This window comes from Myotis nattereri (genome assembly GCF_964212035.1).
Source record: "Myotis nattereri genome assembly, chromosome: 18".
NCBI lineage: Eukaryota > Metazoa > Chordata > Mammalia > Chiroptera > Vespertilionidae > Myotis > Myotis nattereri.
In genome coordinates, this window is record NC_138093.1 from 35,510,363 (window position 1) to 35,651,637 (window position 141,275).

Genomic DNA, 141,275 nt, shown 5'->3' on the forward strand with positions numbered 1-141,275 from the left:
ATAAGCAGCAGCTCATACCTTCTTGGGTAGGAAGAACGCAAAACTGGTGGCCCGGCCAGATATTGACTGGGGTTTGGGAAACTGAGGCTGGTCCCCGGTCAGGAAGCAGCTGCAGTTGGAAGAAAGGGTGTCTATGTGGTAGACAAGGCCTGCCTCCCAAAGACCCAACAACACCCTTGTTGACATAATCCCGAGGCTCAAAGCAACCCCCTAGCTGCCCCAGGCCAGTTCCTGCAGCTTCCCTGGAGAGCCCTGGGCAGATCCGGACCCTGTGGAAGTACAAGGTCTGGTCCTTGGATGGGGAACTGCATCCTGGGAGAGGCTGCCCAAACTCCTCCGCCTGCCAACTAGCTGGACCAGGTGCGGTGGCGGCAGCCATGGCTTCATCAGAAGGGACCAGAGAGCCAGCCCCCAAATTGTGGGCCCGGAGACCGATCCCGACACCATTTCAGGTGGGCAGCTGGGCAACCATCACAAGGCCATCCCCATAGCTCGTTTATCGACTGTGCGTGTGGGAAACAGCTCTCCCTGGCAGCGCCCCCGGTGCCGCCCCAAACCCCCACTCCCAGACTGGGACTGTCACCCTTCCAGTGAAGACCTACATCTTGTTCTGTTGGCACAGCCCCATCTGACTCAGGAGACCTCCCTGGGGGGGGGGGGGGGCTGTCTTACCCAGGCCAGGGCACCCTGCCACCCTGCTGCAGGGGCACTGGGGGCCCAGCTTCCTCCCCGGGCAGCCCACTCTGCTCCCAGGAGGCCCTTGAAGCCAAGGGGAGCCTCTTGAAGACGTTGCCTGCAAGGTGTTCGGCCCGGGGAACAGTCACGGGCTCGCTCAGAGCTGCCTCTTCCTGTATCTGTGGCCAGAGTCTGACCATGGGAGGAGGGGGCTGGTATGCCAGGCTCAAGTGTCCAGGTCAGCCGTAGGCAAAGTACGGCCCGCGGGCCGGATCCGGCCCGTTTGAAATGAATAAAACTAAAAAAAAAAAAAAAAAAAAAAAAAAAAAAAGACCGTACCCTTTTATGTAATGATGTTTACTTTGAATTTATATTAGTTCACACAAACACTCCATCCACGCTTTTGTTCCGGCCCTCCGGTCCAGTTTAAGAACCCATTGTGGCCCTCGAGTCAAAAAGTTTGCCCACCCCTGGTCCAGGTGCTGCAAGTCCCAGAGCCCGCTGCCTCTTTGCCAGGGAAACACGGCAGCCATCTCAGTGTTTATATTCTTGGAGTGGGGGTGGGGTGGGGGGAGGGGAAGGCAGAAGGGATGATTTTGAACAGCGACCCCCCCGAAATCAAATTTCTATAGAAATTCCTGAACGGTGTCCTCTTCATTCTTAGACTTCTCTCACTGTGAATGGGTGACAGACATTTTGCAGCGGGGCTCGGGCCTCAGCCCACAAGCCGAGTAGCCCTCATCTAGGCCAGGGGGACGCAGGCGGCTTAGGTGCCCTCTCCTCTCCTGGGCAGCTTTCAGGAAGTTGGGCAGCTTGATCCGGAAGATGATGCCAACCACTGCCCCATCCACTGAGGCTTAACTCTCAGCCCAGCCCCTCAGTTAGACCTGCGCTGGGTGCGCAGCTTCAAGGCCCTGAACCCCACCCCGTGTACCAGGGGTGCCAACAGGGAGCCGCGCCATCCACCCTCCTCTCCCCAGGGAGCCCTGGATGGGTCAAGTACTTCACACATGTCATTCGCCCTGCATCCTAGCCTCCCAGGGAGCTGCGCATGGCTTCCCCGTTGTCACAGGTGAGAAAGATAAGGTATCAGGACGATAAATAACTCACTCGGTGCACACAACCAATGAGAGAGCAGCCTAATCAGGCTCCTGCCCCCAGAGCCGGCTCCCCCACTGCCCTGTCCAGCCTCTCCGAGGTGGCAGTCTCCCTCTCAGCCGGGGTGGACATCAGGAAAGGTCAGTCTGGCCTGTGGGGACAATTTGGGGGCCCCCATAGCTGGGGAGTTGAATTTCTGTGAGCCTCATGCACAGCATGGCGTGACAGGGTGCTGTTTTTATTTGGAAAGACATGACATCTCCTCAAACAGCCCAGGGTGTCTCTACCTCCAGGAGCGGAATCAGAAACCCACCCCCCATTTGTTGAGGGCGTTGTTCTCCTGCTCCCTGGACCAGTCTTTCCCCGATGAAGACTGTGTGGTGGGAAGAGGCTGGTCATCTCTGAAATCTACTCTGAGGCAGCCTCATTCTACAGCAGGCCCTGCGACCCCTCGAACCCTTCCTCAGAGCCTGGGTTTAGGCAGATGCGGGGGGGAGGGGGGGGGCATTGCTTTGGGGCCACGACAGGGAAGCATGTTCTCTGGTGTAAGCAGCACACTGGGTATGTGAGAGGGTAAATATGTGTGCATGTGCATAGACGTGTGTCTGGGTGACCCGGGGTGTGAGGTGGGTCTTTCTAACTACACTGCAACCCAAGTGCCCCAAGATGTCCATTCGACTGACTCAGCAGGTAGCGGGAGGAGAGCGGGCTCTGCCTGCCCCTGCTCCTCATCCCGGGACCGCTGCCTGTGGACTCGGGGCGTTGCAGCTCTTGGCCCTGTGTCTTGGGAAGAGATCTTTGATTTCATGAGGCTCCCAGCTTGGCTCTGAACCTGCGGCCCAGATTGGAAGGGGTGCAGGGCAGGCTGGAGGCTGGGAGGGGCTGTAAACATTGCTGGCACCAGGGACTTTCTGAGAGGCTCAAAGGGCTGGGGCACCCAGAGCCACAAAACCTGGAGCGAGGGCTGCCTAGGGGCACTCAAGCCCACTCCTTTCTGAGGTCTCTGGACAGTCCCCAACGGGCAGAAAGCCAGGAAGGCCTGGGCTTCCCTCACTGGGGGGAGGAGATGTGGAAGGGCCTCTTTCCCGGTTTCCACCACGTTGGGTGGGTCTGTTATCATGGGAGGGGCTGGTCTCCTGTCCCTATACAAAGGAACATGGTGGGTGGGGCTGGAAGGGAGGCAGGAAGATGTCCGCTTTGAGGATCGCTCTTTTTTTAAATATATTTATTTCTTTATTGATTTCAGAGAGGAAGAGAGAAGGAGAGAGAGATAGAAACATCAATGATGAGAGAGAATCATTGATCGGCTGCCTCCCGCACACCCCCCACTGGGGATCGAGCCACAACCCAGGCATGTGCCCTTGGCTAGAATCGAACCCGGGACCCTTCAGTCCGCAGGCTGATGCTCTATCCACTGAGCCAAGCCGGCTAGAGTGCTTCGAGTATCACTCTTAATAAAACGACGAGCAGTGTTTGCGTCCCGGCGGTGTGCCCAGCACAGGGCTACTCCATTTCATCCTCTCAGCGGGGGGCACTGTTATTCCCGTTGTGCAGAAGAGGAAACTGAGGCTCCAAGAAGCTCGGCGGCGTGCCCGGGTCACGCAGCGGGAAGGTTAGAGCGCGGGGAGTCACACTCACCTTCCGACTGCGCGTAGCAGTCTTCCTCTCCTTCCCCACGCCCGCAGCCGGCAGCGCTCATGCTCTCCCTGCGTGTTTTGGGCTGGGAAGCAGGACTGGCAGCCGGAGAACTCCATCCTTCCCTCCCCAGACTTTTTTTTTTTTAATATATTTTTATTGGTTTCAGAGAAGAAGGGAGAGGGAGAGAGAGAGAGAGATAGAAACAACAATCATGAGAGAGAATCATTGATCGGCTGCCTCCTGCACACCCCCCATTGGGGATCAAGCCGGCAACCTGGGTATGTGCCCTTGACTGGAATCGAACCCGGGACCCTTCAGTCCATAGGCAGACGCTCTATCCACTGAGCCAAACCAGCCAGGGCCCCAGACTTCTTTAATGACAATGCAGGCGAAGTCCCCAATCCCCCAGAGCAGGCCGCCTCCTCTCACCCCCTGCCAGGGCCCAGGCATCTGCATGTGGATCCTGTCTCCCTCCTCCTCTCTCTGGAAGCAGCTTCCCCACGTCCAGACTGGACAGAACTCAAGGCCAAGAAGCGCCAGCACGCCCTCCCCACCCGGTGCCTTCTTCCATTTTAAAGGCACCAAAGCCCAACAACTCCCATGCTTGGCTCACAGCAGAGAGCCTGGGGCAGGAGTGGGCTTTGATTGTTGAAAGAGCCAGGACATAGCAGCCCCCACTTTCCTCACCTCCTATCGACCGGGCAGAGCTATTGGTTTTTTATTTATTTTTATTTTTATTTTTTTTAAATATATTTTATTGATTTTTTACAGAGAGGAAGGGAGAGGGATAGAGAGTGAGAAACATCGATGAGAGAGAAACATCAATCAGCTGCCTCCTGCACACCCCCTACTGGGGATGTGCCCGCAACCAAGGTACATGCCCTTGACTGGAATCGAACCTGGGACCCTCCAGTCCGCAGGCCGATGCTCCATCCACTGAGCCAAACCGGTTAGGGCTCTATTGGTTTTTAAAGCTAGAGCATTTATTTTTCTGATAAAAAATGATAGAGTCTGGCCGGTGTGGCTCAGTGGTTGAGCATACACCAAGAGGTTGCTGGTTCAATTCCTGGTCAGGGCACATGCCCAGGTGTAGGCTCAGTCCTCAGTGGGGTGTGTGTAAGAGGCAGCTGATCAATGATGTTTCTCTCTCATCATTGATGTTTCTCTCTCTCCCTCTCCCTCTCTCTCTAAAATCAATAAAAACATATATTTTAAAAAAATATATAGGAAAGAGGGGACGGAGGGTCCATTTCCTGGGAAATGTATGCTGCGGATACAACCAGTTTCCCTAACAGCCCTCCCCCATCCTAGCTATCCTGCTGGGGACATTCTTAGCACACAAACCCCCCTCACCCTCCCACCAGAACCACCGTCCCTGTATTACCCCCATCCCGAGACACACACACACACACACACACACACACACAGTCCTCTGAGCTGCTCGGCTGTCATGCCCTCCTCTGAAAAGGGACCTTCCAGTTTAAGCTTTTTAATAACCAGACAGGCCTCCTCCGGTGCCCTTTGGGGAGAGCGGTCTATGACGGGTCTCGCTGTCATGCTCAGGATGTGGCCTCAGCCCCACTGCGCTGGGTGCATCTCATTTCAGGAGCACCTGGGACCAGGCTCTCCCTAAGCCCCAGCCCCAGCCCTTGCCGGAGCGCTCCTCCCAGGCCCCTGCTCTCCAAGGCCTGTGTGACCCGCCTTCATTTTTTCCCCTGAGCAAGCCTCCGGTTAGGATCACCCCAACCCCAGCCCTGTGGCTGAATTCCTGTTCCTCCAGGGCCCCCAGAAAAGGACACTTTGTTCTCTCCCTCCCCAGCTCCCGGGCTCCCCGGACCCCAGCGCCGCCCAGAGCGCTCCAGGTAATTACTCCCGCGGAGGGTCCACCCACACAGGCAGCCCTGGCTGCTCGTCCTCGCCTGTGGGTCTTTCTTCTCCCCCCAAGGCCCCATCTGCTCGTCTCTGCTGAGCTCAGTGGCCCCATCTGATTGACAAATTCCTCCGAGGAGCCGGCTGGGGCCTGAGCATGGTGTGGGGACGCCAGGTGGAACGAAGGCATGTCCATTTTTATCTTTCCTCCTCTTCCCCGTTTGATCTTCATGCACAGAGGCCGGGCTGGCCGAGATGCTCCGCTCCCCAACTCTAAGCCTCAACAAGTCCCATTTCTACCTCTTTCCCACCTGCCCTGAGGCAGGGACCCTGGAAAGTATTCACGAAACAGAATGATGCCAGGCACAAACCCATGCCCACCCCAATGCCAGGCACACACCCATGCCCACCCCAATGCCAGACTCACACCCATGCCCACCCCAATGCCAGGCTCGCACCCATGCCCACCCCAATGCCAGGCTCACACCCATGCCCACCCCAATGCCAGGCTCACACCCATGCCCACCCCAATGCCAGTCACAAACCCATGCCCACCCCAATGCCAGGCACACACCCATGCCCACCCCAATGCCAGGCACAAACCCATGCCCACCCCAATGCCAGGCACAAACCCATGCCCACCCCAATGCCAGGCACACACTCATGCCCATCCCAATGCCAGGCACACACCCATGCCCACCCCAATGCCAGGCACACACTCAAGCCCACCCCAATGCCAGGCACACACCCATGCGGGTTCCACAGCAAAAGTCAGGCAGCGTTCTCTCCCTCCACCGTGACCTCTGCTGGCCATGCCCAGACTTGGTCTGAACACAGAATCTCCTTGGGGTCATCGTAGAGCAAAATGGGATTTGGGGCCATTCTTTTTTTTTTTTTTTTTTAATATATTTTATTGATTTTTTACAGAGAGGAAGGGAGAGAGATAGAGAGTTAGAAACATCGATGAGAGAGAAACATCGATCAGCTGCCTCCTGCACATCTCCCACTGGGGATATGCCCGCAACCCAGGTACATGCCCTTGACCGGAATCGAACCTGGGACCTTTCAGTCCACAGGCCGACGCTCTATCCACTGAGCCAAACCGGTTTCGGCATGGGGCCATTCTTAGAGAAACCCCCTGAGCACCACTTGTCTAGGGACACCCCTCCCCCAGTCTCTGCCCCCACTCTATACGCCCAGCCCCGGGACCTGAATCTAGACCAAGGGCCGGGCTCCAGCTGGATTTATGCATATCCTGACATGGCGGGTCTGCCCCGTGGGAAAGGGCAGGTACCACGCAACTCTCCCCTCTGCTTCCGCCCGCTCCGCTTCCCCTGACCCCGTGGTGACGCAGCCAGGGGCCCAGATGTGGGTTCTGGGGGCCTCTGTGAGAACAACGGGAGCCCTGGCTGACGGGGCTTGGGAGATGACCTGATAAGGGTCCCCACCCACCACCCTCCCGCCCACAGCCCAGGGCATTGAAAGGCCAAGTTCAGAGAGCAGAGACTCTCATGGTGGTTCCACCTTTTCCCCCGGACCTCCCCCCACCCCCGGCTTTGGAAATGGCCGAGAAACAGGTCAGGACTCACAGGACTCTCAACCGCCAGAGCTGACTGCCTGGCCGGAGCTCACGCCTCACAGGGCACTGCTCCTGGTGGGCAGCGCTGACCAGGAGGCCTGGCTTCCTCCCACCAGAACAAACCAGCCCGTTCTCCTGGCCACGCCTCAGGCTCAGGCTGCAGAAGAGGCCTGCCTGGTTCTGCTTCCCCAGGACAAACCGCCTGGGGCTTTATGACCTGGGGCTGAATGGAGAGGTAGACTCAGAGACGCCCAAAGCTGCCCCTTGCCCAGCCTCTGAGCGGGAGTGTCAGAAGAACAAGAGAGACTGTTCTTTTCGTTTCTTATGATGTTTTATTGATTTCAGTGAGGAAGGGAGAGGGAGAGAGAGAGAGAGAGAGAGAGAGAGAGAGAGAGAGAAACATCAGTGATGAGAGAGAATCATTGATCGGCTGCCTCCTGCAGGCCCCACACTGGGGATCGAGCCCACAACCCGGGCATGTGCAACCCGGGCCCTGACCAGGAATCGAACCATCACCTCCTGGTTCATCAACCACCGAGTCACGCCGACGGGCAAGAGACACTGTTCTTTCCAGACCTGTTACCCTCATTGATTTCCTTGCCTCGCTTCTGGCCCCTGCAGCTCCTGGGTACAATTTGACTGCGGCCTCCTGCTGTTTTGCGTCTCTCTGGGCGAGGGGCTCCGCACTTAGTCACACTTGCCCCTGCTGCTCCAGGGCCAGCCTGCGCTGTGCTGCACACAATCGCAGGAGGCGGGAGGCAGGGAGGTGGGGAGGGCAGGGGGCCTGGGTCCACAGGGGGCCTAGACCTGCTGGCGGGCGCCCTGGCCCTGGCCCTGCCTTTGCCATAGGAGAGTGCAGTGTATTGATCTAAAATACGTGTGAGGGTCCTGTGCACTGTGCTGGGCTTCTGGATATAGGACTTAAAAAATGTCCTCTCGCCTTGGCCGGGTTGCCAAGTGGTTAGAGCGTCAGCCCTCAGACTGAAGGGTCATGGGTTCGTTTCAGTCAAGGGCACATACAGTGCCCTTGATCCCTGGCCCTGGTTGGGGCACATGTGGGAAGCAACCAATCGAAGTGTCTATCTCACATCTCTCCCTCTCTCTCTCTCTCTCTCTCTCTCTCTCTCGCTCTCGCTCTCTCTCCCCGCCCCCCCCCCCCGACTCCTCCCTTACACACTCTCTAAAAATCATTAGTAGACACAGTAGCAACAAAGATGAGCTCCTCTGATGAAGTCTTTGCTGCCCACAGCTGGTGCAGAGAGCATTCTAAACCCTGAGGGCACAGAAGCGATACTAGCGTGTCTGAGCAGGCGGGCACTCTGGGGCCTCCGAGCATCTGCTTCCTTGTACAGGTTTAGGAACTGAGGCCCAGAGAGGGGAAGGGAGGGGTCCAACGTCACACAGCAAGTTTGTGGTAGAGTCAGAACTCGAGCCCAGGTCCCTGACAACAAGCCAAGCTCTCCACACTGCCCAGCGCAGCCCACGAATTGGCTCAGTTGGTAGGTAAGGATTCAGGCACTAGAGGAGGATGCTCACATGCAGAGGAAACTGACACAGGACAGCTGAGGTCTGTGCTCTCCTAAGAGGGCTCCTACCCCGCTGTGGGAGCCCACATCAGAAAGCAGTCAATTCTGGGCTAAATCAGGGCCTGCTTCCTGGAGGAAGTGGTCATAGCTGAAGTGGGCCCTGAAGAATCAGCAGGAAGAAGATGGGAGCGGGTATCCGAGGAAACAGCACCCATGCCGGGATTCAGGGGCCGGGTTTGTGAGCTGTCCCAGATCGCTGCGCGTAAACTACAAGGTCAAGGGAAGGCGAGCGACAGCGCCCAGAGGGAGCTGGGGCCACGAGGAAAGAGGATGCGCTGTTGGACGAGCAGCTCCCCCACCTCACTCTCCAGCAGAAGTATTTGGGGGTGCCCCTGAGGCTGCCGCCAACACTAAGCCGATGGAGATGGACACGGTCCCTGTCCCCAGCCCCCTGATTTGTGAGGGCGACGCCAGGTGCTCCTTCCCGTAAACAGCCACTGAGGACAGGCCTGGGAGGTGGCAGGAAGGTGGCTCTGTCCGGGAACCAGCCCGGAGGAGTCACCCGTGCCCCGGATGGGGACATTGAGGTGCCGTCTGCCAGAAGCCAGGTGGGGGCATAGCCAAGGCTGTTGGAGATGATGAAGCTTCGAGGGCAGGGGGTGGAGCCGTGGTGGGGGTTGGAAACTCAGGGTCCATGCCTGTCCCAGCCCTGACCTCGGTCCTGAGCAGCGCTGTTTCCCATCAGCCTCTGTCCCCTCCGGGTCGCAGGGCCAGGCTGAGCCCCGGCCGCTGCCGTCACTGGTAGAGCACTGGGTTCCCACAGCCCTGCTTCCTCTAGCCCCTCTGCTCCCTGTTGGAAGCCTGGTTGCCCTTTCCTCACCTAGCTCAGTCCCATGGGGGGTTTGTTCTGGCTGCCCTGCCATCTGCCCCAGGGCGATCAATCATGGCAGGGCAGGGCTGCCACCATCCTGGGTGGAGAGTTTAAAAGGAGAAGGTCCTGGGAGCCACCGGCTTCAGTGGACCCCGGAGAGAGCCAGGGCGCAGGGAACATGGACGGACGCCGCATGCCGCGCTGGGCTCTCCTGCTGCTGCTCTGGGGCTCCTGCACCTCCGGTCTCCCCGTGGACACGGGCGCCTTCAGACGGTAACGAGGGCCAGAGCGGGTGGCAGGGGCGAGGGGTTCCCACCTTCCTCACACTCCTGGCTTTCAGATATGTGATGGCAGCCAGTCCTCACCAGCAGCTGGGCATGGAGGTACAGTCCCATTCAGAGAGGTCAGGCGACTGGTCCGTTGTCACACAGCCGTGGTGGCCTGGAAGCCATGTCGGCTGCTTCCTGCACAGATAGGGGGCGCTGTGGGAACTCGGCATTAAGACACAACCACATGCCCTGGCCTAATTATTAAGAAGGGTGTGGTATGGTCAAGCCCCTAGGGCAGTGGTCGGCAAACTGCGGCTCACGAGCCACATGCGGCTCTTTGGCCCCTTGAGTGTGGCTCTTCCACAAAATACCATGTGCAGGCGCGCATGTACAGTGCGATTGAAACTTCATGGTCCATGTGCAGAAGTCGGTATTTTGTGGAAGAGCCACACTCAAGGGGCCAAAGAGCCGCATGTGGCTCGCGAGCCATAGTTTGCCGACCACTGCCTTAGGGCAGTGGTTCTCAACCTTGGCTGCACATTATAATCATCTGGGAATCTTTTTAAAATCCTGATTTCTGGGCCTTGTCCTCTGGAAATTCTGTTTGTTACTAATGTTGTGGCCCCACCCCATAACAAAGAAACAGAATTTCCGGAGGATGAGGCCCAGAAATCAGGATTTTAAAAAGATTCCCAGGTGATTCTAATGTGCAGCCAAGGTTGAGAACCACTGCCCTAGGGAAAAGGCACAATATAGTGCATAAAGGCAAGGCCTCTAGAGTTCTTGTCTTGGGTTACATCAGTGGTTCTCAACCTGAGGGTCGCGACCCCTTTGGCGGTCGAATGACCCTTTCACAGGGGTCACCTAAGACCATCCTGCATATCAGATATTTACATTATGATTCATAACAGTAGCAACATGACAGTTATGAAGTAGCAACGAAAATAATTTTATGGTTGGGTCACAATATGAGGAACTGTATTTAAAGGGCTAGATAGAAGGTTGAGAACCACTGGTTTAAATTCTGCTCCACTAACAGAACTAACTCCGGAACCAGGAGCAAGGTTCTTTTTTTCTTTTTCTTGGTCAATCCTCGCCCGAGGATATTTTTCCATTGATTTTTAGGGAGAGCAGAAGAGAGAGGGAAAGACAGAGAAACATCGATGTGGGAGAAACACATCAATCGGTTGCCTCCTTCACGAGCCCCGCGACCAGGGCCTGGGCCGAGGAGGAGCCTGCAACCAAGGTACGTGCCCTGGGAATCGAACCCAGGACTCCTTGGTCCACAGGCCAAACCCTTTATCCACTGAGCCAAACCAGCTCCGTTTACCATTTTATTTTCTTTAAACATATTTTTATTGATTTCAGAGGGGAAGGGAGAGGGGGAGAGAACTAGAAACATCAGTGATGGGGGGCGGACAATGTGGGGAGACCACACGCACAGGAGGACGGGCCGCTGAGAAGAGGGCTTCTCCATGAACTGGGCTGCAATCCTGGGCCCTCCACCTTCCCCACCAGCAGCCAGGGGCATCTTCCTTCAGGCTTCGCAAACAGCCTTCATGTCAGGGGGGCGGCCTATATAGGAAATAGAACCAGACAGGACGCCTCCCAGGACTCATCCCCGTGAGCCTCCGTGTCCTCATCATAAAGGGAGGACAACCCTAGTGTGGAGCTGTCCCACCTTTACATGGGGCGTGGCGGCTCGCTCTGCTGGCGTTCTTCAGGTCTGGAGTTCTGCCTCCCACAGGTGGAAGGAAGGCCTCAGGGCAAGAAGCTGGGATGAGGCTCAGAAAGGCACACTTTCCAAGGACAGCGGGCACAGGCCCCCAACTCAGTGGGGTTACTCCACCCTCCAGCCTGGCGGAGCCCTGCCCCAGGCACCCGGAGCCCCTCAGGGGGCTGTGAGCGTCTGCTGCCACCTACAGGCCGCCCATGGCACTGCCTCTTCCTGCCCGGCTGGAGGGGCACTCCCAGCCTTCCTCTAGTTTGAAGGGATGCCGTTGTGTTTCCTCTGTCTCCCCTGATGGAGCTCCTTGAAGGCAGCAATGGCCTTTATCTTCATACTAGAGGCCCGGTGCACGAAATTCATGCAAGGGGCTCAGTCCTCGCAGCCCCAGCTTCGTCCAGAAGGTCATCGGGGAGGTCCAGTCTAATTAGCATATTATGCTTTTTTAATTATAGATCTCTAATCTCCCCCAGAGGAGGTTTAAATATGTGATTATGGAATGAATAAATGAATGAATGAATGAATGAATGAACAAAAGAATGGATCAAAGTTAGACAGCGGGAGGAAGGCAGTTGAGGGTCATTTAATACTAGTGCAGGAGTTCACCGACGACGTTGGTAAATCCTCCTTCAGCGGCCCAAGGGCACAGGAGTGATTGCTTCTTAGTTGCCTGGGCCAAGGCGCGGGGTGAGGGTCCTCGCGCTCCAGGGACTCTACCGTTATTGTGGGGGACACAGAGCTCTTCCCTTTTCCTTCTTCGCTCTGGGCCAGGATCTTCCTGAAGAAAATGCCCTCCGTCCGGGAAAGCCTGAAGGAGCGCGGTGTGGACGTGGCCAGGCTCCTCCAGGCGGAAGGGAGCCAGTTCTCCGGGAGACCGCCCTTCACCAACAGCACGGCCCCCGTGGTCCTCACCAACTACCTGGACGTGAGTGCCCGCCAGCTCCCCCCTCCTCCTTCCGCTCCTGGGCCTGAGGGCTCCTTTGTTCCTTCCGGGTTGTCTTTCACTGAGTTGCTGAGGAGCCAGCACCAAGCATCCACCAAATTCCCATTTCACAGCTGGGAAGCCTGAGGCACGGAGGGCAGGGGAGAGCCCAGAGGCAGGGTAGGTTTGGAACTCGGGAATTCAGGGCCTCAAGCCCAGAGCCCCTGGGGGCAGGCGTGTGTGACCTTAGATGCAGGTGTCTGTGATCAGGCTCAGCACAAACCACTGCTTACTGTGTCAGTGGTTCCTCAAGGGGTGGGGGACCTTCCGACTTCGTTTTCAGTATTTTTATTTTGCCTCTTGTCTCCCTTCCTGGGAAGCCATACGACAGTGCTCAGCCTTCCAGCCATGCCCTGCTGGAAAATGGAAGCCCACAAGGGCTGTGTGATCTGCCTACTCTCACCCCAAGTGCCAAGGGGGGCGGGACCAAGGAAGACCCCAAGGTCCAAGGCCCCCCAAGTCCCTCCATTTTCAGCTACCTCTTTCTTTCATCTCCACAGACCCAGTACTATGGCGAGATTGGCATTGGCACCCCTCCCCAGACCTTCAAAGTCATCTTTGACACGGGATCGGCCAACCTCTGGGTGCCCTCCACCAAGTGCAGCCCCCTCTACACAGCCTGTGGTGAGCCCCAGCCCCCTGCCCGCATGCCTGGGCAGTCCTGCCTCACGCCCAGTAAATCCCTCCTGCTCCCATGTGCATTCTTTCTTTTCTTCCTCTGCTCCCACTGGCCCTAAAAGGAGAGGAAAATGTCCCCCACTTTCCTGGTGTGGCCGTCACGGTAAAACAGCAAGCTTCGGGAGACACCCCCACCCCACCCCCCAACCCCCACTCCCGGCTTCTCGCCCTTCCGGAGGCTGCTGCGAGCAGACTGAATGCTCAGACCCGCAGGCCCTTAGGCTCCTGCATCCCTCCCCTTAGCCAACAGCTGCTAGTGGAGTGCTGGCTGTAACCAGCACCTTCTCCCCGCCCCAGGGTCAGGACTCACTTAATCATGCTTCATCCGAGACAAAATTCTCAGAGGCAGGGGCACATAACAGGGGCCCGATGAACACAGTCCTTGGTTGATAAAACACATTTTTCCAAACCTCCGGCCGCCCTCAGGACCACCCCATCCCTGCACCTAAGTCAGTGGTTCTCAACCTTGGCTGCACGTTAGAATCACCTGGGAATCTTTTTAAAGATCCTGATTTAATGAGGCCCAGAAATCAGGATTTTAAAAAGATTCCCAGGTGATTCTAACGTGCAGCCAAGGTTGAGAACCACTGGCCTAAGTCCTCAAGCACCCAGGCCATGTCCATGTGCCCCTGCCTCCCGGACCTCCCTCTCAGGGACACACCTGAGCCTGTGTCCCTCTCCCAGAGATTCACAGCCTCTATGACTCCCTGGAGTCCTCCACCTACATGGAGAACGGGACAGAATTCACCATCCAATACGGGTCCGGGAAAGTCAACGGCTTCCTGAGCCAGGACAGGGTGACTGTAAGTGCAACCCGCCTGGGTCGTCCCACCTCCTGCCCTTCTTGTCCCCATTCGTCCCTGCCACCTTACGGCCCACACTCGGGAGAGTGCCACCCAGCGCCCCCTGGAGTCTGAGAGCAGGCTCTGCCACTGGACAGAGCGAGCCCGGCTGCCACTCAGCGCTGGGCGATTGCTAGAGGCGTGTGCATCTGACGCGCACACAGGGCTCGTCTGAGCCCCACAGCCTGCCTTCGAGGAACCTGCCTGGCGTGGCCACGCTCTGACCGAGCCCCTCCCCAGACCCCAGACCCTAGGGCCTAGACCAGGGGTCCTCAAACTTTTTAAACAGGGGGCCAGTTCACTGTCCCTCAGACCGTTGGAGGGCCGGACTATAGTTTAAAAGAAAACTATGAACAAATTCCTATGCACACTGCACATATCTTATTTTGAAGTAAAAAAAACAAAACGGGAACAAATACAATATTTGTATTTGCATGTGGCCCACGGGCCGTAGTTTGAGGACCCCTGGCCTAGACCGAGGTCAGCGTCAGAGTCAGGGGCAGCAGTGCAGTGGACATTGTGGGCAGGGTTAGTTTTGGGGCCAGGCAGGGGCATCATGAAGATTAGAGTTTATGAGTAGGGCAGTGGTTCTCAACCTTCGTAATGCCGCGACCCTTTAATACAGTTCCTCATGTTGTGGTGACCCCCAACCATAAAATTATTTTCGTTGCTACTTCATAACTGTAATTTTGCTACTGTTATGAATCATAATGTAAATATCTGATATGCAGGATGTATTTTCATTGTTACAAATTGAACATAATTAAAGCATAGTGATTAATCACAAAAACAATATGTTATTATATATGTGTCTTAGGCTACCCCTGTGAAAGGGTAGTTCGACCCCCAAAGGGGTCGCGACCCACAGGTTGAGAACCGCTGGATTAGGGTCAGGGCCTGGTTTGCTTTTCCGTCTGGCCTGTGTCTCACCCCTTCCCCATGCCAGGGCTTGTCCAGCCCCTGCTCAGTCCGAGTTGGGGAAGGGCTACTTGTGGGTCCTGAGAGGAAACCCCTGTGAGCCTTCCCCCTGCCCTTGCCTGTGAAGTCAGGGGGAACGGAGCCGGAAGGCAGGCCTGGCTGTGCTGAAGAAACTCTCAGCCCACGATGGGGGTGGGCACCGAGCCAGTCCTGCCAAAGGGAGAGCCGGGCACTGGGGAGGGGGTGTGGGAGCTCCTGGCAGCTTTCCTATTACTGCTGGGCAGGACCACCTTCTTAGCCTCTGCCCCTCCCCGTCACTGGGCAACCCCAGTTCTCTGGAGACCCGACAGCCTAGAAGCTTTAGAAGAGAGGACGTTGTGGTGGGGGGTGTCGAAAGGTCTCACCCCCGGAACCTGTGCAGCCCCGAGGCCCCCAGTGTGGAAGCCAGACAAGGCCCTGGCAGGTGGGCAGTGGGTGTGGTCTCCTCCGGTCCTTCCTCCCACAGGTGGGCGGAATCACGGTGACACAGACGTTCGGAGAGGTCACGGAGCTGCCCCTCATACCCTTCATGCTGGCCAAGTTTGACGGGGTCCTGGGCATGGGCTTTCCTGCACAGGCCGTGGCTGGGGTCACCCCCGTCTTCGACCACATCCTCTCGCAGAGGGTGCTGGAGGAGGACGTCTTCTCCGTCTACTACAGCAGGTGGGCCTGGCCTGGGCAGGGGCGGGGGGAGCGGGCAGGGGGCTGGAGGGGAAGAGGAGAGGTGGCCCAGGATGTTGATGTTCGAGATCAGGTGGTATCCAGTTATCCAAGCCATATCTAAGCTGCACTGCCCCACAGGGAAGCCCCCTCTCAAATTTACATCAATTAAAATTAAATAAAATTAGGCACCCAGTTCCTTAGTCAAACCAGCCACATCACAAGTGCTCAGCAGCCACAGTGGCTACTACCGTACTGGATAGTACAAACCTAGAGCATTCCCACCATCGCGGAGAGTTCTGCTAACACTGGTCTGGGACAAGAGAACCTGGGGTGATGGGAGGTAAGCATGGCTGTGGCCTGGGGCCTTCCCTGTGCGGGCCATGTTCCTCCCACACGGAGATAGCGGACATCATTCATTCATTTGCATATTCAATGATTCAATAAATACTGGGCACTTCTGTGCCAAGCACTGTGTGAGGTGCTGAGGCTGCAGCCAGGAACACAATGTACAAGACAGAGTCCTGCCCTCACAGAGCCTACAGTCTGGCAGGAGGACGCGAAACATGGCAGCTTGTTGAAAACAGCAGGTAGCCCGGGGCTGACACTTGTAGGGCTTTCAATTCTGGGCTGAGCCTCTGGGCAGGTCTGTGGGCCTGGGGAGGGCCACTGTCAGCTGTTGAGCAAGTTTGTGATCTGCTCCAAGCTGCTGGGTTTAGAGAAATGGTATGAGTTAGAGACGGGATCCTAAGGGCAAGAACACCGGGCCAATCAATGGCAGTGAGCATGGAGGGGAGGGTCAGACTCCAGAGAAAGCTCAGGTCAAATGAAGAGGAGCGTCCGGTTTGGTGCAAGGGAAACGGGGCCGCCGGTTGGCTCTGCAGCCAGAGGAGTCTGGGGAAGAGCTGGTTTAGAGGAGGAGCAAGGCCAGATGGCAAGGAGTTAACAGGCGGATGTGGGTGCGAGAAAGCGAAGGGCAGAAGCCGGCCCTGCGAAATTCAACAGGGAAGGACTGTCAGGTGGGGGTGCAGGCAGAGATGCAGAGAGAGCAGAGGAAAGAAGGGTGGGTGTTTTTAAATGCTAGAGGATGTCTGAGCAATCCTGCAGGTGGAGGGAAGGCCATGGATAGCAAGAGATGGAAAATGTGGGGAAAGAGATGATAGTGGAGGGCACAGGAGCCCATGGAAGGGAGGCGGACCCAGCAACCAGAGGAAGGCAGCCTGGTTGGCGGAGGGAACATCAGAGAATCTTGAAGAGTCGGGAGGGGGCGGAGGGAACGTGACCCAGCCCACACGCATGCATACCAGATTTGTAAAAATGCAGTGAGTTGCACTTGCACAAATAGTATGTGCCCAGCTACACACCTGGGTACACACGAGCATGTACACATGCCTCCTGTTGGGAATGCTGAAAGCCCCATTACACACACACACACACACACACACACACACACACACACACACGAAACCAGCCCTAAGGCAGGCTCTGTGGGAGGCACCGTGCAGTGTGGAGGAGAGGAAGGGGAGGGGGTCAGCTTCAGACGGGCCCCAGCAGCCCTGACTCCAGTCCCCCAGTCACCCCACTCCCATGCTTGGATGCCTTCAGGCAAGTAGCTTCACCTCTTGGTGACACCCTTGCCTGAGGGGCAAGAAAAGTGCAAATACCCAGCCTGCCTGGCACCTGGCTAGGGCGGTGCTCCTGAAACAAAGGCTTCCTTCTGCTGTGTCTCTTTCTCTGCAGAAATTCCAAGTAAGGAAAGGAAACCCCCCCCACACCACTACCACCACCTGACCCTGACCTTCCAGAGCACCTGGCCCCAAATCCCACCCGCCACCTGCCCCAAACTCACCTCACAGGCCCAGGCTCTGCAGGACACCGATGTACTCTCCCCGCTTCCTGCTCTCCTCCTGCCCCTGCCCACCTCCACCCTACAGCTCCCCCAGGCCCCTCCCCTGCACCTCTTCAACCCGCAGCAACCCAAACCCAAGTGAGGAGGGGGGCCATTGTGTCTTGTTTGCATTCTCGTCTGTCCTGGTGCCCCCGATGGGGATGCTTTATTGGTGCAGCTGGACCGTCATCCGGGAACCTCCCAGGCTGGGCTGGGGGAGGGGCAGGGAAGGTGGAGAAGTGGCAGGTGCTGCAGTTTCCCAGCCTTGCCCCCCTGCCCTCCTGGGCCGCATTGCCACCCCCCATTCCCTCCTCACCGCCCCCCCCCCCCGCCCCACTTTCCTGTCGCTGGGTCCCTGATCTCCAAGAAGCGCTGATCTTTCTTTAGGAATTCCCACTTGCTGGGGGGAGAGATTGTGCTGGGAGGCAGTGACCCGCAGTACTACCAAGGGAATTTCCACTACGTGAGCATCAGCAAGACCGGCTCCTGGCAGATCAAAATGAAAGGGTCAGCTATCCTCCACCCTCCCCACTCCCCCCAAAACGCTGCTGCTAAGGGTGGGGGAAGGGGCGCGGCTGCCGTCCTGCCCTGGCTCCAGTGCAGCCACTTCTTAAGGCACAGCCAACCTTTGCCCTCTGCCTGCTCTGTCCAGGAATGGGGACCGAGGAGATGTGAGGGGCAGAGGGGAGGGGGCTACTGGGAGGAAGTGGGGCTCGCTAAGCACATGCCCAGAGCGGACAGCACCTTCCCTCCTCCAGCTCCTGCCTCACGCATCCTTCACTGCATCGCTGGGCGGGCATGGCCTCCCATCACCTGCCCACGAAAGCCTTGCAGCCTGCTGGTGCCCCATCAACCTGTCTGTCTGTCTGTCTGTCTGTCTGTCTGACTATGGCCTCCCCCAGGGTGTCTGTGAGGTCATCCACCTTGCTCTGTGAGGAGGGCTGCATGGCGGTGGTGGATACCGGCGCCTCCTACATCTCGGGTCCCACCAGCTCCCTGAGACTGCTCATGGAGACCCTGGGGGCCAAGGAGCTGAGCACAGATGAGGTAAGTAGCTGGAGAGGCGGTGCCAGAGGTGGGAGGTGCTACCTGGTTCAGACCCCCCAAATCACCCCAGGCAGCATTAGGTCCCAAATGAGGTCATTTCAGTCCTTCACCTCCTCACCTCTCACACTCCTCACATGTGGCTGGGTGCCCCCTGGGCAGAGGGCAGGCCACAAGCACGGGGCTGTGTCTGCTGGAAGGCCCCCCACCCCACTCAAAGGGCCTCCCTTTACTCTCTCCCCAGTATGTCGTGAGCTGTAACCAGGTGCCCTCCCTCCCCGACATCTCTTTCCACCTCGGAGGCAGAGCCTACACCCTGACCAGCGCAGACTACGTGTTACAGGTGAGTTGCAGGCTGCCTCTCGGCGGCAGGCAGGAGGGTGGGCAGGAGCCCTCAGAAAGGGACAAGCCATTGTGACCGTTTACCTACTAGGCCAGCAGTTGTCAAACTTGGCTGTTAGAGTCACCTGGAGCTTCTAAAAGTCCCAGTAGCAAGCCACACCCCCCACCTATTGAATCAGAGCCTCTGGGGGCAGAGCCTGGGCATCGTGTTGTCACAACTCCCCAGGTGACTCCAATGTGCAGCCGAGGTTAGGGATCACTGTGCTCGGCTCCTTATCTCCCTTTTCTCATCAAATGCTCCCCGTAATGCGAGGCTCCTGCCTTCTAATCCCCCTTTTACACTCAATAGACTTAGGGACATTAAATTACTTGTCGGGATCAGCAGCTCTGCCCGTCAGCTCGTGGGGGTGGTGCTGTGCCTACCGCATTGTGTGCCCAGTGTCTAGCACGGTGCCTGCACGCAGGAGGGGTGCGGTCCATGAGGCGTTGAAAGGGCCAGGCTGCAGTGGAGGTGCAGTGTGGAGGGGGGAGAAGAGGAGGGAGGCAGCTAAGGAAGGCCTTTGGAGTCAGGCAAGATGGGGGCAGACTGGTCACCTGCTGGGCAGTGAAGAAACCCCGGTGCTTCCCGCCAGGACCCCTACAGTAATGATGACCTGTGCACCCTGGCCCTCCACGGGCTGGACATCCCACCGCCCACTGGGCCTGTCTGGGTCCTGGGCGCCAGCTTCATCCGCAAGTTCTACACGGAATTTGATCGGCGTAACAATCGAATTGGCTTTGCTCTGGCCCACTGAGGCCCTCTGCGGGCCCTGCGGCCGCCAGCAGCCCTAGCCCGGAGCTGGAGCCCTCTCTGGACCGCCTCTGAGCACGCCTGTGTCCTCGTGGGAGGGCACAGGACATCGAGCTCCTCCTGGGTGCTGCCCCGCCCCAGCCCCGGCTCTTCCCTGCTTTGAGGACAAACAGAATAAAGACTTCATGTTCACAGCCCTATTGCACCTGGGTCCACTAGGGCTGGAAACGGAGGGAGGGGCAACCGCGTGATCATGTCCAGACAGGAATGTGGCCCAGAATAACAAACACACTCACCTGACGTCTGCAGGGCTCGAGTGGACTTGTTTACACAACCTTGGGTGGGAAGTTTGCAGCATGCCAGCCCCTTCGCCCCTCCGGCCCCTCCAGGACCAAGGCGAATGCTGTGACCGTAGGCTGTGGATCAGCCAGATGTTCACAGCCACGGAAGCCAGCCCCCTGCTCAGGCTCTGCCCTGATGAGCTAGCCAGGCCTGCCTCTCCTGCACCAAGGACCCCAGCGGCCCCATCCCCACCCCCCCTGCCCCACCCCGTCCCAGTGGAGCCATTTACAGTGCAGTCCAAGGCCCCATCACCCAAAAAGGTGGAACGCAGCGATCTGATCGATCCTCCCCTTTTACATGTGGGGAAACTGAGGCTCAGAGAACGGGAGGCATTTGGCTGAGAGCACTCAGTGAAGTGTGAAAAAGCAAGACTGGAACCCAGCCCATGAGGCTTGGTTGGGTCTTAGGGGCTTTCCACCCGCCCCCCCATGCAGGCAAACGTGACAGGGAGAGACCCCGCCCCCCCACCCCCACCCCAACACACCCCCCCTCAGCACAGACATACATGCTCTCTCCGCCTCCTGGACTTGGGACAGGCTGAGCCTCCTCCTACTCCTACCCCTGGGCCATCTGCAGGGATGTCCAGCTCAGGTAACGAGGGCCAGTAGCCACCTAAAGCCACAGATGCTGCCCCTCTTCATGGTAGCTGCTCACCCCTCTTTTGACCAAAAAGGGGGAGGCACTGACTGAGTAACCTGACCAGGTCCGGGCGAACCTCACACCTCTAGAACGCAGCCTCTCAGGATTGTGGGGACCGCAGTCTCCTCCAGGACAGCAACCCTGCCTGGGCAGTGTCCTTCTGCAGAACCAAGAGCATGATTCTCTGACTTCGCCTGCCTTGCTTTATCTCCTTACCACAAAAAGGACGGTCAGCAGCAGTGCCCTCCCAGCTCCACGTGCTGGGGCACCCTGGCCTGAAGTATGCAGCCCCCCATCATCTCCTACACTGTCCAATAGGATAACCACATACGGCTATTGGCATTGAAATTAACTGTCACACTAGTCATATTTCAAGTGCAGGAGAGTCACATGGGGCTGGTGGCCGCTGCACTGGACAACACTGTATAGAACGTTCCCATCAGCACAGAAGTTCCTCTGGGCAGAGCTGGATTCTGCACAGCAGGAGTGATGGGGCCTTGGGGGCGAGAGGTTCCGGAACAGGACAGACAGACAACTTGGGGAAGAGAAAAGGGCCCCTTCTCTTTAGGAGTTTTCTGGGTGGGGCAGTAAGAGCTCCCCCACCAGGCTGGTAACTAGTGAGATACCCATGAGCACCCCACCCCCAACATGCATCCCCCAATGTCCCCTCTGTGTGTGTGTGTGTGTGTGTGTGTGTGTGTGTGTAGGGCGATATTTGCCTGGGGGCTTCCCTGCAAGGAACCGCCATAGAAATGCGGCAGGGGCTGCAGAGCCTTTTCCCAGGGGTCCAGGGACTGGAGGCAGAGAGCTGGGCAGAGGTGGGCCACCCAATCTTCTGGGTCGCGGCCGGATTCCCCGACACAGAATGGGGTGGGGGCGCAGGAAGAGCCCCTCTCCCCCCGGCCTGCCCCAGAGAGAGAGGCTCCAGCCGAGGTAGGCAGCCACCTTACTGCCTCGAAAGCAAGGGAGCAAGCCCTGGGTGGAGGTGGGGGTGCCCCAGGGTGCGGGGGAGACGGCCCGAGCCGCAGGCCCTCCAAGCGCCCCGCCCTCAGTCAAGGCCACGGCCCCGCCCCGCCCCCGCTCTTGCGTCATGTCCCGGCCCCGCCCCCACGCCCGGGCCTCCCCTGGGGGCGTCCCCCCGCCCCGCGCTCCAGGCTCCAGGTAGCGGCGGCCAGAGCGGCCGAGAGCGGCTGGGAGCGCTTCCCGGCCCGGGGCCGCGCGGGGGAGGCGGGCGCGGAGGGGGCGTTCCCACGGCCCCCGCCCCGCGGCCCGCGCCCGTGATGTCACAGCCGCGGCCGGGCCCGGCGTCCCCGGGGCGGCGGGCGGCGAGGAGGCGGGCGCGGCGGGAAGGGGCTCCCGAGGCATGGCCTGACCCCGGCCCCTCCCCGCCGACGCCGCCCCCCAGCCGGCCCCCCTCCGCCGGGCGAGCGTGCGCGCGGCGGCTCCGAGGGGGCGGCCCCGGGAATGGCTGCGCCCCCTTCGGCTCCCGTGCCGCGCTCGCCCTTTTACCTGCGGAGGCCGGCGCCCGGCCCGCAGTGCCCATGGGGCATGGAGGAGAGCGCGGCGGCCGGCGCGCGCTGCCGGGAGCCTCCGGGCCCCCCGCGGGCCGCCGTTCCCTGCTTCGGGATCTCGGTGCACCCGGACGACATCCTGCCCGGCGCCCTGCGCCTCATCCAGGAGCTGCGACCGCAGTGGAAGCCCGAGCAAGTTCGGACCAAGGTACCCGAGCGGGAGCGCGGGCGGCGACCCCGGCATCCCTGTGGGCGCAGGTCCTGGGGGGCGCGGCGCCGAGCAGGGGGATTGGGGCGGGGGGCTGCATGTGTGTTTCCTGGTCCGGCCGCCTCTCGCGCCCTCCACACCCCCCTCCACTCGGGCTCGCGGGCGTGCACCCCGGAGGTCCACCTGCCCGCTGTCAGCGTGCTGCGCGCGGCCCCATCCTCCCCCCCGCCCCCCTGTCGCGGGGCCCTGCTGCCCCCCTGGCTGCCCCCCGCTGCCCCGGGCGGGCGTGTACCCAGCGGGCAGGAAGCCTGCGGGCTGGAACTTTTCAGGAGCCCCCACACTCACACACGTTGCTGCCCCTTCTGCACCAGGTGGTGTAGCAAAGCCTCCAGGCTCTGAGCAGCCCCTGCCGGGCCCAGAATTCAGCTGGCCCCTGCGCTGTGTGGGAGTCCTCCCCATCTCCCCTGGCTCTGGCTCAGCCTCCCACCCCACTCTGAGACACACACACACACACACACACACACACACACACACACACACGGCGCCTCCCACACCCAAATGGACACATGCGCAGGGACACGGAGATGGACACAGAGACTGGCACTGAGGAGTCTCTGGCTGGCACCCCAGCTGACCTGTGTCCCCTGAAAAAATGTGTCGCCTGCCCACCCTCCCATCCCTTCTGGGAGCTGCTTATGGAGGAATGGCCCTGGGGAGGCGGGAGGCACCTGCAGCTTGTGCTGGAGTGGTAGTGGCTCCTCCTCTGGGAGGTTCTGGACCAAGTGTGGAAGCTGACAAACCCCTCTTAGGAGAAGGGTGGGTAGGTAGCATTTCAAAATAAAAGATCTCCTCTGGAGTATGAGTGCCAAAGCATCAAGCTGGCCGGAGTTAATCCCGCTACTGGCCTAGCATGCTGTCTGCCGGTCCCTCCCTCTTAGGGCCTCAGTTTCCCCACCTAGATTGGTTTAGAGGCCCTCTACAAGGCCCCTTCCAGCACTGACACTGTGCCCTATAAATGCCATGGTTCATTCCTCCTCGTCACCCCCTTGGGGAACCTGGTCTCCCAGCCCAGGGTCCACGGTCTCTTCCGGTATGGAACGCAGAGGCCCTAAGGAGCTCTGGCCACCAAAGCCGGGGGGCGGGGGGCGGGGGGCGGGGTGCCAACCTCAAGACTCTGGATGGGCAGGAGGGACAGCAGAACGCCCTCTGCCTACAGGCGGTGAGAGTTAGCCGGGTGGGGATGTACTCGTCCTGGGTGATCCTCTGCCACATCCTGGTCAATGGAGGTTTCCTTCAGGGCCAGGATGGAGGAGGAAGGAGAGAAGGGAGCTTCTAACCCCCAAGTGGTGTGCAGATTCCCCACACAAATCCCATCCCTGGAGGTAGGCCCAGGGTGCCTGGGCTGAGCCAGAGCTGCCACCGATTTTTGAACTCGCTCATCCATCCCAAGCGTTGAGGGGTGTTGAGCTCTATGTTAAATGAGTGTGAAGGACGGGGTTCTGTGTGGTTGTGGGCAGCCACGGGGGGCAAGAGCAGAGATCCTGCCCCACGCAACCTGTGCTGCCCTCTCCCCATGCCAGCGCTTCACCGACGGCATCACCAACAAGCTGGTGGCCTGCTATGTGGAGGAGGACATGCGGGACTGTGTGTTGGTCCGGGTGTACGGGGAGCGGACGGAGCTGCTGGTGGACCGGGAGAACGAGGTCAGGAACTTCCAGCTGCTGCGAGCTCACGGCTGTGCCCCCAAACTCTACTGCACCTTCCAGAACGGGCTGTGCTATGAGTACATGCGGGGCGTGGCCCTGGGGCCTGAGCACATCCGGGAGCCCAGACTCTTCAGGTGAGGAGGGTGCCAGGGCCCTGTTCATCTCCACGCTTTCTTTCTCAGGCCTTGGGCTGGGGAATCCTTGGCCAGCTTCCATGGCGTAGAGTGGAGCCCATGAATGAGTCATAAAATCTGTGAGCTCCCTGAAATTGCATGAAAAATGGGAGTGTGTATGTGGATAGCTATGCAAAGAGGGACGATAGCTTTGTGTAGGTTTTCAGTGGGGTCTGCTAGGCGTTCTCAAGGGAGGCGCTTGAGAACTTAGGTGAACGTGGGAGCAAACAAGGCACCTGGTCCCCTAAATGCGGCAGGGATCCTCTTCCTGGTCCATGGAAACATCTCAGCCTTGGAAATGAAATCTGAGCCAAATCCCCAGCGGGTCAGGGAGTTTTGTTCCTCCCCTCCTGCCATGAGCTCAGGTGTGCTAGGAGAATGGCCGTGTTAGTAGCCCAGAGAGATGCCATCCCTCCCCCAGTGCGAGCTCCTTCCAGATGTCCTGACAAGGTGGGAATGCAGGTTTGGGGAGCTGCTGAGCTTCCAGAGGCTCACCGAACCCATGGTCCCCAGCGAGCCAGTCCTGTTCAATGCCTAGATCGATAGGACCTTCAAGCCCTGTGGCTGTGGGGCCTGGTGCACTGTTCTCTGTGCTGGGCAGGGAGGTTGGGCAGGATCCACCGCCCTCCCTCCAATGCGATGGCCATGTGCAGGGCACTCAGACCAGAGTGAGTTCCCAGGTGACACTGGGGACAGTGGCACAGGGGTCTGCCCAGGACCCTTGTGCCGGGAGCTGGTCCTGTCCTGCCCACAGGGAAGGAACCTTCCAAGTTCTGAGGGGCAACAACAAAGCCCCCCGCCACCCCGCCCAGGGAGTAGACCAAACACAGCTTCTTTGCTCCCTCGCCTGCTGCCATTCGCCCCAAGTTAGTGTCCCTGGCCCTATTTGCAGGGAACCCCTGTCAGGCCCCCTAGGGACTTAGAGGGAGGGAATCTAAGAGCCCCCCCACTCCTCCCCAGGGCTCCTGAACGCTGCTTCTGGGGCTGCTGAGGCCCCAGCAGATTCCCTTGAGTCGTATTTTGTAGCTGTGTGTTTGCATCTGGGTTTGGGGGATACACAAACCCGCTTAAGGGGCATCCCAGGCTCCCCGCTGAGCAGCTCCACATGCACCCAGGCTGGAGAGGGAGGTCTGAGCAGGGCGGAGGGTGAGAAGCCCTGTCCTGCTTCCCCACCACCTCCTCCCAGCTCTTGTGCAAATAGCTCCGATATTGGCAGGTCCTCGCCACGCCCAGTCTCACCACCCCTGTGCATCTGATGCTGTCACTCACCCTCTCAGGCACATAATTACCATTGTCAGGAAGAGGAAGATGGATTTGGGTTCAATAAGAAGAACTTGACAATATTCAGGGGAAAGCCAGAAATTGGGCGAAGTGTAGGAGGTGGCCCTTCCTTGATACTCTTCCCAGGATAGACCATTATCTTCCTGGGATAAAGGTGGGTCTTTGAGGAAAGGCGGGGGTGGGGAGGGGGGGGCCTTTGGGAGCCACATCCCCGCGTGGCCCTGAATCCCACCCCCCAACCTGCGCCTGTTGAGGCTCTGCAGCATAGACGCCGCGTGTTGAGGTTAGCTTTCATTGCTATTCCAGACGGCATCCCTATTGGTATTCAAGGAAACACTCTGTTCGGAATCTTCCTTTGGGGAGGGAAGGCCTGGGTCTCAGGTCTGTTTCTCGCCTCGCCCACGCCCTGGGCTCCCTCCTCTTCCAGGGCCTCCGGCCTCTGAAAGCACAGCCTTCATCTCTCACCCACTCAGCTGCTGCCACACCCCCGTGCCCCCTCCACCCTTTCGGGAGGTGGGAGCCTTGGGGGCCTCCAGAGGAGCCCCCCAGAGTGGCCTGTTACGCTGTTGGGAGATGGCCTGCCCCTTCCCAGGACCTGGCAAGGGGCGGGGGTGTCCCTGGACAGCTCGGCAACAAGGTTTCAAACAGCCACGGCCTTTGTTGTCTTTCCTCGATTATTATTGGAGCAACAGGCAGAGGTAAAGGAAGCTTGAATGTTGGAGGCTTGGCAGCCGGTGGGGGTGGGGCTCCAGAGGGGGAGCTGGCCCAGGCCTGGGGGAGCCCAGCTGGGACCCACGCCTCAGATGCTGGGTCCTTATCAAGGCTCTCCCTCTCTGACGGTCAGCCCTCCACCCACCTCCCCCCTCTGCCAGCAGCCTTCCCCTGAGCTGCTTTCTCCTCTCCCCACCGCCCCTCCTTCTCTCCTGGGACCTTGGATAGTGTCCACAGGAGAACTTGAAAATAGAACGCTGGTTTGTTTTGCGTCCTTGGCACCCAGCCGCCAGCATCAACTCCCTGCCACAGAGGAAGGGGCTGCCCTGGGCCCGCCTGCGTCCCTCCCCACCTTGGCCAGGCTGATAAGAGGCGGGCATTTCTCCCTGCCTGGCATTACCACCCCTGATCCCTTGGTGCCCTGCGTTCACTTCCCCCTGGGGGTCAGAGTCCAAGGGGGGAGGAGAGGCACCGCCCCCATCCCCAGTGATCCCTCTGTCCTCAGTGGGTACATGACCTTGGGGTGGGGCAGGGTCACTGACCAGTGGCCAACATCCCACTGCTTTGCCCTTCTGCTAGGCCAGGTCTAGTTCTGGAAAAGGACCTGCTAGGCCAAAGGCCAAGCTCATTTTCATGCCTCCGCTGAGATGTAGAGAGAGCTCTGGAAAGATAGGTCATAGCCCCAGACTCTGCCCTCTGGCCAGCCCCCTCCTACAGCGTAGGGCCCCTTTCCGGTCAGGAGGGGCTGATGCTCTACCCTTCCTGTTTTTTGCTATAGGCTGATCGCCTTGGAAATGGCCAAGATTCACACCATCCACACCAACGGCAGCCTGCCCAAGCCCACCCTGTGGCACAAGATGCACACTTACTTCACCCTCGTGAAGAACGAGATCAGCCCCAGGTACGGGGGTCTGGGCGGGCTCCAGGCTGCCACGGCCTCCGCCGCCTGAATGCGATCCCGCTCCCCATTCCATTGCTGCACCCCACCCTGCAGGAGGGTTAGCCATTGCCAGGGAGAGTTGGGCCCATTGAGAAAGCTGAGGACCTGGGATCCACAGGTTTAGACCCATGCATGTGCTTCTTAATTCTTCTTTTTTTAGTCCTCACCTGAGGATATGTTGTTGTTGTTTTCATTGATTCTAAAGCAGCGGTTCTCAACCTGTGGGTCGCGACCCCTTTGGGGGTCAAACGACCCTTTCACAGGGGTCGCCTAAATACATCCTGCATATCAGATATTTACATTACGGTTCATAACAGTAGCAAAATTACAGTTATGAAGTAGCAGCGAAAATAATTTTATGGTTGGGGGTCACCACAACATGAGGAACTGTATTAAAGGGCTGCGGCATTAGGAAGGTTGAGAACCACTGTTCTAAAAAGAGAAGAAGGGAGGGAAGGAGGGAGGGAGGGAGGGAGGGGGAGAGAGAGAGAGAGAGAGAGAGAGAGAGAGAGAGAGAGAAACATCTATCGGCTGCCTCCTGCACGCAGCCTGACCAGGGATCGAACCCTTCAGTGCATGAGATGACCCTGTAAGCACTGAGCAACACCGGCCAGGGCTGCTTATTTCTTCATGAGTCTGCTGGTTGTGGCAGGGCCTAGGGTCAGGGACAGTGTCTCCCATTTTACTTAAAGGGCACCGAGGCTCAGAGCTCAGCTTTGCCCAGTGTCAGGGCTGCTTGAGCTGCCTTCTAGCCTGAGGAGGGAAGCCTGCCCTGGGAAAGGCTGTTAAAACCAGTCAGAAGTCAGCTCATCAGCTGAGAAGGCCTTGGGACACCAAGACTCCTGCTGCTTGTCTGGATGCCTCTCATCCCCTCGTGCCCCACCCTCACCCCCACCCCCGCCTGGCAACCTTGCTTTCCACCTTATTCCGACTGACAGCTCGCTGTTTCCTCTCTGCTCTTTTCATCACCATCATGACATCACCTTTCCCCAGATAAGACAGGACTCCCAGATAAGCCATCTGAGAGCCCTTCTAGCCTCCAGATACCTGACTCAGCCGCTTACTCTTGAGTGTTGAGTCAACAATGGGGGCAAGGAAGAAAGAGTGGTGTCACCCTGCCCGCCCCCCACCCCAAAAAAAGGCTTGAACACCGTTTTTCCAGATGTTCATGGGATGGGGTACACAGGTCTGAGGACAGGGTACCTCCTTCCCTCCTTGAAGATGACAAGACACGAATGGCATCTCTCCCGATCGTGTGTCCCTGTCACACTCGCGCACACAGGATGCCTTATCTGGGTCCTCCCACTTAAGGATTATCAGACGCTGCTTTGGGACTCTGTGTCCAGCATGGCTCATGTTCAGACCTTCTATGTTAAGTGTTATCTCTGGGACAGGAGCCGCCTTGCCTCTTGGGACTAGAACAGCACACAGGGTAGGATCCCCCGGCATCTCAGCCAACAGGACCTGAGATCCCCCAGCCCACCTCTTCCATTTGACAGATTAAGAAGCTGAGACCCTGGGTGGGGATAGGACTTGCCCAAGGTCATTGCCATCAGTGGCAACTCGAGGACTAGAGTCCAGGCCTGATGCTCAGGCATAACCCTTGCCACTGCAGCTTCCCTTGAATCTGCTGTCACTGTGTATCCTTTGCGGGGTTGGGGGGGGCGGGGAGCGGAGTGACCTTGTTGGGAGGAGAGTCTTCTCTGGAGAAGAGCTGACCAACTCCCTTTGTTCTTGTCACACTTTTGACCTTGGGCAAATCAACTTGCTTAACTTTCTTAAGCCTCTTTAGGGGGTGATGCCCGCCCTGCCCTTGCCCACGATACCCCATAGCAGGCTGTGATGAGCAACCACTCAGACAAGATGCAGCACCTGAGTCCTGTAATAACCCTGTCTCATAATTTTCCTAATAACCCTGATGTAGTCCATCCTTCATTTCACAAGCACGGATTGATTGGGATTTAAAACAATAAACATACCAAGGTGGCATTGGCTCTGCCCACAGAAGCTTAGGGACCCTCTGGGTAAAGAGGTCCTGCCCGTGCAGAGCCATAGAAGGAGGCAGGGTGTGTAGTGTGCACCAGGGGTGGGAGAACCAGGGAAGGTCTTCCTGGCAGAGATGGGAAGGGAGGCGCTCTGGCTGGAGGAGGTGGCCTGAGCACAGCTTGCTCGTGGATGAGGGGTAGACGAGTTGGCCGGAGCAGATCTTCAGGAAGGGTTGGGAGGGGTCTGGAGAGAGAGAGCTGCAGGGATCGTGTGAGCTGGAGCAAGCGTGTGAGGGGGCCTTGAAGGTCAGGTTAAGGAACGAAGATTCAATTTGGCTGCAGTGGAAAGTACTTGTGAAGGTGTTTGAGCTGGGGACTCAGGTCAGTAACCTGCCCAGGACGTGGTGGAGGTGGGAGTTAGGGCAGCAGGGATTGGGGTAGGGAGACCAGCTGGAGGAGTGTTACAATGGAATGGGCAACAAACAGTTAGAACTAGGTGAAAGGTGAACGTCGCTGATGTGCAGGAAGGTTAAATAGCCATCTCAGACGGTGAATAAAGAAAAATGGAATTTATTTAAGGAAACGGAGGCAGAGGATGAGGATGTCCAAAGGGAAGGGCTACCCAGCACTGAGCCAAAGGGTACTGGGTCCATGATGACGGCAATAACACACTTAGGACAGTGACACAAGGAAGATCATAGAAGAAGCCACAGGGGAGCCTCGGCTAGGCTGCTCTGGCTCAGGGAACCTGCCTGGGAGACAGGTTCAGGGAGTGGCCTGGGACGAGCTGCCACTGCCTGTTGCGCCCCTGGTTGGGGTCTCTTACAGGGAAGAGGGGGAAGGGAATGGCTCCTTGAAGGGAGAGCACTGCGCGGCTGGGTCCCTCGTCCGGAGAGTATGTCTCTCTCTTGCAGGTGGAAATCCTAGGGGAGGTCTCGGAGGGGGAGGGGGGCGGGGGAGGGGGCGCGGGGGGGGGTTCTCAATAGAATATTCATCAGCCTTCCAGGTGTGCTTTTTTAGGTCGTGGTCTCCACTGATTGGTTGCCGTCAGGGCAGAGCGTCATTAGTCAGTTTAGCTGGTTCTGAGGCAGCCAGGGTGGCATTTGTCTGGTTTTGCTGCTTTTCTGGGCCTGGAGCTGAAATTCAACTGAGGCCAAGATATTATCTTCGGGGAGGAAAGGTCATGATCAGCGATACGCTAGGGGAAGACAGATTACCTGGGTACAAGGGTCTTGTTTTCCCAATCCGATCCCGAGAGCTGAGTGGACACTGGCCAGGCGTCCGTCCCTTCATCAGGGAGAACCCCAGGCCCCGTCACCCGCCCCCGCGGCCTCGGAGGGACAGGAGCCGCCGCCTGGCGTGTGAAAGTCTCCGAGATGCCCCCCCCTGCCGGGCCCTCAGCCCTGGAGAGGATGGGGTGTCGGGGCTGAGGGACGCTGCGCTGGCGAGGGGCCAGGTGCTGGGGGAGGGAGGGAGGTCAGGACTGTTCCCACGGTAACCATCTGTGTGGCCTTGGGGTGGGTAGTGTGGGGTCAGACGGAGGTCAGGGCCTGGGCAGCAGGCACCTTGGATGGCAAAGCCATGTTTTTCAAGCTGAGACCTGGGCAAAGCGAAGGAGGCCTCCTCAGTTTTATCTTTGGATGGTCTCCGTCCAAGAAAAAGGAGACTCTTAAAAAAAAAAGGTAGCTTCTTAGGGAGAGCCAAGAGGGAAATGCATGCTATGCAGCCTGCGGCTACAGATAAACTCCAGTGAAGGGGGGGCGGGAGGCCTCCCTGGCAGCCCCTAACAGATGCCTGCGCTCCAGGGGGCACCGGGCCCTCGTGGTGAGAGGCCTGGCTTGATGCCCATCCTTGGACGGGCTGAGGCCCGCGCTCCTTAGTCAGGACGCAGAGGGTCTAGATGTACAGGAGACCCCTGGGACTGGAAGGAAGACTGCCCTTCCTTGAGCCTCAGTTTCCCCATGCGGCTGGTCTGGAGACCAAGGATCCTCTTTAGCTTTGACCTCCTCAAAGTGTGAGGCAGTCGGCCACTCGCCCATCTCCGGGGGGACGTGGGGACACGTTAGACGCCGAGGACTCTTCCACACACTCCAGTTCCTGGGCTGGGGGTGTGGGCACCCGTGGGAGCTTCGGGAGGACCTCTCTCCATCTCACCCCCCTGCACGTCCTCTCGCTGCCCTGGACGAGAGAGCACACAGGAGATGCCTGCGTGGAAACACGCCGCCAGCCCCTCCCCTCCTCCATGGGTGGTTCTGGGGTTCTTTCTAAGGGCTCTGCTGACTCCTTGGCTCTTCAATGTGCACGGAACCTGTGCTTCCTGGGGCCGCAGTTCAGAGCTTCTGTGCACAGCGTCTCCTCATCAGCTTCCCAGGCCTCTGAGGGCCCATTCATTCACTCCTCAGTGTGTGCTGTGGGAGCGGGTGGGGCAGAGGGGCTCCAGGAGCTTTGTTCCTGCCCTCAGGTGGCCCACACCCTCCTGGTTCCGGCCCTCAGGACTCTGGGACAAGGAAACTCACTCCTCCTTCAGGGTGGCAGGCACGATATCGGGGAGCTACACCGCCGGTGCTCCCCTCTGGACGGTCCCCATGCGCCCTGGGCCTCGCAGGAGGGAGCCCAAGAAGCACCTTCTTTGCTTGCTGCTGTGGCTGCATGGCTGCCTGTGGGATATGAAGTGAAACTATACGATCCCGGTGCCGCCGGCTGCCAGAGCGTGAGGGACACGGACCAGCACGTCTCTGCCTCCCCGAGAGCGTGCCAGCGCTCCAGCCCTGCCGGGCCCTTCATCCGAGGAACTTCTCAGGGAGCCTTGTTTTAGAGCGGCCCCTTCCCCAGGAGTCCTCCCTGCACCTCCCTGCGTCCTAAGAGCGGGTCTGTGCACCCTGCACAGCTGCCCCTGTTCTTACACGGAGATCAGTGCGTTCGGTCAGTCATCCTCACCCCCCATCCTCCCTGGGCCTCCTCAGGACCTCCCTGTCTCCTTCACGAAGTAGCAGGGATGCCCTTCCATCAGGGAGGATGGTGCTTTGCAAAATGCTTGGAAGCCAGTGTTTCCATCAGCTTCTTAGAGTAGCCACGGGTCATCAGGGCAGGAAGCCCGAGTGCCATTTTGCAGATGACAAAAGATTGGCCACATGTCCAGGTTCCCTCTGCAGCGCGAGGTCATGAGGGGGCCAGAGCTCAGGGCTTTGGAGGCCAAGCCCCTAGCCTGTCCGCCTTCAGCCACCCCCCCCTTCTCAGTCCCCCCTCCACCGTCCCCTCTCTCGCCCCCCAGCCTTTCCGCAGACGTCCCCACGCTGGAGGTGCTGGAGCGGGAGCTGGCCTGGCTGGAGGAGCACCTGTCCCAGCTGGGCTCCCCTGTGGTGTTCTGTCACAACGACCTGCTCTGCAAGAACATCATCTACGACAGCAGTAAAGGTGCGGCTGCGTCAGCCTGGGCGGTGGCAGGTCCTGCTCCCAAGGCTGGTCCCGGGACAAGACAGGAGACTTTTCACGTAGATCTTAAGTTCATCTGTAGGAGAGAAATGGAAAAGGAGCAAATTCCCCCTTAGAAAAGTCTGTGCCAGGAAAGGGCTCACCAGCAGGGTGTGTGGAGGTCTTTCATGTCAGGGCGCCCGAGCGACACCCCCCCCCCATAATGCTTTGGGCTTCCCACGCCTTCTCGGCTGTTTCAAGCCTTCCTGTGGCCTGACCTGAGCTTCCCCCAGGGAACCCTTCTGCTTTATTTTTATTATTATTATTATTATTAAATATATATTTTTATTTCAGAGAAAGGGACAGGAAGAGAGAGGTAGAAACAGCAAGGATGAGAGAGAATCATTGATCAGCTGCCTCCTGCACACACCCCCACCCCCACTGGGGACCAAGCCTGCAACCCAGGCATGTGCCCTTGACCGGAATCGAACCTGGGACCCTTCACTCCGCAGGCCAACGCTCTATCCGCTGAGCCAAACCGGCGAGGGCGGGAGCCCTCTGGTTTAAATCTGGCCCTCAACCATGCTGAGGACAGATGTCTATACTTGGGGAGAGCCCCAGGGACTAGCTCTGTGAGAGGGACAGCTGGAGTGGGGGAGGGCAGGTGGACGGATGGACAGACAGAAGGAAGCAGCTGAAGAATGCTGCTGAAGAGGTTGGGTGAGGCCAGCTTGCTGCGAGGCCAGCACAGGAGTGGTGAACTGCGCACAGCGTGACCGGGCTTGTCCAGGTCTCCAGGGCCGACCTCCGCGCTTCTCTACCCCACAGGTCACGTCCGGTTCATTGACTATGAATATGCCGGCTACAACTACCAAGCTTTTGACATTGGCAACCATTTCAATGAGTTTGCAGGTGAGAGGGGCGTTGCTCTTTGGCCTGCGTCCAACATTCCCTCTGTATGTTGGCTGGCCAGGTCAGGGAGAGGATGAGAGGGGTCCTGTACTTGGGGGTGGAGCCTAGACAGCCCCTGTCCTCCGAAATATCCCAGCTCGGGGCGGGGAGGTGGATGGGGAGACACAGCCTGCTTTCGAGAGCGCCAAGTCTCCTGGGGGAGGCAGGACCCACCTTCACAGAGCTCACCTGTGGCCAGTCTGGCAGTTTGGTACAAAGTAGGAAGACATGCATACGTAGGATCCCTGGCTTGGCGTGTGACTTAGAAAAAGACCCCTTTCTCTGGGTACATGCAGCCCTCGCCAGCTGGGCCAGCACAGGACAACCTCAGCCTCGACTCACCCCCTTGCCAAGCTCCTTTCTGCCCAGTGCAACCTGCAGGCTTGTAGATGAGGGCCCAGCAGGCAGGTAAGGAGCAGAACAAGCTGTAAGCAGCTACTTGCCTGGGGCCATTATGAAAAGAACCTCGTTGCAACTAGTTAAAGTATGTCCTCTGCGGCTTGGCTCCCTGACTTTAAACCCTGGCTCTGGTGCTTGCTGCCTGGCCCTTGCCTTCTCTGTGCCTCTGTAGAATGGAGATAAAACACTAGGACCTGCTTCATAGTATCCATATGAGACACACACACACACAAGTATGGCACATACTAAGCAGATATTAGCACTGGCTGCTGATACCGGGACGGGGAGCCTTCTGCAGCCCAGAGACTGGAGCAGGGCTGGATGGTGGACGCGGAAGTGTTTCCTGGGAGTAGGCGGTGTGCACACAGAATCAGTGTGTAGGGAAACAGGGTGATTGTGCCCAGCTTGAGAGCTTGTTAAAAAACAATTCCGTAGGGTGAAAAGCTACGCCCTGACACTGGGGTTGGAGGGACACCCCAGGATGGCAGTGTGAGGTGCCCAGCAGCCCCTGAGGCTTAGGATAAGCCTCACCTGGCCCAGCTTCAGCCACTCCGCAGCCCAATCTAGGCCAATCACGACCCTTCTGGAACCCCAGCTGACCAGGTCTGTTGGCCTATCAAGTGCTAATTATACCTGAGGGTATGACTCCCAGGCACCAGAGGCTCAGCTGGGCAGAGCAGCTGAACTGTGGGGGTGGCACGAGCTGAGGCTGGCATCTGCAGGGCACTGGGGCCATGCATGCTCAGCTGCCAGGCCCACTGACCCTTCCAGAAGGGATCATTCCTAAGCATGTTAAGTCCTTCTCACCCACCACACAGAGCGAAGTCCAGCTGGAATTTCTCCCAAAAGGGCAGATTGCATCCTGCTCCTAAGTTGAGAATGAAGGAGGAGGACTGAGCATGGGGGGGAGGGGGGGCCAAGGAGGAGAGTGGGAGCTGGGGAGAGGGACCTCCAGGGTTCGTGGGAACCAGGGGGCCTGTTACTGGGAGCTGGAAATCGGTGTTCCCATCCTGAACCCACCTCTAACCAGCTGCCTGACCTTGACCAAGTATCTTCTCTCTGGGCCTTACTTTCTGCATCTGCACAAGGAGATTCCTCCTGGCCAGACTCTTGGGGCCCTGGGCGACCGAGTGTGTTTCTCCAGAAACCTAAGGGAAGCGAGGGAAGGAAAGAAGAGGGAGGAAGAGACCGGGGAAGGTGGTCCAATCCTAATTCTGTCTGAAATAAACTGCTGCTTTCTGTGCCAGCTCTAAAGCCCAGGCCTCTGCCGCTGTGCCCGGGATGTGCCCAGGTGCTGGGCCGGCAGCTTGAGGACTCAAGGAAGGGCAGGCCAGAAGGGATGGAGGCCACCCAGTCCTGGCTGTTCCCCAGTCGTCTGGAGAATTGGGTGGGGGCAGGTGCCTTGGAAGCTGCTGTGGACACTCTCCGTGATGTTTGAGTAGCCGGCCCACAGGAAGCAGCGTTTGAGTCACACAGAGCCCTTCGTTGGCAACGGAGAGATTTGGGCCCATGAGAGGAAAGGGCTTGTCCGAGGTTAACTGGAGGTCAGCATCGGACCTCAGACAGCTGAGCCCTGATGCAGTGCTGTGCCCCAAATGTGACATCGTGTTATATAGGGCACTGGGGAGACAGGGGGTCCCCATCACGCCCAGGACCATCCCTTGCCCCTCAACCAATCTGCTGCTCTCAGTGCCCCAGATGGGGTGGGGGTCGACCCTCTACACATTACAGGCAACCAGCAGGCTGCATTCCTAGGCCCTGCCCAGCGAAGCAGGGAACACCTGAGCTGGAGGAGGCCCCAGGTGATGCCGCCTCCCTCCCACCAGGTGTGAGTGAAGTTGATTACTGCCTCTACCCCGCGAGGGAGACGCAGCTACAGTGGCTGCGCTACTACCTGCAGGCACAGAAGGGGATGGCCGTGACCTCCCGCGAGGTGCAGCAGCTCTACGTGCAGGTCAACAAGTTTGCCCTGGTGAGTGCGTGTGGCTTGGTGGCTGGCAGGGAGCGGGGCAGGGCGGAGCCAGGAGGTGGGACAGGGACCCACCCCCAGCTCCTGCCTCTCACAGCCTCGTGGCGGAGGAAACAGAGCCAGGGCCAGGTGTGAGGTCCTGGGGAACCCTACCCTAGAGGTGAGATCGAGGAAGAGCCCTCTCAGGCACCCCCATAATACTAAGGTGCCCTGTTCCCTGCTTCCCCCCACCCCCTCAAGTCTAGGCTCTCCCTTTCCTGGAAGCTACTTCCAGGAAATCTCAGCTTCCTATTTTAGCAGTTCTCTCACTTGGACCAGTCCTTTCTAGTGTCTAACCTTAATCTTTCATGCTACAGTTAAACACACCCCTTCTTTTCTGTAGCCTTTGGAGGAGATAGAGAATGAGTGTTAGCTCTAATCCTCCTTGTTAGCGTCCCCTGCTGACTCAGAGCTCGGTAAGCCTTTCCCGCCAGGCTCTTCCTGCTCCGATTACTGTGCTGTCGGTTCTTGATCCGTGTGCCACTTACTCGGGGTCATGGTTCATGCCAGGTGTCCACTGGTGTGCGCTCAGGAGCATGCTAACTAGTCTTACTAGTGTCAGCCATGCGTAAGCAAGTCGGTCAGCTGCCCCGAATTTCACAATCCACCGAAGTTCAGAGGCCCTTTCTGTCCTCACGGCACAAAGCTGGTTCTCCTTCAGGCCCTTCCTCCTGGCTTGTTTCACTCAATGCCTTTCTCTTGCTAAAGTTTCCAGGGGTCACTCATACTTGCGAATTGGCCTACGCCCCCTTTAAGTCCTAAAAAGGCAGAAAGTGGAGGGAGGTACTGGATAGTCAACCCCAGAGCAAGCAGGACTTGGGCCGGGGTGGGGGACCCCAGCAGGGAAAGTACTGGTGTCACCGCTGTTCGTTGGGGGGCAGCCGGAAGCTCGGCTCTCTGGCTTCCTGAACCTGGGGTGACCTGGGCCCCTGGGCGCCTCTGGCTCTGGGGGAAGCAGTTGAAAGCTCAGTGCCCAGATTCTGGCTTCTTATTCCCACATCTACACTCATTTTCCAGCTCGACCACCTCCTGATAGAAGGTAGGGAAAGGTCACTTTAAGGGGCCGTCTAGCAGACCTGGCCTTGATGGCCATGTGGCTGGGGCACTGCTGAGGGGCACTAGCCCCCACCCCCTCCTGGACCTGTTGGCCTTGAAGCCTTGAGGAGGAGCTGCCCTGGCGCGGACGCCGGGGGTCACCTCTGTGCGGGCCGGAAGCACCATCTCGCTGACCCCCCGAGGGGGCTGGGGGGAGAACCGACTCTGCTTGCCTTCTGCTAGAGGGAGTGGAGTCCCCAAATGCCACCTGGTGACCTCGCCTCCTGCGCTGGGGAGACCCCACCGTGTCCCTGCCAGCGTCCCGGTTCTGTGTTTGCCAGAGAGACTGCGCCCCTGGTGTGCCCGGGGTCAGGGACGGGCTTGGGAGGATGCCCAGCCACCCTCTGCTCTGTTTGCAGGCATCTCACTTCTTCTGGGCGCTCTGGGCCCTCATCCAGAGCCAGTTCTCCACCATCCACTTCGATTTCCTCAGGTGAGACTCGGGGCCGGGAGGGGGGGGGGGTGGCGGGGGGAGGAAGCTGAGGGTGTGGGGGCAAAGGACAGCCCAAATGGAACGTCCAGAGTCCACGCCTCTGCTCACGTGTCCCCACCAGCCAGCCAGGGCCAGGGGTCAGTGCTCCGGGGGAGGTCAGCAGCTGGTGCAGCTCCGGAAGGAGCCTGGAGTTCATGCACCTGCCCTGCCTGGCGGGCGGGCGATTACACTTTCCCTGCCTCCTCCTGCAGCTCTAGGGCCCTGGCCACGGGGCTGGTGGGGAATTGGGTGGCTGCAGATCAGTCTGAAAGGTCATGAGCCCAGCCGCCATTCCTTAGCAGAGGGGTCAGCGTTCCCGAGTGGAAGTGACTTGCTGAGGCCACTGGGTGGTTTCGTGGTTGCTGTGGGGGCTGTCAGACCCCACTCCTCCTTCAGCGGCCCCCAGGGACGCGCTGCAGGCTGTACCGACATTGTACTCGGATACACTCCACGGGGGTGGGAGTGGGGGGTTACATCATGTGGGTACATACGCCCCTAAGGGCCAGGAATCACTTTGTTCTTCATTCTGGTCCAGTCTCCTCCCCATCCATCCTGGTTTCAAAGTGTCCACAGCCATTAGAGGTAGGCGGTCAAAGGCTCAATGAGCTACATCACCATCAGGATGGCTACTCTCAGATAAACAACATAATTGTTGGCAAGGACGCGGAGAAACATGTGGTCCGTGCAACTGTGGGAAACAATACTGTTCTTCCTCAACAATTAGAGTGACTGTGTGACCCACAAGCTCACTGCTGGGGAGGAAGACTGAAATCAGGGGCTCAAAGGGATACCTTGGCAGCATTTTTCACAATAGCCAGGAGTAGAAGCACCCCATGCCCATCGGTGGCTGAATGGGTCAACAAAATGTGGTGAATTCATGCACTAGAACATTATTCAGACTTAAAAGGGGGATCACATCACGTGCTACCCTATGAATGGACCTGAGGACATTGTGGCTAAGTGAAATAAGCCAGTTACAAACCCAGAAACTGTAGGATCCCCCTCTATGAGATAACTTCACAGGAACAGAAAATAGAGTGGTGGTGCCAGGGGCTGGGGCGGGGACAGGGAGAGTTGCCGTTGGAGGGGTATAGAGGTCAGTTTTGTAAAATGAAGTCCTCGGGATCTGTTGCTGAACTGTGAAACATCAAAAATGACCTTGTTGGAGAAGAGTAGGTTTAGTCTGTGCTGAGAAGAAAGTAAAATTATAATTGAAGTAAAAAAAAAAAAAAATCAGCCTGGGCTGGAGTCGACCTGCACAGACCTGGGTGGGCTGCGCTGGTGAGCGGCTGTGTGAGCCCCAGCACGGCTCCCCTCCTCACCCCAGCTCCCTCCGTCTCCGCAGGTACGCAGTGATCCGATTCAACCAGTACTTCAAAGTGAAGCCTCAGGTGTCCGCCTTGGAGATGCCAAAGTGACCCGCGCCCCCCTCCCTCCCCTCCCCATCTGCCTGGCAAGCTGGTTCTCCGGGACTTGGCTCTGTTCTGGGGTCTGCACCCTCGGACAAGGTGGGAGAGGGGCCAGGTGGGTATCCGGGGCGAAGGCTGCCAGCCCCTCGTGGGCGCTGCTGGTACCATTCTCTTGTTTGGAGGCGCTGATGGACCTAGCTCTGGGGGTCCCCTTGGCCTGGCCAGACCTGGGGCGGCAGGGAGTGCTTGCAGCAACCAGAACTCAGACCACAGCCGCCCCTGGGAAGCCAGCGTTCTCAGCTCCAGGCCAGGCTGGAGTCTGGGGGCTGCCTTAGCGGTGTCTTCGACCCCCCTGGCTTGGGGAGAGGGACAGTTGGGAGGGTCCTTTCTACCTCCAGTGCCCTGAGCCTGCAGCCACCTCCCACAGGCCCCATGTGGGAGGTGTGGCGCCCAAACCAGCACCATGCCAACTCTGACAGGTGGATGTACATATTTTGGGGGGTGGAGGGGGGGTGGGAGGGAGGGTTCTAGAAGGGTTTGAGACCTCCCTAGCAAACTGCCTCATCTGTGATGTTTCTTCGAGCCAGATCCAATCAAATAGCCCCTTCCCAAACCTCAGTCCAGGGGCTCATCCTGTGCCCTCTGCTCTGCGCTGTCCCTCTGCAGCCTGCTGGGAGGAAGGCCAGGGAGCGCCAACGTCCTGGGCCTCCGGAGCCTGGCTCTACTTCCTGCTGTGGCTTGGCCAGAAGGGAAGGGACAGCAGCCTTGTTCCTCCCCCTGCCTCCCCAGGATCGGTCTCTCCATGGCCACCCACTTGGGGTGGACTAGTGGGAGTCAAGCAGCAGGCCCGGGCCCAGGGCTCTCCTGGCAGGCTGCAGCCTGGGTAGGATCTGGCTGAAGGTGCCGACATCATTGTCTGACTCTCAACAGTCTCCACCTCCTTTCTGCCCTCGAAGCCTGGGCCCAAAAAGTAATTCATTTGTAAATTATCTTGATTTTTCTGCATTAAAATGGCCATTCTGGACCACTCTGTGTCTGAGTGCAGCTGAGGAGGCTTTGACTGGAGGGTGTGGTTAATATGCCTGTGGTGGTGGTGGGGCGGGGGAGTGTTCCAGCCCCCCTGGGGTCCCCTCAGGTAAGCCAGGTGTCCCCTGCACTGGATGCACCTGGCCTGCCTGGCCCTGGCTCCTGGTTTGGGGTAGATCTGGGCAGGGCTGGTGGTTTCTGCCTTTGACCATCTTGCTAGACTCAGTTGGCTCTGGGAGGATGTGGACTCCTAGAGCGTGGCTTTACCCAGAGGTTGAACCAGTGGGACACTGAAGGGTAGTGGGCCACTTCTACCGTGGTCCTCCGGCTCGGCTCTGCCTGGAACCAATCTGTCGCTTTCAGGAGGCTAGAGGGGAGGGAGGCAGGAGCTCCAGGTGAGCTGGGGTGCCCGTCTCAGCAGCCCAGATTGCTAGGGCTGCCTCAAGACTGGGCAGCAGTGCCTCCAGGCACCTCCCCCCCATGTGCCCCGTGCCCGTAGGGGCAGTATCGGCCCCTGTCAGGTGGACTCTGGCTGTTTGACTTTTGCCTGCAAAAGTGCCAGGGTTCCATGGCAACTGCTGAGCCGAGCTGGCCTGCCGCCGGAACTGCCTCCAAGGTCCCGGTGACCCGCTGTGGCTGGGCCCCAGTGGGCAGCAGGACTTTGCCCAGGGGTGCCAGCGGCACAGGGGTGGTGCCAGGTCTGGGCAGGGCAGGCCCTGAGGGTTCTCTGTGGGGTCAGGTGGTCACGGTGTAGGCCTCCTGTGGACTGAATGGCAGTGCCCGCTCTCTGTTCCTCTCAGATCCACCTCCGGAGCTGAGGGCAGGAACGACCATCCTCCCGGGCCTTGATGCCATAGTGTCGGAGATGGTGTTGCAGTGATGAGCAGGGAATGGCTGGTCCAGGGACCCCCAGGTACCGTTCTGGCCCCTACGGCCCCTGGTCCCCACACTCACGAGGGTGTTAACCTGCAGGCACCATCCTACTCCTTTGGAAAAGCATCCTTATTCCTCAATTCTCCAGGGAAGAGGGCAGGTGGGGCAGGCAGGGCGGGTGAGAGTTTAGGCCAGCGGTTCTCAACCTGTGGAAACGACCCTTTCCCAGGGGTCGCCTAAGACCATCCTGCATATCAGATATTTACGATTCATAACAGTAGCAACATTACAGTTATGAAGTAGCAACGAAAATAATTTTATGGTTGGGTCACAACATGAGGAACTGTATTTAAAGGGCCAGAAGGTTGAGAACCACTGGTTTAGGCACATCCGTCCCCCGAAAGCTTTGGCGTCCCACCATCACTCCAGACCAGCAGCACCCGGGCCACCTTTTAGACCCAGCAGGCACTGCGGACAAAGCATGCCTGGGCAGGGTTCATCTGCTGGGCTCGGACCCTTGGCCTGGGCAGGGGGAAGTGGAGGCAGAGAGTGAGCCTGTAACCCAGCCTTCCTGGTCATGATTCAGGACATTCTGTTCCTGGTCTTGCAATCAACCCACCTGCCCCCGTCCTGCCTCTCCTGGCAGGGGATGGGGCTCCAGGGCACCCAGACTCCCAGGGAGGGGAGGGCTTTTCGGTCCTAAATCAGGCAGGGTATGTGACTGTCTCTGCAGCGGCAATGAGGTTAGGACGAGGATTCCCAGAGTGGGAGGGGGCAGTACTGGCCTCAGGCTCCGAGGCCAGAGGACCTGGGAGTAGGGAAGCAGGAGGAACTCGGGGCTGGCAGGGGGTGAGGGGGAGCACAGCTGGGAGTGTCCTGCCCAGACTCCCTGCGTTTGGTTTGGAGCAGAGCGGTGGTGGAGACTGGACGGGTGAAGGTAGATGGACAGAAGTTGAAATGAGCAACTCTCCCATGTGACCACTAGAGGGCAGGCGCTGCAGCCAGCCAGGCTGCTCTTCCCCAGGACCACCTACCTGCACCTCCTCAGGAGCCAGGGAAGCTGGGCTCCGCTATGGAGACACAGGGTGGGGAGGGCCAAGGAGAGGCCTAAAGCTCTGGGAGGCCAGGCTGGGAAAAACCACCACAGGTTGGCAGCCAGGATGATCCCTAGCTCAAAAGGCTGGGACCCAGCCCAGCCACAATGGCTGAGTGTTGACCTGTGAACCAGGAGGTCCCAGTTCGATTCCCGAACCCATGCAGGGCACATGCCCAGATTGTGGGCTCGATCCCCAGTGGGGGGCACGCAGGAGGCAGCTGACCAATGATTCCCAGCATTGATGTTTCTCTCTCCCTCTCCCTCTCCGAACCCTCACTATTGAGGAGTCTTCAATCCCAAAGTTGTGGCCCTGGAATCAACCACCCCCAATTTCTCTCACCAGCACCCTCTCCAGTTTAGGGCCCCCTCCCCCCTTCACCATTCAGGAGCCTTTGCTTGAATACTTCCTGTGTTGGAAAGTTCACCACCACTTTGAACATCTTTGTCAGAAAGCTGTTTTTTACGCTAAGCCAAAACATTGACCCTTGAGAAGCATCCAGATGAGCTGCAAACAGTTGGCATCTGACACCTCTGACGAGTGGTCTTACCCCTTCGTCTCCTTGAACCAGGCCTCTAACAACACGGCCACTAGGATCCCTCCCGTCAGAGGGCTGCCTCTGGGCCCCTGCAGTGTGACAGCAGCCTTGTGTGTCGAGGGCCTAGGACTGCCATGATGCACCGGGGCCAGGCCTGTGGGGTGTACGCTGGCTCATCGCCTCCCTTTTTGTTTTTTTAATATATTTTTATTGAGTTCAGAAAAGAATGGAGAGGGATAGAAACATCAATGATGAGAATCATTGATTGGCCGCTTCCTGCACGCCCCCCTGTGGGGATCAAGCTTGCAACCCAGGCATGTGCCCTGACCAGGAATTGAACCTAGGACCCTTCAGTCCCCAAGCCAATGCTCTATCCACTGAGCCAAACCAGTTAGGGCTCATCACCTCCCTTTTTGTGAACATGTGCCTCTACTACTCCAACCCAAATCTAACTCTTTCACAACTGCCATCCAGCTTGGCTGCTCCCGTTCCATATTAACAGGGCTGATTTTTAACAAGCCTTTTTATTGATCCCTGTTAATATCTGTTTGGGGAGATTTAATCTATCATGTAGCCCTGAAACGCATCATTAGAGGCCCTGGGGAGCTCATACATGGGCTCGGGGTGTCCATGTGCACACTTTTCTGGGAAGAGGGCATGTCCAGGGCTTTCATTAGATCAGTGATGGCGAACCTGTGACATGTGTGTCAGAGGTGACACGCAAACTCATTTTTTTGGTTGATTTTTCTTTGTTAAATGGCATTTAAATATATAAAATATCAAAAATATAAGTCTTTGTTTTACTATGGTTGCAAATATCGAAAAATTTCTGTATGTGACACGGCACCAGAGTTAAGTTAGGGTTTTTCAAAATGCTGACAGGCCAAGCTCAAAAGGTTCGCCATCACTGCTTTAGATTCTCAAAGGCACCTCATAAAGGGGTAAGAACCATGGATAAGGCTTAATAACCTTGTTTTTGGATGAGGACAATGAACCCCAAAGGGGAGTCCTGACAACCCCCCACCCGACACACACACACGTGACCAGTTGTGGGAGAACCCAAGCTTCCTGGCTCATTACAGCGTTTTGCCTCCTTTCTTAGGGCTGGGAGGACAGACACTTTGTGGTGAGCTCTGGCTCTGGCGACAAGGGCAGTGTTCCCCTCGTCCAGTGTGCACTGGGGGCTGGGGACAGGGTAAGGGAGTGGTGGGGCGGGAAGGGGGGCTGTGGGGAGCGTTGAGCCTGAGCCCCCCTTGCTTGCTGGGGATGTTTCCTCTCTGCCCAACGCCTGGAGGTCCCTCGAGCTGCCACGAGGGGGCAGTGGTGCCTGAGCTGGTGCCTCCCCGCTCCCTTGTGCCAGGGCCCGTGATTCGGAAATGGTCTGCCTTTATTATACCAAGAGAAACAAAAAATTCCCGCGTGTAAACAGGAGAAATGTGCTGGTTAAGTTACTCATCATTATCTTATTATTAACAAAATAAAGCACTATGTTTACAGTCATAAAAAAAGAAACAGCCTGGAGAGAAGTTGGACTTTGGGGAGCAGATGAGGGTAGGCACAGACTCCACACCTGCCCCTGTGGGATTTGGGGTTCCCTTCCTACTCAGACCCACCTGGATCTTTGGAGTCATGCCAAGGAGACTTAATTTCCTTAAGGAAATAACTTGTGCGGTGATCGGGAGCAGAGGCAGGTCCCCGGTGTAGAGCGAGGAGCAGGCAGAGCTGTGTGGGAGGGATGGAGACCAGTGCCGAGGGAGCCGGCTCTCCAGGGCTTTCGTCACTGACAGGAAGGGGGCGCCACCCGTCCTCCTGCTCCCACTCCTGGCACTCGGATGGGGCCAGGGTCTGGGCCACCAGGACGGAGCTCCTTGGAGGCCGAGCACATCCCATGCTGCTGGGAACCGACAATGGCTGTGGGGACCCACCAGCAAGTCAGGGAGGGGGTGAAAGGGAGGCCAGGGTGGCCCAGGGTCCTTCAGAGACCCAGAGTGACCAGGGCAGAGCGGCAGTCAGACACCAGGAGGGGAGAGAGACACGGGGCCCTGCAGAGACAGGACAGAGAAACGCACACAAGGAATCACAGAACCTGAGACACCCAGACTGACAGAGGTAGCAATTTGGGGACAGAGAGAGCTCAGAAAGCGGCCCCAAGAGAAGCAAGACAGCATCCAGGGACACACAGGAACTCAGCAACAGTGCCTGGCACATAGTGGGCACTCAATAAATATGCAGTGAATGACGGGTGAAGACGCGTGCACACACGCAGCAGCCAGAGGCACACAGGCTTGGCGGCGATCAAACAAAGAGAGGGACAGCCGGACCGTTCTGCACCGAGTGCAAAGGGATCCTGGTGAGAGGAGCCATGTGTGCACGTGGGAGGGGGGGGGGCGGGGGGGGTTGGTCCCATGGTGGCTGGCCAGCCAGGACAAGAATGGAAACGAAGCGAGTGGCTCCAGGGAGGTGGGTCTGAAGCTGCCATGCCCCCAGGGGGGTAGACCTGCCGGAGGGGACGGTCATACAGTGTCCGCTGGCCATGGGCCCCGAAGACCCAGGAGCTCAGCCATCACCACCATGCGGGCCCTGCCATGTGGCCATGCCAGCAGGCGTGGTGAGGGGGGGGGCCTGTGTCTACCAGGACACCCAAGTCCAGCCACCCAAGTCCAAGTACCAACAGAGTCCAGGTGAGCTGGCTGTGCCCCCTGCCCGAGGCCAGGTCTCCCCAGATCAGTCTGTGAGCACCACCAGCTCCCCGTCACTCTTCTCCTCGCCCTCCGAGTCCTCGTCCTCGCTGTACCGGTACATCTCCCCGTCGGCCACCGAGTGCCTGTCCTCCGAGGCCTCGGCCTCCTCCCTGAGGCTGCAGGTGTTCACGATGACGGGCATGCTGGGGTCCAGGCCTCGGGGCATATAGTGCTCCGCCGGGGGCTGTGCCACCCGAGGGTACAGCACTTCCGGGGCGCTCATCTGCACCGGGTCTGCCTGCGAGCTTCGGGGCAGACAAGAGGCGGGTTACTCGGCATTTTCACCTCCCCCCACCCGCTCCGCTCCAGGCCTCCTCAGGCCATGCCCTCTCACTCCCACCCCGCCCCCGTCTGCTGTCTGCTGGCCACATTCATCGTCAGCGACAGCCCCGCACGCACATGGAGTCTCAAGTCATGGGCGTGTTCAAGAGAGATTCCTGGAGGACTGTGCTTGAACCCCACTTTTGGAAACTGTTTAAATGCTTGCTTTGGTCACGTCAGGAATAGCACCCCTGAATTTTTACTGAGTTTGTCAGAAATGGGACCCACAGGCACATTTCCCAGGTGCATGCCAGTCCCCCACACTCGGTCACAAATGTATATCCTGGGCCACTAGGTTCCCGCCACACACAGCCGCCCCTGCAGCCACACACGGAGCCCCAGCCACACACACACACACCTATGCACACAGCCAATAGGCACATACAGTCACAAAGGCAAGTCACACATCAACGCCCAGCCACTCACAAGAGCAGCACACGCGCACACATACACACACACATGCACACACACATGCACACGGTCTCAGCCGCCGGGGAGAGAGCCTGCTCACGGGGTCAGGTAGCTCTGGCGGGCATCCTGGCGCCGGGTCCTCATCAGGGCCTTGTACTCGCCCACCCGCAGCCGTTTGCCCTCCACGATGCAGGTGCGCTTGGGCCGCGGCTTGTACTTGTAGTCGGGGTACTTCTCCAGGTGCTGCCGGCTCAGCCGGGCCTGCTCCTCGTAGTAGGGCTGCTTCTCCTGGTTGGTCATGGACTTCCAGCGGGAGCCTGGCCCAGCCCCGGGGGCAGGCAGTCAGCGCTGGGCTCGGCCGACCACCCCCAGCCCCCTGCAGGCCCTGGAGGTGCCAAGGTTTTGATTCCCAGGTACATGTGAAAGCACTTAGCTGCTCCTTGGACGTCGAGCAAATGAATGAATGAAGTTGGCATGTATATGGGCATCCAACTGTCAGTTTAAGGCAGAGCACCCACACACATTCCTACCTACCCAGCAACTTCGGGGAGGGAGGCCTCTTGTCTGCAGGATTTGCATAAACAAAAGAGCAGCTACCGCAGGCCCCCACTACACAGGCGCCCTGCTCAGGACAGAGTATCTGGTGTCTGTGCTCACAGGAGACCGGCACAGACACTGAAGGGGCCTCTTTCTTGAAAACAACTGCCCTCTTCTCACCCCACCTGCCCCACCCTACACCCCACCTTGGCCTCCGATCAGGAAACCTCATTTAACGCTTTCTACTGCACAGCTGTGTGGCTCAGTGATTGGGCATCAACCTATGAACCAGGAGATCACAGTTCCAATTCCCAGTCAGGGCACATGCCCGGGTTATGGGCTCAATCCCCAGTAGGGGGTGTGCAGAAGGCAGCCAATCAGTGGTTTTTTCAACCATCTCTCTTCCCCTCTCCCTTCCTCTCTCTGAAATCAATAAAAAGCTTATATATTTTTTAAATGGTTTAAGACCCCAGGGCCCAGCTGTCCCACTTCCCGCCTGACTCCCACACCCCATCAGATTCCACCAGAGTTCCACACGGTGTGGGCTGTCACCACGCAAGCCCCAAGTGGATCCAGGAGGCCCCAGCCACCCTGTCCCGCTGGCCTGTGGCTCCGGGACCCCGAGCTCCGCAGACCTCCGCCTCACCGAGGATCTTGCTGATGCTGGAGTTGTGCATGTCCGGGAAGGCCTGCAGGATCTTCCTGCGCTCGTCCTTGGCCCACACCATGAAAGCGTTCATGGGCCTCTTGATGTGGCTGCTGTTCCGGGACTCGGGGAAGTGGCGGGAGCCTGGGGGATGGGGCGGAGTCAGCGGGGCAGCAGGAACAGGGAAGGACAGTCTCTCAGGGCCAGCAGAAAGAGCAGCCCATGGTTCACCACTAGGGCGCGCCGGGGGCTCCCACAGCACCCAGCAGAGGCCAGGCCAGGGGCCCAAGGACAGACAGATACATACGGGACCCCACAGACATGACCTGCCCACTCTGGCCCTGGTGGGAAGCAGAGGCGGGCCCTCCTGCCCACCAGCTCAGGGCCCAGAGCCTCACCGTCCACGTCACAGCCCAGCATGACTTCCTCCAGGGGGTGCACACAGGTCTCCTCCAGTCGCTCCTTGACTGGGGACATGTCCAGGCTGATGAGGTCCTGGGATTGACGGGACAACCTGCACATCAGCCTCCCTCTGTCACCCCACTTCCCACCCCCACCTCTCCCTTTGGTGGCCTCCAACCCTGCCTTCCGCCCCTGGCCACCATCTGTTCCCTGCTGCCAGGCACAGGAGTGGGGGCCCATACCTTCCGGAAGGGCGTGTTGGGGGAGCTGTCCAAGGCCCCGCTGTGGCTGTGCAGCAGCTGCCGAGCATCCTGGATGGCCTTGGTGACAGCGTCCCCTTCACCGAGGAAGCCTATGGGGCAGGAAGAGAAGGGACAGAGGAGAGGAGTTGAGGGCTCGCCCCATGCCATGCCCCTCCTGTGCTCCCTCTGGCCCCTTCCCAGGGCTGTTGCACTGCACATCCCCAAGGGGGTGCCATTTACACTGGCCGTGGTGTCCGTAGACTGGAAGTAAGGATAGTACGCCCTGAGACTGTGCAACCCAGGGGCCTGAACCACCTGAGGCCAGGGTGCCAGGCAGATACGGTGGGGGTGGGGGGAGGAACTAAAAGGGAAGGAACCAGAGCAAGTCTAACCTAGAGGGGAAAGGTCATTCCCAAGGTCATACCACACTCTATACTCTCCCCTAGACGAGGGCTAAGGGAGAGGTACAGGAGGGAGGAAGCTTACCCAAAGGCAGGCTGGGGGGGCTTGACTGCAGGTCCCGTGTGGGAGCCCCATGGCTGGGGGGGCGGGGTCCACAGTTGCTCATCTTCAAGCTGGGGGAGCTAGAGGTGTTGGGCAGCTCGAGGACCTTGGGCTTGGCTGTGAGGTTGAGGGGCTGGGAGGGTTCCTGAGGGAGACCCAGAGGCAGAGGGTGAGAGACACCAAGGGAGGCCCCGCAGAGAGACAGAGGGGATAAGCATGCCCAGAGCAGCCAAGGCGGCAGCCAGCCAGCCGACCAGCCCGCTGACCAGCCCGCCGACCAGCCCGGCTGGGAGTGGGCAGAACGGTACCTGCAGCGGGTGGTGGGCGGCCATGGCCCCAGGCCTCTTCACAGCCGGGGCCTGGGGGCTGTGCAGCAGCTGGAGCGGATATTCCACTGCGGAGAAGGCGGCAAGGAGAAAAGTCCAGGATGAGCACAGGACAGCGTGGCGAGGTCCCAGCAGCACGAAGCGCAGGAGGCTCGGAGCTGACCCTGCTTGCTTCCAACCACCGCGCCCCAGGCCCGAGGTGCTGCGAAGGTCCTCCTGAGCCCTCCCCACCCCTGCCTGCTCGCCAGCAGGCATCATCACCTGTCCTGCCCTTCCCAGCCACGGGGCCTGGGTTCCAAGCCTACGGTGAAACGAGAACAGGACAGCATCTACTCACTCTACAGACACTTGTCTTTTGGACCTACTGTGTGCAGGGTACACAAGCAGCTACCTGTCGTGTAGCCTGTCTCCTGTGCATTCTCTCACAGTAATCCTTACGGTGCAGTATATAATAGGTGCTCGTGGCATTATCCCATTTTACAGATAAGGAAACAGACCTGGAGGAGTTAGTGGGCTCCTGTCAATGGGAGCACTGACATGTGAACCCGGGCCCTCAGCCTGTCCTCTCCCCTCTGCACGGCACTCTCTTCTTCCTCGTCTACCTCGGCCTCCTCAGCCAGGCCCAGAATCAAGGAGTTGACAGTTCAGGTGGAGAGAGAGCCACGCATACAAATCACTAAACACGCGGCCCAGGGTCGTTTGGGCCGAGTAGCTAGCATTCGAGAGAACTTTGCTCCAGATGGAGGGACTGGAGCAGGCTCCTTGGGGGGCGCTGAGACGCTGGCAGGCGCGCGGGGAGCTGAAGTGGTGGTGTATGAGAGCAGGATGTGGGCGGTGAGGTGGGCACAGGGTGGGCACAGGGTGGGCAAGGTGGGCTTGTGAAGGCCTAGCTCTGGAGCTCGGGCCCCATGTTATAGGCGATGGGGCTCCGGGAAGGGGCATGTGTCGGCCTGCGGGCCCCCTCCTTACTAGAATTCTGGAGCAAACGAGGCAGGTGGCAGCCTGGCCACTCCAGGTCTTTCTCAGCTTAGTTCATGCCTCCCTTGTCCAGAAAGTATGTGGCCCCTCCCCTGAGCAGGCCCCTGCCCTCCTCACCCCTGCGGCTCTGCTCTATGTTCACCTGGAATGGCCATGGTTTGTGCTGCTGCCCTCCCCTCCCTTCCCCGTCTCCCGCTTCCAGCCTCCCCCAGCCCACTGGAATCTTCCCTCAAGGCAGGGTCCGTGGGGCTGACAGGGGGCTGTGCCCATGGCCACAGGCGTGGTGGGGAACCTGTCGGACTCCCTGGAACAGGGAGGGTGGCCGGAGGAGTTGACATAAAAGCTACTCCCCTTCCTGGGCCATTACAGGCAGCATTTCTGCCCTGCCCATGACCACTCACGAGGAATCCACAATCGTGGCCTAATACTTCTATCGCTGCCTCTGTCCCACCGTCACTGCCCTCGGTCAGGCTGTCGCCTGCTAGTGCTGGATTCCCCTCAGCAGGCGCCTACCGGTGTTCTACCTTCAGGGGGTCCCCTCCATGCCCTGTCCCCCACAGCCAGCACAACAACACATCCTCTACTAAGGGTTCAAGCACACCCCCAGCCTACAAAATAGAGCCAACCCCACGCTCAGTCCCACTGCCTCCCCAGCCAGTCCCCGCCACCCGGTCACACACTCGCCTCAGTTCCAGGGCCTCTGCCTGCACCGCCTCGCCCGTGCCCTCCACCCGCACAGTCCACTCTCCCAGGACCCAGGTAAGCACCAGCTCCTCAAGACACCTTCCCAGATGCCCTGGTTGTTGGCAAACTTCTCCCTCCCTCCCCAGACTAAATTCCTGGAGCTCCCAGTCCACGCCATGTCCCCCATGGCCATCCGACTACCACACAGCGCCTGACGCGGTCAGTGTGTCAGGGACAGGGCAGAGCGCAAGAGTGATGAGGCCAGGCGAGAACAAAAGCATACATTTGGGAGACGTACATGGACGGAGGCTCAGAGTTAACGTTTAAGATATTAATATTCCGGTGCAGTAAATGTATCAGAACTAGAGCAAGATCTGCTCAATGTGGAAAGCACTTGTGGTTCCCAATGTACTGGTTTTCATTCTCCCAGTGACATTCAGAAACAAGGGATTCTTCTCCCACTGGGCGAGGTCCAGAAAGACTACACGGCAAGTTCATGGATGCGAGTGGTTCCAGGCCTCCCCCCGCCCCTCAGGGACCTCCCCTCCACACTCACCTGGTTTGCAAGGGATTGGCTGGATGGGCAAAGCCAGCTGGGAGTCAGGGGTGACAGGGAGAGGCTGGTGGCTTGGGGGGAAGGCTGGGATCATGACATAAGGCATATTGACCTGCTGAGAGCAAAGAAAACCTGTGTGAGTCCCCCGGAGGCCCAAATGGCTGGTCGGCCCTGGACAGAGGGTAGACGGGGAGGAGAGGCGCAGGGCCTGGGGATCTATCTGACCCCACGCCACCTCCGTGGGCTGTCTACCTGCCCCAGTCCCAGCTGGGAGGAAGATGGAAGATATTCTGAGCCCCTCCCTTGAAACAGAGGAAGAAGACAGGGGAGGGGAGGAGAGAGGAGGAGATGGGAGGAGAGCAGGACTGAACCCCCTCCTCAGGGTCACGTCTGAATGACCCTCCGTGTCCCTCTGTGTCCCAGCCCCTCTCCTGGCAGATTGCCAGACCCTCAGCTCCAGCTCCCCCCTCGCCCGCCCGCCCCTCTCATCACCTGGATCTGCTGCTGAAGGACATTGATTTTGTGCTGTTGCTGAATTAGCTGTTGCTGCTGCTTCGCGATCTGGCAGGGGGAAGAGGAGGCAAGGGGGGCGTGGGCTCGGGCCCCAGGTCCCACCTCCCAGATCCTTCTAGGCCCCACCACACCCAGCCTTCCAAGAGCGCAGACACGGAGGAGAGCTGAGCGGGCAAGAAGCAGAACAGCCAACCCACAGAATTTATTCTCCTTCCCCCAGAGGCCAGGGATGGGGGCTGGGCAGGACCCTTCAACATCCCCTCCCCACCTGGCTTAGGAATAGCCAGGGGGGACGCCTTCGGCCCTGGCCCACCGCCCCCTCCCCCCAGAGCCTTCGCCCCCTCCTGCCCACCCCCTGGGCCCACACTGGCCAAGCCTGCCACCAAGGTGCTCCCCTCTGGGCCCTGACAGTCCCGCCCCCTGGAAAGGAAGCCCCACCGAGCCGGCCTACCTGCTCCTGCTGCTGCCGGGCCAGCTCCATCTGCTGCTGCTGTTTCTCGAACAGCATGGCAGCCATGTTCTTCTGCTCCGAGTGGGCGGTCAGGAGCTGGTCCCGCAGGGTGGACAGCTGATGGATCATGACCAGAAGCTGGAGCTCTTTCTCGGCCAGGCTCTCCTGGGTCCCTGTTCCGAGGGAAGCATTTCTGTTGCTCACCTGTCCAGCCATCCATCGTCTGATATTCAGTCTCGGGCCCGTTAGGGGCGACAGAGGTGGCTGCCACAGGAGCCTTGCCCTGGACGGGGCTCCACATTGCGCTGTCGGACAACTAGCTGCCACTGGAAATGCCGACGGGGGCGCCTCTGGGCCCTGCCCGCCCCTTGGACATCCTCAAGTGCCCAGGGCCACAGGGTCAGGGTGCACAACCATCCCCCAGAACGGCCCAGCGGACATGCTCGGACTTTGGAGCAAGACAGACCAGGGGTCGAACCCCCCTTTGCAGCCACCCTGCCTGGGAGCTGCCGGCAAGATGCCAACTTCTCGGCGCTTGAGTTTTTTAATCTACAAGTGAGCACACGGGGTTGAAGGACAAGGAATGCAAAACTTTTAGTCCAGGATCTAGCCACCGACACCTGCTCGTGCTCCCCTGCCCTCCAACTTAGCCAAGGCAGACGCAGAAGCGCCAGGCCAAGGCCCCGTGCCTTGGAATTACTCGGAGTCTCTGGAAAATACAGATGCCCAGGCCCCGCCCTCTGGGGTTCACTCGGTGGGTGGGGGTAGCACCTGGGCATCTGCATTGCTTTAAAGTGTCCTCTGTGACGGAGACGCCCACTTCACTGAGCCAGACATACGAACCTCGACGGACGGCCTTGCAAAAAACGTCTTGGAATTAGCCCTGACCCTACCACCCTCGTCAGCAGGCAAGGTCAAGACTAGTGGTGCCCTGGCTAGTATGGCTCAATGGATGGAGCTTCGGCCTGCAAACTGAGGGGTCCCAGGTTCGATTCCAGTCAAGGGCACATGCCTAGGTTGTGGGCTCGATCCCCAGTAGGGGGCGTGCAGGAGGCAGCCAATCGATGACTATCTCATCATTGATGTTTCTTTCTCTCCCTCTCTGAAATCAATAAAAAATATTTTTTTTTTTTTTAAAAAAAGACACCTAGTGGCAAAATGAACCACAGGAATGAATGAACTGGTGAATTTGGACTTTTTTGTTTGAGTTTACTGACTTTTTAAATCTTTTGTTTTCCAGATAAAAGGAAACTTTTTTCTCTTGAACTACCTGTGACTTAACAAGTTGGTAAATTACACCTTTGTAAGCAGTAGTGAAACAGTTATATTTTCCTCCCTACCTGCTCTCTCCAGAATTTGAAAACTCTTAATAAGTGTTATTCATTTATGGCAATATGGTTATTTGCATTGGTTCAGTAAGACTGTTCTCTTTATAACAGGACACAATTGAAAACTGGTTTTAAGGCTTTGATGGGAATGTCGTATTTGAGAGAGATGCATAGACTCAGATAGGAACAGACAGCTTTAAGGAATTAAGATTGACCTATGGAAGCCAATAAAAACTTTTGGAAATATTGTCCTGGCACCTTGCTTACAGGGTTCTCAGCAGCCTTACCATGTGGGTGAAGTATGTCCCTTCTTGGCAGGTGCAGAAACCTCAGGAGGAGAGAGGAACCTATAGGTATTGCAGTCAACATCTGGTGGCAAGTCCTTGCCTTGCCTTGTCAGGCCTTGAAAGGCCTTGTTAAATTCAATCTGCATATTTCTTTTTTTATTTCTTTTTTTTTAATTTTTAAAAAAATATATTTTATTGATTTTTTACAGAGAGGAAGGGAGAGGTAGAGGGATAGAGAGCTAGAAACATCAACGAGAGAGAAACATCGATCAGCTGCCTCCTGCACACTCCCTACTGGGTATGTGCCCGCAACCAAGGTACATGCCCTTGACCGGAATCGAACCTGGGACCCTTGAGTCTGAAGGCTAACGCTCTATCCGCTGAGCCAAACCCGTCAGGGCCAATCTGCGTATTTCTTATGAAAAATCCCAGCAAAGCAGATTTAAAAGAGCTATGTGGTACCCAGCTGGCATGGCTCAGTGGTTGAGCGTCAACCTATGAACCAGGAGGTCATGGTTCAATTCCCAGTCAGGGCTTATGCCCTGGCTGCAGGCTTGATACCCAGTAGGGGGCGTGCAGGAGGCAGCCGATCAATGATTCTATATCATCATTGATGTTTCTATCTCTCTTCCCCCCTTCCCTTCCTCTCTGAAATTAATTTAAAAAATTTATTTTTTTAAAAAGAAGCTATGTGATTAATTACTATTCTTGCTGAACTTCTACAAATAATCAGGCCAAATTTATTGAAACTAATTTTACAAGTCTTAATGTGGCTTTCTTTGGTAAAGATGGGAGTGATTTTAGAGAGAAAATATGTTTCAATACAAACTATAATAGACCTTGTGGATATGAGAGTCTATTGCTGTTTCACTGTCTTTTGAGTTTTTAAGACTTTCTACCTATAAACTGGACTGGATCCTGAGTTTTTTGTTTTCTTAAATATTTGACTGCAACCCTTCAGACTAACATTTTCACTTTCCCAGCCTTTGACTTAGAATCACTGAGCACTAAAACCGCCCTTTCCCAAGGCCACAGGAGCTAAAGAGGGACAACGTAACGTAGACCTCAGAGAAGTCACCCCAACAGCTCATCTCGGGACAATCTTGGTGCCGGCAGCAGGAAGATCGCCAGACATTCACATGCAGACCACTGCCTTTGCTCCATCTGAAGATGCTTCGAGCCAGACATCTAGAAATCTTCCCAACTGCCTGCCTTCAGAACTCAGAAACCGAGATTACAGTCTGCTTCAGTCATTAACCTTGGTTTTTCTTTGGTGTCCATAGCTGCCTCTTACTGAAAACCTGGCTGCTTGCACCATGGGCATGGCTTTGGGAGCCCACGGGCACCCTGCCTCCTGAAATGAGATAAGGCTTTGGCCACCCCAACACGTGCTGCTGCGGCATGCGATGGTTTTGAGCTAAAGGCAATTTTAGCCTAAGGCTCAAGAGAAACCTCTGCCCCACCTTTTACTAGTAACTTCCTAAAGGAACTTGAATGAGGGGCCTTGCCCATAATAGGAAATTATCAGCGCAATCTCCTTTTAACCCACCTATATGACAGGGAAACATTTTATTTACTGAGCATCTGCTCTTCTTGGCATCCTGCAGGGACCCTGTGACGCTCCGAAGGCATCTCACCGCATCCCTGGCTCAGTGTCTTATAACCTCACTCCCCCTTTCTATCTCTGAACCTCTCCTGCAAGTGGGGTCCCTGACTCTCTCCTGTATGTGGGGTCCCCATACATATGTATGTATTACATTTGGTTATTTTCTCCTGCAAATAAATAAAGCGCCCTGTGTGAGTGTGATCAACCGCATGGGGAAAATGATCTCCAACGAACCACTCAGCACCCTTGAAGTCACTCAGTGGGGTCCTGTGACCTAGAAATCATTTTCCAACGTGAAAAGGAACGTTCAGGTCAGTTTGTAGTGAGACCTGGGAAGTGGCAACGACATGCCAAGGTCACGAGGGTCCCTGCTAAGAGCCGGAACCCTTATCCAGGAGACTCACTTCCCGCCAGGCCTCTCCCGCCCGGGGTGAGTGAGCAGACCTCATGCTTGACCGGGAGGCAGGCAGGAGCCCAGCGGCACAGGCCAGCTCTGAGAGCAGAGAGCCCCGGGAAGTGCCCTGTAGGCCTAGTCTGCGTGGTCAGGCCAGGAGAAGGGGTTGGGGGGTTCAGCCATCCCGCCCCTGACCGCCCCCAGGGCCTTCACCTTTGACATCTTTTGTTTCCACGGAGCTTCTTCCCAGAAACCTCTCCTTCCAGTCACTGGACAGCAGCTTCTCGATGGCCGGCACAACTGGAAGGCACCAAAGGCGTAAGGACCACACCGTCCCCGCCCTGCCCCGCCCAAGCCCATCTCCAATAAGGCGGATGCTTACCCTCCTTTAGATTTCGGTTGAAGTCCAGCTTCTCCTGGCTCCCAGAAGCAGCCTCAGAGTCGCCTGGTCTCTTGGGCTCGGGGGACACGTTGCTCTCTGGTGAGCTGCAATCCTAAGGACACACCGGATGCCGCTGTCACCTCCAGGAGAGGGGGGCAGGCTGCAGCCAGGGCCGAGCACCCCGGAGATGGACACGGTGGGGCCCTCCCTCCCACCTTCCCTACCTTTGCTCTGATTTGCCTGATTTCCTAAAGAGAATAAAAGGCTTAAAGATAAGCAACCAGGCTCAGTCCAGGCTGTGACTCAGGTCCTGGATCTCACATGAGTCCCTGAACTTCTCTGAACCTGCCTCTGCCTCTGCTGAGAATGGAAACACACCCGTCACGGGATTGTGCTGGAATAAAGGGAGCCAATGCCTGTGGCCGAAAGCCAGCTTATTGCTCCTCTGCGTACACATACCCGCCACTCCACCCAGGTGGGGCACCCCAAGGGCCCCACCCAACACACTGCGGATGGACCGCGAGAATTCTCGTGTTTTCTGTTCTGAGGCTTGTGACCAACCACGAGAATCCTTTAAAAAGATGGTAGCTTGTAAGAACGTGTAACAGATAACTTCACAAGGCAATGGGCATTTCACTGTAAAGCGTGCCTTTAACGTTTATGTAAAACGTTTTTTGTACTCGTTCAACAGAAACTTATCTGGCCACTGGGTAAAGCTAGCAATAAAAGTACTGGTCCGCAATGTGTAGACACTGACCCCTCTCTCCTCTCCTCCTCTGACTCCTCTCCTGTAAGATCCAGCTTCAGGCCCCACTCCTCCAGGAAGCCTCCCCTGATCACCACCCAGCCTCCTAACCTGCTCCCACACACGCCCGCAGGCTGGACCCCTGCTCAGAAAGAGCCCTACAGCTCTCCTATTTTCTCCTCACTTGGCTTTTAATTATATATTTATTCCCTTTGTACATCTCTTACATGGAATCACAGAATTCCTCAGAGCTGCCAGAGTCCTTACTGCTCCTGTAGTTCAGCTCCTTCATTTTAAGGACGAGGAAGTGTGTTGTCCTAATGGCAACTTAACCCTGGCTGTGGTTATAAGACTGGTTTTCTTAAATCAGATCAAAAGGCTGGTAGATTACCGCTAAGCTAAACTCTGAGTGTAACTATCCTATCTTCCCAACTAGTCCTTGGGGCAAGGACTGGCCACACAGGTGAGCGTCCATGTCCACTCGGACAGGTGGCCCCCATGGGCTTGGCAGCTCCTCCCCACTCACCTAAGTCTTGCCCCAGAGATGACCATTTCTGCCTGCCCCTCCATCCAGCTGGGGGGCTGGGGGCGGGGGAGGGGTGGTGCATGGATGTGGTGGGGACACTGACCCAGGAGCCCCTGGGAAAGTGCTGGGCACCTGGGCTAGAGCTCGGGGGTCATCACCATCCTGGGCGGCTCGGGCTGGGTCTCCGGGCTGGGGGTCAGCTGTGGCAGCCGAGCCCGGGGGGGCCTCACGGCAGGGCTCCTGCTTCCCCTCGGACTTGACGGCACAGTTCACCATGGTGCCACCGCCATCCAGGGCCAGCTGGGCAGAGCCGGGGCTCCTCATGGACATCCTGAGGGAGGAGGGCAGAGTGAACGAGGCGGGTCCTGAGACCCAGGGCAGCTCCTCCTCCCCCCGCCCCAGCGGGTCCCACACAGGCACTCATACAAGACGGAAGCTCCCACTGGGGGCCCCCAGTGTACACATATTTGTAATGTTACCAAAATTTAAAAACCAAGAAGGTATCACATAATAATCTGGATTTGAACTTCTCTTGAAGTCGGTCTGTGGCAGCCATTGGCTGGAAATGAGGTGCCCCCATGGACAGGCCAGTCTGCCTTACTCCCTACCAACCTACCACTCCCTGACTCTTCTCCTCTAAGATCCAGCTTCAGGCCCCACTCCTCCAGGAAGCCTCCCCTGATCACCACCCAGCCTCCTAACCTGCTCCCACACACGCCTCCAGGCAGACCCCTGCTCAGAAAGAACCCTACAGCTCTCCTATTTTCTCCTCACTTGGCTTTTAATTATATAAAAAGGGAAGCCAAGGATCAGCTACCCTGTATCATACAGTTATCCTGCCTTCCTCATAGTAGAGATGATAAAACAGAACTATTTCGTATATCCACGTCTCTACCAAAAGTGGGAAAAGAGCAGGCTGAGAGGTGGATGAGGGGCTTTAAGATAATGTGTCCTTTGATGTAGCTACAGTCTCCGTGAGAGCTGGCCCAGCAGGCATCTGCGATCCCGGCTTAAGCACTCTGCTCCCACTGCTGCCTGCCTCCCCACCTGTCGCCTCTAGAGTGGCAGGGCCATCCCAGGGTCCTGGGGAGGGGTTGCCAGGGGTCATGCCAGGCTCAGGGCCAGAGAGGCAGACAGGTCCCCACAGCTCCCCTGCTCACCCTCCAAAGTCACCGAGACAGGCCAGCGGGGGGTCCCACAGCAGGTTCCACCGAGTAATGCCTGGGTCCTGCCTTGGACACTCAACTAGCTGCCGAGTGACCTTGAGTGAGTAACTTATCCTCCCCACACCTCAGTTTCCTCATCTGTAAAATGGGCTGGGAACTGTTATTGTACAGTGTCCGGAACACTACCAGGCAGCAGTGAGCACCTACGTGGTCTGTTCGACCACGGCCAGCTGGGATGATGCAGCACAAGGAAAACCACCTCCGCAGGCCTGGAGGCTCAGAGGCCAAGCCATGGGTCCCTCACGAACCAGAGGCTCTGCGGGTGGGGCGGGGACCTGTTTTAACAAGCCCTCCAGGTGGTTCTGAAACACACCGCTTCGAGAAGCACTGTTAAATAAAATTGTTTTTACGTGGGCATTAATTTTTTAAGGAGGGGAGTGCCAGGCAAAAATCAGATGTAGTAAAACATCCCTTAAATTAAACTGCAGGTGCACTGTATCTGTCTAGTGCATCAACTCTGTGCAACTCAATGTTTCTCGTGACCCGTAATACATGACAGAATGTGCCGCGTACAACACACTAAATAAGTGAACAGGCCTTGCAGCTGAATAAGACGTGTTTGATTTGGTGCCATCCTACAGGTCAGCCCAGACTCTGCTGCCACTTGCAGAGGGCAGGGTGCCCTGGGGCTGGTGTGGGACCCAGGACAGGGCACTGCAGGGCAAGGAGGGGAGGCAGGCCTGACCCTGGGAGCGCCGGCCCAGGAGCCGAGACCACAACCACCAGCTCACCAGGGCTTTGGGGTCCAACCCCGGGTGCCCTCCCACCAGCCGGGGACCTGGAGAGCATCCAGGAAGTGGGCGGCTCAGCCCATCCGGGCACAGGGAGGGGTGCGGAGCCAGGTCCAAGCGGGCGGGCCGGGTGGGGGAGGGGGCGAGGGGGGGTATTATCCTGAAGCTGAGGGCAGCAATTACATAACAAACAAACCCCGGCTCAAGCTGTGAATTAATCAAACCGCTGAAAATAAAACCTTCCTCTCAGGAACTTCAGACAAAAGAAATGAAAACAACCAGGCAGCCTGGGAAATAAAAGGCAGCGGTGCTGAAAGGGGGACAAAAGGAAACCAGACAATAGGGTGTTGGACAAAGGCAATAAAGCCAAAGGAAGTGTGACAGGCGAACAATGCCGGCCTGTGGCTTTGAGCCCGCCCGGCCGGCCGCGCCACCTCGGCCCACACCCGGCCCACACCCACCGCTCCGCCGGTCTTGGCCCGGGCAGGGCAGGGCAGGGCAGGGCACCAGGTCGCCGCCTTCTCTGGACTTGGGTCCTAAGGGCCTTTCTCCTCCATTCGGTCCCAACCTCGTGGCCTTCCGGCTCCCTCCGCCCAGCCTTCCTTCCCACGGCGGCCCAGCCGAGAACCCACGCAGCAACGCATGGTTCGGCGAGCAGATCCGGGGCCTCCAGGCCTGGGTGGAACTGGGCTGCCGCCCCCCCAGAGCCAGATGCTGACCGTCCGTCTGTCCCCAGCTGGAGGGGAGGCAGAGGAGGGCATTCTCCGTCTGAATGGGCCCAGCCGCTGACCCGCGAAGCCACTGAGAACGTACAACTGCCCGGTCCCAGTGGCAACGGGCTCCGTGTGAAACACGCCTGGGCTTTCAGGCATCAGAACGTAAAGTAGCTTGAAAAGAGCTGGTTCGGTTGCACTGACACCATTTTGTAAACGTTGGGTTAAGTAAGACGCCGGTGAAGGTTCACCCACCTGCTCCTCCGCCAGGCTACACGAGAAAAGGTAGTGACCCTGTGGCTCACACTCCATGCCCGTGGGCACTGCTGCCCTCGGCCACGCCCCTCCTCTGTGGCCTTGCCCACCCACACCTCGCCCCCTGAGTCCTCCGTGGGCTCTGTGATGGCCTATCTCCTGGGAGCCCGTCTCCTGGCGCTCCCCCTGGCTCAGCCTGGCCTCTGGCCCAGCGTCTGGTAACAAAGAAAATGGCTTCTGGTGACCAGCCAAGCTGGCTGGGAGGCGTCCGTCTGTTCACCAGGCCGGGGTGCCCACCAAATAACCCTGCCAGAGCCTGCTGCCCAGACAATGGCCCTTTACTCCCACGGGCTCGGACTCGCGTCCGACGCTGGGCACTGGCTCTGGCCGGCCCTCCCTGCGCCCGAGGGCTGATGGAGCAGCAACAGTGCGGCCCCACGGGTCCTCTGGGAGGCACCTCCGGGTCTCAGCTTTGGGGGGAGAAGGTCCTTGGGCCCCTCTTTTCCTTCCTCTGCCCCCTGAGCACAGGCTGCTCAAGAAGAGCCTTCCTGCCCTTTCACGGCCTGAGGCCCACAGACAGGAAAGTCTGAGGAACGTGGGTACCAGGCTCTGGACCCCAACCACCCCAGCTCTTTGCGAATGCTGAGCAGAAGTCATGTGTGATACACTAATCAAGGGACAACGAGGTGCAGGGTAGGGAACTGACACAGCCCTGCTGTCACTGCAGCTGACAGTCCCTGTACAGCGAGCATGTTAAATTCAAAGGCTAACATGGGCCAAACAAACAAGGCATGCGGCCCGCGGGCTGCGAGTTTGACATGCTTGCTGTGCAGGTTGCTTGACCTCTGCGGTCTTTGTAAAGCAGGGTACCCGGGGTGGGGGTGGAATAGAGTGGAAGCGCACAGGCTTTGGGTTTAACGACCTGGGTTCAAATCCCTGCCCGACGACCAGCTGACCTGTGTGACCTTAGGCAAGTTAATTCACCTCTGAGCCTCTGCCTCCTCAACCATATATTGGGTATAAGAACGCAGAAGGGCCCTAGCCGGTTTGGCTCAGTGGACAGAGTGACCGATGGGTCCCGGGGTTCAATTCTGGTCAAGGCCACGCATCTCGGTTGCAGGCTCCTCCCAGCCTGGGCCCTGGTCGGGGTGTGTGGAGGTAACCAAAATCGATGTTGTTAATTTCACATCGATGTTTCTCTCTGTGTTTCCCTCCCTCTTCCACTCTCTCTAAAAACCAATGGAAAAATATCCTCGGGTGAGGATTAAAAATCAAAAGAACCCAGACCAGACCGCACAGGAGTCCATGAAGATGGGATAATACAGGGTAAGCACCATTACGTTGTTGGATAGCCCAGGATGCTCCTAGAGCAGCGATGGCGAACCTTTTGAGCTCGGCGTGTCGGCATTTTGAAAAACCCTAACTTAACTCTGGTGCCGTGTCACATCTAGAAATTTTTTGATATTTGCAACCATAGTAAAACAAAGATTTATATTTTTGATATTTATTTTATATATTTAAATGCCATTGAACAAAGAAAAATCAACCAAAATAATGAGTTCGCGTGTCACCTCTGACACGCCTGTCATAGGTTCGCCATCCCTGTCCTAGAGTCAAGTGGTTGAGAGAAAAGCCTGTGGGATCTCGCAGACCTGAGTGCATCTGAAACCCAATTCAGCCCAATTAATTGCCGTGCAACTTTGAGCAAGTGCCTTAACTTCTCTGAACCGGTTTCCTCCTCAGTAAGATGGAAATTTAAAAGCCCACTATGAAGAGATGAGCCTTCCACTAACACTCCAGACCCTGCAATATATGCCCGTTTTCACATTCTCATGGCACCCTGAACTTGGTGTTCAAAGTACTTATCATAGCTGGTAATGACACCTTCACATGCTTAATTTATTTCTGACTCACCCAGTAGCCCGAGAACCCACTCAACCCCACTCAGGGCACTTTTTTTGCTCATCCCTGTGGCCCCAGAATCTAGCACAGTGTCTGGCGCAGAGAGTAGGTGCTCAATAAATACTCGTGCAACGATCAGAAAGTAGAATATAGCTCAGCAGCATAACGCAAGGCAGACCTGGATGCATCACAAGTGACAGCTACAATTACCCTCATTACTAGACAGATGCTGCTCTGGGTGGCTTCCCTCCCACAGCCCCACCGCCCACACCGTTATCCTCAGCTGCCTTTTCCTACATCTAAGATCTTCCTGGGGGTGACCTAAATCTCCCAGCAGCAAAGCAAGTCCATTTCCTTTGGTTTTTACCTTGGGACAGGTGAAAGCATTGCCCGTAACTTTCAGATTTAAAACCTCTGTGGGAGTCTTCCCTACAGGGACTAAACACCCCCTCAAAGTCCTGCCCCCTTTCTTACCAAGCGTGCTCCACGCTGCGACCATCCACGTGGTTCCACAGGAGGTTTTAAGCTCAGCAGCCATACACCCCTCGCCCCAGCCACCCAGGAGCCAAAGGACTCGGCCCACAGGAGATGGAGTTACTGGGCTCCCCCAGGTCCCACCGGGTCCTGGTCAGCGGCCACCCACTCTGGAGGAAGTGCTCCCGTGGACCTGACCTCCCTCTGGCCCAGACGTACTCCATATTTTATAAATGGAGAAACCGAGGCCCGGGGAGGTCAAGTCCACACGGCTTTGGGGGCAGTGCTGCTTCAGAACTCGAGTCAGAGAAACCTAACCAGCAGGGACATGAGCAGCACCCCTGCTCTACCCTCGCCTCCCTCGGCGGGAACCCGCCCCAGGCCCCCCACTCCGCTGCCTTCTTCTCCTTGGCCTTCTCTCACCTGAGCATCACAGGTCAAGGCCCCCAAGGGGAGAGGCTGCAGCCATCCTCACCCTTGATGCTGTAGAACCTTGAGTCTCAGCTGGGGCCCCACTGCAGGGCCCGGGACGAGGCACAGAGGCGCCTGCCCTCCACGGAGGGCCCGGGGCTCAGAGCACTACAGGTGCCGGCTCCTTTTCTCCTCCCCACAGCCAACCCGCGCCCGGCCCACCCACCCACAGACACACCGAGCCCCTTCTACCCCAAACAAATCACCAGCCACTTCCTCTCCCAATCAGCCAACGAGCAGCCCAGCTGGACTGGAATCAAAGGAGTTTTCACTCAGCCCTTCCTCCCTCCACAGCGAGGGCCCCCGCCCCCCCCACCCCCAAATCTAGATGCAGATAAAGACAGAGATAAATTCCAGTCATCGAAGCATGACGGGTGACTCAGACCCCGGGGACAGGAAGACAGCCTGGACAGACAGACAGGCAGACCCTCCTACCCCTGGGCACACACCAAGTCCCTCTTAGGCAGCTCCCAGTCCCAGGCTGGCCCTGAGTGGGTGGTGCCAAAGGCATTGCCAGGGAGAGGGCCATGCCGAGGGGTGGGGCAGGGCCGCAGTCCCAGGGGAATGGCACTTCCTCTCAAAGCTCCAGAGAGTTGAGAGCCTCAGGCAGCCCTGAACAATAGCCCGAGGCGTGGGTGCCCAGAACGGTGCCCCGGTGCCACATCCTGCCATTCTTCTCCCAGGCCGCACCCTGCCACCCTTCCTGGCTCCGCCCGATCCTATCTCCGATGTTTACTGGGAGCTGGGGGCTGGGCTGGCTGCAGACTGGAGACAAAGGTTTCCTGAGAGGCCCCTCGCCTTGCCCGGCCTCTGTGGGCCCAGGGCGGGTGCCCATCTGGTTAGGCCAGCTCAGGGGGGGGGCCACAGCCAACACTTCCCAGTCCCCGGACTGCTCTGGGCTGGCCAAGGTGGCAGAGCCACCAACACCAGCCAATGGAGGCTCCCGGAATGCCCAGCGCCTGCAAAGGAGGCAGCGCCCCCCCCCCCCCACCTCTGGTACAGAACCCAGCTCCAGACAGAGCTCCTTTGTAGCTGACCCCGCCCCCCCCAGGGCATGTAGGACTGGAGGAGGTGGGAGAGGCAGGAGCTGTGATGCTCCCATCCACAGCCCCATCCCTGGCACCCGAGCCTGCTCCCAGCCCAGAGGGAGAGCCAAGGAAAAGAAAGAAGGGACAGAGGGGCCTTCCAGCAGTGCCACGGAGGTGCCCAGGGGGATGTGCGCCCTCCCAGCCTGGGTAAGACAGAGAAGAGGTAAACAGGGTCCCCAGGGGTCCCTTCTCTGGGGCCTGATGCTGTGTCCCAGGCAGGGCTGGCACCGCAGAAACGATGCAGCCGGGCCTGACCGGCCTGGTGAAAGGCCTCCCTTTTGGGATAGCTCTGAACACTGACCAAAGGGAGGGAGGCAAAAAAACAAACAGCCCGGCCGGCGTGGCTCCGTGGCTGAGCATTGACCTATGAACCAGGAGGTCACGGTTCGATTCCCGGTCAGGGCACATCCCCGGGTTGCGGCTCGATCCCCAGTGTGGGGTGTGCAGGAGGCGGCCGATCAATGATTCTCTCTCACTGATGTTTCTCTCTCTCTCTCTCCCTCTCTCTCTGAAATCAATAAAAACACGTATTTTTTTTTTAAATAAATAAATAAAAGCATGCCGCGGCAGAGCACTCACTCAGACTCACTACCGAGTGGGGGGCTCGCCACTCACTCCTGCCCCACCCAGGCCAGCAGAGGTGGCTCTGCGCCCCGGCCTCACCGATGCCCGGGCCCCACTCTCCCTCCACCCAGGGGACAGGAGCCGGCCCTGCGGGCAGATCTGCCACCGTCACCGGGTACAGGATTCGAGCTGCTTTCAACCTGAGTCGCAGCCAAGGAAGAATCAGTCCAAAGAAACCAGGGCCATTGTGGGAACTTACGGAGAAGCCTCGCCTCTCAAACCCTGGCTTCTCCGTGTGGAAATGAAGGTTCCAACACCTACTTAGCGATTAGAAGGTAACACACAGTTCAAGAATCTGGGGCAGAATATGTGTTCAGGGAAGGAACGAGGGGGAGAGATCTAAAGCAGAGAAGGTTGTCTGTCTCCCTCCTCAGAGCTCCCGGCCATCCCCGCTCTCCGCGGGCAGGTGTGACCCTCCGGCCTGGCCGGGAGGCGTCCTGGCGAGCCTAAACAATGGGCTTTGTCGTCACCACAGGCTCCCTGTGTGAATGAACATGGGAAGTGTCCACTTCTCCAACTCCAAAACGAGCCAAATAATAACCATCTTGAAAAATTATGAGGAGGATCGAACGTGACGTTTGCCGAGAGCAGAAATAAAGTAGGCTCCCCGATCCCTCCCCCCACACTCTGGGGAAGCTCCCCCCGCCCGACCCCAGCGTGGGCATGTCACCCTCTTCCTTCTCCATCCGCCCCTGAAGGTCTCCCTCTTTGCCCTCTCAACCCCGAGCAGGTCGCCCTGTCACTGCTCCCAATCATCCTGGACTCCCCCCAGCAGGTGCCGACACCGAGTCAGGGGTCCAGGCCCCACAAGCAGCGGACTGGCTGAAAGGACCAGAACTGGCCGGGAAACCTACATATCTGGCCACCAACGTGCCTGCCCTTCCCGGCTGATGACCAGTGTCCAGAACTCCTGAGCCACTCAGCCCCCACATCTCCTCCGGAGCCCCCTGAGTGAATATTCCGCCGGCCCCGGCGGCGCCCCCTGTGGGGCTAGAGCAGTGATGGCGAGCTCGGCGTGTCAGCTTTTGAAAAACCCTAACTCTGGTGCCGTGTCACATCTAGAAATTTTTTGATATTTGCAACCATAGTACAACAAAGATTTATATTTTTGATATTTATTTTATATGTTTAAATGCCATTTAACAAAGAAAAATCAACCAAAAAAATGAGTTCGCGTGTCACCTCTGACACGCGTGTCATAGGTTCGCCATCACTGGGCTAGAGGAACGACCACAGAGGGGAAGGCTCCAGTGGGAACCAGGCTGGGTGAAGTCTCAAGGACAGAGTGACGGAGGCTCTGGGACATGCGTGTAGCAGTTGTTTAAACCCCAGACCCTCTCACCAGGAGCACGGACACGCCCACTTCCTCTCTCAGCCCACCACTCTGTCCCCAGGTGGGACTGGTAATATACACCCACAGCGTGGCTGTGAGGAAGAAGCAATACCATACAGGCAAAGGCAGTGCCTGGCACACGGCCACGTGCCACATCTGTAATGGACGTTGCCATCACAATCAAGGTGGCGGGAGAAGTGAGGACCCCCATTCCATACTGCTCTAAGTAGGAGCCAGGGAGCACTTGAGACGTAACCTCTTTATGCCATGGCTTCTTAGAGTAAGTGTTGTATATAAAATGCTTAGCACAATGCTTGGCCCATAGTAGACTGGCCCTTAGTACTGCTGTGGTCAAATGAATGAATGAATGAATGAATGATCGTGCTTCCAAGGAACCTCTGCCAACAGAGCACTCAGCCCCCAAGCCAGTGTTAGGTTTTTGGGGACTGTCAACATAAGAGCGTTCAAACCTGTAAAGACTTTTTCTGAGTTTACTAGTATTTGAGCCACGCTGTTGACAGCTGCTGGAAAGCAGAACCTCAATGTATTGAGATAATGCTCCGGAGAATGGTGGTTTTTCCACCTTGTTGTATAAAACATTACCATCAAAAGGAGCCATAAGTGGGTTGCATGAACTCCACTGGTGATAGATTAGGGAGGCAGGAAAAAGCAAAGTGGGGAAACCTCTGGGATTGGATAAAAAGTAAAACGATAGGCACATACTTATTTTTTCTTAGATGGGTGCAGGATAGTTGACAGTCAACAATTAACAGCCCTGGCTGGTTTGGCTCAGTGGATAAAGCGTCGGCCTGTGGACTGAAGGGTCCCGGGTTCAATTCCAGTCAAGGGCACATGCCCGGGTTGTGGGCTCGATCCCCAGGAAACAGCCAATCAATGATTCTCTCTCATCATTGATGTTTCTAGCTCTCCCTCTCCCTTCCTCTCTGAAATCAATACAAATGTTTGGGGGAGGAAAACCCACAACAATAATTAAGATAACAATAACAATGAGGAAATCTGTGGGCTGCTCCCTGCCATTTACTGTGCCCTGAGGGGACCAGAGAGAGGGAAGTTACAAGTTACCCTGACATTCCAAAGGTATGTTACTTAGATGCAAAAAGACAATAGGCTCAGTAAAGACTGAAGCTGATCTTTGTCAAGGAAGATACTGGCCTAAGACATGACTACCCACCATAAACTGCTTTTTAATTAAAAAGTTTAATTTTAGGCCAGAACTGGTTTGGCTCAGTGGATAGAGCATCGCCCTGCGGACTCAAGGGTCCCAGGTTCGATTCCGGTCAAGGGCATGTACCTTGGTTGCGGGCACATCCCCAGTGCGGGGCGTGCAGGAGGCGGCTGATGGGTGTTTCTCTCTCATCGATGTTTCTAACTCTCTATCCCTCTCCCTTCCTCTCTGTAGAAAATCAATAAAACATTTAAAAAAAAAAAAAGTTTAATTTTAGACCATCTTTTGTGGTTACCTTAGGTCTCTGAGTTTGCAAAACCGCCATGCAGGCCTTCCCTGAGTTAGTCAGGTTAGCATGTGGTCCCTTATTGTCCGCAAGACCTTTCCAGTATCAGCCTCCACACATCCGTGAGCCCACAGCCCCCTCTCAAAGTGGGCACCTCCACACTGCATCCTGGGGGCCCACAAAGGTATCTGATTCCTCCCCTCGTTCCTCTCCCTCTTCCTGCCTCAGCCACCCACTGCAGGGGCAGGGGAAATGGGCCAGCAATCAAGACGGGTGAGTGGTTCAAGACAAAGAGGAGTCGGAAAACCCTGGTCTCCAAGTAGTGTTGATAGAGCACAGCCTTGAACCTGACCTCAGCACATAACCAGCACATCCACCTCAGCCTCTTTGCCTCCTGCCTCCCCCCCTCCCCCCCCCCTCCCGCCTCCTAAGATATACTCCCAATAAGGCCTGGGGCTTCCAGAGGGTCCGACCTTGAACCTCCATGAACATCGAGCTCCACAGCTTGAGCAGACAATGGAGGAGCATGGTGACCAGCAGCCCCAGGGGCTGGACCTGGGTGCACTGGCCTCACCACCTTTGGGCGCCCCACTAAGGTCTGCTGCTCTCCCCCACTGCAGGGGTTCTGAGTGGCCGCCCCCTCTGCCTGTGGAGGCCTAATCACCAGCATCTCCCCCAGACGAGCTCGCTCATCGGAAACCGGTGCAGCTGCTCGGGCTCAAGCAGCATTCATCCTTCCAGTGAACAAGCTGTTCCGTTCTTTTTCTCGGCAAAGGCCACGTTTCCTCCCATTATCTGCCCCATCGACAGCCACGCCTGCCGCAAAAGCAAGATTTCTTTTTCCTTTTATTTTCACGGTCCCCTTTATTTATGGGTTATGTTTTTTCTTGGCTCTGACTCCTTTTCAAAAGGGCAGGGAAGCAAGGGGAGGAGAGAAGCAGCATCTTCTCCGATTTCATCCAAATGCTCAGCACACAACCCCCAAGGCAGCCAGCCTGCACCCCACTTCCAGCCTGGGACCCGGACTTCCAGCACCAACTGAGGCTGGACCACCCCAAGCAAGAAGAGAGCCAGCTCTGGCAAAGGGGTGGGGTGAGGTAGGATTTGGGGAGGGATCTTAACCTCTGGAGCCCACAATGCTAATAATAATAAGATAATAACTGTAGCCCTGACCAGTCTGGCTCAGTGGCTAGAGTGTCGGCCTGTGGACTGAAGAGTCCCAGGTTCGATTCCGGTCAAGGGCATGTACCTGGGTTGCGGGCACATCCCCAATAGGGGGTGTGCAAGAAGGCAGCTGATCAATGTTTGTCTCTCATGGATGTTTCTAACTCTCTATCCCTTTCCCTTCCTCTCTGTGAAAAATCAATAAAATATATATTTTTAAAAAAGATAATAACGATACACTCAAAGTACTTAACACGTGAGTCATGGACGCTAATCAAGTAGATGGGACTCTGGGGACAATCAGATGAGTTGGCAGATGCCAGCTGCCATCAAATGGGTCAGTCTGGTGTGCAGTAGCTGAAGACGCCCTTGGGTCGTAGCTAACATTTACTGAGCATTTACTTGGCACCAAGCACTGTTTGAATCACTTTTACTTACACTGATGTATTTCATCTTCATGATAATCATCTGAGTTAGGTGGTATTATTATTATTCACAGAAGGGATTGCAGCCCGAGCAGCCTGGTGTCAGAACCTACCTCCCAACCAGATGACGGGAACAGGAACCGAGCACACAATATGCTAAGTGCCATCTGTAGGAATCAGTTCTCGTAATGCTTTCAGCAGCCCCGAGATGCAGTTACTATCAGCACCTGTTTACCTATGAGGACACAGAGGCTTCAGGAGGCTAAGCAATTGCCCGAGGTCACAGCCAGCGGGTGGTAACCCGAACCAAGAGACTGGCTGTTGAGTCCCTTCTTTTAAGTGCTGGATTAGTCTGGCTGCTCTGTCCCAAGAGCCATGGACAGTCATTCCTGGAGCCTGAATTGCTTACCCCCCCACCCCCCGCAACCCCGATCTCTGCTGGGCCACTGCAGGGGGTCAAGGGACCCAGGCAGGTCCCGAGTTCCATTGATGCGAGAGAGAGGTCAAAGGCCAACTTGGGGCCCAAAAGGCCCTGGTTTCACAGGTTGCAGGCCGCCCTCCTGCCAGCCACACCAGGAGACCAGCTCAAAGCTGGGAGGGGTCAGCCACCTGCCCTCACCACGCAGAGACAAAAGGTCTCCAAGCCAGGGCCCTACCACAGCATCTTCCAGGGGCCTGGTTCTGGAGGTCACAGGGCTGCCCCACCCTGACCTCCCTTAGGTCTCACTTCTGCATTTCCTGGGTGTCCCTGTGTGCCACCTGCCCCCAGGCCGCACTGCAGCTCCCTGAGCGTCTCACTCACGCCTGGCTCTCAACAGCACCGAGCAGCCATGCGCTTCATAGACCCCGCAACACATATGCCTCATGAATGGCTGCCGTCATTCTTATTTTCTTATCAAACTTTCCTAAATATAGAAGGAATGTGTGCTCATTGTAGAAGATCTGCAAAATTTAATAATATAAAGAATAGAAAAATTAACAAGCCACCCATTTCCCATCAATCCGGAGGAGGCTGCTGATAACAATTTGGCACATCTCCAGATCTCTTTTCCACGAGTGGTTTTCTTTTTCATCACGGAGCTCTTCGGCGAGTTTTCATATCGCCCCCCTCTCCCCCCCCCCCCCCCACACACACTTAATAGAACACATAAGGGGAGTTTCCATGCCACTGAAAGTTGGAAATTATGAAACACTCTTTACAAAGCCGTGGGTCATGGCTGCACATCTTCCACTCCAGGGCTACATCGCAGTTTCCTTCACCAATGCCCATGGCCAAAACGGTCCACTCATGAAACAAGTTACTGACACCTCCACCACCGCCGCCTCCGGTGGGTCACAGCCATTCTGCTCCAGTGACAGATGGAAAGGGAAGCCCCCCCCACGCCCCCCCCCCCCCAGTCAGTGGAGAGAGCAAGGCAGCAGCAGGACACACACACACACACACACACACACCCGCACCCCCACCCCCTCCCCCCGCTTCCTGTGGATGGGCTGGGAGTACATAAAGTGGAGTACGGAGGCTCTGAGGGGGCCCGGAAGCTGGGGTCCAGGTCTAGCTGCCTCTGCAATGGGGAGGGCCTGTCTCAGCGTGTCTCGGGGCCTGGCTTCCCCTTAAAAAGATGGAGAAGCACAGTGAGATACTGCTTGACACCCATTACAATGACGAAAATGACACACTAAGAAGTCCTGGCAAAGATGTGGACAACTGCTAGGAGGAATGTAAAATGGTACAGTCACCATGGACAACAACGTGGCAGCCCCTCAAAAAATTAAACAGAGAAAGACCGTAAGATCCAGCGATTCCACTCCTGGGTGCGAACCCGAAAGAATGGAAGGCAGAGTCCTGGAGAGAGAGTTGTACACTGACGCTCACGCACAGCAGCCAACCCGTAGCAACAACCCACACGTCCACGGAGGGCCGAACGGAGAAACACACGTGGTCGCAGTGTATAGTGGAGTGTTAGCCTCAAAAAGGAAGGCGGCTGAGACACAGGCTACAGCGTGGATGCGCCTTGAAAACACCACGCTAAGGGAAATAAGCCAGACACAAAAGGGCTGGTAGTTCAGGATTCCCCTTTTGAGAGGAACTTGGAGTCCTTCCATTCAGAGAGACAGAAGGGAGGATAGAGGTTACAGGGGCTGCGGGCAGGGACCAGGGAGCTGCTGTGCAATGAATGGTACAGAGTTTCTGTTTGGGATGAGGCAAAGCTCTGGAGTGGCCGGTGGCGACGGCACAACAGGTGATGTGCTTTATTATCGCCACTGAGCTGTACCCTTAAGAATGGTTCGCGTGAGACATTTTGTTATGCATATTTACCACCAGGAGGGAAAGGGTGGAGAACATGAAACTGCTCATCATTTGCACTTTCCCACACCTTTCATCTTGCCGATGGGCAGAGGTGAGAGCAGAAACAGGGCCTCCAGACTGGGAACAGTGTCAGGCTGGGCATGGGGAGCGCGGCAGGCTGCTCGCAAAGCCATAATTAACAGCGCTAATTGAAGCGTCTAGAAAAGGCCAGAGCCAGACAGTGCCAGACCTGCCCCACCCGAGCGAAGGCCTTCTCCCCCCACCTCCCAACTCCCCAAGCCTCCCTCGCCTCTAGGGAGGATTAAAGGCTGCCACCTGCCACCTGCCTCGCTGAGAGACAGTGTCTTAGGGCCCTTCAGCAGGGAGGTAAGGGGATCTGGGGCAGTAAGATGGGGATAAAGGAAGAGATTTGGTCTTCCCTTAAAATCAGCTTTCCTGGAAACCCTTCCTTCAAATGCCCTTCTCAGGACGGTGGCTTCAAGAAGCGCCCTGGGCTGACACCCGGGTCCGGAACAGGTGTGCACCTGACTTGCAGACCCACCTGGGCGAGGTACCCTCCTGCCCTGGGCCTCTCTCTTGCGGTTTCCTCCTGGTGTCCTCCCCATCTGGAGAGGACACCGTGACCGTGGCCCAAAGGGAAGCTCTAAACCAGAGGCCTGTGCTAACAGAGGGGGTGCCTGGGGTGGGAGCCGCCTCGGGAGAGAAGGAGGGAAATAAGGCCTCGCCAGCTCACAGGGACTCCTCCACCTGTTCCACCGACGCTGGCTGCAGTGGGCCACCACGTCATCCCTTTCCCCCCTCAGTGACTGGCAAGCTGGTACCAAAGTCTCACGAAGCCCTGAGGTTCATTGGGTAGTTCCATTTCCTATTTCTAGCGCCTTTCCTGGTAAACGTGACCCCACAACCCATCACAGGGCTTCCCGTGTCTCTAAGAGCTGCCTGCGCTCGGCGGCACTACTCAATGATAATGCATCCTTATAAACACGTGAATTAAAACAAGTGAATAATTAGGAAAACACAGAGTGCAGGCCACCACCAGGGACCCTTGGGGATTTCCTATGGAACAGCCACCAGCATCTTTGTCCAGAGAGGAAGAGGGATGAGTGTCCCCTCCCCCGCCCCCCACCTCCCCAGGCCCTCCCTCTGCCCCCCTTGGGCTGTTAGAGGCTCTCTGCCCTTCCCCCCACAGCCTGCAGCCCTGACCCAGGGGATGGGGGTCAGTGATGGGGTCAGTGGAGGCGCCAGCTCAAAACCAGCTCTGTGGCTTAGGAGGAATTTAACCCTCTTCCTGCCGGCTCATGACTATGCGCCCTGACAGGCCTACCTGTGTTGGGGTGGGGGGAGGAACTGCAGAGGATCTAGACGGCTGGGGTGAGACTTCTGCGTGCACTGTGAAAATTCGCACTGGATCTGGAGGCAGGCGGTCTGAGCTTAAGCCCTGGCTCTGCCACAATCTGGCTTAATTCTCTGAACCTGGGCTTTCCTAGTGGGAAACTGGGAGTCAAAACACCACCAGATTTGCTGGGAGCCTTGGCCAAGAGCTTTTCTCAATGTCAAAGCACTCGGTGCACTTGGTGGTTGGTTTATAAGCCCAACGCACGAGGAGGGGATGGGTGCCTGTACTGCACGGCAGGCTCTGGGACACCCCGCCCCACCTTCCCAGCCCTCTGTTTCCATTTGCAGTGGAATGAAGTCTTCCTTCTGCCCCAGAGAGAAGACTGTAAGTGGGGGAGGCGCCTCGGCCTTTGACGCTGTGAAATCCATGCAGGTGTGCGGAGCCCCTGCCTCTACCTTCAGGCTGCGACCAAACTGGAGGCTATTGACAGCACCTGCCACTCACTCACTGTGATTGCCACAGGCCGAGCGCCTCACAGCTTTTCAGCAACGACTAAACCCATTTTACAGACAAAACCCATTTTATAGCCGAGACGACTGAAGCCAAGGGGTGGAGGCAGAGTCCCACTTCAGGTCTGTCTGCCTGACCCCAAGCTCAGAACCACAGCACAAGGACCTGGGAGAAGAGGCTGCTACCCACAGGTGCTCCAAGCCCAATTAACCCTCTCATTGTGGGCGTGGGTGCGACCGGGCAGCCTTCACTTCCTGCCAGGCTCCTGCTGGCGGTTCCTGGGCGCCCAGAGTCCAAAGATTAGCGACCGGCTATGGATGACGATGAATTATTAAAATCCACCAGCAGTTGGGTTTTGTGACTGTGGTAGTTTCGGGCTTCAAAGCGATCCCAACTACATGTGAATTTCTTTGGTTTTTACAAAAATCCATCCTGCGTGGGGTGGAGCTGCCCCCCTCAGGGACCAGTTTCGTTTCAGGGAACACACAAGATAGTGTGCTCTGAGCCAGACTGGCATTCCGGCTACACCTGGCAATGCCCTGCCCGAAGCTGGTGTGAGAAGCGGTGTGTTCCGTTTTCTGGGCTTCTCCCCAGCGCCCGCATGCAGGCCCCTCCCAGCCCACCCCAACCCCACCCCCCACCCCACGCTCCCAGCTCCGGGACTGGGAGAGAGAGCAGCTCTCGCCCTTTGAGGAAGGGCTCACTCCAGGTACAGAATAACCACAGCACCAGCACCAAACACCTGGGGAAGAGTCCCAGGTGCCAGGCACTGTTCTGAACACCTTCCATGGAATCCTTTGTAATCCTCCCCAACAGGCAGGCCCGACTGTCCACAGCATGGTACAGCTGAGGAAGCTGAAGCACAGAGAGGCGAAGTAACTTGGCCAGGGCCACACAGCACATCCGCGGGTTGCATCTGAAGGAGGAATACTGTGCGAGGCTGACAGTCTGTCCCCACCACCAGATCCAGAGGCCATACACCTGACCCCAGGGAGGGGCTGCCCCCCATTCCAGGCAGCCCCAGGAGAGCCACAGCCCCTGCACCCACCACCACAATCGCCACGATTCTAGTATCGGCTCCCCCCTCACTCTGCGGCCTCCCCTCCTCCAGGCCCTGCGATATACACAGCACTTACCAAATCCGTTCCAAAACCCTCTCAGGTGTTACTCTTTTCCCACTTGGTAAATGAAAAAACTGGGCTCTAAGAAAGTTCTGGTATTTGCCAGAAATCACGCACCTTTGAAGAAACAGAACCAACACTCAAACCTGGGTCTGAGACTCCGGCTTGTCCCAGCCTCCTAACTCAGGGCTGCGAAGACGGAGCTGCCACCATCCGTCCTGGAGCCCCGGCCAACTGGGGTGAAAGGCTTTGTTCCCACAATGCAACTCGGTTTCCTAGGATTTCGCCTCCCCAGACAGATTACAGCTTCCCTGAGGACAGGGTCTGGTCCTCCCCTGGCCTCACCCAGGATTTACATGAGGACTTAGTAAGCTTATCCAACCCCCAACTCATTTGTCCAAAATACCTCAAACCACTGCCTTTTTCAAAGACACCCAGAGATTACTACTCCTCCATCCTGAACCATATACATCTGCCCATTCATCGAGAAAGGGCACATGTTCGATTTGCCAGGAAAGCCAGCCGCACTCATTCACTTGGGCCCAGGACCAAAGCCCAGGGCAGCAGGGCTCAGGGCAGAAGGGGAAAGGGCACAGCCCACTGCCCGGGGCTGCCAGCACGGCCCACACCTGGGAGCCCACTCGCCCTGGCGGGGAAGGGAGAGCTGTCTCCATTACCAGCTGGGGTGGCACGATTTGAAGGCAGCAAAGATGTGTGAAAGGAAAGAAAAAGAGCAGGGGTTTGTGGGGGAATGTCCTAAGGCAGTGATGGCGAACCTTTTGAGCTCGGCGTGTCAGCATTTTGAAAAACCCTAACTTAACTCTGGTGCCGTGTCACATAGAGAAATTTGTTGATATTTGCAACCATAGTAAAACAAAGACTTATAGTTGTGATATTTATTTTATATATTTAAATGCCATTTAACAAAGAAAAAATCAACCCAAAAAAATGAGTTCATAGGTTCGCCATCACTGTCCTAGAACAATGCGAGAAGTGTCAGCCCGAATGAATGGGCCCGGGTCCCGGGAGTTCTGAAACTTGCTCTGGTTCCCCCGGTCCACGTCCAGGCTGACCTCGGCGGTCCCGGCCCACCTGCAGGCTAAGCCAAGGCCCTGGGTAACCCCAGCAGGACTCCACCTGGCACCTGCTACAGAGGAGCCACCATTTGTCTCCGAAGGACTGGGGTTGCTAGTGGAGCCCCAAGGCTGGTGCTGGGCCTGAAGACGTGCTCCACACACGCTTTACTGAACTGCATCTCTGAGTTCATCCTTTCACGAGCCCCTGGCAGAGCCTCGAGCCGGCCAGGGAGAAGAATGCCAACACCAGAGGACAAGTACCCGGCCAGGCTGTGTGAGCATAACAATAAGATAATAGTCCAAGCCTCACAGCTGGCAGCCAAGCCATTCTCTCACTGCCCCAGCCCTCTGCCCACCACCCGATGCACACATTCTCTGCCCTGGCTCTTCCCAGAACCCCACGGACGCCTTTTCTCCTCCAGCGAGTCTGCCCTTCCCAACCATGTGACCTACTGGACTGCAGGATTCGACCGCTTAAGAGGTGCACTCTCTTTGAGGGATCAGCCATCACCAACCCCGACCCTGAGAAATCCCCCCATTCCCCGAAGAAAGGCTAATGTAGCTGCATCTACTGCAAGCCGAACAGCCGGGAGGAGGATGAGGGGAAAACAAGAGAAGAACGAGACCAACTTACATGAGGGGTGGGTGGAGGAAGGGGACTTGCTTCCAGGAAGGGGGACTGGTGACAACACGGGGGAAGCGCGGAGGCCAGCCTGGTGGAGGGGGCGCCACAGGTGCGGCTCCTGCCCTCTCCACTGTCTTCCGGGAGCCCCACATACCACCTCGCACACACAGCCCAGGCACCGCAGAGCTCTATCTGCTGCCCCAATCTCGAGGCCGCGGGGCTGAATTCCACCAGCTCAGCACTTCTGCAGAGGGGGGGTGTTTTGCTTGTGCGCCATTCTTTCCACCACGGTGTCCATCTGGCCCACTCCTCCTCCTCTTTCCGGGGTCCTCTCACGCACAGCTGCTCTCCTCCCCTTGTAGGGGTCTTCCCGGGCCCAGCCATCGCATCAAACTCTACAGCGACTCTGTCCGAATGCCCATGCCCTGACTCCATTTCACGGAGAAAAATTTGGAGCCCAGGGCCCAGGGGGCATGAGGGTGAGAGGGCAGCCCGCTCACCCTGCCTACAAGAGCTATTTGGGTTCACATGGGGATGCCATGCCATCCGGAAGGGTGTCTCCCCACACAGACCTGGGCTCAAACTGGGCCCAAACTAGAACTGTCCCCTAGCACAAGCCAAGACACCACAGTCAATCACAAAACTGTTGACTTGTCTTCTTTCCTGCTCAGCCTCTCGCCATGGTCCCTACGTCTCCCCAACACTGGGGAACAGAATGTGCTTGGCTGGAGACCTGGATGTCATAAATTGTGCTAATAACAGATTCTCGATCTGGAAAACAAAATAATGGAGGGCCTGGCCCTTCCTTTCGGCTCCTCTGACCCCCAACACTATTTCCTGCAAGGCCAGAAGAGAAAGCAATGCCCCTTTAGCCATAGTCGGAGAGGGAAATGGGTTCCACCACCCCAGGACCCCAAGGGGCTCCCTTCTCCCCACCAGCCTCTCCAGTCATGGGCACAAAAACCAGGCCCCAAGGAGCGACTTCTCTCATTTCACTCAGCCTCACATTGACTAAGCCCTTGCTAAGCGCCAATCACAGTGGCCCTGTGTGCAAAGGCGCCCTGGCCCCCGCTCACGGATGAGGGCTGCCTCTGGGAGTGGGGACAGCTGGGCCTGGATGTCCTTGCTGAAGAGCAGTGGCTGGTCCAGCCCTTGGGACGCCCCTCAGGGAGGGCGACTCTACAGCGGGTGGCCCTGAGCTGACTCTGTCCCCCGTCGCGTCGCCTGCCCTCGGAGAGAGGGTCAGGGGAGACGTGGCCCAGGCGTGAGAAGGCGTAAACAAGATCAAACAGCCAGAAGCAGCCATCTTCAAGAAGAACAACAGTATAAAAGGCAAATCTGAATGTGCCTGGAGATGGATTATAAAACTGTTCAGCGTACTGGTTTTATGCAAATTGCATGTAAATATGTACACGGACCTGAAGGAAATCCAAGGGTCACGGCTGCTCTCTCTGCCGCTCTCTCACTCGGGGCTACGAGGAAGCTGTCTGCCCAGCTGGCCAGGGCACCCGACGCCTGTCCCCGCCGCCTCTCCCGGCATCCCCTCCGCACCTCGTTCTCTTCTTGGCCTCACCTCACCTCACAGCCACCTGAGAAACCTGAGTGCGGAGAAGGAAGAGAAAATGGAGACGTGCCCACGCGGGGCACAGCCAAGGTGGCAAATGAGGGAGACAATGGTGGCCCCTGCCCAGGCAAACACCCTTCCGATTGGGTCTCAGGTGGGCTCCCTGGAATGTCAGGAGACCCAATGGGCTCCAGATATTCTTCAGTGCCCGCCCCCCCGCCCTTCCCATCGCCAAGTCCTCAAAACCAGTGGCAGGAGGCCAGGGGGCGCTGCGGCCAATCCCAGAGTGGTTCCACTGGCTCTGCTCAGGGCCACACACGCCACGCGGAACAGCTGCCCCCGCACACCCACAGCCACCGAGAGACAAGGCAGCCCCACCGCCTGGACGCGTTCCCATCTCCAAATCTCAGTCTCCTCACCCACAAAATGGGCAGATCCTCTTGGCCCTTCCTGACTCGTGCTGGGAGGCACCCGAGGTGCGCCCTGGGGAGGGAGGCACTGGACCCAGTGCAGATGTGGGACTGCGGCGAAGGGTCTGGCTGCACATCTGGAGCTTGAAATGACCAGGGTGGCTATCCTCACCCTCGCCTGACGGCTGCCACAGCAGCGCAGCATTCTCGTTTCATGTCAGGTAGATCCCGCTGGGCCTTCCCAAGTCGCAGGTGGGAAAAGCGAGGTTCCGAGAGGCCAACGGACAGGCCTGAGGACACACAAGCTGGAGGCAGACCGGGGCCTCGGTCTCCCACCGGCCCGCAAACACCAGCACTGCAGTCACAGGAAGATGTCAGGGGGCCCCTGGAGGGCTTCACCCCGTGGCAAAGGCAAGACGGGGGCCCCACTGCCCGATGCATGGGGAGCAGCCCCTGAACTGGCATCCCTGCCCCAGCCACTTGCATCCGCTCACTCCGCCTCAGGCCAGCAGGCCCCATGCTGCCCCGGGGAGGCCAATGCCGGCCCCTCTGGTCCTGGGCTTCCCGCTGACTGGTCTACCCATAGTCCATTACCAGTTCGAAATCATGGAAGGAAGGAGACGCACAATTGTTTTGATATTCGATAGAGAGGCGGAGGCCCAGAAGGAGAGACAGGTTCTGATGCGGACAGGACCACACGGAGGGCCCCTCACAGCTCCCGTCTGCTGTGCTCCCGGGCACGGCAGAACTTGGCACACCTTTCTCTCTAATACTCAGTCACCCGGCCCCGGGGGGGATCACATTACACGCGGTTCAAAGAAATTAGGTAGATGTCCCAACACCGAGGTTCAAAATCCACAAGCTTCCAACCCAGAACTATCTGACCCTAAAACTCAGTGATGTTTTCCCTAAACAATCCTGCTTCTCTACGAAGTGAAGACTCTTCCAGAGCGATGAGACTGAATTTTTCATAATGCACTGGAGGGGGAGGCAGAGGAAAGACACTTGGTGACGACCAAAATCGGCAGCTCACCCTGCAGTAAGCTGGGATGAGCCTAGACTTTCGCCTGCCCTGCAGGCCCTTCTCAGCCTCACCCCGGCCATCCTTCCGGCTGTTGTCCTCACAAATCTATAATCCTATATAATTAATGCCTAATATCCAAACTGTCCCCTCGACCGAGAGTTCGACCAGGAGTTCGACCAAGGGGGCCAGGCCGGCCAGCCAACTGCAGGAAGGGAGGCCCAGGCTGGCGGCAGCGGCGGGCAGACAAAGGAAGGGAGGCCCCAGCCGGCAGCTGCTAGGGACCCTACCTGTGCACGAATTTCATGCACGGGGCCTCTAGTATAGACATAAACATGTGCTCTGGGGGCTGGCTCACATGGTGCCCCTGCCTAGAAGGTCCATCCTACATTCTTGACTGGAAAACTCCTATACCTCACTCAAAGCCCAGTTCAAACGTTCCCTGCCTTCATAAATCACTCTCTGATAATCCTAGCAGAGCTGGGCCCTCGGACATCCTGGTCTCTAGTACTTGGCCGGAATGCAATTATTTCTTACCGTCTACTTCCCAGGCTCCGGCTGCTCTCTGAGCCAGGGACAATACGGCCTAATCTTATGCAGTCCTTACTATAAACCAGGCACCACACCAGGTACCTCTTCACACTTCACCATCTCAACAGCCCCACTGGCAGCAACTACTATCTCCCCCATGTTACAGACGAGAAAACCAAGATGCAGAGTTTGTTACCTACAAAAGACCACACTGGCAGGCGGCTCCAGAATCTGCCAGGCTGTGCTGGCACTGTAGTATTTTTCCCTGCCTCCCCCAATCCGAATACATGGTAGGTGCTCCGTGCTCCGTAAAGGTTTGTACGGAGGGAGGAAGGTGCTGCCACACCCCAACCACCTGGAACCCTCCTTGACCCAAGCTGCCCTACTTGTCGCCCCGCCTTCCATCACTACCCACATTGCTCCTGCCAAACTATCTCCTCCTCATTCTCTAGGTCCTTATGTTTCCTCCCCAAAGCAGCAGGTGCCTTCCCATCTCCCACCCTTTTCCTCCTTGGGCACCCCCACCCCCCCGGGGGTGAGGAGTCCTGTAGGCCTTCCGGTGGGAGACGGACGGACAGTGGCCTCGTGATGGGTGGGGCTAGAGGGGCCGACTCCGCCGCCCCACCTTCCTGCACCAGTCAGCACTGGTTTCACCTTGTCTCGGGCAAGAAAAAAACAAGCACCAAGGGGTAGGGGGAGTCTGGAGGTCAGCCCCTGCCCCGCCCTCACCCCCAGCAGCCCCTGGCTGACCTGACCCCTGGTCTTGGGCTTGGAGGAGGGGGCTGCTCCCTGGGGCCAAGGGGGAGGAGACAAGAGGTCCTTTGTGTCTGCCTGGCTCCTGAGACACCTGTTCTCCCTCCTGCCTGCAGCCTCCCTCCCGGCCGCCTGTGTGCGGCCTTGTTTATCCTGCAGCCCTGGCAGCCAGGCCCAGCCTGCTTTCCCGGTGGGGCTCCGGCAGCCCCTGCCAGCACCTGCCCAGTCCTGGCAGCCCCGGAGGCTGCCGGCCAAGCACAATCACCCTGCTGTTGACACAGTTGTTGATTTTCGGGAGGGCAGGGAGGAGCGGGAGGGGAGGAGAAAAGCAGCGAAGGCATTTAACGCCAGGCTGGTTAATTCGCAATTGGCCCTGGCAATCCTGCAACCGGCCCTCCCACCCCTGCACCCTTTCCTAGGAGAGGCTTGGGCTTCCAGTACCCGGGCTGCTTGGGCCACACACCACACTGTGCCCAAGTCCCACTTGAACCCGCAGCACCACGCCCTAGGCAGTCACCCCCCCCCCCAAAAAAATAATGCTCCCCCCTGTGCTGGCACACACAACTCACAGCTGAGCAAGGAAGGCCTCTGGGTGCCGGGAGCCCCTAGCCACCCTGTTGTTGAATGTTCTACACTGACCCTCCCCCGCAAAGTCAGGATGACCAGGGGATCTGCCCTTAAAACCTTCTCTTCTGACTTGTTCTTGCCAAGCTACCTCCTGCTCATTCTCTAGGTCTTTGTTTCCTCTTACAGGGAGCCTTCCCTGACTGCCCAAAGCTGGTTGTGGTGCCCCTCTTGGTGCTCCCGGAAGCCCTCTACCCTGCACCTCCTTCCCGTCACTTTTGTCAGTCAGTAGCCAACCGATTATTTACTTCTCTTTATCTTCCTCAAAACTGTGTCATGGCTAGGCTGGTCTCATAGCCCCGGTGTAGCGGGCACAGCCTGGAGGCAGGCGCTCCCGACACATATGCTGAGTGTATGGGTGAACGGAGCAGGCCCCCACACGCCCCACCATCCATCCACTCCACCCCGCACCTTCCCGCTCTGTCAATCACCCCTTGGCCCAATAAGACCCGTGGCTGGTTAAAAGGCTCATGTGCTCAGGAGGTACCTGCTAATTTGTCACCAGGACATGAATTTAGGTTGGTAAACCCCAATCGGCGAAGTCAAGGGTCCTGAAGGGCAAGGGGTGGGTGAGATTACCTGACAGGAGAGGGAGAGGGAAGGAGACAGAGAAGACCCTTGGGTTGGAGACCAGCTAAAGGGCCTGCCGTCAGTCTTTCCCGCCCCATCCTAAACCCCACCAGCCTTGACTGAGGAATCACAGGGCCCTTTGCACCTGTGGCCAACCATCCAACTCCACAGGAAGGTGGTGACAGTCCAACTCGAGACCCTCTCTCTAAGCCGCCCAACACACTCGCACCCACGCTGGCACGCAAGCCCTCCCGTCAATCCTGGCTCCCAAGCTCTGCGTCAATCAACAGCCAAGAATCACCTCCAGATGGGGGGTGGCATGTTGAGGAGAACGGCTCTCAGTCCAGGTGGTGGAAAAGAAGGGGATTTACATTATGAAAACCCTGGGTCCCAACCTCACACCTGTCAGACAGCTATCACCAAGAAGACAACCAATAACGAGTGATATTGAGGATGTGGAGAAACGAACCCTCCCACGTCGCCGGCGGGAATGTAAATGAGTGTAGCCACTATGGAAAACAATATGGAAGTTCCTCAAAAAATTAAAAATGGAACTACAGTATGACCCAGCAATTTCACTTCTGGGTATTTAGCCCCCAAAAACCAAAATGCTAACTTACAAAGACATGTGCACACTTATGTTCATTATTGCAGCATTTCTTACTGTAGCCTAACTGCGGAAGCAACCTGGGTGCCCATCAATAGATGAATGGACAAAGATGTGGCACAAACACAATGGACTATTACTCAGCAATAAAAGAGAATGAAATTTCACCATTTGCTACACATGAATGAATGTACCTAGAGGGCATTATACTAAGTGAGATAAGTCAGACAGAAAGACAAATACCTACCCAGCCGGTTTGGCTCAGTGGTGGAGCGTGACCTATGAACCAGGAGGTCACAGTTCAATTCCCAGTCAGGGCGCATACCTGGGTTGCAGGCTCAATCCCCAGAGCGGGTCATACAGGAGGCAGCCAATCAATGATTCTCTCTGATCATTGATGTTTCTATCTCTCTCCCTCTCCCTTCCTCTCTGAAAGTAATAATATATACATATATACACATTTAAAATAAATAAAATTTGCACACAAAAAAAGAAAAGAAAAACAAATACCTTATCTTTTCACTTATATGGAGCGGGCAAAAGTAGGTTTACAGTTGTTTGTATGGGAATAATACAATTAATAAGTAACACAAGAATAAACTCTGTGCTTCACATACTCACAACTGTAAACCTACTTCTGCCCACCCCATATGTAGACTCTAAAAAGCAAAATAAATGGATAAACAAACGAAACAGAAACTCACAGATACAGAGAACAAACTGATGGTTGCCAGAGAGAGGGGGGTTGGGTAGAAAAGGGGAAGAGGATTAAGAAGTACTAACTTCCAGTTATAACATAAGTCACGGGATGTAATGCAGAAGGAATAGAGTCAATAACGTAAGTATGTATAATGACGGATGGTTCCTAGACTTCGTGGGGGACCGCTCTGCAGGGTATATAAATGTTGGTTCACTATCTTGTACACCAGAAACTAATATACTATTGTGTGCTAACTATAATTAAAAATAATATTTACTACAAATTAAAGATCAACGACAACAAGAAACAACCACGAGTTGCATTAGAGCAACCATGAGAGCAACTGGCCCCCGGTGCCCTGAGCCAGTTCCAGCGCGGCCATCGAGAACAGCTGTGCCGCCTGGGCCTGGCACAACGCGAAGAGCCTCTCGCACCTGGACTCATGCTCTGGCAGACAGCAGTCAAGTTCATCCCTTCACTTCCTCCGACACCAAAGAGCACGCTCTCCTGCTATATGCCTCTGCCCCGGGCCCGCTGGGACACAATTCCTTCCTCTGTCCTCTGACCCTGTTTCCTGGCGAGGGTCCGGGTGAGTGAAGGCTGAGCCCATCTCCCGAACCCCGGAACCAAGAGGAGAGGCCCCCCCCTCCCTGCCCCACCAGCCCCAGCCAGCAGAGCCCACAGCCCCCACCACTAACTCTTTCCCTACCGCTCCTTACCCTGGCCAGACTTCCACACCACCCACTCCTGGTGTGAGGGTGGCCCCGGTTCCATGCTCACAGGACAGGAGGAGGACGCTGAGCTCAGAGACAGGAGGGAAGAAGGGTTGCCTGCCCACTGCCTGCTGCTCTCCAGAGAGACTGGGGTGGAAACCCCAGTTGTGCGGGGCCCAGAGGCTCTGGGGTCTGGCACTCAGCGAGGAGGGAGGCGAGGAGGGCCCCCCTTCTGACTCCCCGCAGCAAGGCCCCACGGCTGCCTGGCTCTCTATCTCTGCCCACTCTCCCCTTTCCTGCTTAGTCTCAGGTCCCCACTGTCTCCCCGGGGCTCTCAGAGACACTGCCTGTCCCCCAGGCGCCAGAGGGGGCTGACTGAGCCCCCACCTGCCGCCTATACACACACATGCACACACACCCTCTCCACCAGCCAGGAAAAAGGGAGCCCGGCCGGGCAGGGCAAGCCAGAGAAATGGCCGGGCTGGAGGGGCCCCTCCCTTCTTCTTTCAACAGCTCCCTATTCATTCCGACTCCCCTCACCCCACCTGCCTCTGAGGGCCTGGTTGTACCTGCACACGGGCTTCCTTCCAGCCCCTCCCACTAAGCTTTTATTCCCCCTTCCTTCCCCACCCACCGCGCCTCTCCAGGGACAGGCCCAGAACCAAAGCTCACAGGGCTGAGTGAATGGCTTCAGGCTCTCCACAGGGCGGTGAGGGGCAAGGTTAAGAGAGCGTCGCACCCCACACCCTGAAACAAAACTTCCCTCACTCTGCACTCTGAGGAGGGCGGGCACAGGACCTGCCTGTGTGGCCAGACAAGAGTTCATTTTTATTTAACCCTCACAGGAGGACATGGGGGGCGGGGGGTCTGGCGGGAGGTGAGAATCATCAATTGCGCCCTCTGTACGTGTCCCAACTGGGGATCGCACCCCAACCCAGGCATGTATCCTGACCCGGAATCAAAAGAGCAACCTTATGGTGCACAGGACAACACTCAACCGACTGGCCGCTGCAGCCAGGCCGGGCCGGGCAAGAGTTAATTCTTTGGAGTCATGTGAGGTGAGCTGCAGCCAAGGCTCCTCTCCATTTCCTAGCTCCTCCCAGGTGCCAGGGCCAACGCAGGAGCGTCGAGGGCCTGGGTACCTGGGCCGCCCACCCCAGCTGAGCCCAGCCTGGGGCCCACCCAACCGTCCCCTAAAGGAATCAGTCCAGGCTTACAGGCTTCCTCTCCTGTTCCACCGTCACCTCTCCTGCCAGGGACCCCCTTTCTGCAGAAGATTCTGGCGTTGGTCGAGCCTCGACTCCTTTGGGTCTTCCAGGGAGTACACTGACGACTGCTTTTTCTGTCTCACTGTCCGTTCTAGATATATTTCAAATTCTTTCCACCCTGATTACAAAAGTACAACATTGTTGGACATTTGGAAACTATAGAAATAAGAACATAAGTATGAGCCACAGTTTTTAAAAGAGAAGTCACCAAAGGCTGTGGGACCAGGGCAGGCCAGCCAGCTCCCGGAGTTGGGGGAGGGGGTCTGCTTTGCCTGTTTCACCCTGGCCACCCACCCTCATCTTGGGCTACCTACCCCCTTCAAATGGCTGAACCTGGGCCTCCGTGGCATCTACCTCTGCCCAGCTCAGCACAGGGTCTGGGACAGCCAGGGGCACCTCTAGCCCTGCCAAGGAACTGGACCTAGCCCCAGGGTCCCCCACCCCCTTGTGGAGGGGCAGGAGGGGGCCGGATCAGGCCTTCAGGGAACCAGTTTTCACCCTATCCAGTTCCACAGGCGGCACATTCCATTCTGAGTCAAGCAGGGGCGGGGATGGGGGAGTTAGGGCGGGGGGAGCTGGGGGAGGAGCCCAGTCTGGCCTCCTCTGGGGCGGATCCCCCAGGGAGCTCGGGGCCTGGCAGGGATCACAGAGCTAAACCACCAGGGGAAGGAGGCCAAGGGGTTCCTGCCCAGGCTGAGGCCCCCTCCCGGTCTCCTCTCCTCAAGTTTAAATACTGACGTGCACCCAACCGTGGACATCTCCCCAGAAGACACAGGGGGGACAAGGTGGGCGTTAACTCTAAGCCCCTCCCCCCAAACCAGGCCACAACCCCCCAGGCTGTTTATGGGGCTTGATGCCAAGGCCATTTAAATGCTAAGGCCACTTCGTTAGGGAGGGGAGTCGGAATGCTGTGGTGTGTCAAGGGCAAGGGAACCGGATTCCTAGTTCATGGCCGGCTCAGGCTTCCCGGCGACAAAAGCACCTGGGCAGTGATGCTATTTAGGAAAAGGGGGGCCGCTGGAGAGACTGTCCCCACGTCTTCCTGCCTCCTGTTCTATCCCATACACACCTCTCCCACCACCTCCCTGCCCCCCAGGCCCATAAAAACATTTCTGGCTGGAACCTTCAACCTCTGGGTACAATTCTCAGCCCCTGTCCTCCTAGCTTGTCCCCAGGTGCACACAGCACATCCTGGGCTGCGTCCAGGCCTTGGGTTTGCCCACAGATGACCTTGGGAGGAGGCAGGGGAAGCCAGACACTTCCTCCTCACCTCACAGCCAATGGGACGTCTAACCACTGTGCTGTCCCTTCTCTGGGTTCACCCCAAATCCTCCCTTACAGCACCTAGGAGAGCAAGGGGGCCCAGGCTCCCGGCCCCTCCCAACAACGGCAGGTCACCAACCAGAGGTGTGTCAGGGGCAGCTGAGCAGATGGTAACTGCGGGGTTCCGAGCTGTGGACCATGCAAGGGGATGAAACCTTTTCCTGGGGGAGCCGCACGGGCCTCATCACCAGGAGGCTGGCGCACAGATGGTCCCGTGGGTTTCTGGGCCGGGTCCGTGGCACTCAGGCCGACCAGCACTCACTCCTCCCCTCTCCGCTCCACCCTCAGGAGGGAACTACCACATCACCGCTGCTCAGAGAAAGCATTTGAATTTTTAAAGAAACTGCTATCTGTCAGACCATGACCACAGAAACTAGAGGAGGTTAGAAGAGGCACTCAAAATGGGGTTGCCCTAGCCCTGGCAGGGTAGCTCGGTTGGTTAGAGTGTCGTCCTGATAAACAAGGTTGCAGGTTCAATTCCTGTCAGGGCACATACAAGAATCGACCAATGAATGCGTGGAACAACAAATCGATGTTCCTCTCGCTCTCTTCCTCTACCTCCCCCCCTTCCTCTCTCTCCAATTAATAAAATTTTTGAATTTCCACAATGGGGTCGCCCAGGCAAAGACTCCCATCCAGGGCACGTCTTCCTGTTTGGGAACAGGGAGATGGCAGGAGCCTTTACAGTGATCTTCATGGGCCCAGGTTCCCCGCCTGGCGACAGGCACTGTGACAGCCTACCTGGCTAACACATCCGCTTCCAGAAAGGGGACCAGCAAAAGTTCCGGCAGGAGCGAGCCCTCTTAGGCAAACACCAAGCCCAGAAATAATTCTCATTCAAGGCACGATTTGCTGTGGGCCTGGCCAGGCCTTCCCAGCACAGAGCCCTTTGCAAACACTCAGCTTTGCCCCTGAACGTGGCTGGGGGAGGGGCGCACGGGCACAGCTGCATTTCAAGTCCACCTTTTCCAGAGGCATCAGCTTCAGCTTCCTAGTGACCGACTCAGGGAGCTCCCCCAAAAGGGCCAATCTCACAGCACCCCCCGAGAGGAGAAAACCTTTGCAGAATCAAGTGTAGCCCAAGCAAATACTTGCCTGGCAACAGCAAACTCCAGACCCATCCCATTCATGGACCCCCTGCTGTAGATACTGACCAGACGTTCTAAGAGATAGGGATTCTCATTGTTATTGTCCCATTTCACAGATTGGAAAACCGAGATGTTTTGTACTGCATGCCCCCCCCCCCCCCCACTGCCCTTTACACATCATGTTGCCCTGAATCTGCTAATAAAGTAGCAAAATATTCAGGAGGGGCCCCACGTCAACTCCCCCCTGCCCCCCCCCCCCCCCATCTCTATCAGGAGTTAAAATGGGGATAAGAATGTAGCTGAAATCTGAGTCATTTCCAAAGCCAAGGCAGCACTGGGAATGGTCCCACCTATAAAAGCAGTTCGGGACCATGGTAGAAGACTGGAAAAATCGACAGAAGATACAAAAGGAAGTAAAAACCACCATATGTCCAGTATCTAGAATTAACCGCTGTAAAAAGGCAGCCTTCTAGTTTTCTTTCTGCGTGCATCCTGCACGTGTGTATACATCCCATTACCTTCACGAAATCGGTACTATATTATAGTTTTATGCCGTTTTTTACCCTTTTTATTATATAGTTTTCAGTGCATAAACTAAGCTTTTTTTAACGACGCTTTTTGGTTTGGGTTTGGGCGAGAGGGGGTATAGCTGATACATGCACACGGTACTACAGTCAGAAAGGACAAAAGCGTCTCCGGCGAGATCACCATCTTTCCTCCATCCATCCCTCAGCCACTGCTTCCCTCCCCTGGGGCAACTCTGATGACCATTTCTTGTGTACCAACCAACCTTTTAAAACCATAAATCAGACCCTGTCACTCCCCTCTCCAATGGCCTCCATCGCCCTGGCCATAAAACCCAGGCTCCTCACCAGTCCGTCCTACCAGGTCCCAGTGACCAGGCTCCGCACCCCTCTGATTTCTCCAGCCCCCCTCCGGCCACACTGCTATTGCAAACCCAGTTCTGGCCTCAACAATTTCTCACTGGCTTCCTTCCTTTTTGTGCCACTGGCTCCTTCTCATCCTTTAGGCCTCCCTGAGCTGTCCTCTCCCCAGGGCGGCTCTCACTGGCTTCCCCAAGTAGGGCCACCCCTGCTCACCCCCCACACATATATTCTCTATCCTATCACCCTGCTGTGTTTCTTTCACATCACATAGGACCTACTATTGTCCTGGTTACTTATTTCAAATCATTGCCTGTCGCCTCCCACTAGAAAGAAGTCTCCCTGAAGGTGGGCACACCACCCGACTTCACCCCTGGAGCCCCGCTGGCCCGTGTAGGTGTTCAACAAATCTGTTAAAGGAATGAATGGGGATGACTTCATTGGCTGGTTCTCCTCACTGGACGCCCACTTGCAGGATCTCCAAGCACCAATCACCGATCACCTGGCCATCCTCCCTCATGCCTGGGGTGGGAGTCGGAGGGTCAGAGGAAGGAGAGAAAGCCCATTGTGTGAGACAGCGTGGGTGGCCAACAGCTGCCTGCTCTTCCCTCGTCCCCAGCTCAGAGTCCAGAATCCCAGGAGCTGTGACAAACCCAAATTCCTAGAAAATACTCTCTATGCAAGTAGAGAGTGGGAGGTGAAGCTGTGGCCCATCATGTACCCAAAATCCCATACCCATTCCACCCGGGCCGCTGGGATATTCCAGGCTCCCAAGTGAGACGCGGCAACAGGCAACACAGACGCTGCCTTCCCCAGGCCCAGCCCAGCTCGGCCCAGCCCACCTGCCTCTTCCCCGGGGCCCTGCACACCTGGGCTCCTCTCTCTGGAAATTCACCCAACCCCAGAGACACAAATGCACATCCAATCCATGAGCCAGCAGCCCAGGCCCTGTACTCAGGGGGCACCCTGTGGAGGCACTTCCTTCCTGGGGCCTGATTTCCACTGAGAACACTGCAGTTGGGCCAAGATTGATTTTTTTTAAAAGGAGGGAACAGCCCTAACTGGTTTGGCTCAGTGGCTAGAGCATCAGCCTGTGGACTGAAGGGTCCCAAGTTCGATTCCAGTCAAGGGCATGTACCTTGTTTGCGGGCACATCCCCAGTGGGGCATGTGCAGGGGGCAGCTGATCGATGTCTCTCTCTCATCGATGTTTCTAACTCTCTATCCCTCTCCCTTCCTCTCTGTAAAAAATCAATAAAAATATATTTTAAAAAAATAAAGGAGGGAACGAAGTACCTTTCATAAAAATTGTGAAAGAAGAGAGGGAGGAAGGAAGGGGGGGCAAGAAAGAAAAGTTAAAAGACTGAACAAGATGGAACTGGAAAAGGAGTAAGGGAGGATTTAACCAGCTGAAAACAAGAAAGGGTGGGAAGTGTGAGGTTTCTTCCTTTTCAGAAATGGACAATTATTATAATTGATTAAATGAGCACAATCCAGAAGCGCTCTCTGGGCTCTGTACAAAGTCAGGTTAGTAATAACAAGAACAGCTAACATTTCCCCAGCACTTACTACGTGCCAGGCACTGTTTGCTTTATCAAGGCTTTTAATCCTCAAGACAACCCTATGGAGTAGGTCCTGTTCCTATTAAGCCCATTTTACAGACAAGCAAAGTGAGGCACAGAGTAGTCAGGTCAGATTGCTCAAGATCCTGTTGCCAGTGGCAATACCTGGGCTCTACTCCAGAGCCTTGGTTCTCAACCACTAAGCTATCCTGGCTGTCAGTGGTACAGTCAGAGGGGTCCCTGCCCTCCTGCAGTTCCTGCCTTGCAAACCACTATTCTCTTTTAATTTTCCTTTCAAACCACTATTCTTTAACTATTGGATACCCATCTCAAGGCTGTGTGCATAACGCTGCCCATCTGGCATAAGGGGAAATCTAGGGAAGTTAAAGGACTCGCCCAGGCTCGCGCTGGCGGGGAATTAGGTCCCTCCTGTCCTGAATCCCGGCATCTGCAGCGCCGCCTCCTCAGGGAGCCGGTGGAAGCCAGGGTCCCTGGAAACGCCCCCCAGAGCAGCATCTTTCTGCCGGCTTTCGCCAGACCCTTCCCCAGCGCCGAGGCGCCCCGCCCGGAAATTCCCACAGAATCCAAGCAAACTTCCCAGGAAAACTCCCCGGCTTCCTCCGAGCCCGTCCCGGAGGCGGCTGCCAAGAGCGCCGCTGGAGTCCTTGCAGCTGCCGTCCACCGCGGGCGGGAGCCGCCGCTCGTGCGCCGGGGTCCTCCCGGGAAGGTCGGGGCTGAAGTTCAAAATTCACTTCCCGCCCAGGCACAGCTCGCGGCCCCGCCCGGGGCTCTCCGGCCCCACCACGACCCGCCCCCCCCCCCTCCCGCGCCCCAGCGCCCCAGCACCAGATCCGTAACCAAGCAGCTGCCGCGCTGGGTCCCGCAGCTGGAGACCCCGCGGGCGATCCCCGCGCGTCTCGGGACTCGAAGCAGCATGTGTGCGCGCGTGTGAAGCAGAGGGAGACACAGAGCGAGAGAGAACGAGAGAGAGAGAGAGAGGGAGAGAGAGAGAGAGAGAGAGAGAGAGAGAGAGAGAGAGAGAGAGAGAGAATGTGTGTGTGTTTACGTACCGAACGCGCGGGTGGGAAAACAATGGCGAACTGCTGGGAACAGTGACCGCCCCCACCCCCACCTCTCCACCCCCCGCACGATCTGCTCTGACGGTGAAACCGGGAAGAAAAGGTTCACCTACGACCAGCTCCAGGCGGGAGGTGGGGGTCGTAGGAAGGAGACGAGGTGGGAGGCGGGAGGTGGGAAGCGGGAGGGGTGAGACAGGAGCAGCGGCGCAGAAAACAAACAGGATGCAGCGCCCGGCTGGTCGGCGGGGGAGCCGACCTGGAGGGTGGGAAGGGTGGCTCTGGCGGGGGCCCCGCACCCCACACACGGGGCGGGGCGGGGGGCCTCGTCTCGGCGCCGGCCCCGGAGTCCCACTCGGGGCGCTCCCAGGTCGCCCCGGCTTCCTGCTGGGAAGTCCTTGAACTGGGCGAGCGGACAGGATGCTGTGAAAGACCTGGTGCCGCTCGGCCGGGCGCGGGCGCGGGGACCCCGCCAGCGCGGCTCGCGCGGGGCGCACAGGCACCGACCCGCGGCCTCGCCAGGCGGCCCCCCTCTCCACGACCACCCCGCCTCTCCCCGCGAGGAGCCCCCGCCGGCCGGCGCTGCTGGGGTCGGGCAGGGGATCCGTCCTTCCTGGGAAACTTTGCAAAGGATGGAAACTCGCAGGGATGAGAGCCGCGTGTGCCCAGAACCGTGGGGGCGCGAGTGTCAAACTTCCGCGGGCGGGAGGGGGCGCGAGGGGAGCACTTACTACTCAGCCGGGCGCCGCGCTCCGGGCTCCGGGCTCCGGGCTCCGCGCTGCCGCTGCTGCTGCTGCTCCGCCGTCGCCCTGCGCCCAGCCCGGCTTCCCGCTCACATGCCCCGCCGCGCAGCGGCCGGCGCGGGGCTGGGAGGGGCACGCCCCCCGCCGTCGGCCGGCGACTCGCTCCGGACTCCGGGCCGACCGGGTGCGCGCCCAGCGGCCGGCTGCGACCGGGCGGGGCTCTCCGCGGGCCAGGCCGCTCTCCGCCCTCTGCCCTCTGCCCTCCGCTGCGGCCGCCTTCCTGCCCCGGACTCGCCCGGACGCGGCGCCGGCCCGCCGCCCGGCTCTCCTGCTCCCCGGCTCCCCGGCTCCCCGGCTCTCCGGCCCCGCGCCCGGGCTCAGTCCCGGACGAGCCTCCGCGCTGACCGCTGCGCCGGCCTCAGCCCGGCCCGCCGCTCCGGGCGGCGCCGGCACCCGCACCCGCACTTCACTCCCGAGCGGGACCGGGAGCCGGGCGCTCGCGGCTCGCGGCGGCGCGGCGACTCCACAGCCTCAGAGGAGAAAGAGGGAGGGAGACACGGCGGGCAAGGGGAGGAGGAGGGAGGAAGGGTGGGGAGACGGAGGAGGGAGGGACAGAGAGTTCCCTCCTCCTCCCTGCAGCCAGGTCCATCCTGGCATCAACAGCTGGAAACCTCTGGTGGAGAGGGGAGAGCTGAGCTCCTCGCGGCGGAGGCGGATGGGGGCGGAGAGAATATTAAAAAGACGGGGATTCTGCCGACTCCCACGGCCGGGAATGAGGGTCCTACAGAAACTCTTAGCTCCTTAGGGCAGGCCCCCAGAAGTTGTCCAGCCAACTCCCAGCGCCCCAACCCTTTCAGGCGGATAAACTCGATGTAGGGTTTTTTAAACCCCCATTTCAGAATCTCCCTTAGGGACCTGATCCCTCCGGCAGCTGGACAGCTTCCTGATGCTTCAGCCCAGTCCCCAGTCCTAAGCCAGTCCTTGGTGTGTGCTTCCTGACCTGTTCTGTATAGAGGAGTGGATTCCTGTAATTCAGTGTTCTTGTTTGGTTGTTTTTTTTTTGTTGTTTGTTTGTTTTTGAATTATTGATTTCAGAGAGGAAGGGAGAGGAAGGAAGAGGGAGAGAGATAGAAACATCAATGATGAGAGAGAATCATTGGATCGGCCGCATCCTGCACGCCCCCTACAGGGGATTGGGCCCACAACCCGAGCCTGTGCCCCTGACTGGAATCGAACCCGGGACCTTCCAGTCCGCAGTCCAACGCTCTACCCACTGAGCCAAACCAGCTAGGGCTCAGTGTATTTTTTTTTTAAAACCTATAGTATGCCTGGCCCAGCTGGGTGCAGAGGACACCAGGATGAATGACAGAGTGTCCTGTCTGGATTCCCACTTTCTGAGGAGACAGATGGGCGAGCACCTCAGGCATGGAGCCCAGCTAAAGCACCTGGGTGTGGAGCTGGGGCAGCCTCTTCCAGGGAAAGTGCCATGTGAGCTGGGTCTTGGGAGGACCTGTGGGAGCAGAGCAGGTTAAAGGAGTGGCCGTCGCGGAGCTGCAAATAATGTGCCCCCGGCGTCAGTGATGAGGGTCTCCGCAAGTGATGGTCCGCTGGCCACATAGACCTACTGAGGGCGTGAGATTTCATCATTCCCCATCGCCTTCGTTGGCTAACTCTTTCCATTCAACTTTTCGTTCCCGGTGTAGATATCAACTCCTCCGGGAGCCTTTCTTGACGCCAATCTGCGTCAGGTACCCCTTCTGTATAGGGGCTCCAGAGGCCCCTGGTCACAGTGTGAAAACAGTCCATTTGTCTGTCACCCCCCACTGGACGGTAAGCTCCACAAGGGCAGGGATGTGTCCAGGGGTTGGCAAAGAGCAGGCCCTTGAAAAGTACTTGCTGCCCAGCCCGCATGGCTCAGGGGTTGAGCATCGACCTATGAAGCAGGAGGTCACGGTATGATTTCAGGGCAATGCCCAGATTGCAGGCCTGATCCCCAGTGGGGTGCATGCAGGAGGCAGCTAATCAATGATTCGCTCATCATTGCTGTCCTCTCTCCTTTCCTCTCTGAAATCAATAAAAATATATTTTTAAAAAATACTTGTTGATCATTTGGTTGATTGAAGGGAGTGGGGAGTCAGTGAGGGATTCTAAGCAGGGTCTCTGCTGAGATCATTCTAGCCAGAGAGAGGGAGGCCAGCGACCAGACAAGGGCAATCGCCACCGGACCGGCTTGGGCTGAGTTAAGGGGAGGGAAGACGGGAAGGAAGAAACAGGTGGCGATAAGAAGGTAAGAGAAGTCGGTATTAACTCATCACAGCCTGGCTTTTGGGTGACTGTGGATGAAGCCATCTCGGACACCATGAGAGTTACCCAGGTGCCACCAGCCAGCATGCCTGTGCTTGCCGTATACTTGGATGTTTTTCTCTGGCTCCTGATCAAGCTTCCATGGGAGCTTCACTGTGGGCCCGACCTGTAGCTGTCCTTAGCCATGGCTATCAGAGAGGAAGAGCAGGGAGGTGGGAGGTGGGAGGTGGGAGGTGGGCTGTCCTCTCTCCAACACCCCCCCCTCCTCCATCCATGATATTCCCCTTCACAGGTGTCTACTCTTCCCAGGCGCTGCCACTAGCTTGCGATATTTTTAGTATCTGCCTACTATGTCTTCTGTGTGGAGCTGCTTTCATGCACAGTACCTACTTGTACCTTATCCTGATTCTCTGAGTTTGGTATCATTATCCCATTTTAAAGATGAGAAAAATGAAGCTCAAGGTCATAACCAATAAGTGGTGGGAGGAAGTTACCTGACTCTGAAGATCCTAGATCTTTCTATACTATTATACCATTTCCTAGGAGCACCCATCACATTTACACCATGTAACCCAGCTGACCACTCCCTCCTTGAAACACTGCACAACTTCACTCTCCCCCGAATGTCTTCTGGCCTCCCTGGCTGCCTCTCTCAGCCCGCCTTACCTCTATTCCTTCCGCTACCTTTGTCTCCAAGTGGGTGTTTCCTGCGGGTTCTCTCCTGGGCCATGTTTTCCTCTCTCTGTACCTTCTCTCCCTCGGTGAAATTTTATTCGTTTCCATAGTTTTCAATAACAACTATATGTTGATTATTCTCTCAATTTTTTATTTAAACCATTACATCTGTTTAGTGTATTTCAGACTCGTGCATCCAACCACACACTTGACATTTCTACCCAAGGATCTCACAGACACCCTAAGCGTCACCTGTTCAAAATTAAACCTTTAGCTCCTACTCCCAAGCCTGCTAACACACTGCGCCATCTGCCCCATCTCAGTAAGAGGTCCCGAACCGTGACCTACCCAGTGGCTGAGGCCTAAAACCTTAGACTCATCCCTGATTCCTCCTCTTCCATCTAATCAAATTAGTGCCGCGGATCTATCTCCGAAAATATGTACCAATCCATCCACTTCCCTTTCCTCGCTGTCCCACCCTGGCCCAGGCCTTCATCATCTCTCAGCTGGACTCCCACAGCCTCACTGCTTCTCAGAGCTGAGACCACCTGCAGCCGCATAATTTAACAAAGACTGTTTCCATCCACATGACTTTAATATCTGTTCCAGAAATTTCTTGTCCGGGAAGATAAGACTGTAAACCAGTAAATAACTTCATTATTTGCTTCAGAAACTTCCGGAAAATCCATTTATCTGAACAATAGACTGCTCCCACAGCCCCCTCCTCGGATAATAGTTTGCTTAACCTGGCAAACCACTGGCTTATCGAACCATTGTTTATTCTTCAAGATCCTTCCCGCGCTGTGTCCAATCCTAAAGTGTTATCTCACACATTTTGCCCAGTCTCAATCAGATCTTCCATATTGAAAATCTGCCTTAAACTAGGCTTCAGACCCTGTAAGTACCTCTTCACCTGGGGAGCACCCCCCACCCTGCTCTTCGCAGAGCTGGCTCCTCTTCATCCTCTGCTCTCAACACACATGTGCCTTCATCTGTCCTCCTCCCCATCTGCAATCATCCTCTCCCCTTCTGTCCTCCTCGGGCCCTGCTTCCTTCATAACACTTAGCACGCAGTTGGGACTTATTTCCTCTGTTTTCTTGTCTTTTTTTCTCTCTCCCCTTTATTATTATTTTTCTAATATATTTTATTGATTTTTTTTTTGCAGAGAGGAAGGGAGAGGGATAGAGAGTCAGAAACATCGATGAGAGAGAAACATCGATCAGCTGCCTCCTGCACACCCCCCACTGGGGATGTGCCCGTAACCCAGGTACATGCCCTTGACCAGAATCGAACCTGGGACTCTTCAGTCCACAGGCCGACGCTCTATCCACTGAGCCAAACCGGTCAGGCCTCTCTCCCCTGTAGACTGTATGTAGGTTCTGTGAGGGAAGAACCTTGCCTGCTCTAATTTCCATTTAATTTCCAGAGGACAGTTAGTCCTCACGTAATGATGTCAATAGATTCTTGGACTTCAAGAAAAATGAAGCCAACGTTACCATAGGCCAATTGACATAAAGAAGAGTTAAGTTCCTAGGACATCTCAACAACCTTATAAGCAAATGATGTTATCTGAGGACCTGCTGTAGATGCTCACAAAATATTTGCTGAAGAAAGGACTTTGATTGGCTTCAGTGAGTCTCCTTTCCTGTGGCTGCCAAGCCTGATCCTCAGACAGTGGTGCGGGCTGCGGGTGCCCAGGATTCTGGGGTTCCCCACACTTTTTTAACCTCTGAAGTTAGAGATCAGGTGTAAAATGCAAATTCTCTTGGGAGGAGTAATACAAGGATTAAAGTCACAAAATGGTGTGAATTGCTTTCCTCGGTGCTCCAGGAGCCGGGTGAGGGCCAGAAGGCTGAGAGGCTGGGAGCTGAGGAGTTGGGAGAAGGACCGAGTCTTGTCTCACGGCTTTGCCTGAAGGCCTTCCGGCTCCCTCTCCCCTGCCCCCACCTCGCTCTTACCTAACCAAGGGCCATGCTGTCTGTGACATGGAGAGGCGGGAACTTCAGGTCAGGTCAGGCCAGGGTAGGCCAGCCTAGTGGAGCTTGTTTGGGTAGCAACTCTTCATCCTACTGACTGAAGAAGTGTTTTTTTAATTTTAATTTTAAATATATTTTTATTGATTTCAGAGAGAAAGGGAGAGGGAGCGAGAAATAAAAACATCAATGAGGAGAGAGAATCATTGATCGGCTGCCTCCTGCACACCCCACACTGGGGATGGAGCCCACAACCTGGGCATGTGCCCTGACCAGGAATCGAGCCGTGACCTCCTGGCTCATAGGTCGATGCTCTCTGTGAATTTAATTATCCGTAGTCCCAAACGCTGGGAGGCAAGATGGGCTGCATATCTTACTTGGAATTGGGCGCAGTGCAAAGACACACACACACACACATGCACACACACACATGTGTGCATACACACAATGGCTGTTTTTCTTTTCTCTTTCCATTCTCTCCTGTCCTTTCCCATAGAGGGGGGTGGACACTGAGGCAGAGAGGTAAAGAGGTGAAGAGGTGTTCCCTTCCCAGAAGCCTGGGCAATTTAAAAAACCCTGCGGCTGCCTCCTCTCTCCTCTTCACCTCCACCCCCACCACCTGGCTATGTGCCCCACCCCCACCACCCAACTTTTGTTCTTAACCCTCTTTCCGGTCTTGAGGAGGCCTAGATCCTCATCCTGGGAGGGACTGGCAACAATTAACAAAGGCACCATGGAGAAAAGACAATTAACAATCCAGAAAAGAGGGGAAAGAGAGGCTTTGTTCTGGTCTCCATGGCAACGATGGTGGGGAGAAAGGGGAGGAGGAGGAGGAGGAGGAGGAGGAGGAGGAGGAGGAGGAGGAGGAGGAGAAAAAGGCCATCCAGAGAAGCTGATACTTTCACTTTCCTTTTATCCTTCCTCTCTCCGGCCATGTGGGAGACAGACTGAGGGGATCTTGAAGAGAGCAAGGCCGGGACAGGCCAAGTCTGCCAGCTGAAGATGAGAGATGGGTGACCCTAAGGTTCATGCCCTAGCTAAAGCCCCGGGGAGTTAAGGTGAGTGAGAGGGCCTTGGGGCCTCCGTGAAAGGCGTCCTCCCCTTTCTCCTCCTGCTCTGAAGAGCTTGTCTTGTGCCAAAACTGTATCCAGAGCCTCTGCCCTGGACAGCTCATGGGCAGGAGGCGCTGGGGTGGCTGTGGCTCCTTCCTCATCGCAGCACAGGGGGAAGTGGGGTCGGGGTACGACGGCCACCACAAGTTGCAGGGCCCGCGGCAACATGACACATGGCGCCCCTTGTTCCAAAATGTTTACAAATTCAAGATGGCGACAGCGGAGCGTTCAGTCACGCTCAGGGCTCTTCTGAGCACAGGGCCTTCATTCAGCTGCGCAGGCTGAGCTATGAAGCCAGCTCTGTCAGAAGGCAACTCGGGCCTGGGCTCTGTCTGCCCACTGTGTGTGTGTGTGTGTGTGTGTGTGTGTGAGAGAGAGAGAGAGAGAGAGAGAGAGAGAGAGAGAGAGAGAAAGAGAGAGAGAGAGAGAGAGAGAGAGAGAGAGAGAGAGAGAGAGAGAAGAACAAGAACACTTATCCTGGGGGGAAGTCTTTCCTTCCTAGGTTTCCATTTCTGCAACTCCTAACGAGGAGGCTGAGCGAGGTGACCTCGGCCCTGCTTCTCCCACGGCTCTGCGCTTCCTGCCCGCAGTTCTGAGCTCCGCCTTTGGAGCAGGAGAGGAACCAAGTACGGAAAGTTCACGCCCGCGAGCCCCTCTCCCAGGCTTCCCTGTTTGGAAAAGGCTGGAGACAGTGACGTGGACACGAAGCTCCTCATCGCCACGAGCAATCATGCCGTCCGTGTGGGGGGAGCTAGAAGGCACCTTGGACTCCACAGGTGTTTCTAGCAGCCAAAGAAGTTCTCTGGCCTGAGAAGCCGAGGGCACCAGCTCAGCCTCCCGAGCGAGCCTCTCCATGAGCCGCAGGACACTGGCTGCTGGACGTTCCTTGCGCCCAGCAACCCTAACATCACGAGAGAAAACGGGTGAGGGATCCCAGAGCCTTATTCTCGGGCTCAGCAGGACCGCCCTGTGTGGTTCCAAGTGAAATGAAGAATATTAATCAGAAACTAAAATCAAGGGGGGCGGGGGGGCGGCGGAAGTCAGTTGTGTCAGAGGCCCCAAACCAGGCAAGCGGTCAAAGGTCCTGCCTTTGTCTTCATCTCTGCCTGGAGGGTCCCCCCCCAGGGGCTCCGGGCAGGGATGGATTGCATCCACCATCCTCCCCAATGCCTAGGTCCTAACTCGGCTTTACCGAGGTAATGACGTTGGAATGGTATCTTTAGGGGGGTGCTCATCCAATGTGACTCATGTCCTTACAGAGGAGGGAATGTGCACACAGACACAAGCAGAAGGAACACATATGGAAGGAACGCATATGGAAGACGGCAGGTCCAGGAGAGAGACCTGGGCAAGACCCTTCCCTCGTGGCGCTCAGGGGAACCAGCCCTGCCCACACCTTGATCGTGGACTTCAGTCCTCAGAACGGTGAGGCAGTACCTGGCTGCTGGCCAGTACCCAGTCGGTGGTACTTGGCTAGGGCAGCTCTAGCAGATTAAGGTGGATGCTTAGAGGCTGGGAGGTCAGCATAACCTGGAGGCTGCCCTGGACTCAAAAACACGTCTGCACGAGGGGCAGGCTCAGGTACTGGCACGGCAGCATTATTTTAACTGGAAGCAAACGGACTCTGTGACACTGCTCCCCACAGCCATTCTGTTAAATTTTTTATTTCTTGTGGTTTTGGTTTAACACACTTTATTATTTTAATCCCTTTAGTCTTTTATTTTTCTGGCTTTAATGACTTCACTTATCTCAGTCATTTTTTAATCTCTGTTTTGTCTTTCTTCTAGCTATTTTATATTCTCTCATCTTATCTCCTAGATTTATTGTTATTGTATTCTCTTTTTATTCTCCATCTTTTATTTCTAACCTTTGCCTTATTGTGTCTTTGTTTTATCTTTTCATTTCTTTTAAGTTTATTTGGTTTATTTTTAGGTCATATTATCATTTGCCTGCTGCCCTTTTTTTTTTTTTTAACAGTTTTAACCATCTTTTTATTTCTTCTTAGTTTATTTCATCTTTTTATTGTCTGTTGTATTATCTTCCACATTTTACTGTTTTCGATGCCCTCAGCTTATTAAATGCAGAGGCTGGAAACACGGCCCTCAGGGGAGAGCTGTGAGGCTAGCCCAAGCCCGGGCTAAGGAGGCTGGGGGCTCTGCCTGCTCAGCTCGCCCTTCAGCACCTCCCGGTAGCTGTCCCATCCTCCAAGGCTGGCCCCTCCCGGCTAAAAGAATTAATCTGTGCAATATAGGAGACCTTGGGATAAAATTCCCTCAGGAAGACACCAGGTTTGCTTAGAGCGATAACACATTAGAACGGCCGGAAGAGCCTGGCTTTCTCACACCATTTGCCATCACACTGCTCTTTGTGCATTACGTCATCTAAAATTCACCATCATTAGACAGTAGACCGAGGCTACAAAGAAATCATGCTACTTGTCAGGGTGGGAGTGCTGGGTAGGAAATTTCACTTCGGGAAGGACTTTCAACATACCTTCTGAGGTTTAATTTTAATGAGAAACCAAGCGTTTTTTGTTTTATTTTTGTTTTTATGTTTTCATTGATTTGAGAGAGAGAGGAAGGGAGAGGCAGAGAGAGAGAGAAACATCAATGTGAGAGAAACATTGATTGGCTGCCTCCTGCACAGCCACCACCAGGGATTGAGCCTGCAACCTGGGCATGTGCCCAGACTGGGAATCCAGCCAGGGACTGGTTGGTGCACGGGACAATCAATGTTCATCCAACTGAGCCACACTGGCCAGGGCAAAACCAAGGTGTCTCGATCCTTGCAACAAAAATCCTTGGGAAGAAACACAAGGAGGGTCTTCTGGAACTCTTAAATCCAGCTGCCTCTCAGTCATTTCTTCACTTGATAAATATTTAGGAAGAACCTGCTCTATGCCATGGATTGTGCCAGACAATGACAGTAAAGTGAAGAGCAAAAACAGCGAGGGTCCTTCCTGTCATAAAGTTTAAAGTCTAACGAAGGGGTATTTGCCTGACTATGGCTGATCTCCTTGGCCTTCCTTTTTGACAACATTACAGGAGGTTATGACGTCAGAGGCTGCTAGCTGCCCCCCAGTTTTTCCCTTGTAGAGTAACACAGGTTTTAGCTTCGAAAATGACAGCCAATCATTCTTCCCATTCTGTCATTTCCCCTTCTGCCGGCTGGGATGTGAGAATGCTGGCAGGAGCTGGCAGAAGCTGCCATAGCCATCCCAGGCCATGAGATGAAAGAAGGCATTGCAAAGGGAGTCTGGGCCTCTGATACGATGGAGCCCCCTAAAGCTTTGCACTGCTTATTCTTGGACAATTACAGGAAAGATTAATAACCTGCTATCTCCCATAAGCCACTGTGACGCTGGCCTTTGCTGCAGCAGCTGAATCCGTTCTCTTTAGCATGTAGGCCTCCCCTAAAATTTTCTCTTATTTTGAGGTGAGTCTGGAATCATATCTTTCCAAAAACTTTTAGAGAATTAGATACATCCCTCCTGGGTCACTCCTGGAGGCAAGAACGAGAGTCCTTCCTAGTCACCAGGCTGCATGAGGATGGGGATCTGCTTAGTTCATGGTTGGCCCTGTGAGTCGGTCCCGGCCTCCCACTGCGTCCCATTCTCCCGAGTCCTGGAAAAGTAGCCTAGCGCTCGTTCCAACTTCAGATATCTTTTTCATGACAAAATGTTTTGCAAGCTGAAGAATCTATTCTGTTAAAAAGAACTATTTCACCAGTGGAATCTACACCAATAACTATACTGACCCCACCCTCCTTCCGACAAGGCGACTCCTCTCCAATTTCTACTACTGACTTAGAACTCCAAGTTGGCCCTTAAAATGTTTACTTCCCGGCTCTCCAGTCACATTTTCAGTCACTTCTTCAGTGGTTGGTGCTCCCTTCCATCAGGCCTGCCCCTCTGCAGACAGAAGCTGTTGTGGAACTCTGAGGATTCCTCCTCCAGTGCAAACTGTAGAATCCAAACACTGTGAATTTAGCCTTGCATTTACTCGGTCGGGTGACAGCAGTCTGCTTGCTTGAACTGTCATAACAAGATACCATAGACTGGGTGGCTTAAACAACAGAAATTTATGTCTCATAGTTCTGGAGGCCAGAAGTCCAAGACCAAGGTGCCAGCCAATTGGATTCCTTAGGAGGGGTCTCTTCTTGGCTGGTCGATGGCCAGCTTCTCCCTGTATCCTCACATGGTAAAGAGAGAGCACTCTCAGCTGTATAAGGACACCAATTCCATCACTGGAGCCCCACTTTTATAACCTCATCTAAACATAATTATCTCCCCAGAGTCCCACTTCCACATACTATTGCATTGGGGGTTAAGGCTTCAACATATAAACTGGGGGGGACATAGACATTCAGTCCATAACACCCCTCATCCCCACTCCCCTCTGTCTTGTTCACTGCTGCATCCTCAATCTCTAAAATAAATAAATAGAGTCATAATCCTGCATAATTTTTAAAATATATTTTATTTTATTGATTTTTTACAGAGAGGAAAGGAGAGGGATAGAGAGTTAGAAACATCGATGAGAGAGAAACATCGATCAGCTGCCTCCTGCACACCCCCCACTGGGGATGTGCCTGCAACCAAGGTACATGCCCTTGACTGGAATCGAACCTGGGACCCCTCAGTCTGCAGGCTGACGCTCTATCCACTGAGCCAAACCGGTTAGGGCAAAATGTCAAAGGATAACAGTTACACCCTTCCAGAAGGCTCATTGCGGGCTAATATCTAAGGTATTTCTCTCAGCATGGGGCTAGATTTGGTTCTCAGTCAAAACTTTGTACTTTAGGATGTAACAGTGTAATATTTATAAAGAGGACTAGAGTCTACAAAATGATTTTATTGCTAAGAATTAGGCCATTTTCTTCACATTTCTATGTGGAAAAAAAGAGGCAAAGATTTATTGGCTATTTGCTATTTCAATCTTAATGTCACTAATGTTCCAGATTTTTAAACTGTGGCTGGTTTAGGAGGGTTTCTGTGGTAAGTAAATATCCACGATGGCCCCCAGTAACCCCCACCTCTTGGTGTAACATTTTCCCTGGTGTAATCTTCTCCCACGGAGTGTAAGATGGATTTAGTGACTCACCCCTAAAGCGGAAGTGGCAATGTGTGATTTGGAGACCAAGTCATAAAGACAGAATGGCATTTGGATCATCTGCTCTGGGGGAAGCCACTGCCGTGCCCAGCAGCCCTGTGGACAGGCCCACACCCCGAGGACCTGAGGCCTCCTGCCTGCAGCCATGTGAGTGCCTTGGAAGCAAACCCTCCCGCCCCAGGTAAGTCTTCAGAGATTGAAGCCCCGGACACTAACTTCATGAGAGACCTTGGATAAGACACTTTGGGTCCCTGGCCTTCAAAAACTCTAAGAAGATGCCTGGCCAGCGTGGCTCAGTAGTTGAGCATCGACCTATGAACCAGGAGGTCACGGTTGGATTCCAGGCCTGGGCACATGCCTGGGTCTCAGGCTCAATCCCCAGTCAGGTCGTGCAGGAGGAAGCCGATCAACGGTTCTGTCTCATCATTGATGTTTCCATCTCTCTATCCCTCTCCCGTCCTCTCTGAAATCAATAAAAATATATTTTTTAAAAAGTGTAGGATGACATTAAAGTTGTAAAGATTTGGGGTAATTTGTTTGCAGCAATAGGTAAGGAGATAATAGATAAGGATGTCAGTGTCGATACCTCCACAGCTTCAAGTATATTTACTTTCTATGGATGGGATAGGCCATCTGCAAAAAAGAAAAATCAGGAAATGGGAACCTGAGAGAATATTTATTCTCTGGAAAGCATGGTTGGGGCATCTGCATAATCTGTATTCTCCCGAACCTCCTAGCATGATGCTGGACACAAAATTAGCTAATTGATTAATTGATGGCTGTTTACTGAAACTTGAATTGTTTTCGATTTGCCTTATTTAAGCCAATAGTTAGTAGATTCGCAAAGCTCTTTCTGGGGTAAAGAAGAGCGAATTTATTTTGCTGGTGGTTCCATTTTAAAAGTCTTCTCTGACATCTGCCCCCACCATCCTCTCCTCCAGCCTCATCTTCCCAGTGGCTACCAGGCTTCGTCACTCTCCTCTGTGCCTTCATGCGCTCGGAGAACACCTCTGTTCCGGTATTTAGCTCCGTAATTGTCTAATTATTTGCTATCTCCCTCATTCTGCTTGGAGATTTTTGAAGGCAGAGACTGTGACTTATTCATCTTTGTTCTTAGAACAGAGCACACTCTCTGGCCCATCGTGCAAGTTCAACAAATACATGAATGGATAAGAATATATTACTCAAGGAAGGAATAATTAACAAACAAGTTGGCCTGGGAAGAAAACTAAGTTGCCGGAGGAAAATTCCTTCCTCATAGGATTTCTGTTCACCTATGAAATAAAAGAGGCTGGACAAGGTCATGTCTAAGACCCCTTTCCACGAAGACCTCCCATGACTTATGATTGAAGATGGGAGAGGGAACTTGTGCCCATCTACAGCATTCAAAGGTAATGTGAGGAAGAAAATAATGGAGATAAGAGTGGAAACCAGTGGACTAGGAAACAGTCCAACAATGAAGAAAATCAATGAAAGCAAAGGCTGGTTCTTTGAACAGATCAACAAAATTGATAAACCCAAAGCTAGACTGAGCAACAACAAAAGAGGAAAGACACAAATTACCAATATCAAAAATGAAAGGGAGGGATCATCACTTCAGACCCTATAGACATTAAACAGACAAAAAGGGAGTATTGTTAACAACTTTATAGAATATACCTTGCAACTTACATGAAATGGACAAATTACTTGAAACACACATAACAGAAAAATTGGCCCAAGAAGAAATAGAAAATTTGAATAGCCCTCTATTGATTAAAGACTTGAACTTAAAATTGAAAACACACACACACACACACCAAAAAAAACTAGCAAAATTCTATCAATCATTTATGGATGAAATAATACTAATCATTCATTAATTGTTTCATAAAACAGAGGAGAAAGGAGCACTTCCCAACTCATTTTATGAGCCCAGCATTACTCTAATGCCACAACCAAAGATATGATAAGGAAAGAAACCTATAAACTAATATCCCTCATGAACAAAGCCTTAACAAAGTTTTTACAAATAGAAACCAGAAATATATAAAAAGGAGAATATATCAGGACCAAGTATCAGTCCAGAAATGCAGGGGCATACAGACAGTAAAGGAAGAAATGAAACTGTCTTTATTCACAGCTAAAATTATATGTATGCAGAAAATTCTAAGCAATTTACAATAAAACCTGCTAGAACTAATAAGTCAGTTGAGCAAAATTGCAGACCACAAGTCAATACACAAAAATTCAGTTCTATTTCCATATACTTGTATTAAACTATTGGAAAATGAAATGAAAAGTTGCCATTTACAGTATCATCAACAAACATGAAATACCTAGAGATAAATGTAATGAAAGATAAGACACTTATATGAAAAATTATAAAATACTGCTGAGAAATTAAAGAAGAGCTAACTAAATGAAGAGATATGCCATGTTCATGGATAGGAAGACTCAATATTGTTAAAATGTTAATTCTCCCCAAATTGATCTGTAGTAATCAAGTCAGTGTAGTTATAGGTGTAAGAATGAATATATCCATCAGTGAAAAGAATAGAAAGTCCAGAAATAGAACCACACATGTTTTGTTAATTGATTTTGACAAGGCTGCCACAATAACTTAAAGAGGAAAGGATATTTTTTCAACAAATGATAGAACAACAACTGTATAGTCTTATAAAAAGAAAACACCTTGATCCAAACTCTCATAATATATAAAAATTAAACTATATATTGATCATAGACCTAACCATGAGATAAAATGATATAATTCTAAAAGTAAATATAGGAGAAAATCTTCGTGATCCTTGGAGTAAGAAGAACACACAAAAAATTTTTACTCTGTTGAAATTAGAAACTTCTCTTCAAAAGACACTTTTATTATTGTTAAATATTTTCTAAAAAAAATTTTTTTTTGAGAGAGAGAGAAACAGTGATTTGTTGTTCCACCCATTCATGCATTTATTGGTTGATTCTTGTGTGTGCCCTGACCGAGGACTAAACCCTCAACCTTGGTGTATAAGAACTATGCTCTAACCAACTGAGCTACCCGGACAAGGCCAAGCACACATTTTGTTGTTGTTGTTAATTATCACCTGAGGATATTTTTTCCATTGATTTTTTAGAGAGAGTGGAAGGGAGGAGGAGAGGGGAGAGAAAGAGAGAGAGAGAAACATCAATGTGAGAGAGACACATGGATTGGTTGCCTCCCACAAGTGCCCTATCTGGAACCAGGGTTCAAACCTGACATTCAGATATGTGCCCTTGACTACAGATGCTCTAACCACTGAGCACATCAGCTAGAGCAGCTGAGAACACTTTTTTTTTAAAAAATATATTTTATTGATTTTTTACAGACAGGAAGGGAGAGGGACAGAGAGTTAGAAACATCAATGAGAGAGAAACATAGATCAGCTGCCTCCTGCACACCCCCCACTGGGGATGTGCCCGCAACCAAGGCACATGCCCCTGACTGGAATCGAACCTGGGACCCTTGAGTCCGCAGGCCGAAGCTCTATCCACTGAGCCAAACCAGTCAGGGCCAGCTGAGAACACTTTTAAAAAACAAAAAAGGAAGTCATATATCAGCCTGGGAGAGTATTTATATGTATATGACAAAGGATTTATATTCAAAATATATAAAGAACTCTGCCCGGCCAGCATGGCTCAGTGGTTGAACATCGACCTATGAACCAGGAGGTCACAGTTTGATTACTGGTCAAGGCACATGCCTGGGTTGTGGGCTCGATCCCCAGTGTGGGTTGTGCAGGAGGCAGCTGATCAATGAGTCAATCTCTCAATCTCTCATCACTGGTGTTTCTTTCTCTTCCTCTCCCTTCCTCTCTGTTCAATTTTATATATATATATATATATTACATTCAATAATAAGAAGACAACCCATTTTCTTTAAATGGACAAAAGAATTGAACAATCACTTTGCCAAAGAAAATAATGGCCAATAGGCACATTCAACATCTTTAGTTATTAAGAAAATGCAGCCCTGACTGGTTTGGCTCAGTGGATAGAGCGTCAGCCTGCGGACTCAAGGGTCCCAGGTTCAATTCCAGTCAAGGGCATGTACCTTGGATGCGGGCACATCCCCAGTAGAGGGTGTGCAGGAGGCAGCTGATTGATGTTTCTCTCTCATCGATGTTTCTAACTTTCTATCCCTCACCCTTCCTCTCTGTAAAAAATCAATAAAATATATTTTTAAAAAAAGAAAATGCAAATTAAAACCTTACTGAAATTTTACTGAGTCCCCTTGGAATGGCTAAAAGACAAAGATGGGCAATACCAAGTGTGAGAAGGGTGCAGGGCAACTGGAATGCTCATGTATTGCTGGTGGGCACATAAAATGCTACAACCGTTTTTGGAGAAGAGTTTGTCAATTTCTCATAAAATTAACATACACTAACCATACGACCTAACAATTCTCCTACTAGATGTATACCCAAGAGAAATAAAAACATACATCCACAAAAACTGTCACACTAACAATGAAGGAAGTTTTACTCATAACATCTCCAAACTGGAAACAATCCCAATGTCCATTAACAAGTATGGCCGCTAAACACTGGTGGTAAAGTCACAGTGGGAATACTACTCAGCAACGAAAAGAAACAAACCGCCGATCCAGGCAACCACGGTGCGAGGGGCCCATGCTCCCTGCCTTTGTTTACATGAAAACCTTGAATTTGCAAAACTAATCTCTGGCGACGGAAACCAGGCCAATGGTTGCCTGACCAGTGGTTGGGGAATACTGGCTGCAAAGGGCCAAGAGGGAGCCTTTTTGGGGTGATGGAGATGCTCTTTATCTTGGTCATGGTGGTGGTTACATAAGGTTAGACTTTCAATCTGTGGGTCGCGACCCCTTTGGGGGTCGAACGACCCTTTCACAGGGCTCGCCTAAGACCATCGGAAAACACATATATAATTACATATTGTTTTTGTGATGAATCACCATGCTTTAATTATGTTCAATTTGTAACAATGAAATTGGGGGTCACCACAACATGAGGAACTGTATTAAAGGGTCGCGGCATGAGGAAGGTTGAGAACCACTGGGTTAGAGATTTGTCAAAACTCACTGAATTGTACACTTAAAAAGGTGTATTTTACTTTAGGTAAATTATATCTCAATAAAGTTGTCATCATTATTTTTGCCTTGCAGGTGTATTTATTCACGCCACAAGGAAATGGGGCCTCTACAATATGCAGCGTGTCCCACGTTCCCATCTAACCGAGCTGTGATTTTCAGCCAGAACCGCGCTCCACCGCTGTGCACTCCCAGCTCTGCTGGTCAGCGCTGACCAGGAGCAGGTGTGGGACTGGAAGCTTTCCAAGCTTTAGCTCTCGCATCGGCACTCCTGGTTGTGTAAATGCTGGAGCCCATCAGGCCCCTTCCTACCCAGATCTCTGGGTAAACCTGGGTGTAGGAGGGCTTCATGGGGACCCAAACATTTTAAAAAATATATATTTTATTGATTTTTTACAGAGAGGAAGGGAGAGGGATAGAGAGTTAGAAACATCGATCAGCTGCCTCCTGCACACCCCCTACTGGGGATGTGGCCTCAACCAAGGTACATGACCTTGATCAGAATCGAACCCGGGACCCTTCAGTCCGCAGGCCAGTGCTCTATCCACTGAGCCTAACGGGTTAGGGTGGGAACCCAGACATTTTTAATGAGGCTTTAAAACATCTCACTGAGGGTCCAATGGCACCAGCCACCGCAATCCACACAGCCAAATATGAGGGAAGGTCACCGAACACCTCAATAAAGTTAATTTTTAAAGGGGAAAAAAATGCAATATTGCTGTGTTCTACATGGAAGGAGTGAGGCTTGAAGGTGGTCTCAGGCTCCCTCTTCCCATCCCCCTCCAGCATCTGTCCAAAGTCTTTACCCAAAGCCACAGCAGGGACTCCTTTCTCTGGAGGGTCTCTTCCCAGCATGTCCTCCCTCCCACCACGCCCAGCCAGGACTTCCCCATCAGCCTCCTCCATCACGGGCAGGCTTGAAGGATGAGCTGTCTGTGCCTCCCCAGGTGAGGGCTAGGGGCCAAGACTGAGCAGCCTTAACAAACTGTGTTCAATTAAACATAGCAGCCTCACCAGCTCTTGCTGGGTCTTGGCAAGAATAAGAGACTGCACACAGAGCCGCTGGGACCTTCGCCTTCAGACCTCAACATCCCTCATCCCATGGACCACCTGGGCCAGCTCTCTGGTCTGTGCATGAGGTTTCACAGGCCTGTCCCAGGCGGCTTGCCTCCCCTGCACCCTGAGTCTCATCTTATTTTTAGATTCTAACTTACTCTGGCCCGGGTTGTCTCCTGAGCTGGAGACATCCTTCCATTTAAGAAACCCCAAATAGCCTAACCGGTTTGGCTCAGTGGATAGAGCGTCGACCTGCAGACTAAAGGGTCCCAGGTTCGATTCCAGTCAAGGGCATGTACCTTGGTTGCGGGCACATCCCCAGTGGGGGGTGTGCAAGAGGCAGCTGATCAATGTTTGTCTCTCATAGATGTTTTAACTCTCTATCCCTCTCCCTTCCTCTCTGTAAAAGAATCAATAAAATAAAAAAAATTTTTTAAAGAGTGGTGAAAGTGAACATTCCAGGGAGAAAGAAAGAAAGAAGAAAGAAAGCCCAAATAGAACTGTTTAAAAGAAAGAAACCCAGCCCTTGCTGGTTTGGCTCAGTGGATTGAGCCTCGGCCTGAGGACTGAAGGGTCCCAGGTTCGATTCTGCTCAAGGGCACATGCCTGGGTTCCGACCCGATCCCCAGTAGGGGGTGTGCAGGAGGCAGTCGATCAATGTTTCTCTCTCTCTCCCTCTCTCTCTCTCTCTCTCTTCCTCTCTGAAATCAATAAAAATATATTTTAAAAAAGAAAGAAAGAAACCCACGTGGGCAGTGACTGTGGCAGAGGTCCCCTGAGCTGGCCAGTGCTCCTTCCCTCCAGGCAAGTGACCTGCTGGACCGTTTCCTGGTTGCTCACATTATTGATGGATCCTACTTCCTGCCTCACTCAGCCCCGACCTGGGGATATATAAACAACCCTTTGGGAACATAGGGAGCGATCCTAGCTAAACACAGAGAGAGAGGGGTGCCCGGAGGGCTGAGAGGTTTGGTCAGGGCTTCTTTGCAGCCCTGATCCAGGGAGAGACTGAGGCATGAAACTCAGTTGGGAGCAGAGAGGGTGGCCAGCCCAGAGGGTTCTTTCTCAAGGGAAAGGCAACAGGCTTCCTGGTCAGGGGCTGGGGTATCTGGGCCACGCATCCTTCGGGAGCTATGGCGCTTTGCCCCCAGCCCCTGGTCTTCCTACTTTTGGGTGGCAGCGAGGATGCCATTCCCCTGGTCATGGGAATGGCTGGACGCGTCTGACTTGGAGACAATGGCTTGGCCAGAGCACGTGGGCGAGCCCAGGAGACTGGCTCGGCCTGTGGCTTCCTGGAAGGAAGTGAGGCATTGTTTCAGGGGTGTGTGGGCTGCTGGAACTCCGCACAATGCAGGGAGCGGTGGGTGCCAGGGCCAGCCCACCGGCAAGCCAACAGTCCGGGAACTTGTTTATGGCTTTAATGACCCCACGGTGGATCCACCTGGAAGCAGACCTGCTAATGAGCTGGCGTCCCCCCAAGGGAAGCCTGTCGGGCCAGCTCCCCTGGAGGCGCGATGGGTGTGTGGTCTGAGACTGGGGGAGCTGGAAATAGAGACCTGTGTTCTGTCTGGGAAAACCACAGAAAGATCTCCTGCCTCTCCATCCCCTCTTGCTGGGGGGTCATAAGAAGGCGGAGTGGGGAAAGCAGCCTGAGGTGGAGAAAGAGGCACCACTGGGCTCCCGTTCCAGCCGCTGCTCCAAACTGCCCGTGGCCTGGACCACGCTTCCTAAGCTTTCTGGGCCCGTGTCCCCATCTTTCGGGAAGATGCCCAAATACTTCCCACTGTCTCCACACTTTCTCAGGGTGTTGGGAGGATAAGATCAGACACAACAACTGCTTTGAACTCCTTGGAAGAAAAACCCCTTTAAACATCAAGGCTTTGCTTCTCCGCTCTGTGGCAGGGACCCGAGAACTTGGGGAGATGTACTGTCTGGGACTGGGTTTTCCTAGACTGTCAGACACCTGCCAGGGGCTGAGACAAAATAAAACCTTCCCCTACATCAGGACATCTGGGAGGCAAAGGGTGGGCAGCACAGGAGGGGTGGTGGAGGGGTAGTGGGCCCAGCCCAGGCCGGCTCCCAAGAGTGTGTTAAATGTCCGGGAATGTTAGGAGCTTGCATTAGGCCGTTGGAACAGTTTTTACGCCATAGCAATCAGCAGTCTCTACAATTCAGGGCTCTTTTCCTTTTTTAGAGCTGGTTTCCCAGATAGGGTCTCACTTGGAGTTGCCCTGGGCCACCCAGGTCTCAGCAGGCAGGCCCAACCCAGGTGTAGCATGTTGGCCCTCTGGACACGGGCCCCAGAGATGGGAGGCTTGAGCAGTTAAGAAATGACCCGGGTCCAGGAAGCAGCGGGGCAGGAGTAGCTAGGGAGTTGGAGGTGACTGATTCCAGCGCCAGAGCTAGAAGAGTTGTCTCATCGGAACCACACTGGGCCTGAGAGTCTGGGAACCAATCCAAACTAGTCCTGCTCTAGCTGTGCGCTGAGGACTCCATGCTCTGCCTGGTTCCTTGCCCTGGTCCAAACACCACATGAATGGGGATAGAGAGACGGGGATGGGATGAAGGGTTGGGGATGGGGATGGGGATGGGGATGGGGATGGGGATGGGGATGGGGATGGGATGAAGGGATGGGAATGGGGATGGGGATGGGGATGGGGATGGGATGAAGGGATGGGAATGGGGATGGGGATGGGGATGGGGATGGGGATAGGATGAAGGGATGGGGATGCGGATGGGGATGGGGATGGGGATGGGGATGGGATGAAGGGATGGGGATGGGGATGGGGATGGGGATGGGGATGGGATGAAGGGATGGGGATGGGGATGGGATGAAGGGATGGGGATGGGGATGGGGATGGGGATGGGGATGGGGATAGGGATGGGGATGGGGATGGGGATGGGGATGGGGATGGGGGTGGGGATGGGGATGGGGATGGGATGAAGGGATGGGGATGGGGATGGGGATGGGGATGGGGATGGGGATGGGATGAAGGGATGGGGATGGGGATGGGATGAAGGGATGGGGATGGGGATGGGAATGGGGATGGGGATGGGGATGGGATGAAGGGATGGGGATGGGGATGGGGATGGGGATGGGGATGGGATGAAGGGATGGGGATGGGGATGGGAATGGGGATGGGGATGGGGATGGGATGAAGGGATGGGGATGGGGATGGGGATAGGGATGGGATGAAGGGATGGGGATGGGGATGGGGATAGGGATGGGATGAAGGGATGGGGATGGGGATGGGGATGGGGATGGGATGAAGGGATGGGAATGGGGATGGGGATGGGGATGGGGATGGGATGAAGGGATGGGAATGGGGATGGGGATGGGGATGGGGATGGGGATAGGATGAAGGGATGGGGATGCGGATGGGGATGGGGATGGGGATGGGGATGGGATGAAGGGATGGGGATGGGGATGGGGATGGGGATGGGGATGGGATGAAGGGATGGGGATGGGGATGGGATGAAGGGATGGGGATGGGGATGGGGATGGGGATGGGGATGGGGATAGGGATGGGGATGGGGATGGGGATGGGGATGGGGATGGGGGTGGGGATGGGGATGGGGATGGGATGAAGGGATGGGGATGGGGATGGGGATGGGGATGGGGATGGGGATGGGGATGGGATGAAGGGATGGGGATGGGGATGGGATGAAGGGATGGGGATGGGGATGGGAATGGGGATGGGGATGGGGATGGGATGAAGGGATGGGGATGGGGATGGGGATGGGGATGGGGATGGGATGAAGGGATGGGGATGGGGATGGGAATGGGGATGGGGATGGGGATGGGATGAAGGGATGGGGATGGGGATGGGGATAGGGATGGGATGAAGGGATGGGGATGGGGATGGGGATAGGGATGGGATGAAGGGATGGGGATGGGGATGGGGATGGGGATAGGGATGGGATGAAGGGATGGGGATGGGGATGGGGATGGGGATGGAGATGGGGATGGGATGAAGGGATGGGGATGGGGATGGGGATGGGGATAGGGATGGGGATGGGGATGGGGATGGGGATGGGGATAGGAATGGGGATGGGGATGGGGATAGGGATAGGAATGGGAATGGGATGGAGGGCTGGGCATGGGGATGAGGATGAATGAATGGGGTTGGAAGGCAATGTAAGTTGAACATGCATGGCTCAGAGACCTCATTAATTATTTGAGGAATTGTTTGCTTGCTTGCTTGTGTTTGGGGGGTTCTCTACAGTCTAAAAAGGGGCGATGCTCACAGATTCTGCTGAAGGCCTCTGATGTGGCAGTCAGTGGGGGATGAAACTGTAAAGCTAGAGGAGCAAGCTGCCGTGACCAGGGAGGAGGCAAGGGCAGCTGTGCACCTGGAGGACAGGGAACCTGGGCTCAAGTTCTGGCTCTGCCACTTGACCAGGACAAACCACTTCCTGCTGTGGGCCTCCCTGTCCTCACCTGGACTCTGTCGTCATCAGTAGGTGACCCCTAGGGCCCTGCCTGCATTCACGTTTCCTGACACTGAATTCATCTTCGCTGCACTTTGCTTTCTCTTATCAATGTCCCTCCTCTAATGGGTGGCACATAAGCTTAGATGTGTTACCCCCCACCCCCATCCAGGAATATTACTCGGGGCACAGTACATCTTTCATGGTTAAAGGCATTTGCTCCAGAGCCCAGGGGGTCTGGGCTTCTATCTCAGTTCCTGCCTCTTACTAGCGGTGTGACCAAGGGCAGGTTGACGTCTCTGAACCTTTCACCTCATCTCAGAAAGAAGAGCAACCAGCCTGGCTGGTGTAGCTCGGCGGTTGAGCATTGACCCAGGAACCAAGAGGCCGCCAGTTCGATTCCAGGTCAGGACACATGCCCGGATTTCAGGCTCAATCCCTTGTAGGGGGGCATGCAGGAGGCAGCCGAACGATAATGTTTCTGTCTCATCAATGTTTCTATCTCACTCCTTCTCCCTTCCTCTCTCTCTAAAAAAAAAAACAAACCAATAAAAATATATTAAAAAAAGAAAGGAAGAAGAGTGAGCAGAGATCCTCTCCCCAGGGTTCCTGGGAGGCGTGTGTGGGACAATCTGTGTAAACTCTTGGCATAACCTGGCACACAGTGGCTGTCAGTCTCACGGTAGGTGTGGTGCATCCTGAGGGTCACTGCTCTCTAGAGCAAGATGCCGTAGGTGGGCCCAGGAAGCACCTGCTGATTACTTATTTATTTATCATTTTTAAACATATTTTTATTGATTTCAGAGAGGAAGGGAGAGGGAAGAGAAAGATAGAAACATCAATGATGAGAGAGAATCACTGATTGGCCGCCTCCTGCACACCCCCTACTGAGGATCAAGCCCGCAACCCGGGCACGTGCCCTTGACTGGAATCGAACCCAGGACCCTTCAGTCCTCAGGCCAACGCTCTATCCACTGAGCCAAACCAGCTAGGGCAGGACCTGCTGCTGAAAAGAATAGACGACCTTGTATCCTCTGCCAGGGGAAGCAAAGCACCTCCAGGCAATCTTTTTTTTTTAAAAAAATATATTTTTATTGATTTCGGAGAGGAAAAGAGACAGAGAGAGATAGAAACCGAGGTACATGCACGAGACCCTTCAGTCCACAGGCTGACTGCTCTATCCACTGAGCCAAACTGACGAGGGCCTCCACGCATTCTTACCAGCACATTTCAACCCAGCAAGTCAAAGCCATGACTTCCCCGAGCAGATCCCCATATATCACAAGGAAGCTACACCCCTGAGCCGAGACAGAGGTCTGCTTTTGACTTGGGCGAGTCGCTTAGCTGCTCTGGTCCCAATTCCCTTGACTCGGATCTCGGCCCTGCCTCATTGCCCCAGACAGATGAGGTCATGCTGATGAGCAAAACGCAATCAGCCAGAATGTTTTAGAGCACTCGACAACACGTACTATTATCACAAACAATAATATCTCCGCGCCCAGGACAGCCTTTGAGGTTCATTTGTGGGTAGAAGAATGTTTTCTTGCCCGTTCTCCTCCAGGGAACCTGCACCTTGGAAGCGGATGGAGCTGAATGTCCAGTGTCGTTCAGAGTCCCGGCCTCCCCCTCCCGCTCGCCCCTCCACTGGGAAATCTGAGTGTATTTTTAGGGAACCTCATTCCTCCCGCCCCAGTTTCCTTTCCAGGCCCGGCCTGGGAAAGCGCTTAGAAGTCCGAGTGGAGGCTGCTGCAGGGCCCTTCTGAAGCCGATTTCTCCCCAACCCTGGGCCCTGGTCCCCAGGAGGCTGGATCAGGGCGGGAGGCCCAGGAACTGAGGTGGCCAGAAAGACAAAAGGTGTGGCAGAGACCGGAAACAGAGGAATGCAGGAAAGCCTGGGGGTGGGGGACACAACTGCTGAGGCCCCCACGGAGAGTGGAGAGCGAGTGAGTCAGCAGCCCAGCGCCCTCCCTGGGTCAGGGCTCCAGGCCCAGGCAGGTCAGCTTCAGCCTCAGAAAGCTGGGGGTGGGGCAGCCGGTGACAAAGGCTCCTCTGGGAGCGGAATAAATAACCTGCAGTGGCAACAATAAAGATCAATTATGACCTAATCACCAACCCGATTCCAAAGGCCCCGGGGTGGGCCTCCTCCTCCTGGTCCCTCCAGGTTTAATTATCCCAGCAGTCTTTGGACTTTGGGAGACTCAAAAGAGAAGGAAGACCTGCCAATGATTAAGCCGGGGAATGGCCTTAGAAAAAGAAGTGTCTGTGGGCGTGGGGTGAGGGGCAGAGACTGTGGCAGGTCCGTGCTGGGTGCCTCGGTGTGGGTGTGAGGCGGGGACAGAGGAGGAGAGGCAGGGGAGGCAGACAAGCGCACCGGGGACAGAAAGAAGCCGGATGAGCCCTCCGAGTCCTCCAGCTGCCCAGTTAGGCAGCCCATGGGGGAAGCTGCCCTCTGCGGAGCCCTCTCAGCCTTCTCTGCAGTGTTCATGGCACTTTTGCAAATACTGCCATTGTTGGCAGTATCCTTGGAGGGACTCAAAGAACTCAAAACAGCACTAAATAAGTCAGTATGATGATTGCACCCATGGCTGCAGTCCACATAGACGCAGAGGCCAGGGGCGTGGGCGCCTGCTCTCCCAGGCTTGGGGCGAAGCTGTCTCTCTCGGACACCACCCTGGCTAAGTCCCGGTGTGCTCAGCAATGCCTCTCGCCTTGACCTGGCAGCAGGTTGTACCTTATTTGGTACCATCTTACGCCACTATCCCAGGCCCGCGCTCTGCATGACACACATCACTAAAATATATGGACACGCACGGTGGGGGCAGAGATCAATTTCACAAATGATCAAATCCTGGAGGATGGCCCTAGCTGGTTTGTGGATGGAGCATTGGCCTGAGGACTGAAGGGTCCCAGGTTTGATTCCTGTCAAGGGCACATGCCAGGGTTGCAGGTTTTATCCCCAGTGGAGGGACAGCCAATCAATCTTTCTCTCTCATCATTGATGTTTCTGTCTCTCTCTACCTCTCCCTTCCTCTCTGAAATCAATAAAAATATATTTTTTAATAAACGCTGGAGGATGCATGCCTAGCACACAGGTTGCACATCCTGCTAGGACCTGGGCCAGACCCATGGGCTCGCCGTCCTTAGAAGAGTTGGGGGTTGCAATTCATTTGGCCTGGTCCTTAGTCTCTACCAGGGGTACCTAGTATGAGCCCTCAGTGGAATTTTCTTTCATATCTCTTCCACCATGTTTGCCCCTGCATTCCGGAACAACCCCTTTATTTTATTATTTTTTTAATCAGAGAGGAAGGGAGAGGGAGAGAGAGATAGAAACATCAATGATGAGAGAGAATCATTGATCAGCTGCCTCCTGCAGGCTCCTGACTGGGGATCGAGCCTGCAACCAGGCATGTGCCCTTGACCGGAATCAAACCTGGGACCCTTCAGTCCGTAGGCTGACGCTCTATCCCCTGAGCCAGACCAGCTAGAGCCAGAGTAACCTCTTTAGAATCACTCCTACTGGGGCCTGAAGGAACAGTAGAGGCCACTGAATCCATTTTCCAGATGAGAAAGTGTTTTCTTACCCAAAGCTGGCTCTCTAGACTCCCATTTGCTTTCTAAGTTATTTTTCCATTGGTGTTTGCTGATTGAGTCAATCTTTACTGATGACAGTTTTACATGTGCCCCCAGGTCACGTGGTTTGTTAACCGGACAATGCAAGTTCACTGTGGATTAGACTGTAGCTCCAAGCAGCCTACACAGAGGACAGAGCCCAAGTAGCCTGTGAGGTTAGGCCCATCCCCCTCTGGTCCTGAGGTTCTGCTGCTTTAAAATTACCTCGGTGTATTTATATATTAGCGTTCTTTTCTATTTTAAAAGTGCTTTCCCATTGTGCTCCGGCTCACTGGGGCAATGCTTTTCTCCTCGTGGTGCCGATAGGCTTTTCAATCAAAAACAAGAGAAAAATCCACATGTTTCTATTTCTTTATATCTCTCTGCTTTTTCAGGAAAATAAATATTTGTTGAAGTGAATTGAAGAAAATTCTTGAGAAAAATGTTTTTGTACCTTGTGTGTTTTGCTGTTATTGTTGTTAAATAAATGCTTTTGGTGACAGGCCTTTTGTTCTGAGAACGGGCTTTCTATGTTGGGTGATGCTGGGTGTCCAGGGGGCTGTACGGGGAGTTTTAAAGGGAAAGAGTCTTCAATCCTGCAATGCGGCCGTGGTCCCCATTCTCCCTCTCCCGCCTCCCCGCTGTGTTTCTGCCCTCTAACCCTTCTGTTCCCCATGGTCACCCGTCCTATCACCGGCACCTGGCCCTCTCGCCAGGATGTGGTAGGCAGTTCATTCGTCCCCCGAGGGAGAGCAGAGGTCCCAGCATCATGGGAAGCTCATAGAACCCATCGGACCCAGCAGGAGGGGCAGAGGAAACAGCAGCCTCTCGCTGGAGATGAAGAGAGAGCTGTTCTGGGGTGCAAGTGCCTGGCCATGGAGCTTGCTCCTTGCCCACCCCAGGGCCACTTCCGGTGCCCACAGGTCACCTGGCTCGCTCAGGGTCACTCACACGGGGGGTTTCACTTAGTGGGGACTCTCATGTCTATGGAGCAAGGCCCTGCAGACCCAAAGGCCAAAAGCCTTGCCTTATCATAGCATCAGCTGTAGCTCTAAATCCGGTCCAGGTGAAGGAAGGCTCCCGGGCATAGTTCCTAACGTCCAGCCCCAGGAAAGCTTCCTCTTGACCAGTTCCACAAAGAGATAGGCCCAGCCGGTGTGGCTCAGCGGTGAGCGTCAACTTGTGAACCAGAAGGTCACCACTCGATTCCCGGTCAGAGCACGTGCTGGGGTTGCTGGCTTGATCCCCAATCCAGGGTGGGGGGTGTGCAGGAGGCAGCCAATCAATGACTCTGTCTCATCATTGATGTTTCTCTCTCTCTCTCTCTCTCTCTCTCTCTCTCTCTCTCTCTTTCTCTCTCCTCCCTTCCTCTCTGAAATCAACAACAAAAAAATATATATTTTAAAAGAGTACATGCTATATACACAAAACCAGCTTAAACAAAGAGACAAGTTATCTGGCACCCCCTTCACACAATGTGGGAGTGGTATAATATAGCTGCTATATAGGGGGTATTGGTGCCATCAAGCTATTGGTGCCCTAGCCGGTTTGGCTCAGTGGATAGAGCATCGGCCTGCGTACTGAAGGGTCCCAGGTTTGATTCCGGTCAAGGGTACATGTCCAGGTTGCAGGCTCGATCCCCAGTAGGGGGCATGCAGGAGGCGGCTGATCAATGATTCTCTCTCATCACTGATGTTTCTATCTTTCCCCTCTCCCTTCCTCTCTGAAATCAATAAAAACATATATTTTTTAAAAAGTTTATGGAGCCCAGGTGCAGATGTGTAAGAAATAGCTGGGTATCTGAGGCTGGGCCTCAGGGGGGAAGCCTGAGGAGAGAGGCCCAGGGTTCTAGGAGCTATGGAAGCCATGAAAAGGCATGAGGGATGAGAGTGGACAGGCGGAGGCTGGAGGATTACTAGAGGGCAGGCAAGGAGGAGAAACAGAGGTGCCCTTAAGGAACCAGAGAAGGAACAATCAGTGAGGATTAATTAGGGGATTCACATCCCCCAACAAAGGTGGTAATATGATGACATAGTTAAAACTCTAGTTCCACTCTGCTTCTTCCCTGGGGCCTGCTCTTTATATTCCGGGCTGCCTGCACCCCCAGGGTTTGTCTGGAAAGTCTCCGGAGAGGGGGTTTCGCTGCTCCCAGGAACCAGGAGGGGGAGGGCGGAGGCGCCGCAGACCCACGTGCCTCTGCAGCAGCCCTGTCATTGCCCTGGGAGCAGCTCAGGGCTGGCGCGCCTCAGGAGTGCACTGTGGGGTCCTCAGGGAACGGGGCAGAGGGACCATCGGGAGAAGCTGTCTCTTTTAGTTCTCTGGCGTCCAGCCCAGGGGCCTAGGTTGATCCTGTAGAGTGAATGATACAGAGCCCTTCATCAGGGGGCGCGATGAAGGCAACGCGGGGCATCTGAGCAGAGCTCCAGGGGCCAGGTCAGCTGCGGAGGGAGAAAGCTCCCTTCCAGACAGTTCCTTTCCTAGACGGAGGCCTTGGGGACTCATCTCCTCTGTTCAGCTCTGGAGGCTGAGGGCTCCTCTAAGCCTTCCTCCTGATGCAAACATCCACCAGCAAGTTTATCACTTAGGGATGCTTTTCAATGACAAGACACAGAAAGGCCAACTAACAGAGGCTTGAATGAATCGGGGTGTAATTTCCTTCCATAACGGGATGTCTGGAGGCTGTCAGTAGCTGGCCTTGGTGTAGGGCATTACAATACTGGGATCACATCTTGTGCTTTCCTCGGCCGTTCTCTCAGAGTCACAATATGATGCCATGGCTCTGGGTATCATAGTCCCATTCCAGCTGGGCCACAAGGAGAAGGGACAGTACCAGGTACAAGGGGTTCTCCCAACCCAAACAGGTTTTTGCTCATGTACCATTGACCAGGACATTATCAGAAACCACCTGCAGCTACAGAAGACAAAAACAGTGACTTCCGTATTTGCATTTTTTGGTGGAGACTTTCTAATTAAAACAGTACGTGTGAACACCATCTCCCTAGTTCTAATATGTTATCAGTCTATGTCAGTATATTATCACCTATTATTACCCCAGGGGGGATTCTGACGTGGGGGCTCCTGACTGGCACAGGTTGAAGTTTGTGAGCCACTTCAAGACACACCTGGTAAAAGGACGTGGGGTTCAATCCACGAGGGCAGAGCAGCCAGCCTTCTTTGCTTGGGTGGCCTCATGGCACCCAGTTTATTGAGGTGAAGAAATAGAAATTAGGAAATAAAAAATAGTACAGTCTTCCATAAAAAAGATCAAGTGGGTTGAAAGAAATAAAAAGATTATTAAAGCGATATAAAAAGCAGTATGCAACTAAGGGACGAAATGAACTAGAAATAACCCCCCAGGCAGCCCTCAGCTCTTCAGCAGTCACCCCCAAGGCTGCCCAGCACACTGACACGGGAGAATCAAACTTCTCTGCAGCTCCTGGGAGCAGGGGTCTTGCACTATCTTTACAACATGAACTGTCTGAGATTGGCGCGGGAGAATGAGATGTGGTAAAAGTCTTGATTTGCATGGAGTTACATTCCTCAGGTTGTAAAGTCCCATCCCCTAGAGCAGTGGTTCTCAACCTTGGCTGCACATTAGAATCACCTGGGAATCTTTTTAAAATCCTGACTTCTGGGCCTCATCCTCTGGAAATTCTGTTTCTTTGTTATGGGGTGGGGCCCCAACATTAGTAACAAAGAAACAGAATTTCCGGAGGATGAGGCCCAGAAATCAGGATTTTAAAAAGATTTCCAGGGGATTCTAATGTGCAGCCAAGGTTGACAACCACTGCCCTAAAGCCAGTCCTGGAAAATGTGCCGCTGGGGTTCCAGTAGAGCTAAAAGCAAGGCCAGTGTCCGGAGCTTCTGTTCCATGGTGCAGCCGGTTCTAGTTCAACTTCAGGTCATTCAAGTCCTTTAGTCCATTGTGTGGAGTCCCACATGGCCATGGGCCACGTGCCCTGGAAAGGGAGCTCGCCCTCCTTTGTTTAGAAGTTTAAAAACTCAGGTTTCCCACGCTTGCAGTGGCCACACCTATTCTGGCCGTTGACTTGCTCCCAGGTGTGATTGGCAGACAGGTCAGCAGCTTCCCACGTCACTCAGACCTTACTGGGCATGTGTCTAAACTGCCTTTGTCCAGTCCCTTCCCCCGGTGGTCAGTGTTAAATTAGCAAAGCTGTATAAATGGCATGCCTGTATTATCTGGTCTTCCCTTTACTCCTTCCCTGTTAAAGAATAACCCGCTTATTACAACAGCATCACAACCACAGTCTCTGTGAAGCCAGCATTGTCCTGACTGCACTGACCTGGGAGTCCGGGCTGGAGAGGCAGGTCTCCACGCAGGCTGCTCCCTCACTGCGCACAGCTGAGTGGGCATCGGGTGGGACCGTTCAGACATAAGCTGGGTGAAGACGTGGGCCCCTAAGAGGGGCCTGAGGATGTAGAGAGACCAGTTAGGACCAGATGCACCGAGTCGCCCAGCCCCATGCTCCCCAGGCCTGCCTTCTCCCTCCACAGAGAGCAGATGCAGGGAGGGGGGACACCAGGCTTTCCTATGAGGATCCTCGGAGCCCCGAAGCACTGTCCGGCCCCCTCTCCCAGGTCTCCCTCCCTCTCGGGGTCTGACCCATCCTAGAACAATTGAGAGAATTGTTCCTTGGGATCAAAGTGATAGTCTAGGACTTGGCCCAGCTCTGAATAGAGGGTTTCACCAGCCTCTCTCTCCATTTAATACACTTCCCAACGTCAGGGCTCTTCAGTCTGCAGTAACCTCATGAGGAGATGGCAATATTCCCCCCAGGTGGGTCTTAGGTCCCCTCAATCCAGCTGGTAAAGGGCATCTCTGCCACGTGGGGAGACATATAGTGCCTGGCCCTCCTTCTGGCAGCTTCTGTGCCCCATGTAGCAATAGCTAGAACGGGACCCTTCCTCACGTGTAAGTCTCTGAGACTTACAGAAGCAACATCCTCTCCATACCTACAGAAAAGAAACATCTGTCACGAGGGGAAAGATGAAACACATGTTGCCGTGTCCTCACTGTGGGGTATTCGTGAGCTCGAGAAAGGGTGATAGAACTTAGATGTGGGGACAGAGAAGGGTTTATGCACCTGGGGTCCGGTCTCCCAGAACAAAGAAGTATTTGCCCAGAAATAAATGCCCACCACTGAGAACAGCTTTCTGATTTTGGCCTGGGTGTTTCCCAAGGCTTTGAAAGTCCCAGAACCAACTTTTGGTTATGGCTTGAGCTTAAATTTTGAGGGCTGCCCACCACCCAGCAATCTCCCCGGAAGAAACTTTCCCAAGCACAGACCGATGTGGCTCCAAGGAGGGCCCCTCCAAACTCCAAACGCCGGGGTCTTCTCCCAGTCACCAACAAATAGCGCAGTAACAATAAAAACAAAAAGATGAGATAGAAGAATGTAATATAAAACTACAAAGGACAAGATAGAGATAAAAATGGTCAAGATAAGTAAAATAGAACTAAAAGATTAAAAGGACAAAAGAAAGAAATGAGCTTTCAAATTAAACAGAAATGTAATCATCAATTTATAAGATTAGGAGCTGAGGTTTAAAAACAAAGAAGGTGTCAATGATCAACTGCATCAGGGATCTCAGCAGCCAGCAGTACCGGGCCTATCCGGTCTCACCCACTCGGGCTGTGAGCCCTGATTTAGCCAACTCCAACTCCCTCCCAGACCGCACCTCACTGCTTACACATCACGGGTCCGCTGTTTCTGATTTTGGCTGCTATACCTAAGGTGCTATCCAATCTGTCTTTATGCCAGGATTTCCCAAAGCAAATGTGATTAGGACCTGGTAAAGTACGGGTTCCCCATTCTGAGACCCCCAAACCAAAGATGTTGTCATCCCTCATGTGGAGGCATCACCTGATCTGCCCTGCACTTATTTGGTGGCAAACCTGAGCTGAACTGGGGTGAAGCTGTTTCCAGAAGGAATACTCATGCATTTCCCTGCAGAAACGCCGATGTGTCTGATGACAGGGTTCTAGCACAGACCCTGCAGAGGGAGCTGCAGGCATCTTATTTTTCTAAAGTTCTGAAACACACCTGGGCCTGATGTTTCAGATACAAGATTGTGGGCCTGAATTAAAGTCCTCCACCAGATAGAAGAGTGAATATAAAAATGGTGGCAGCCCTGGCTGGTGTGGCTCAGTTGGTTGGATCCTCGTCGCAATCACCAAAAGGTTGCATGTTCGATTCCCGGTCAGGGCACATACCTAGGATGTGGGTTTCATCCCTGGTTGGGGTGAGTACAGAAGTCAACTGATCAATGTTTCTCTCTCTCTCTCTGTCCCTCAGATCAATAAAAACATATCCTCAGGTGAGGATTTTAAAAAATCGAGGCATATTTACGTAGTGGAATATTATACAGCAAGCATAATGTCGAGCTAAAGAAGCCAGACACAGAAGCTCACTGTTGGAAGGCTCAAGACCACCTTGCTTTTGTTTGCTCATCTCTTAACATCTATAGATAAAGTTCAAAAACAAGAAACTTTGTCAGGTAGGATTTCTTTCACCAAATATAGGCCACCTCGGCGAACGCACTGCTGACCCCCATGCTTCCCGCCCGCCCGCAGCTAGTGCAGGTCCACGTGCTGCGCCCGCCCTCTCCGCCTTCCTCCCTCTGCTTTGTCTCCAGCTCCTGTGTGCCTTCCCCAGGTGGACGGCTCAGGGGATGGTGGCAAATCTTGTCCTTTTATGCTTTTGTCCCATCTCCATTTGGGTCCCTGTCCCTGTCCCCCTCTCCCTGGCTGTTCACATAGGCGTTTTATCGTCCTTCCTTCCTTCCCTCTCCTCCTTGGCCCGTGGGTTTCGGATCCCCACGCGGCCTGCTCTCTTCCTGTCCCTGTGTCTCCACTGTCTGATCCTTGGGATCGGCTGGTTTTAGGCTTTTGTTTGGGCCGCAGGGCTTCTCTCTGCCTCTCTCTCCCACTGCCCTCCCTCCTTCCCCTCTCTTCGCAGTGTCCTTTGTGGGACACGCACTTTTATCTCCCTTTGATTTGCTCTGTCCTCTTTGTACAGGAAAAATAAAAGGCTCGGCTAATTGTGGCGGGAGCGCGGTGAAGCCCAGTTGCCCTGCCCAGCACCTTCCCCACAAGGCTGAGCAGCAAGGAAAACGAGGGCAATTCAGACTCCCACCTGCCCCCCAGTCCGCTCCCGATCTCTCCTCCAGGGGCAGTCCTGGGGCTCCTCACCAGTCGTCCACTTATACAGGGCGGGGCAAAGTAGGTTTACAGTTGTACGGATGCAAAGCACAGAGTTTGTTCTTGCATTATTATTTATTAATTGTTGTATTACTTTCCATGCGAACAACTGTAAACCTATTTTTACCCAAACCTTTTTATTCACTGTGCACAGGTGTATGTCAGCCATCATACCAGGTGCGGGCGCCCCACAGTGAACAAGAGAGTCGTGCCATCTCTGAGGTTAGAAGTCATAGCAGGAAAGTGGCCTGGGGCTTTGAAAAGGAGGCTACGGCTACGGTAATGCCTTCAGCACAGGGACCCAACTCAGAATGGGGGCAGGGCCATCACCGAGGAAGTGACTTCTAACCCAGGAAGTTAGTCAGGTGACAGATGGGGAGCATTGAGTCAAATTGGGGGGAGGGGGAAGTGGAACTTATTGTATGAATTTATGGAGCATAAGCTGCTAGGGGCCCAATGGTGGAGTTTTGTAAGAAGCTTAGAATTTATCCGAAAGATACAGGGGAATCACAGAAGAGTTTTAGATGGGTATGTGACAGATCCTAGTGTGTTTGGGTGGTGTGGAGAATAGACTGGAATAGAGGAAGACTGGAAGGTGGGTTTGGAGGTGTATTCATTTCCTGTTGCAGATGTAACAAATTGCCACAGGTGCGATGGCTTAAAACAATATAAATGTATTATCCTGCAGTTCTGGAGTCCAAAGTCCAAAGTCAGACTCACTGAGCTAAAACTAAGATGTTGACACGGCTGGTTCTTTCTGGAGGTTTGAGTGGAAAATCTGCTTCCTTGTCTTTTCCAGCTTCCAGAGGCCACCTGCATCCTTTGGGTCGTGGGCCCCTCCTTCATCTTCAAAGGGCATCACACAATCTTTGCTTCTATTATCACATCCCTTCTCTGTGTCTGACCTTCTGGCCTCCTCTCATAGGACCCTTGTCATTACACTGGGGCCCACTTAGATAATCCACGACAATCTCAAGATTTTTAATTTAGTCACAAATGCAAAGTCCCTTTTGCTATGTTAGGTGGCACATTCCCAGGGATTAGAATGTGGACATGTTTGGGGGCCACTGTTCTGCCACCCATGGGAAGCTATTGTAGCATCTGAGGCAGGAGGTAATGATAGCTTACACTGAGTAGTGGACGTGGAGATGGAGCCAAGGAAATCGCTTTGAGATAATTTTAGAAAGTTGACTGATGGGATGTGAGAGATGAGGGAGAGGGATGAGCAGGGACCACTTCTAGCTTTCAGGCTCCAGCAATTGACCAGATGGGAATGTCATTTATAAGAGAGAGAACACAAGAGAAAAACCAGGTGTGGGAATCCAGTTCACAGGGAGTTGAGTTTGAGCTACCTCTGAGGCATCCAAGAAGAAATACCTAGAGGGCAGGTGGGAGTGAATATGGAGTCCAAAAGAAGGGTCTGAAAGGGCGACATAAGTTAGAGTAGCCGTCAGCAAATTACAGCCAACAGGCTGGCAGCCTGTTTTGCAAATCAAGTATTATCAGCCATTTATATATGCATTGTCTATGGCTGCTTCTGCACGATAGCAGCAGAGGTGAATATTTGCAACAGAGATCATTTGGACCACAAAGCCACATGTCCCTTTCTTAAAACATATGTATGCCAACTCCTGGGTTAGAGAATTATCAGCCCTAAGGTGGTATGTAGGAGTGTAGGATGGTCCAGAGCAAACATGTGGAGTGAGAACAGAATGCCCAGAAACCCAGCATTCAAAGAAGAGGAATAATACAAGGAACCATAGATGGGCACTGGGAGCGAGATGCCAGAGACATAGGAAGACAACCAGGAGGGTTGTGTTGCTGCAGAAGGTAAGTGTGGCAGTTCAAAAATATGTCCACAAATTCTTTGATACTATAGGGGATCAGAATATCCACCCCAAAATATGTCACTTTGGCATAAGAATTATTTTGAGCTGAAGACAACCAAGAAACAGCAAATACCAAAAGAAGCTCTCTGGTATTTGCCTAAAAGCCCCCACTGTTTGCCTAAACGCAGGCTTAGGCTCTTAATCACCAGAGACACCACTGAGAGGAATCTACGCAACAAACCTTACTGAAATAGCTCTTATTGTCCATTAGTTTCCCCACATATTAGTTTGCCCCTCTTCGAAGCCTTTTCCTTTGTCTTCTCACTTCTCCACAGATTTATTGTTTTTTGCCAAGATGTTACAAGCCTAAGTTCTAACCACCCCTTTGAGTTACTCATCACTGTTTCTCCCACATGCATGAGCTCTGCATGTGTTAATAAGCTGTTTGTCTCTTGTTCATCTCTTTTGTCGATCTAATTCGCAGGGCCCTCCCCAATAAACCTAAGAGGGTAGAGGGGAAAGTTTGATCCTCCCCAGCAATATTCCTCCCTTTAGAAGGCAGAGTCTAATTCTCTTCCCCTTGAGTGTGGGCTAGACGTACAGACTCACTTCTAAGAAATGGAATAAAGTGGAAATGGCAATAAGTTAATTTGGAGACTCGGTCATAAAGAGACTGCACAGTCTTCCTTTTTCTTTCCAGGGGAAATTTTGCTGTGTTGTGAGGACTCACTAACAGCCTATGGAGACATCCACATGGTGAGGGGCTGAGGCTTCCTGCCAAGAACCAGAGGGGAACTGAGATCTGCCCAAAACCATGTGAATGAGGCATCTTGGTAGGTCCCCAGCCCTAGCCAAGTCTTCAGATGACTGCAGTCTTGGCCAACATCCCAAGTGCAAGTAGATGACTTTGAACAAAAGCATTCAGCTACAATGCTCAGGAATTCCTGCCCTACAGAAACTGTGAGATCACAAATATTTGTTGTTTTAGGTGACTGAAGTACTGGGGTAATTTGTTACACAACACACATAACTAATACAATAGGAAGGAAGAGTTTCAAGGGAAAAGTGGTCAAGCGTGTCCATGCATCTAAGAAGTGAAGCAGAATTTAGCAGGTTGTGCCCATAGTTACCTCCTGGTGGGCACTGGGTTCTGTAGGATTGCTCCAGAGTCGAGGAGTCCCACTAAGGTTTTATGGAAGTCCGTTGGCAAGGAGGAGTACAATCGTGTGAAACTAGCAGACACTTGTTTTTTCATTTGTGTAATGTTAGAGAAGAAAAAGAGAAAGGAGCATCTTGGGCTGGTTTAGCATTAATCCTCACTTACAAGATGGTTTGGCCCATCACAATAAGCTTTATTTAAAAAAATAAATAAATAAAGTCCTCCCTTGTGCCTTTGGCCAGGAGGCTGATGGAGTATAATCAAATAAATGAATGTTCTCTGCTACCTCTCTGAATTCCTTTGGGTGAAGTCAAGACATCTGTTGATGGCTTTATTATTTGCAGTAAACGACCCTAAATGACTTGTACTTTAGTCAGTCCTCACCTGATTGAGCAGTTCCTGAGAAGAAGTGTCCCAGGAATCTGACTTTAGTTTCCACCTGTCACATAACACTTGTCTCTCCAAACGTCACAGAACTCTATGCCAAATAGACTGATCCTTTCTCATTTGCATACTTTTGGACATAGATCAGCCAGTTTGGTGAGAGAGGTAAGCCCTACTGTGTGCGATTAATTAAATTATCTCCTTTGCACTTAAATGGTACTAGTTATGTACCATCCTTGGAACTAATTGAGAAAATAGTCACTCAAATGCTTTTCTATGTTTTGTGGTTCAGATGAGGAACCCTAGTTGAGAAAGACACTCACATAGGTATGTTCGATTTTATGGTTGTTTCAGCTTAAAGAACTCTGGTTAACTTTAGCATGAGATTAGTAGGCTTTTGAATTTGTTGTTGCTCCATATTTAGACTCTTACTATGATTACTTACTTCTTAGTTTCTTATAGCTTATTTACTTTTATTATTTTAGCTTTTAAAAGTTATTTGATCCTTTTAATCATTCACTTTTGATCATGGACTGATTTGGCACAGTTTAACTATTCTTAAGTGCTGCCTTTTCTTGCTATTTTATACTTCTTTCTTTTATTCACTTAAACTTTTTGTTGTCAGTCATATTTTTTTGTTTCTTCTTATCACTTTTACCTTGATGGTTTACCTCTTTATATCTTGTCTTTAATTGCAATTTTGATTTTTCATTTATTTTAACCTCTCTATCTCTTTATGAATTGCTTTTAAAAATAACTTCTTTTCTGTTAGTTTATTAAATGGGGGTCATAAATACTGTTCTAAGGTGAGCTGTGGTGTACATGATCCACACCCTGAGCTAAGGAAGCTGGAGGGTTTTCCCCCTCTAGTTCATCCATCCAGCTTTCTTTAATGGGCACCACATTCCCTTCCATTCAAAAAAAAAAATGTATCCTGAATGCTATAGGAGACTCACTGGCCAGAGGTTCCCAAGATCAAGTGAGGTGGGCAGAATTCTAAGCTGGCCCCTAAGATTCCCCTCCCCTGGCATCCGTGTTCTGTGAATGTGACAGGACCTGTGAATAGGATTGATTTCACTCTGTGATTAGGTTATCTTATCTAACAAAGCTGGAGGGCTTCTGCAGATGTAATTAAGATTCCAGATCAATGGACTTGGAACTGTTCAGCAGGGAGATTATCCTGAATGGACCTGACTCAATTAGGTAAGCCTTAAAAGGGACCAGCCCCATCCTAAACTCAGAATTTGAAGCATAAAAAAGATTCTGCAGCTGGCCTCGAAGACGCAGCTGCCATGTTTAAAGGGCCTGTGGAGAAGGCTACACAGACACGGCCCGAGAGCAACTTCTCATTGCTGAGACCAGTCCCCAGCTACATTCATGTGTTCCTTTCATCATTTCACACAAGCATGCTGCTAAATCTTCCATCTTAAAAAAACAACAACCCCTCCCCTACTGGTTTGGCTCAGTGGATAGAGCATCGACCTGAGAACTCAAGGGTCCCAGGTTCGATTCCAGTCAAGGGCATGTACCTTGGTTGTGGGCACATCCCCACTGGGGGGTGTGCAGGAGGCAGCTGATCGATGTTTCTCTCTCATGGATGTTTCTAACTCTCTATCCCTCTCATGGATGTTCTCTATCCCTCTCCCTTCCTCTCTGTAAAAAATCAATAAAATATAACAACAACAAAAAAAAACCCAACAATCCCATCTTGACTCCATTTTCCCCTTCATTTGTGACTTTTATACCTTTCACACAAAATTATTTGAAAGAATATTCAGCCTCAAATTTCCTTCCATTTATTCTATCTTCAACCCATTGCACTGAGGGTTTCACCTTCATGACTCCACCAAACCTGCTCTGGTCATAGCAGCTAATAAACTCCGCAGGCGACGTCCAGTCGATATTTCACATTCTCTCAGCAGCATTTGATAATGGGGGTCTCTCTAAGTCTTCTCTGAAAGGCGTCTTCACTTGGCTGATAGGACAATGTGCTCACCTGGCTTGATTCCCACTTCTCTGGCCACTCTTTCCCACACCCCCGATTCCTAATACTGGAGTGCTCTGGGGCTCCGTTCTTGGCCTCCAGCTTCCTAGCTGCACTCACGCCTTAGGGGATTTTATCCAACTTGGAGCTTTAAAGTCCATCTATATCTGATGATTCTCCAGTTTGTATCTCTAACCTGAACTTCTTTTCAGAACTCCCACCCTGATTATCCAATTGTTTGCCCAACATCTCGGCCTGGATGTCTAATAGCACTTTGAATTGATCATGTCCAAAACTGAATGCCTGCTATTTACCCGAACACCGCTCCCTCAGTCTTGCCAAGCACAGATAAATGGCAGCTTCATTCTTCCAGTTACTTGGACAAAAAACCCTTGGTGTTATCTTCGACTCCTCTTCCTCTTACATCCCAGAGCCAAACCATCAGCAAATCCTATCTGTTCTACCTTCAAAATGTTTTCAGAATTAGGCAACCATCACCTCTCACCTCCTAACCATCACCTCTTATTACCACCACCTCTCGTCTCCTAACTTGTCTTCTTGCTTTTGACTTTGCTTCTGTTTTGTCTATTCTCAACGCAGCAATCAGATACACTGTTAGTCCTAAGTCACATCATGTCACTTCTCTGCTCAACTTGTACTTCACTCAGGGTAAAGGTAAAATCATCCCCTGCCCCTTCACTTCTTTGACATCTTCTCTTCCTTCCCCTCCCATTCACTCTGCTCCAGCTCACTGCACCCTGCTGTCCTCCGCACACACCAGGCGTGTGTATTTGCTCATGTTCTGTGAGCAAATGATCTTCTCCCAGATATTCTAGAGCAGCAGTTCTCAACCTGTGAGTCGAGACCTCCTTGGGGGCCAAATGACCCTTTCACAGGGGTCGCCTAAGACCATCGGAAAACACATATATAATTACATATTCTTTTTGTGATTAATCACTATGCTTTAATTATGTTCAATTTGTAACAATGAAAATACATCCTGCAGATCAGATATTTACATGACGATTCATAACAGTAGCAACATTACAGTTATGAAGTAGCAACGAAAATAATTTTATGGTTGGGGGTCACCACAACATGAGGAACTGTATTAAAGGGTCGCGGCATTAGGAAGGTTGAGAACCACTGCTCTAGAGGCTACCCCCTCACTTCCTTTAAGAGTTAATTCAAAGGTCATTTTCTTAATGACCCCCATGTCCTAATGTTTGTAGTCTCGGGTTTTCCTGTTGTCCCCTCCCACATTGTACCAGTGTCGGTTTGTGTGATGACAAGTGGTGGTGTGCCACTCCGGAGATGAGGTTATAAAAGCCTGCTGCCTCCATCTTGAGTCACTCTCTCTGGGGAAAGCAAGTTGCCCTGCCATCAGCAGTCCTTTGGAGAAGCAAGGCACTGGAGCCTCTTGCCAAAGCCATGTGAGCTGAATATGGAAGCTCATAACCAAGACCTTGACTGTGATTTCATGAAAGATCCTGAGCCAGAGCCATTTCAGGTAAGCCGCTCTGTCTTCTTTGCCCTCAAAAGTCTGTGATATGGTAGTCTTCGCTGTTAAGTTTGGGAATAATTTGTTATACAGCAATAAATAATACTGGCATCATAGCTAACCCATTCCCTGACACATCCTATTGACTTCCCCACTTAATTTTTTTCTTCATACCATTGATTACTAACCTACTACGTATTTTATTTATTTACCTTGTGTTTGTCTCCTCAATTAGGATGTAAACTCCTGGAAGGCAGGGATTTTTCTCCCATATCCCCAGCAATTAGAACAGAGTCTGGCATATAGTGGGCACTCAATAAATATTGGCCAAATGAATGTATAAGTGAAGAAATAAATCTGATTTCTGTCTGAACTTCTCCTACATAAATTCAGTTATAATCTTAATCATTTACTCATGGTACGCCAAGTATTATTTTTATTCTAAAACCTGTATGGTCAGTCCTGCTCTAACGTAATATATATGCTCCTAAAAATCACCACACTATCTAAAAGTTATGCAATAAGACAGGGCTTATGGGGGAAATGGGATTAGAGGTCACAATACTCAAAAACTTTGCCAGTAACAACAAAATACAGGAACCTAATAAAATGGTAGCACAGTGTACACATGTTAAATAAGTAAATAAGGCACTGCACCTTGAAACAGACCCGATTATTCATATGGAAGTGGTATTGGAAGGGGTGTAGCTTGTGAGTTACAGTGAAGTGATGGAAGGAGGGTTACAAGACCGGAAAGAGCATCGTAACGGCAGATATGGACAGGTATGGCTGTAACACTCTGAACTTCGGAGGGGTAGGAAGTGGAGGGTGTGCTTGTGTACAGGTGACGTACTGCTGCCTTCCTTGGTTCAGCTGGATGCATTTTCCTTCATTCCCTGAGCGTTTCTCAGAGCAAAATCAAACATAGGCAAATGCAGACTTCGCATTATGCTCAAACTGCTCCCTCAGATTGGAGCAAATCATGTTTTAAATACAAACCTTAGAGCAGAACTGCCTGTAATTTGTTTATATCATTTCCTGAGGCCATACTTCGTCTTCTTTCTCCTCCTTGTCTGGCTAATTTCACCTTTGCTTCAAGATCTATTTCCCATGGTCTCTTTCATTCCCTACATGGACTTCATCTTTGAACATTCTCCTGCTTCCTTCTCACGTCTGTTTTACTGCCATCTTGAAATCCCATAATATCAATTCACTCTGTTACATGTGATAATGCTGATCTCTGTGACTAGCTGTGAACTACCTGGGACAAGGGTACCCTCCAACTCATTGTATCTCTTTGCTCATCTCCCAGTACTCATGCCAGGACTGTGTCTTGAACACAATGGCTGTTAAAAAATTTTTTTGTTGATTTTTTTTTTTGAACCTGAGGCAGGACTAGATGAGGCATCTTTCTGTCACAGTTCTGAGCCCAATGAAACAGGAGGCTAACACATAGAGAAAACTTAGACCAGGAATGAGTAGAAAAAAACAAAACCTGAAGGCAAAGGTGAATGTGGGGCTAGGTCGGTAATGAGTCCCAAGAAAGGAGCTGTGTTCAATGACCACAGCTCGGCCAGTTTAGTCAGGGATTTAATCCTAGAGGCCTGAGTTTTTTGTTGTTGTTGTTTGTTTATTTATTTTTGTTTAATATATTTTTATTGCTCTCAGAGAGGAAGGGAGAGGGAGTTAGAAACATCAATGATGAGAGAAAATCATTGATCAGCTGTCTCCTGCACGCCCGGTACTAGGGATCGAGCCTGCAATCTGGGCATGTGCCATTGACTGGAATTGTACCTGGGACCCTTCAGTCCGCAGGCTGACGCTCTATCCACTGAGCCAAACCACCTAGGGCAAATGCCTGAGTTTTGAACAGAACTTTGAAGGAAAAAAAAGATCATTTTCCTTTATCACCCAGGAATTGCATTGAAAATATATTTGCACTTATTTAAATATGAAATAATTTTGACTCAGGATTTGAAACTTCTTACTTAGAGCCTGGCCAACATGCCTCAGTGGTTGAACGTTGACCTATGAACCAGATAGATCATTGTTCGATTACCCATCAGGACACATGCCCAGATGTGGACTCAAATCCTCAGTATGGGGTGTGCAGGAGGAAGCCAATCAATGATTCTCTCTCATCACTGATGTTTCTATCATTCTATTCATCTCCCTTCCTCTCTGAAGTCTATAAAAATATATTTAAAAAATTAAACTTCTTACCTAAAGAAAAATAGCAGTCTACTACCACAGCCTAAATTACTCCCTCCTGAGAAGTGAAGGGTGGGCTGAGATTATACTTCTCTGTGAAGATGACAGAGCCACAAAATAGACAATAAGAGCGATCTAGGCACCAAAATTCAGGGTTATGGAAGAGTGTGGTAACTTTGGTGCCTCACCAATGGGGCATCAACCTGAGAAGCAAAAATGGGGCTAGCTACATCATTGCTCCTTCCAGGAGGCATCATTCAGATGGCAGTCTCTGTGAACCTCCTGTATGCCAGCTGGAAATGAGTCTTTAAAACTGACAACCTACCTGCTCCCAGGTGTCCTTCAGGTCGGGGGAGGGAGGGAGAACATGGGGACAGGGAGTGGTGCAGATAGTGCATAATGCGAGGACTTAGGGGTTTAATTAGGGTCTGTGGCAAAACAAACAAATCCCTGTATTATTTATTCTAAAATAAGAGCTCAAATTTATAGTTATTTTATGTGTGCCCTACAGTTTCATCAGTAGAAGCTGAAATCCCTTCTCTACCTTTCACAACTTATTTTATTTAAAATTATATATATATATATATATATATATATATATATATATATATAGATTGATTTCAGAGAGGAAGGGAGAAGGAGAAGAAGAGAGAGATAGAAACATCAATGATGAGAGAGAATCATTGATTGGCTGCCTCCTGCACATCCCCTATTGGGGATCAAGTCCACAACCTGGGCATGAGCCCTTGACCAGAATTGAACCTGGGACCCTTCAGTCCGCAGGCTGATGCTCTATCCACTGAGCCAAACCAGCTAGGGCACTTTTCACAACTTATAAGGCTCTCTTTTTTGGGGGTCACCTTCCCCTCATCTCCATAAGGACCCCAGAGACTCTTGCATTTCTCTACCATAGGGGAGGAAAACTTTTATTCTACCCATCTTAGGTTAATTGGCTGGGCCCTGTAAATTAGACTGGTAAAAGGCAGATTAACAAGAGGAAAACAAATAGAAGTTGGTTAATATGTATAGCTGCATACACATGGGAGTGCCCAGTGATGAGTAACTCAAAGGGGTGCTTAGAACTTAGGCTTATATAGCATCATAACAATAAATTTTTAGAGAAGCAACAAGACAAAGGAAAAGGACTTTTAGTTTCTAAGTCAGCAATTGGTGGGAAGGTAAGTATATGGGAGCACTAACAGACGATAGGGCTGTTTTAGTCAAGTTTGTTATGTAGCTACCTCCAGGGCCATTTCTGGGCTGTTAAGGGTCTAGAGTTGTCTCTAGTGATTTATTTCTGACCTTCCTGATAGAACAGGGACATCTTTGCAAATTTATGTCCAGCTTTTAGGCAAATAGGGGGAGGACAGAGAGCTTTGCTTGTGTCTGATTCTTCTCAATTGTCTTCAGATCAAAGTAATCCTTATGCTGAAGTTGCATATTTCGAGGTAGCATATTCTGCTACCTTCGTTAACATTCTGTGAGTTGACACCCCCACTCCCACCCCACCCCCTACCCACCCCCAACACAACTCCCTGGTAACTTAATTTCTACTTTGTTGAACTTCCTTGAGAACTTGGAGTCGTTGCTTAGCAAGAGCTGCTTTGATCCGATAGGATCATTCTCATCCTCTGTGCCCATAGCCCGTGTGTGTTGACCAGAGGACCTACCTATGGGTCAGAGGTAGCCATTCCGAGGTGATTAGGTTATGTCAGAAAACACACAGGAACATGCTGAAGGGGTGAGAGAACAGATGCGGCTCTTGTCATCCCAGAACCGCCCAGTGGCTGTGCTGCTGTGTGGTTCAGGAGAGCTAAGAACACCGCTGCTGCTGTGGCTGTTGTGGCTTGCTAGATGTTGCAAAAACAGTGATAATGCCTTTATCCCTGTCCTCCATTGCTGAGAATTCAGAATGAATTATAAATATGCTGAATGGCAGTCTATCCCAACCCTTAATATTTTTTTTTCCTCTGCTTTGCCTTCCCCTAATCTGGGGAGTGGGGGTGTAGGCTAGTTCAGATAAATGGCCTAGGACAGTAGCTCTTTGGCCCCTTGAGTGTGGCTCTTCCACAAAATACCACGTGCGGGCAAGCACGTATAGTGTGATTGAAACTTCGTGGCCCATGCGCATAAGTTGGTTTTCAGAAAGGAGATAGACGAAACAAGTATACAAGACGAGTGTGGATGGGAGAATTGGAAGGGGTCGACCTCAGCAAACGTACCTCAATCAGATTGAGGACATTTTTAGCAAAGGCCAGCTTAGGAGTACCCTAATTAAGTTAATAACAATGTACCTACCTAATAGTTTAAGTTTAAAAAATTTGGCTCTCAAAAGAAATTTCAATCGTTGTACTGTTGATATTTGGCTCTGTTGACTAATGAGTTTGCCGACCACTGGCCTAGGAGGAGTCAGAGAGAAACTTCTGAAAAGCCGATTTTCCAGTTTGACTGGTTGGTCAATTGCAAGCCCAGCTATTCTCCCCTCCTTCCAAAACATGACTTCTTCTTTTTTTTTTTTTTTAATTAAATCTTTATTGTTCAGATTATTACATTAGTTCCTCTTTTTCCCCACCATAACTCCCCTCCACCCAGTTCCCACCCCACCCTCCGCTCTCACTCCCCACCCACTGTCCTCATCCATAGGTGCACGATTATTGTCCAATCTCTTCCCTCACCCCTCCACCCCTTTCCCCCACCAAGAATAGTCAGTCCATTCCCTTTCTATGTCCCTGATACTATTACAATCACCAGTTCATACTGTTCATCAGATTATTTATTCCCTTGATTTTTAGATTCACTTGTTGATAGATGTGTATTTGTTGTTCATAGTTTGTATCTTTACCTTTTTCTTCTTCTTCCTCTTCTTAAAGGATACCTTTCAGTATTTCATTTAATACTGGTTTGGTGGTGATGAACTCCTTTAGCTTTTTCTTATCTGTGAAGCTCTTTATCTGGCCTTCACTTCTGAATGATAGCTTTGTTGGATAAAGTAGTCTTGGTTGTAGGTTCTTGGTATTCATCACTTTGAATATTTCTTGCCACTCCCTTCTGGCCTGCCAAGTTTCTGTTGAGAAATCAGCTGACAGTCGTATGGGTACTCCCTTGTAGGTAACTGATTTTCTTTCTCTTGCTGCTTTTAGGATTCTCTCTTTGTCTTTTGCTCTTGGCATTTTAATTATGATGTGTCTTGGTGTGGTCCTCTTTGGATTCCTTTTGTTTGGGGTTCTCTGCGCTTCCTGGACTTGTAAGTCTTTTTCTTTCACCAGGTAGGGGAAGTTTTCTATCATTATTTCTTCAAATAGGTTTTCAATATCTTGCTCTCTCTCATCTTCAGGCACCCCTATAATTTGGATGTTGGTACGCTTGAAGCTATCCCAGAGGCTCCTTACACTATCTTCGTATTTTTGGGTTCTTTTTTCATTTTGCTTTTCCGGTTGGGTGTTTTTTGCTTCTTCGTATTTCAAATCTTTGACTTGATTCTTGCAACCCTCTGGTCTGCTGTTGGGAGTCTGTATAATATTCTTTATTTCAGTCAGTGTATGCTTAATTTCTAGTTGGTTCTTTATCACAACATTGAGGGTCTTATTAGATTTCTTGGTGATCTCACTACATTTATCGGCGGTCTCACCAGTCTTCTTGAAGATCTCACTACATTTATCGGCGGTCTCACCAGTCTTTTCGAGGGCCTTATTAAGTTTATCGGCGGCTTCTAGACAGTTCTTTAAAGACCTTAAAAGTGTGGTTTTGAACTCTATATCCAACAGTTTGCTTTCCTCCAATTCTGTCGTTTGTGTCCTGTTTTTTTGTCTCGGCATTTTTTATGCTTCGCTCTATTGATAGAGTGCCTTTCTGTGCTAAGTGTCCCAATTACCTGAGGTAGACACTCTTGGTGCACCCCCTTGTGGGCTTTGTGCAGAGTCTTGTTGTAGTGAAGCCTTGATTGTTGTAGTTATCACTGTGAGGAATTGACCTCCAGGCCAATTGGCTATGAGAATCAGCTGTGTCTGCAGTGGGAGAACTTCTGTGCTGGAGACACCCCTCTGGGGCTAGACTTGCTTCGATGGGGCTTTGGTGCTCACTGAGTCTGCCCCCTGAGTGTGTCTTTTATGGTTCCATAGAGCTGCAAACTGGATGGTCCCACTCTGACCTCTGGGCTTCCTGGCTCCTGGATCTCTAGGGAGGTGCTAATCTAGCCTTTGCCTGAGGCTATCCAGCAAAAGTCTCCCTGCAGGGCTTGGGCGGGGCGGGTACCACGGGATCAACAGGGCGGGGTTAGCAATTATGGTTGCTCTCAGTCTTGCCCTCAGAGGCTCTGCTTCTCAGTGTCCCAGTAATCGCTGCAAGCCCCACGGAGAGAAAGCTCCCCTAGGGTTCTGAGCAATGCCAGACAGTCCCGCTTCTCCCGTATGAGTCTGGGTCCCTAGAGACTCACCCGGAACTGGAGCTCAGAGCCTGAGAATCCCTCCCGATTGAAACAGACAACTGCGCCCTCAGCCACCAGCCCGCTCCGCGTGCACTCCGCACCTTAGTATTTTACTTCAGCATTGCGCCTCCTCTGAGTCTCGGTATGCTTTCTCTTTCCTCCTAGTTGTAGAGCTTCCACTCAGTCAGCCTTCCTGTGGTTCTGGATGATGTCCATTCCGTCTTTTAATTGTATTTTTGAAGTGGTTGTTCAAGGCAGTAAACTCCGGTGTTTACCTATGCCGCCATCTTGGTTTCCCCAAAACATGACTTCTGATAGATCAGAAAGGACACCGCTATTCATTTCATCAGAGAGAATTAACTGGTTTGATAGAGGAAGACAGTCAAATGAACACTTTGCAATGGGAGTCATGATTATCTTTATGGAAGATGGTAAAACTTAACATATTAGGATTAAAACAACCATGTGAATGATGCGTTTTATAAGTAGGCACCAACAAAGTTGTTTTGAGTTTGTTTGTTTTAATCTAAACTATGGGAGAAAAAAAATTAAATTTTAATTATAAGTATTTGACTGTATTCATTACCTCCTACAAGTTGAGAAGATAGCACCATTGTCTTGCTACCAGATAGAAGAAGTCCTCATCTCCCCTGGTTGTTAATGGAGGTGGATTTCTTGCATTATCCTAAGAAAAAGCATTTTCTGAGACTCACATGGGAGAACGAATGATTTTTATTTGCATGGAAGTAAATCCCTGAGTTTCCCAAGTCCCATTTCCCTTACTCCAGTCATAGAGGAAGTGTAGCTGGGGCTTCAGTAGAGCTAAAATCAGAGTCAGTGTCCAGAGTTTCCTTTCCATGTTGCAGTCTAATACAGCATCAGACGAGCTTCATTTGTGTTTCCCACTGCAGTTTATCAGTCCATTGGGCCACATGGCTATGAAGAAAACACGGGCAAATGCAAGGAAGCCGAGGGAGTGGCAACAAGAGAACCAAGAGCCAAGAGTGAAGAGCAACAACAGAGTGAACTCCTTTGTGTAGGAGAGTATGTATTCCCAAATCTTCACCTGCTTGCACTGGCCACACCCATTCTGGCCAATGATTTCTGTTTCCAGGTGTGACTGACAGACAAGTACCTTCCCTATGTTACTCCAACTTTACTGGGCATGTGTCTATCTTCCCTTTGTTAGATCCCTTTCCCAGTGTTTTTCAGGAAATAGGCCACCTCAATACTTTGCTTGGAAAATCTCCTCAGCTAAATATCCAATATTATTGCTTGCAAGTTCTACTTTCCACAATATACTAGAACGGAGTTCTGCCAAGTTTTTTGCCACTTTATAACAAGGATCACCTTTCCTCCAGTTTCCAATAGCATGTTCCTCATTTCCACCTGAGATCTCACCTGAATCGCCCTTAACGCCCATATTTCCAGCGCACATGTCAAAAAGTCTGCCAGCCTCAACACAGGTCTCAGTTCCCAGTTCCACACGTTCAGGTATTTGTTACAGCAGCGCCCCACTTCTTGGTACCAAAAATCTGTATTAGTCAGGATTCTCCAGAGAAATAGAACTATATAGAGAGATATTTATCATAAGGAGTTGGCTCATTGATTACAAGTCCCATCATCTGCACTCTGCAAGTTGAAGACTCAGAAGAGCTGATGGTGTAGTTCTAGTTCAAGTTCGAAGGCCTGAGAACCGGGAGAGCTAATGGTGTTAGAGTTAGTCCAAAAGCTGTCAGGCTTAAGATAGAAGAAGAGCTGATGTTTCAGTTTGATTCCAAAAAACAGGAGAAGACCAACGTGACAGCTCAGCAGCCAGGCAGGCAAGTTCCCTCTTATTCAGCCTTTTTGTTCTATTCCGGCCTTCAGTGGATTGCATGAGGCCCAGCTCCATTGGGGAGGGCAATCGGCTTTCCTCAGTCTACCAATTCAAGTGTTCATTTCACCCAGAAACACCTTCACTGACACACCCAGAATAATGTTTGACCAAATATCTTGGTACCCATGTCCAGGTCAAGTTAACCCATAAAACTACCCATCAGATGGATTATCCAGGGAAGTCATAGTACATGATGTAAACCTTTTCCTTAACAAGCTTGGATTGCGCATATGCTAGGTGCAAGGTCACACTCCTAGGACTCTGTGAATGCCGATTTAATTCTGTTCAATCTGATTTGACTCTAGCTGTGGAACAGGTTGGTACCACAGATGGTGAGGTCATCTCTACCGAGGTCTTCCTGTGGGTGGGATTCAATGGCCCAGTCTGGCTCCCAGTTTTCTAGAATTCTAGGCTCAGGATGGCAACACTGTCATGACATGGGCAAGAGTTGTGGGGAGGCGGAGAGGGAGAAGCTGTCCTAGATCCATGCTTCTCAAGGACTCTCTGAATTACTTGGGGAGTTTGTTAAAATGCAGATCAGAAGCTGTGAGGTGGAGCCTGAGACTCTGCGTTTCTAACAAACTCCCAGATGCTGCTGATGCTGCTGGCCCAGGGGCCACACTTGGAGGAGCAAGGCACTCGATGAGCTTTAAGGTCCCTTCTGATTCTCTAAATTTCGTCCAATTCAGCAAGTATTTGTTGAGAGCATATTACGAGCAATAATGCAATGAGGAAGCCAGCAGAGATATAAAATGTGTTTCCTGCCTTTGAAGAGCTATTTATATTGAGAAAGCTGACCAAATAGCCACAAGTCCCACAAATTAAGTGACGGCTCAACCTTCTGGGTCAACCTCCGAGTGTCTAGTGACTCTAGTCCAGGGGTGGGCAAACTTTTTGACTCAAGGGCCACAATGGGTTCTTAAACTGGACCGGAGGGCTGGAACAAAAGCATGGATGGAGTGTTTGTGTGAACTAATATAAATTCAAAGTGAACATCATTACATAAAAGGGTATGGTCTTTTCTTTTTTTAGTTTTATTCATTTCACATGGGCCGGATCCGGCCCGCGGGCCGTAGTTTGCCCACGGCTGCTCTAGTCTCTTAGGAAGGCATTCTCCCTGAGCCTTTTCTATCAATGCCTCCCCCAAATTTTTTTTGAGGAAGCCAGGGATCTGTAATGTAGTTTAGCCACTTAGAAAAATAACAACAGAATAAGAATAATACTAAGAAAGATCAGTTAGATTAAAAAGTATAGGTTCTTTCTAATCCCCTGGGGGCAGCGGTAGTGGGCTACAGCCCTGAGAAAACTAAGTGATACTTAGTGGGGAGTGGCTAACACTGCGGAATGGGGTAATTTTGCTCCAATGGGAATGGCCATTGGGCCTACAGAAAGTCCAGTGCTACCCAGCGAGGACTAGTTACCCTGACCTCTTAGGTTGACCTTGGAGTGGCAGAGGTGACGGTGGTGGGGAATTGGGAGCTGGTCAAGGAAACTGGTAAAGCTGTAAACAAAGATAGGAGAAAGTGCTTTGGGAGGAGGAAGGAGGAAGGAGGCAGAAGAGCCTTATGGCCTTTGCTATTAAATGAACAGCCAGCCACAACAGGCAAAACACTCGATGAGTGGGCCTTTTTACAGTGAGTAGCTCGGGCTAGCCTTGTGATTGTTGGTAATGGGCAGAACCTATTTCCCTGAACAATCCTACCCACACACTCTCTTTCTTCCATGGAGACCCTGGTGAGGTTGAGGGCAACGAAAAGGCCTGATAGAGACCCTCCCTGTTTGGTCCCTTGGTCCCCTCCCAACACACACACACACACAAACACACACACACACACACACACACACACACACACACACACTCTTAACCAGGCCAGTGCCTTGAGCTCAGAATGCCTGGAGCTGGTGGGGGTTGGAAACGGGGCAGGGGGAGGGAAGGAAGAGGAGAATCAAACAGAAACCTTCTCATCTTTCTATCAGCAGCCATGCAAGGAATATTGTTCAGCATGGCACAAAAGCGACACTGAAAATAGCTGCAGCCAGCGCGGGCTGCCAACCACTGCCTGAGATAACGTCTACTGGAGACAGTGGTGTCTTTGTGGGGCTGTCAGTGTCCCTATTGTTCCCAGCCTATTGCCTGGGGAATATTGTTCCCAGCTTTTGTCTCCCCCGGTTCACTTTTGTTTGCCTTTACTTACCATTTCATTCCTCACTCCCTTTGTGCTCTCCATTCCCTCCTTTGTCTCTCCCTCTCTCAGCCT

General features: G+C 53.9%; 3 protein-coding genes across 5 annotated transcripts; 2 read left to right on the forward strand and 1 right to left on the reverse strand.

Annotated features, from left to right (window-relative positions):
* Positions 1–9,434: 9,434 nt before the first annotated feature.
* Positions 9,435–19,631, forward strand: REN (renin; the record flags this gene model as incomplete). The annotated part of the gene is made up of 9 exons (XM_081112929.1): positions 9,435–9,529; positions 12,023–12,176; positions 12,734–12,857; positions 13,596–13,714; positions 15,177–15,373; positions 17,646–17,765; positions 18,161–18,305; positions 18,547–18,645; positions 19,277–19,631. The coding sequence occupies 9 exons, from the start codon at positions 9,435–9,437 to the stop codon at positions 19,436–19,438; spliced, it is 1,215 nt and encodes a 404-aa protein (XP_080969055.1). The 3' UTR covers positions 19,439–19,631.
* Positions 19,632–21,879: 2,248 nt separating this feature from the next.
* Positions 21,880–39,702, forward strand: ETNK2 (ethanolamine kinase 2; the record flags this gene model as incomplete). 2 transcript variants are annotated; one of them, XR_013997121.1, is made up of 9 exons in its annotated part: positions 21,880–22,134; positions 23,715–23,974; positions 26,784–26,906; positions 32,202–32,344; positions 33,170–33,253; positions 35,518–35,663; positions 37,154–37,227; positions 38,612–39,324; positions 39,547–39,702. XR_013997121.1 is itself a non-coding variant. In XM_081111926.1 (8 exons), the coding sequence occupies 8 exons, from the start codon at positions 21,880–21,882 to the stop codon at positions 38,682–38,684; spliced, it is 1,158 nt and encodes a 385-aa protein (XP_080968052.1). In that variant the 3' UTR covers positions 38,685–39,702. The 2 variants fall into 2 exon arrangements, 1 of the variants encoding a protein (XP_080968052.1); XM_081111926.1 differs by having other exon boundaries at positions 38,612–39,702.
* Positions 39,703–43,649: 3,947 nt separating this feature from the next.
* Positions 43,650–91,151, reverse strand: SOX13 (SRY-box transcription factor 13). Of its 2 annotated transcripts, XM_081112402.1 has the most exons (14): positions 91,065–91,151; positions 56,919–57,117; positions 55,516–55,627; positions 55,347–55,433; positions 51,519–51,691; positions 51,047–51,115; positions 50,555–50,666; positions 48,319–48,404; positions 47,993–48,155; positions 47,507–47,616; positions 47,261–47,357; positions 46,863–47,006; positions 45,780–45,996; positions 43,650–45,192 (listed from the first exon to the last, which is right to left on the reverse strand). In XM_081112402.1, the coding sequence occupies exons 2-14, from the start codon at positions 57,114–57,116 to the stop codon at positions 44,931–44,933; spliced, it is 1,830 nt and encodes a 609-aa protein (XP_080968528.1). In that variant the 5' UTR covers position 57,117; positions 91,065–91,151; the 3' UTR covers positions 43,650–44,930. The 2 variants fall into 2 exon arrangements, with proteins under 2 accessions (XP_080968528.1, XP_080968529.1); XM_081112403.1 differs by lacking the exons at positions 43,650–45,192; positions 91,065–91,151 and adding an exon at positions 77,059–77,238 and having other exon boundaries at positions 45,443–45,996.
* Between the last annotated feature and the right edge of the window lie 50,124 nt (positions 91,152–141,275).

Bases quoted from the DNA above. Each gene is read 5' to 3' on its own strand.
- SOX13 (XM_081112402.1), bottom strand. From the start codon at position 57,116: ATGTCCATGAGGAGCCCCGGCTCTGCCCAGCTGGCCCTGGATGGCGGT. The intron at 48,405-50,554 runs GTGAGTGTGGAG...CCTTCTCCGCAG, and splicing joins GCCAATCCCTTGCAAACCAG to TGGAATATCCGCTCCAGCTG. The intron at 47,617-47,992 runs GTAAGCTTCCTC...CCTGCCCCATAG, and splicing joins CCCCCCCAGCCTGCCTTTGG to GCTTCCTCGGTGAAGGGGAC.